Raw genomic sequence first — 144,179 nt, forward strand, 5'->3', positions numbered from 1 at the left:
CATTGATGCAGTAATTGATGCAAAAGGAGCTCCGACCAAGTATTGAGTGCATTCACTGAACATACATTTCAGTAGGCCAACATTTTGGATTTTAAAATCATTTTTCAAGCTGGTGTTATAAAGTATTCTAATTTACTGAGATAATGACTTTTGGGTTTTCATTGGCTGTAAGCCATAATCATAAACATTAACAGAAAATAAACACATGAAATAGATCACTCTGTGTGTAATGACTCTATATAATATAGGAGTTTCACTTTTTGTACTGAAGAACTGAAATAAATGAACTTTTTGATGATATTCTAATTTTGTGAGAAGCTCCTGTATATGCATTCATGGATCTTTGCAGCCATTATTGCCATCTATACCATCCTTTCTGTTTAGTTTTATTTTTTTGTCTGCTTGGGTCTCTTATTCCTTTTTTTAATGGTTCTTCAATAAACCTTTCTAATATTTTATATGTATTCCCTATCTGGCATTTTTTATTTCCGTCATTTTCTATTTGCGTTAATATCTTAGGACAGGATATTTTGCTGCTTTTTCGCTCTGTAGGTTTAGCAGTTTTTAATAGTAAACTTTGCAAACAGTGAAATAAATGATCTATGGTGAAAAAAACACGTGAGGTGCAAAATATGTCCAATATTTCCCATAATATGACGCAGCGCATCATTAGGGTATGTTCACCATTGAGCACGAAGATTCTATCACAAAATTCCATTATGACATCACTGGTGATTCTTGGCCATTGTGACATCACAGCTCAGTCACTACTTCTAGAATGTACACTGGGTCACCGGCGCCATTTTTGGTTCTATAGTGACTGAGAGCATTTGCAATTTTTCACTATGGCTGAATTACTTTTGGAAAATCATCAGGTACAAGCACTGTGGGAGATTGTTATCAATAATCGCCCGGACATTTTGCTTCTACCACCCGATGGCGTCCTCAGCTTCACTCACCAGCTGGTGCTGGAGCTAGTAAGGGATTGCCTGAGGAAACACCGACAACGTCGTCTAACGTCAGAGTATCTGACGGATTTATGTCACAACATCAGGACATTACTTCTCCAGGTAAATGGCGGACGCTCCGCACAAAACTTCTCCATAATCACAGAGAATAATGGTGGGAGAGAAGCTTCTTCTTTCCTCCAATATAAAACACGACGAGTCCCCAGATATGGAGTCGTTGTATCTGCAGAGAGGAGCAGATGTCACAGACAATGGCCGCCCCCATTATGTCCCTTCTCATAATCTCAGGATTTTATTTTTTCTTCTTTACAGGCTGAAATAAAATATCAAAATGGAGATTTGGCTTTTCTTAAAGAACTGGCAGAAGAAGTCCTGTGTGTAATAGAATGTCCGACCCGCCCATTGGATCAACCGGTAAGGACCCATCCAGGGTCATGCATAGAAATCATGGGCCCCATAGCAGAAGTCGACAAAATTGCCCTCTAAACACAGTATGATACCCCGGGGATTTCTAAGATACCAACATCCAGACGCATAGTTTGATGACCCTACATTACCCCCATTCCACAAAGTATAATACCCCACAGTGACCCCAGCACAGTATAATGGCCCTTACTCCTCTCCACACAGTATAATGGCCCCTGCAGAACCCTAATACACAGTATGATAGCCCCAACATAACCCTCCATATTGTATAATGGCCTCATCATAGACCTCTAAATAGTATAATGGCCAACGTATCGCCCCGTAAACTCTTTTAGGGCCCCGAAACAGGGCCCCCACTGTCAATTGACAGCTCCCACTTCCATCATTGCTTTCAACTGTATCCGAATCCAGGATGCGTAGTCTGCCACATTTACTGGTACGCCACTGGACTGCTACGCCACTGCACCTTCATCCTCTCTATCTTCTACAGATCACCAGTTACATATGGCAAGATCTGGTGTTACATTTTACAGGACTCCCTGTCAGTCCCTGGGCTTTGCTACCCAATCTAAGAGCATTAGTATGTATTGGGGCAGAGACCCTGATTCCAGCGATGTATCACTTACTTTATTGGGTGCAAAAATTGTGAGTCTTCTATGCTGCAGATCTAGCCGTGCTCTGAATGCTGATCTTTGCATAACACCGCACACACCACTGATTGGCAGCTTTCTGTGTATACTGTGTATAGACAGAAAGCTGCAAATCATTGATGGGGGCAGGGTTACAGAGAACAATGGGACTACATGACACAATATAGCTAGTCCTTTTGTGACATTCTTCTGCTGATAAAACACTGATTTTATTGAAATACCAGCACATGGCATATTAAGTAACGTAGCTGGAATCAGGGTCTCTACTCCTACAACATGCTGCTCTTACATTACATAGAAAAACCTGCTGACAGATTTCTTGCCTGTGTGATCTTTTGTATTATCCAGCACTTTACAATAATACCGGTGTATAGAGGATCTCCCTTATATTACATCCATGAGGAACGTCCGACTTGTATCGTCCCCTACATCGCATCAGTGTAAATCGGCTGGGACATAATATAGGAGAAGATTTTACAGTCTGAGCTGTTTTCCTGCAGCTTCTATATCTTAATATAATTTCTTATTCTTTTTTAGGACGTGATCAGATCATTGATCCCGGCAGGAGAGCCGCGTATGAGCGACTATGAGACATCTATACTGATCGGCAGTGGGGCTTTTGGGTGAGATTTCTGTTCCCATAATCCCCATTTCTCAGGGTTCCCTATGACAATGCTGCTGCCTCTGTGCTCTGCCATTCAGTGTTATCATAGGGAAACGATCAGAGTCCACATCACTGTCCACATCTCAATGTCACTATTCAGCTCAGTTATACACAGCTGAGCGACCAGATCTGTAACAAATCAGTCTGTAAGGAAAGGGATGATATAATACATTACACCCACCGGTCTTAGACCTCATCTGCTCTAATGCTGCCACCTCCACCTCAGCTTCCCCGTCCTCTGCACCGATCTTCTGAGTTTTTTGGGTCCCATTATGAAGCTTAGAATAGTGATTGGCTGCACACGGTCACGTGAGGGGTGACACGATACTGACGCCAATGACATCTGCACCCCCACACTCCACCATGACCATGTGAGTCCGATCACTGGCCTCAGCAGCAGAAGGGAGGACAACCAAAGACTGGCACAGAGGACGGAGGACTTGACTCCTTCACTCCCATTTATTCTGCCTTAGGGTGTGGAGAACATAATAAGCATCTTCTTCCAGCAAATAGAGAACTTTCAATTTACACCAATTTACAGTATATTTGGACTGAATCGTATCTACTGGTCGGTTATAGTGAATCTGCCCAAGATGAGTTTCGGTAGATTCTCTCATCTATAATGTGACCTGGGTGAGGGTCCGGCAGACGTGGCATTGTGCAGACCCCCATAGGTGATCTATGTAGTGTTATTTCATGGATTTCTAGTGATGGCCGGACTGCTGGTATCAAACATTACTACAAAAGATCATATAATGACTTGTATATACAGACTGTTAATAAGGGTTCATTATAAACCATGGATTCTCCTTCTCTCCAGGTCCGTCCACTTAGTGCGCCATAAAGAATCTCAACAGATCTTCGCTATGAAGAAAATGGCCAAGAGGAACCTGGATACTCCACAGAAAGTGGAATGGGCCTATCTGGAGAGGGACATCTTAGCAATCGCAGATTGTCCCTTTGTGGTCTCCATGCTCTGCTCCTTCCCCACTAAATCTCACCTGTGTATGGTCATGGAGTATGTAGGAGGTAGGACACGTACATTGAATTATATTCAGCCCAGTCTGCTGACATCTTATCACCTCTCATATCATTAAGACTTGTCCTCGTGGACGGTTACATCCCCACACAGCATTTACTCACTTCTCATCATACATCGTGGTGATCTGCTGTAGAAACCCCTCACCGGTCATATTTCCTTTCTTCTATAGGTGGAGACTGTGGGACCCTTCTAAGCACCAGAGGTCCTTTATCTGTCCCGTTGGCCCGCTTGTACTTTGCAGAAGCGGTCCTAGGTGTGGAATACCTGCATAGTTACGGTGTGGTGCACAGAGACCTGAAGCCGGATAAGTAAGTGAATACCTGTAGTGTAGTAAAGAGGGAGAGTTATCATTTATTATCTCACAGTCTGTGAGACTAAACCCATCTTCTCTTTCACAGCCTCCTGATAACGTCTTCCGGACACATAAAAATCACCGATTTCGGGCTGTCAAAATTTGGTCTAATGATATCAAACACCAACATCTACAAGGAATCAGCAGAGGACATCAGCAGAGAGTTCCAGGACCGTGAGGTTGGCGTTACTTACAAGAACTCAGCTAGTTCTTTATAAATCTCATCACAGTACTGTCTCTTCTCTACGTTCTTCATTTCTAGAGAACTTTTCCATTGATGCTATCTTCTTTCTTTGTGTTTTCATGGAGAGAACTTGTAATAACTACAGTATAGTTTCATCAATCTGATCTTTTTTTCCGTTGGTTTCCAGGTCTGTGGCACCCTATATTACACAGCCCCCGAGGTCATCCTGAAACAAGGCTATGGAAGACCTGTTGACTGGTGGGCAATGGGGATCATCCTTCATGAATTTCTTCTGGGATGTGTACCATTTGATGAAGATTCCCTGAATAAGCTATATAAAAATGTTCTTCTTGGTAAGTAGAATAATGTAATAATTTTTGACTGGTTATATTGGTTTAGTTATTTCTTTTGCTTTATATTGCAGTTCATTAAAGAGGTTTTATTTTCTATAATTTTCCATACAACAGGAGACATAGTTTGGGATTGTGACGGCGCTCCTCCCCTGGATGCTCAGAACATCATCACTGAGCTGCTCAGAACAAATCCTGAGCATAGACTTGGGACAGGTAACAGAAATAATAGAGTTAATATTTAGTTGTTACACCAAGGACATATCGCTCATGTCTATGAGGATCAGCTCTTCTCTATCTGCTCTTCCAATTCTTGATCTCCGCACTAAGACTTTCAGTCATTTTCCTTCATGTCGGCTCAGTTATATCATTAGGTCAGATTATGATATACTGCTCAGATATGGAGCAGTGGCTGACAATATCGGCATCACTTTTGTTTTTCATTTTCCAGGAGGAGCATTTCAGATCAAGGATCATCCATTCCTTAATGACATAGACTTTGACAACCTCCTAAGTCAGAAGCCGGAGTATGTCCCTCAGCTTTTATCAGACATGGACACCAGCTGCTTCATCAGTAAGTAGAATGAGACGTCATATAGACTACGTGTCTGATTGTCTCCTATTCCCTAATATGTGACCATTGGTTCCCTTCAATATTAGTGATAAATGGAGACTGTGTTATACTGACAACCTCTAATAACACTTCATTACTTATGTCTTGTAGATAACTCTGATATAAACAACCAGCTGGTCTCACAGGATGAGGAGGACACTAGTGTGGAAAATGAGAGTCTTGACTTTCTAAATTTTATGTCATCTTCTGAAAGGCATGCTAAAGTAAGTGTGGGATCAATAAATCCAAGTTAGGTAAAAAAATATTTGAGTAAAAACAATATTTCATATCTTATTGTTGTCCTCATTTAGCTCTCTACCACCGATATTGGGATGAAGAATGATGAGGATCCCAAGTCCCCTCCAGAGTGTACCTCAACATCCAACACTGACATCTCAGAAATGTGAGTAGATTATGGGGTCATTACTGGGAGCTCCAGGCTGATATATGTGCACAACACCAAATATAGGACATAAATACCGTAATATCACATGCAGCATCCACCACCCCATTGTTAGCATCATTGAGCTTTTGGCTGTAGAAGCCACTGGTGATAACAGCCCATGATTGCGGCCAGTCAAGCATTTTTAGTGCTGTCTCCCACACTGTAGGAGAGATGTAGTATTACATGCCAGACATTCTTGGTAGTTGTTTAACGCTCTGCTTTATAAAACGTAGTTTACTTGTGATTTACACATTTTTCTTCTTCCAAACAGGCAGAAAGAATCTGTTTCTGTATATGATAGAGGCGATGATATTACCATCTTGCCATCCTCGTCCTCACTATCAGGTATGTCCATGTTTGCAGCACCAACAATGTGAATGTTGACTTCAAGATTCAAATATTTCCACATGGTTTTTCTGCGATTGTTCTCCTATGGTATCTATATTTCATGGATCCCAATTGTGTTGACCATGGGCCCATACTGAATCCCTATTTCTCTAATTTGTACAGGACTTTTTATGTTTTCCTTGAATGACTTTGTAGCATCCAGGAACCTAGAGATAAATAGCGACTGTGTTATACTGACAACCTCTAACAATACTTCCTTACCTATGTCTTGTAGATCACTCTGATAAGAGCAACCATCTGGTCACAGAGGATGAGGAGGGCAAAAGTAAGAATGAGGAGAATATTTTTTTCCTAAAAATAACATCTTCTGAAAGTCTTTCTAAAGTAAGTATGTGATCAGTAAATCCAAAATATATAAAAAAAAACCTCTAAAATAAAGGACCTCTAAGAGTAAAAAAAAATATTTAATATCTTTTTGTTATCCACATTTAGCACTCTACCACCACTAACGGGACGAAGAACGATGAGGATCCCAAGTCCCCTCCAGAGAGTAACGGGACGATGAACGATGAGGATCCCAAATCCCCTCCAGAGTGTACCCCAACATCCAACACCGACAGCTCAGAAATGTGAGTAGATTATGGGGTCATTACTGGGAGCTCCGGGCAGATATATGTGCACAACACCAAATATAGGACAGAAATACCATAATCTCACATGCAGCATCCACAGCCCCATGGTTAGCGGTCATTGTGCTTTTGCCCTTACAAAGTGCTTGTGATAACAGCCCATCATTATTGTAGCCGGTCATGCATTTTTCGTGCTGCCCCCCACACTGTAGGAGAGATGTAGTATTACATGTCAGACATTCTTGGTAGCTGTTTTCCTCTCTGCTCTATAAAAGTTAGTTTTGAGCATTAGACCTTCCCCACTATGACAGTCATATGTCCTACTAGGCCTTATAGTCGGTGTTCTTATAGTGAGACAACCCCTTATACTGGGTTTACCTGTGATTTACGTGCTTTTCTTCTTCCAAACAGGCAGAAAGAATCTGTCCCCGAACCTGATAGAGACAACGTTACTACCATCTTGCCATCCTCGTCCACACTGTCAGGTATGTCCATGTCTGCAGCACCAACAATGGGAATGTTGACTTCAAGGCTCAAATATTTCCAGATGGTTTTTATAGAATACTATAGGTTTCCTATGTCATCCATGTTATGACAAAGCAGATCCTATAAGGACAAATCGTTACTGACTTTTTTTTATTTTCTGATCAGAATTTCCAGCTCAGGAAGAAAGAAAATCTGCAACAAATCTGAGTAATGATACAGAAAAACCAGAAAAGGGGAAAAAGAGACGAGGTAAGTGTGAGAATCAGCTCCATGTTATGTGATGTCTGTGAGAATCATTCGTGGGGAGCAGATGTCATCTGTCAGTGATGGGATTGTCACATGTATGATGGCTGACAATGACCCCTGACCTCTATGTGATAATATTCCTCTGCCATCTGGCCCCAGTGACCGCACAGTAGTATCATGTCATATGGAGTCCCATCACTTACATTATATTTACTTCTCTTCTCATAGGTTCCATCTTCCGCCGGACATTAGCATCCTGCCGGCGCGGATTATCCAGGGCTGCTCGCATATTTGCTTGCTGTTACTGTTGCCCTAGAACCATCTAAAGGACAGGAAACCTAAGCATCCAGCGCCCTGAAGACCAGCAGATCCACCATCAGCGCTGGAGTTGTATAGAAGGACCTTCACCAGCTACCTGTGACCACTGACTCTCATCCTTCTATCCTAATTTTCTTCTTTTATTCTTTATTTATGCCAGAAATTATAATTTAACATCTTTGACATTGCAAACCATCATTTACAGCAATGAAATAAAACATCATATTAAATGACTTCTGGATATGGCACGGACCCTCATTTATTAGCACATAACCCAAACTACATAGCCCAATAATATAAAATATACAACACGGTATTTTTTTGAGCACCTGAATGAGCTCTCCCACTAAATACAGAAAACCTATAAAGACAGATACAGGATCACTAGCCAAGGGGACTGGAAAGATTTTCTTTATTACACAAATATCAAAATCAAATTTAAAAGATTGTCAGACATAAACATACATACAATAACCATACATGAAGCCTCCAAATGTAGAGCTAAAATGGTGCACTCAAAATGTATCCCAATATGAAGGTGAGAATCTAATCTAATAGGTAATTCATATCACATCAATATGATGGTTATATATATATAGTGGAATAATAATCCTACATATAAACTATCAACCTCTTGATAATTATCAAATCTTATATAGACGAGTATCAATCAATAGAAGAATGTGTGCTGCATATTCCAGGGAAGTGATAAAAACATGTATAATGCAGCAAAGTGTGCACAGGAGATATAGTAACAAGTGTTGAGCGAATGTGCTTGCCACTACTCGGTATTCGCCCGAGTATCACTTTACACGGTGAGCACCGAGCATTTCTGGGATTACTCGGCGGGAACTCGGGTCTCCACCCAGCACTTTTGGCGGACTTTAGAGACCCAATCACGCTGAAGGGATTGTCTGCCAGGCAATGAAGCGCCGCAGCCATCTTTGTTATGGTCGTGCAGTGATTAGCTGGCCACACAGCATCATCAGGGGTTATAAAAGACCGGATGCCGTCTTGCTCAGCGCATTCAGCTCCGGATTGAGAGAGTGTAGGGAGAGCGGCTGCCTTGATAGGGTCAGAATTGGGGATTTCTTAGTGAGTGTGGGGTCTACCATCCTAACTAATCACATCCAGGTAAACCAACAGTCCTTCTAAGAATTGATTCCGGAGAATATAGGTTCCAGTGTTAGGCAGGCAGGGTAGTGTACGTCGCTGTACACGCATCAGTGCCAGGCCTGCAGGCACTTTATGTGTGTATATAGAGCATTGCATATATCAAGAGGGTCCATTCCCTTCCTGTGTTCTGGTTCTGCTACTGCTACCTGTGGGATATCTTAGCCGTATATAGCTAGCCCCAGGTGTAATTAGAATACAGGCCACACATTTTTTGGTGTGGCATCTCCGTTCCGGCTCATATCTGTGCGTGCTCGAAGTTTGGCCAGTTTAAGGCTGTTATCTTTTTTTGGGAGGCCTGTCACTTTTGGTTAAATACAGCAGTATTTAGCCAAAAAAAAAACAGGCCTCACATTTATTGTAGTGGTATCTCTGTGTCAGCTCATATATTTGCGTGCTCAATAATTTGCCAGTGTAGGGCGCTTTTCTTTATTTTTCCTGGGTTAAGCTGTACTTATATACAGCACTAGTTAGGCCAAAAAAAAAACAGGGCATACATTTGTCGTAGTAGTATCTCCTTGGCAGCTCATATCTGTGTGTGCTCAAAGTTTTGCCAGTCTATCTCTGACACGCCTCATACATCCGTGTGCCAAAAATTGAGGCATTTTAGACCTAAATTCCCTTTTTTGGCAGTCTGTCACTCTCGTTATATCTAGCAGTCTTTTAAATCCACCAAAAAACAAAGAAACATATTTGACAGTGTGGTATATCTGTGACACGCCTCATACGTCCGTGTGATAAAAATTTGTGGAATTTTGGCCGGTGCTCCAGTGATTTCCTGTCTGGTACTCAACTTATATACAGCACTATGTTGCATTATTTTGAAAAACAGGCCACATTTTACAGTGGGGTCTATCTCTGACATGCCTCAAACATCCGTGAGCCAAAAATTGAGGCATTTTAGGCCTAAATTCCCTTTTTTGGCCAGTCTGTCACTCTCGTTATATACATGCAGTGCCTGGGCTGACAAACATTTCCCCATGGGGGCTACAGTTTTTAAAAATATACTATGGGCATCATAGACACCATTGCCAAAAATTGGACTGCCTGTAGCAGCACAGAAGACGTTAACCCTGGTGATTTAGTGGCAGAGAATGAGGAGACATAATGATAAATCATACTGAAATCAAACAAATAAAAAATGTGAATCCACCTATGAAAGAAAAAACAAAAGGGAGGGGCGAACACAGGTTCATAGATATGAAGCCAGAATGTGCCCAATGAGATATGTTTGTCCCTAGCAACAGCTCAGAGACAGGGATATAAATTAAAATATAATATAATAGTATTTCAATATTTTTATATTGTAGAGATATACACTAGGTCCTTAGAGGATGGTCCAGACATAGTAAAACTGGAAAATATAAGAATAAGTGGGAAGAATAAACGTACATCTCATTTTTATGACAGTCCCCACTGGGGGAGTAACATTTGTTTTGGTTTCAAATTAGTAACGGGCATCATACAAACACCCTTCCTCAAAAATTGAGTGACTTTTGCATCACGGAATACGTTCACCCGGGTGTTCTACTGGTTGTGAATGATGAGAATGAGGATAAGGAGGAGGATAACACCAAGGAGACCAAATCATGAAGCGGATGTGTGGTTGTGAAGAGGTGCATGAGAATACACCTCCACAAAAAAGACAATGTATTTGAGGTTATGTTTCGCTGTTTTCATTCGGTGGTGTACAGAAGTCTTTCCCAATCCAGGCCTTGCTCATTTTTATAAAAGTCAGCCTGTCAGCATAGTCAGTTGACAGGCGGATGGGCTTATCTGTTATAATTCCACCAGCGGCACTAAAAACCCCTCTGACAGAACGCTAGCAGCAGGGCAGGCCAGGACCTCTAAGGCGTAAAGAGCCTGTTCATGCCACATGTTCAGCTTGGATACCCAATAATTAAAAGGCACAGAGGAACCTCGGAGGATGTTTATACAATCTGCAAGGTCCTCCCTCAGCATCTTCCCAAACATTGCACTTCTTGTGCCAGCACCCCTTGCCTCTGTGCCGGCACGATGGGAGGGTCTGAGAAAAGTGGCCCAGAACTTTGCCATTGTTCCCCTGCCTGAGCTTAATAGTACTTCTGTCTCTGTCGCTTGGACTCCTTGGTTGTACAACAAACTCTGACGTCTGCTGCCAGCGTTCTCACATGAGAATATTTTCAGTAATTCTGCTACAAGGGCCCTCTGGTACAGCAACATTTTTGTACACTTCTCTGCCTCTGGAAGAAGAGATTGAAAGTTCTCCTTGTAGCGTGGATCTAGTAGTGTCACCAACCAGTAATGAGTGTCACCGAAAATGTTTATAATGCGAGGGTCAAGGGAAACGCAGTGCAACATAAAGTCAGCCCAATGAGTCCCAGACTCTTAACAGGCAACACTTCCGTGTCCTCGCCCCAACAGGATGACTGATCATGCTGTCCTCCTCCTCCTTGTCCTCAGGCCTACAACACTTACAACGAACCTCAGTAAGATCAGAGTACAAACATTGCTGTAAATACCTTCTTGTAAATACACCACTGTAGTTTTAAGATCCCCCCACCTAATTTTAGATTGTAATTTGTCACGAGCAGGATTGTTTTGTTTGGGTTGAATTATTATCATCGTTGTTGCTTACTGTAGCTTGTAAGCTGTCATAAGCAGGGTAGTTTTATTTGGGTTTAATTATTTGATTATTGTTAGCCTTGTTATTTAGGACTGTTGTGTTTGAAACTGTTAAGCTGTAAGTATGTTTTCGCTCTATAATAACTTTCAAGATTCAAATTAGAACACAGAAAAGCAGGATGGAGACATTAGTCATGTTGTCTTTGAAGCTCACCATCTTGGTGGATTTCTCAAAGTTTTGGAGGATGGCACACATGTCAGACATCCATGTCCACACCTCATATGTTATGTGTGAAGACAGAATAGAATACCGACAACCTTGTTGATGCTGGTAGATTAGTCACGAACTGCCCTTTTCTGCTCAGAAATCCTTTCCTACATCTGCAGTGTTGAGTTCCAAGACCTGGGGTCATCACACACCAGTCAGTGAGCCAGAAGTAGCAAGTGCTGCTGAAATCACGGCAATGGCGGATGAAGCTGTAGCTGACTTTCTAAAATGGGTATTTAGAGCGTTGTATTTTTACCAGCAGATCTGCCAGCTCCATGTCGCTTTTCAAAAAACATTGACCAATTTGGTTAAGTGCATGAACCAGGCATGGCAAGTGTGTGAGCTCGCCTCGCCAAAGACCAGCCACCAGGTTCCACCCATTGTCACACACAAACATGCCTGACTGTGGGTTCACCAGTCTCATCCACAAATATGCCTGCTGTTTCATAGGTGTCCACAACTTTACAGCATTGTGGTGTTTTCCACAGAAGCATATTAGCTTCAGCACAGCCTGTTCCCACTTTGATTAGGCAGTGCTGCAGTGTTCCAGCATGAGATTGATGTGCTACCTTTTTGAGCTGGAGGCTGAAGAGGAGACGAAGGGGGGCAGTGCACTATGCACCTAATGCGCCAACACTGTGTCAAAATGCAGCAGACAGACCCATTGACCTAGTGGCATGGGGCCAGCTTAAGATAAATCGGGCAAGACATCAAAGATTTTTGGCGTGGACAAGCAGCGCATCGGACGCTGAGTAGCGTGCTCCGTCCTTACAGCAGTGGATGTTATGATTGGGTCATCGAGGAGGAAAACAAGACCAAGGTAAGCCACAGAAAACCAGAGAGGTTGGTAACTAAGTGGATTGCAGACCCCTGATCCTATCCACACAACTAACAGTAGCCGTGGAGCGTACCTACGATGATTCTAGATGCCTTGACACAGCCGGAGGACTAAATAAGCCTAAAGCAAGAAAAAGGGAAATTTAAACTGCCCCAGAGCAGACCCCAAAGGAATAGACAGCCCCCAAACATATATTGCCGGTGAGACAAGATGAAAACACAAACACAGGTAGGAAAATAGGCTGCGCAAACGATGAGGCCCACACTAACTAGAAAGGACAGGAAAGGAAAGATGCTGTCTGCAATCATGCCAAAAAACCCTGCAAAAATGTCCAACACATCTGATAGCAAAAAAACCCTGAAGTCACTAGACTTCACCCACTATATCAGCACTCTGGCATATTCTGAAAACAGAGCAAAAGAGGCCAATCTAATAAGGGCCAAAAAGCAACCTGGCACAAACAGTAACATAAGAATGGAAATTCAGCACAGCCCCAGCAGGGCCTGGCTGAGCACACAAAACTGAATAGACAAAACCAAATCAAATGTGAACAATAGCAAAGAATACTTAGCTTGAGAATGCAGGGACTGAACTGGAAAGTAAGACCTCAGGAGGCAGGTAAAATCACCAGCATGGATAGAGGGAGTCGGCTGTCTTAAATCCAGTCAGAGACTCCAAATGTCCAATCGTCGTCCTCATTATCAGGTGGCTGGTCTCTGTTAATTAGATCAGCTTCATTACCTCCTGCAACCACCAGAGGTAGCCCGGAAAGAGAACTCACGACTCCTCTGTCAATACAATCAGCTCCACCACCCTCACCAGCAACCAGAGGTAGACCAGAAAGTGAATTCACAACAGTACCCCCCTTTGAGGAGGGGTCACCAAACCCTCATCCACGCCACCAGGCCGATCAGGATGGGCACAGTAAAAAGCACAAACCAATCTATCGGCATGAATGTCAGAAGCAGAGACACAAGAATTATCCTCCTGGCCATATCCCCTCCATTTGACCAAGTACTGGAGTCTCCGTCTAGCCAAACAAGAATCCAATATTTTCTCTACCTCATATTCCACATTGCCTTTAACCAATATAGGGTCAGAAGGCGCCGCCATGGGAACTACTGGCTCAACAAACCTCTTCAACAGAGATTTATGAAACACGTTATGGATAGTGTTGAGCATTCCGATACCACAAATATCGGGTATCGGCCGATATTTGCGGTATCGGAATTCCGATACTGAGTTCCCAAACTTTTTGCATATTGAATACCGGAATCGGAAGTTCCCATAATGCTATGAGCCAGTTTGATTTGATTCAGCCAATGAGGAATCCTCAGAAGTGTGGGCACATCCTGTTAGGCATGTAGGCATGTTAACTAATGTCATGGCTGTGATTGGCTGCTGAAATGATGTCATGATGCACTATAAAAGCCGCCGCCGCCATTTAGGGTTCACTCTGCTGTGAATTCAGTTAGGGACAGGCTGCTGTTCAAGACTCTGAGGGACAGTTAGAAATAGCGATTTGCTAAATAATTTTGTGCTTTACCCAGGCTACATTATCAATCACTGTAGCTTTCTTTTGCCTTGCAGCGCTGTTCACAGCTGTCTGCAAGGTCTGTGTGAGTGCAGCTCATGCTGTAGTGTGTCCTGCAGCCATCTCTGGTTGTAGGCCGCTCATGGTTTGTCACTGCCTCATACATATTTTTGTTTTATTGCTGCTCATTTTTCATTAATTCTCCTATTAGTGTGCATCCATCCGTATCCATATACATTGGTTGCAAACACTTTAGGAGTAGACAGCGGAGCCTTTCTGCAGCCTTTCAGTGCTAGTGCCCAGTTCTCTGCACTGTTCACGGCTGTCTGTGAGGTCTCTGTGTGTGAGTGCAGCTCACGTTGTAGTGTGTTCTGCAGCCACCTCTGGTTGTAGTCCGCTCAGCGTGCGTCACTGCCTCATACATAATCCTTTTTTTGTTTTATTGCAGCTAATTTTTCCTGATTTTTTTCTCCTATTAGTGTGCTTCCATTCATATCCATCTACATTGGTTGGTTGCAAACACTATATAGGAGTAGATAGAGGAGCCTTTTTGCTGGCTTGTGCCCTGCAGCCGCAGCCAGATTAGTATTAGCCTATTTTTTGGAGCCTGATCTATTGCATTGTAGGTTACCTTCCTACATTGTAATAGCTCCAAAAAGTTTGTGATACTATCGCTTTCACATCTTTGGTCACATCCTTTTTGTTTTTTTGAAAAAAAAACACGTAAATAAAGTTCACCAAACACTCCACTTTACAGTTGTGTAGACCACATTAGCTCATATTAAAGTGTAGTCCACACACTTTATAAAATTAGTGTTTATTATACCTGTTAGCAGCTGTTCAGGAATAAGCACACTAAGCCCCCCCTTTGTACTTTTCTGCCTATCTTTATCAGTCTACCAAGATGAAGAAGGCAGGGAATAAGGCACGTGGTCGTGGGCGTGGGCGTGGAGTTTCAGCAGGGAGAGGACATGGGGATTCTGTGCCTGCTGCGGGCACCAGTGACTCAGCATCCCCCAGTTTTACCTGGCAACAGTCCTTTATGCGCAGCTTTGTAGGACCTCGCCGTACCCCACTGCTGCGGGACGAACAAATTGAAGCCATTGTCGGATGGATGGCAGCTAACGCATCGACTTCAATGACTTCCACATCCTCTCAGGGCCAGAGCACTGAAGAGCAACTGGGTTGCCATCCCAGGGCTGTGGGGTACTCGGTACCGGGCCAGTGTCAGCGGGATGTGTCACAGCAGTGGTGACCCAGTCCGTGGCCCTGGGCACCCATGTAACAGGGGAGATTGAATGGTGGAATGTAGTTAGATGAATAGTTCATGACGCCACCTGTGGTGCTCGGCAAGGGAGGTGTTGAGCCGACGCTGCATGCAGATCCGCTGGGACTGATGGTATGGTGCAGTAAAGATGTAAAAGCTCCCCACAGGTGAAGCTGTAGTCCCAGGGCAGTGTAGATGTGGTTGGCATGGGGATGTAGCGGTGCCGGAAAGGTAGGAAGCAGACAAGACACAGAGGGGTGCAATTTCTGTACTTTTACTTGATAACTGCAGTCCAGGGTCCTGATTACAGATGGTAACGGAGCAGGCTAGCCTGGAAGCAATTCAGGGATTCTCTCTCAGCAGGAGGGCTGTGCAGTCTCCTTTCCTAGCGCTTACTTAAGGGATCTCCAGTACTGAGTTACACTGAAGTTCCTCCTGTCAGATGTTCTCAAGAACCTTACTTGCCCGGCAGACAGCTGTAGCCTATCTCGGGAACTCCTTTCTCCTGTGTCCCGGCTCGCTATCCAAGCTGATGTTGTGCCCTCAAGTCTTAGATGGGAATAGGGCATTTACAGCCTCCTACTCCTCTGGTGTCTGTTGCTGGACGGTTAGTATCCATACAACCGTGGAGACCAGGCTCCAGTTCATGCGCTCTCACTCGAGATGAGCTCTTCCTCTCAGCTCTATCTCAGTGCTCCTTCCACACTTCTGCACACTTCTCCCTCCGCAGACTAACTGACTCCTTCTTCCTCTTGGCCCTCAGAGAGCACTCCTCCCCTTAATTCTGGTTCAGAGTCCACCCTGCTGGCCTGGAGTTGAACCGTGTTGCATGCATAGATTGACTGTGAGAGAGACCCGTCATTGCCTCCAAGCCTGGCATTACCCTCCCCTGGAGGAAGGCAAAGCCAGTGTGGTGGCCATACTCCTGGGGGCGCCACATTCCCCCCTAGTGAACAAAATATGAAAACATACAAACAGTTAAACAATAATAATTGCACAAGATTTAAAAAATGAAAAAGTTACAAAAACCAAGTGCTTCAAAAATGGTCCTATGATGATAAGTTCAAGCATCAATGTCCATGGTCCATTCCTGGCAAATGGTGAATTATATACAAGTAAAGTTTTTGACCACACAAGTCCTGTGGTACAATGTCCATAAAACAGAACGGGAAAATTTTTAAAGGAAAGTCTTACAGGTTACCTGTAGGCACAAAAAACTTGAGAATAGTTACATATATACATACAATTTCAACATTTACATTCACTTTGCTATATACGATATCTGATGGGTGGTATACCTTGTGTGGTGTGGGTAGACCTGCGTAACTCTGTTGAGGGTAAACTGGGTAAACTAGGTAGTATTCTCCTATGGACTCTTAGACTCACCACGGGCATAACAGGTTCACCACTGGCAGGGCGAGGGTTCTCTGGCTCCACTGCTGGTGTGGCATCTGCTGCCTTATTTTCCTGATCCTCAGGGTTTTCTGGAGTTACGTCTCCTGTACTGCCAATTGAGGAAATGTCAACACTGGCACCACTATAGCATCGTTTACTTTAGTCCAATTCGCAGGGAATTCTCCAAGTATTGTGCTGACCTTCTCTTCTCCCTCTATGGGTTGGATGTTATCTGGTTCTTCCACTCTTTCCCTTAACAAGTCAGGACACAGCTACAGATGATCTCTTGATATTGCTGCTGAGGTTTCTCCTCCATCTTTGTTAATAAGGCATACCTTGGTATTATCAAAGTTTGAGGGCAGAATGGTATAAGGTTCAGCTTCTCATTGATCATCCAGCTTATGCAGTCTTCTTTTTCTCTTGAGAACTTGCTCTCCCGGTGACAAGGGAACTGCAGGTGCATTCTGATTGTAAAACTTCTCCTGCTTTTGTCTTGCCTGGGCCAAACTCTTTTCCAAACATTCTTGTACTCTTCTGTACTACTGTTGTCTTTCTGTATCCCATTCAGCATCTGGGGATGGCACCTCAGGCGTAAGGACTCCCATGTCCAAATCTATAGGCAATTTGCCAGGTCTCGCTCTCATCAGGTATGCTGGGGTACAGTTGGTGGAGTTCACTGGAATATGATTGTAAAGATCTACCAGATCTGGCAACTTCTCTGGCCACAGATTTCTCTCCTCCAAGGGCAAAGTCTTCAGGAGGTCAATCACTACCTGGTTCATGTTCTCGCACATGCCATTGGTCTGTGGGTGGTACGGAGTTGTCCGGATCTTCTTACAACCATACAGGTTACAGAATTCTTGGAACACTTCTGCCTCGAAAGCTGGACCTTGATTTGTAAGCACTCTTTCAGGATACCCATGTGGTCTACAGAAGTGCTGTTGGAATGCTCTGGCTGCTGTCCTGGCCATTGATCTTTGACAGGCACAACTACCAGGAATCTTGAGTAGTGGTCCACAATGGTAAGAGCATAGATGTAGCCAGACTGGCTTGGAACCAGCTTCACATGGTCCAGGGCCACCAACTCAAGGGGCTGTTTGGTGATGATTGGCTGTAGAGGAGCTCTCTGGCTGTTTCGATCCTTTCTGCGCAGGTTGCAATGTCCACACTCCCGGCACCACCTCTTAATGACTTTCCTCATACCAGCCCAATAGAACCTCTCCCGGAGCAATGCTTCCAACTTCTTCCTTCCGAAGTGTCCAGCTCCGTTGTGGTATGCTTCCAGGACCATTGATGCCTCTCTCTTTGGGACTATCACCTGCCAGACCAGCTCATGAGTGCAGGCATTGATACTCCTCCGACACAGCTTTCCTTCATAGATAAACAGCCGGCCTCTCTCCTTCCACAACTGCTGGGTTTCTTCAGGGGCATCCGACTCTGGGCGTGAGTCAGCTTGTGCCAGCAGCTCTTTCACCAGGTGGACTGCAGGGTCACTATCTTGCATTTCTGCCCAGTCATGATGGGGCAATGGATTCAGGGTGACCTCCTTCAAGCCAGACCGTCTGTTTCTTACTCCTTGAGTACGTTGAGCCGCAATTGGCCGGTGGAAGGGAGGTAGCTCTATTTCTTCTAGAGCCTCAGGGTCTTCTCCTGCATCTGGCAGATTAGGAATCCTGGACAGCGCATCAGCGTTGGCATTCTTGTGCCCTGCCCGGTACTTGATGGTAAACTCATAGTTAGATAGCCGAGCCATCCATCGCTGTTCCAGTGCATCTAGTTTTGCAGTGTCCAAGTGTGTCAACTGGTTGTTGTCCGTGAAGATGGTAAACTTGGCGGAGGCTAGGTAATGTTTGAACCTTTCGGTGACAGCCCAGACTATGGCAAGGAACTCCAGCTTGAAATAATAATCTTAATAATAATCTTTATTTTTATATAGCGCTAACATATTCCGCAGCGCTTTACAGTTTGCACACATTTTCATCACTGTCCCCGATGGGGCTCACAATCTAAATTCCCTATCAGTATGTCTTTAGAATGTGGGAGGAAACCGGAGTGCCCGGAGGAAACCCATGCAAACACGGGGAGAACATACAAACTCCTTGCAGATGTTGTCCTTGGTGGGAAGAACTGAACTGTAGCTGTCAGGGTTCCTCTCGGTGGGACGCAGCTTCTTGCTGGCGCAGGAGATCACTCTTTCTTTTCCGTTCTGTACCTGCGACAGTACTGCTCCTACTCCCACATTGCTGGCATCAATGTACAGCACACAGGGTTTGTCATAATCTGGGTAGGCCAGAACTTCGTCACCTGTGAGAGGCATCTTCAATCTGGTGAAGTACCTCTCCAACTCCTCCGACCTTTCAAAGGTGGAATTCTTCTGTTTGGTTTTCTTGAACTGCCCCACCAGGAGATTTTGCATAGGGGTGGCTATTTCAGTAAAGCCTTTGATGAATCTTCGGTAGTAACCTACCAGTCCAAGGAATTGGCGTACTTCATGGAGGCTGCTGGGCTTTGGCCAGTCCCGGATGACTGTGACCTTGTCAGGATCTGGTGCCACACCTTCTGCACTGACCACATGACCGAGGTACTGTACCTTGGGCTTCAGGAGGTGGCATTTGGAAGGCTTCACCTTCCAAATGGACTCCAGTCACAGAACATCTTTCTTGCCAGTAGAGAAACAGAAATCGTTGAGGAGCAGAATGAGAGAGCTCCTGAAAGGTCACGTTTCCATCAGATCCGCAATGAGAGTTTTGGGCCTCATGATGACTTGTATCCCCTGTGTTCTTTGGGCATAGTTTCACTCGAGCCCTGCAGAGAGAGGTCCTGTCAGCCTGGGATCGACGACAGTCTACCCTTGACAGAAGAATATCCTTATCCCCGGCAGAAAGGAGGTCACTACTTTGGTGGATTCAGCCAGGAAACCTAAAAGTGGGCATTCATTGGATTGCCTCTTCATGGGTGGTAATTACCACGAACTCCAGCAAGTAGCGATGCGGAGCGCACCTGGTAGGAAGTATTCTCCAGGTAGAATGGCCATCGGACATGCGTTCCAGGTCTTCCAACTACAGAGAACTCTACGCTGTGTCGGAAGCCCTAAGATTTAATCGAGCACTGTTAAGGGGCCGGCACGTCAAGATTCTGTCGGACAATGTGACGGCGGTGTCCTTCCTGTGTCTCCAAGGGGGTCCCAGACATTGAATGCTCCAGGATCTGGCAAAAGAGATTTTTTTCATGGGCATAGAAGACAGTCCGACAGCAGTTCATCTCGAAGGGTCTCAAAATGTTGTGGCGGACTACCTGAGCAGACGAAAGGTTTGGCAACGAAATGGGAGCTAAATGAGGTGTTCCAGTACTTCTGTCATCTCTGGGGAAGGCTTCAGAGAGATCTGTTCGTGACCAGGAAAAATGCAAAGACAGACGGATTATACTCGCTGAACTCATCATACAATCCAGAAGCCGTCGGCTCATTAAGTCAGAGATGGAGACGGTACCTGTCCTACGCTTTCCCCCCCATAGCACTCATTCCAGCCATCCTCAAGAAGATACAGGAGGATCAGGCGAAGATACTTCTGATCACTACGTACTGGCCAAAAAGAAGTTGGTTTTTGCTGCTGCTAACCATGGCATTAGAAGACTTGGTTCTGCTTCCATGGAGTAAAGACCTCATCCATCCGAGCCCAGTCTTCCATCAGGATCCGGAAAGGCTTCATTTTTCAGCTTGGATCCTGAGCAGGACATCCTGAGAGCTTGGAGGCTGTCAGACCAGGTTATAACCACAATCCAGGCCAGTAGGAAGCCAGTTACTTCTGCAATATATTAGAAGATCTGGAAGAAGATCTGTTTTTAGAGTGGCAGTTCTGACTTTATTGCGGGAAGCCCGATATCCCAAGCGTCTTAGACTTCCTTCAGGCTGGTTTTAATAAGGGGCTTAGACCCAGTACCTTAAAAGTCGAGATAGCGATGTTAGGCCAGGGTCAGACTTGCGAGAAACTCGCACGAGTCTCGCATCTCAATACCCGGCACTGCTACCGGCACGTGGGACCAGAGTGCTCAGTTGCATGGAAATACATGCAGCTGAGCGCTCCGGTCCCGAGTACTGGTGGCAGTGCCGGATATTGAGATGTGAGACTCATGCAAGTTTCTCACAAGTCTGACCCCGACCTTAAGCACTTTCTTTGCCTACTCTCTGGCCACTCACCCATGGGTAATAAGGTTTGTCAGGGCAATCCAGTGTCTGTGCCCCACAATCAGGTGGTCAGTTCCCTCCTGGGATCTTGATTTGGTCCTTAGGTCCCCATGTTGAAAGCCTTATGTCCCTGGGGAAAAGATGTCCATTTCACAGCATACCGTAAAAACAGCATTTTTGGTAGCTGGTACTACAGGAAAACATGTAGGGGAGATTCAGGCCTTGTCCATTCCGGGACCCATATCTTCAGATTTGGGATGACCGTATAATCCTAAAATTAGAACGCCTTTTGTACCAACCAAGAAATTCTTCTACCCTCATTCTGCGAAAACCCCTCAAATGAGAAGGAGCGGGCCCTTCACAAGTTATATGTCAAACAGGTTGTCATCGATTATTATTATTTTTTTATTATTATTATTTATTTATATAGCACCATTGATTCCATAGTGCTGTACATGAGAAGGGGTTACATACAAATTAGAGATATCACTTACAGTAAACAAACTAACAATGACAGACTGATACAGAGGACCCTGCCCTTTCGGGCTTACATGCTACAGGATGGTGGAGAAGGAGACAGTAGGTTGGTGGGTTGCAGCAGTTTCGGTGTTGGTTGAGGTGAGATCACTGGTAGTGGTGAGAGAGAAGGAGGTAGCGGGGTCATTGCAGGCTGTAGGCTTTCTTGAAGAGGTGGGTTTTCAGGTTCCGTCTGAAGGATCCAAATGTGGTTGATAGTCGGACTTGTTGGGGCAAAGAATTCCAGAGAATAGGGGCTATTCGGGAGAAGTCTTGGAGGCGGTTGGGTGAGGAGCGAATAACTGTGGAGGAGAGAAGGAGGTCTTGGGAGGACTGGAGATTACATGAGGGAAGGTATTGGGAGATTAGTTCAGAGACATATGGGGGAGACAGGTTATAGATGGCCTTGTAGGTCAGTATTAGTAATTTGAACTGGATACGCTGAGGGAATGGGAGCCAGTGAAGAGATTTGCAGAGGGGAGAAGCGGAGGAGTAGTGAGGAGAGAGATGAATTAGTCGGGCGGCAGAGTTAAGGATAGACTGGAGAGGTGCGAGGGTGTTAGCAGGGAGACCACAGAAAAGGATGTTGCAGTAGTCGAGGAGGGAGATGATGAGGGCATGCACAAGCATTTTAGGAGACTGAGGGTTGAGGAAAGGACGGATTCTGGAAATATTTTTGAGCTGGAGGCGACAGGAGGTAGAAAGAGCTTGGATGTGCGGTTTGAAGGACAGGGCAGAGTCAAAGGTTACTCCGAGGCAGCGGACTTCTGGTATTGGGGAAAGTGTGATGTCATTAATTTTTATAGCTAGGTCAGGTAAGGAAGATCTGAGAGATGGAGGAAAGATGATGAGTTCAGATTTGTCCACATTGAGCTTGAGGAAGCGAGAGGAGAAGAAGGAGGATATGGCTGATAGACACTCTGGGATTCTGGACAGCAGAGAGGTGACGTCTGGGCCAGAGAGGTAAATCTGGGTGTCATCAGCATAAAGATGGTAGTGGAATCTGTGGGACTTTATGAGTTGCCCCAGACCAAGTGTATAGACTGAGAAGAGTAGGGGTCCTAAAACAGAGCCTTGGGGGACTCCAACAGAGAGAGGATGGGATGAGGAGGTGGTGTGGGAGTGGGAGACGCTGAATGTGCGATTGGAAAGGTATGAGGAGATCCAGGATAGGGAAAGGCCTTTGATGCCAAAGGAGGAGAGGATCTGTATTAGGAGGCAGTGGTCAACTGTGTCAAATGCAGAGGACAGGTCTAGAAGCAGGAGTATAGAGTATTGTCCATTTGATTTGGCTGTAAGTAGGTCGTTAGTAATTTTGGTCAGGGCTGTCTCAGTGCAGTGATGGGGCGGAAACCAGATTGTAGATTGTCAAAGAGCAAGTTAGATGATAGGTGGGAGGAAAGTTCAGCATGGACGTGCTGCTCCAGGAATTTGGAAGCGAATGGGAGCAACGATATTGGGCGATAGCTGGACATAGCGGTTGGGTATAGGGTTGGCTTTTTAACCCCTTTCTGCCATAAGACGTACTATCCCATCCATGTGCCCTGTGACTTTATTCCCAGGGACGGGATAGTACGTCTAGCGCGATCAGCAGCGCCCACGTGGTGAGCGCCGCTGATCGCGGCCGGGTGTCAGCTGATTATCACAGCTGACACCCGGCACAATGTGTCAGGGGCAGCCACGGACCGCCCCCAACACGTTAACCCCTTGTACACCGCGATCAAACACGATCGCGGTGTACCGGGGGTTAAAGGGAAGCATCGGCAGGGAGGGGGCTCCCTCCGTGCTTCCCTGAGCCCCCCACGGCAGCACAATGTGCAGCGCTGCTGCGGGGGGCTCTTTCCCTACAGGTCCCCGGATCCAAGATGGCGACGGGGACCTTCGGGGGCCTGTAGGGAGCTGACTTCCTCACTGCCTGCAAAGCGCAGGCATGAGGAAGTCTGCAGCAGTGCCTGTGACAGATCGCTGATCTGTCACAGTGATCTGTGATGTGACAGATCAGCGATCTGTCACACGACAGTGATGTCCCACCTGGGACAATGTAATAAAGTTAAAAAAAAAGTGTAAAAATAATTTTAAAAAAATCGCTAAATAAATTAGTAAAAAAAAATATTCCCCAATAAATTCATTTTTTGAAAATAAAAAAAAAAACAATAAAAGTATACATATTTGGTATCGCCGCGTCCGTAACGACCCGCCCTATAAAACTGTCCCATTATTTAACCCCTTTAGTGAACCCCTTAAAAAAAAAAAAAAAAAAATAATGATTTATTATCATACCGCCAAACAAAAAGTGCAATAACGCACGATCAAAATGATGCATATAAATATCCATGGTACCGCTGAAAACGTTATCTTGTCCCACAAAAAACGAGCCACCATACAGCATCATTAGCGAAAAAATAAAAAAGTTATAGCTCGCAGAATAAAGCGATGCAAAAATAATTATTTTTTATATAAAATTGTTTTCATTGCATAAAACCGCCAAAACATGAAAAAAGACCTAAATGAGGTATCGCTGTAATCGTACTGTCCCGAAGAATAAAACTGCTTTATCAATTTTACCGCACGCGGAACGGTGTAAACGCACCCCCCCAAAAGAAATTCATGAAACGCTGGTTTTTGTTCATTCTGCGTCCCAAAAATCGGAATAAAAAGCGATCAAAAAATGTCACATTCCCGAAAATGGTACCAATAAAAACGTCAACTCGTCCCGCAAAGAATATGACCTCACATGACTCGGTGGGTCAAAATACGGAAAAATTATAGCTCTCAATATATGGTGATGCAAAAACTATTTTTACAATAAAAAGCGTCTTTTAGCGTGTGACAGCTGCCAAACATAAAAACCACCATAAATAGTAAATCAAACCCCCCGTTATCACCCCCTTAGTAAGGGAAAAATAATAAAATAAAAAAAATGTATTTATTTCCATTTTCCCATTAGGGTTAGGGTTAGTGCTAGGGTTAGGGTTAGGGCTAGGGTTAGGGCTAGGGTTAGGGCTAGGGTTAGGGCTAGGGCTGAGATTAGGGTTAGGGGTGTGTTGGTGTTAGGGTTGGAGTTATAATTGGGGGGTTTCCACTGTTTGGGCACATCAGGGGCTCTCAAAATGCAACATGGCGTCTGATCTCAATTCCTGCCAATTCTGCGTTGAAAAAGTCAAATAGTGCTCCTACCCTTCCAAGCTCTGCCATGCACCCAAACAGTGTTTTACCCCCACATAGAGGGTATCAGCATACTCAGGACAAATTGCAAAACAACTTTTGGGGTCCAATTTCTCCTGTTACCCTTAGGAAAATAAAAAATTGGGGGCAAAAATATCATTTTTGCGGAAAAAAATGATTTTTTTATTTTCACGACCAGGCGTTATAAACTTCTGTGAAGCACTTGGGGGTTCAAAGTGCTCACCACAAATCTAGATAAGTTCCGTGGGGGGTCTAGTTTCCAAAATGGGGTCACTTGTGGGGAGTTTCAATAGTTTAGGTACATCAGGGGCTCTCAAAACGCGACATGGCATCCGATCTGAATTCCAGCCAATTTTGCATTGAAAAAGTCAAATGGCGCTCCTTCCATTCTGAGGTCTGCCATGCGCCGAAACAGTGGTTCCCCTCCACATATCAGGTATCAGCGTACTCGGGACAAAGTTCACAATAGCTTTTGCAGCCCAATTTCTCCTGTTACCCTTGGTAAAATAAAAAAAATTGAACCTGAAGTATTTTTTCTGTGAAAAAAAGTTAAATGTTCATTTTTTTTTAAATATTCAAAAAATTCCTGTGACGCACCTAAAGGGTTAATAAACTTCTTGAATGTGGTTTTGAGCACCTTTAGGGGTGCAGTTTTTAGAATGGTGTCACTTTTGGGTATTTTCTATCCTATAGACCCCTCAAAGTGGCTTCAAATGTGATGTGGTCCTAAAAATAAAATGGCGTTGTAAAAATGAGAAATCGCTGGTCAACTTTTAACCCTTATAACTTCTTAACAAAAAAAAATTTTGGTTCCAAAATTGTGCTGATGTAAAGTAAACATATGGGAAATGTTACTTATCAAGTTTTTTTGTGTGCCGTATCTCTGTCATTTAAGGGCATAAAAATTCAAAGTTGGAAAATTGCAAAATTTTCAAAATGTTCGCCAAATTTCCGTTTTTCTCACAAATAAACACAAGTTATTTGAATGAAATTTTACCACTAACATGAAGTACAATATGTCACGAGAAAACAATGTCAGAATCACCGGGATCCATGGAAGCGTTCCAGAGTTATGACCTCATAAAGGTACAGTGGTCAGAATTGTAAAAATTGGCCCGGTCATGAACGTGCAAACCACCCTTGGGGGTGAAGGGGTTAAACAAACTGCACAGTCTCTCTTTAAATTCACTCAGGGTATGTAACTCACCCGAGTACTGCGGTAGCCAGTCCGCTCCCGGTGTGTAGGGCATTGACAGCGGCATTATGGGGACCGCTGCGGCAGGCGCTCCTCCTTGCGGTGCTGCGGGGTTGGCAACGGCGTCCACCGCTGCATTGCCATCTGGTGCGGACATTCTCTTCCCCCCCTAGTTAACATTAGCCAGGGCCGAGGGTTGTGTGAGCTCACCGGCGGCCACTTCGCAGGCCCGACGCTCCGGGCTGTAGGCCTCAGCTCCCACTCTTCTTGCACCCTGTCCTCTCTTCCCGCGCGGCACTTCACTTCTTTGCACTCTGTGGCAGGCTACGCCCACGAAGGCCTGCTCCTTTTTCTTCCCGCGCGCACCAAGCAGCGCGGCAATGGCGGCAATTGGCGCCAATTTCACACACAGGCTTTTTCTATGGCACACAGGACCCGGGGGGTACCGGGCTCCGTAATCCTGTTCATGAAGCCAAAATGGGTCGCCCTCCCAGGGCTGTGGTGTACTCGGTACCGGGCTGGTGTCAGCGGGATGAGTCACATCAGCGGTGACCCGGTCCGTGGCCCTGGGCTCCCATGTAACAGGGGAGATTGAATGGTGGAATGTAGTTAGATGAATAGTTCGTGACGCCACCTGTGGTACTCGGCAAGGGAGGTGTTGAGCTGACGCTGCATGCAGATCCGCTGGGACTGATGGTATGGTGCAGCAAAGATGTAAAAGCTCCTCACAGGTGAAGCTGTAGTCCCAGGGCAGTGTAGATGTGGTTGGCACGGGGATGTAGCGGTGCCCGAAAGGTAGGAAGCAGACAAGACACAGCGGGGTGCATTTTCTGTACCTTTACTTGATAACTGCAGTCCAGGGTCCTGATTACAGATGGTAACGGAGCAGGCTAGCCTGGAAGCAACTCAAGGATTCTCTTTCAGCAGGAGGGCTGTGCAGTCTCCTTTCCTAGCGCTTACTTAAGGGATCTCCAGTACTGAGTTACACTGAAGTTCCTCCTGTCAGATGTTCTCAAGAACCTTACTTGCATGGCAGACAGCTGTAGCCTATCTCGGGGACTCCTTTCTCCTGAGTCCCGGCTCACTATCCAAGCTGCTGTTGTGCCCTCAAGTCTTAGATGGGTATAGGGCATTTACAGCCTCCTACTCCTCTGGTGTCTGTTACAGGACTGTTAGTATCCATACAACCGTGGAGACCAGGCTCCAGTTCATGCGCTCACTCGAGATGAGCTCTTCCTCTCAGCTCTATCTCAGCGCTCCTTCCACACGTCTGCACACTTCACCCTCCACAGACTAACTGACTCCTCCTTCCTCTTGGCCCTCAGAGAGCACTCCTCCCCTTAATTCCGGTTCAGAGTCCCCCCTGCTGGCCTAGAGTGGAAATGTGTTGCATGCATAGATTGCCGTCATTGCCTCCAAGCCTGGCATTACCCTCCCCTGGAAGAAGGCAAAGCCAGTGTGGCGGCCATACTCCTGAGGGTGCCACACAACCATCTGTCTCTTCACCACCTGCCAAATTGCCCAGGCAGTCAGAGAGCCCTGGACAGGAGCCATCTCATTCTCTACTTCTGTTCTCTGAATCTGTTGGCTTGGAAAGAGGGGGTAGAAATACAGCACAAAAGTGGATTAAATACCCACAAATTCTCACGATACAAAGTAGCAAATCAGCAATAGAGAAATAACATAAAACATAACTTTTAATAATAGATGTAAAAGCTACCAAAGATAGTAGTGCAAGTAAATCACTAAATCAAATGCCACAAATCATAATGGAGGTAACTGTATAAGTCTCTGTAACAGATTACTACCAATATATACATGTGGCTATTCCAAGTCCAAAATTTTGAGAGATTGGACCAAAAAGGTACTTGCACTAAACCAGTGCAAAAAAGTCCAAGTAAAAAATGAACAGTTTCCTTATCAGAGGAACTAAAGAGACCTCTACCCTGTAAAGGTTATCAAGGAATATGCCTATTCATGTATATAACAAAGACATCATAATAATAAGGCCATCAACATAATGTGAAAAGGAAAGATCTCACCACATGAAGATGGAGGATGTCCAGGATCAGATGTCCCATCAGAGTCATATCAGGTCAGGAAGAAAAGGGGGTTCACCCTATACAAGCCCTGTTTGAGCTACAAATACTGACACCCATGACTCCCGCCCTAACAAGGGCAGTCCACATCTAATCCCTATAAACCATAGCCCTACAAAGTCCCTGTGCATCCCGACGCGTTTCATCACTTAATGACTCTTCAGGGGACCTATTAGCACAAATTGGGCATCATCACAGAGTATACAGGCTGCCTCCTAAGATGACAATGGAGTGAGGCAGACTGATGAGGAGGGCACTTAAATGAACTGCCAATCAAATAGAACACATCCACCTGAGATGACTTGGAACGCACGCCGTCCACCATTACCCCTTGTGGGACGCAGGCACATGATGAGTGTGTTAATAAGAAACGCCCATCTCCTATACCAAGCAATAGTGTGTAAACGCCGGCGTATCCCGCGGCAAAGGCCGCCCTATTTCCGGTTGCGTCATACTGCCCAAAAGCAAAATGGCCGCCGCACTTCCGGTCATGCGCACTCATCGGTGCCAGCAAGAAAAATGGCCGCCACACTTCCGGTCATGCGCACTCATGTTTAAGCAGTGCCAGCAGGGCGGAAGTAAATCATGCGACAAAGGTCGCAATACTGCTAGAAGGCAATATCGTCATACGCGCTTTAATCAGTCCGTGAGCCGATATTAAACAAGCGGATAGACAGATCATGCATCTCTAAAAGGCCTCAACCACCAAAATGATTGCGAAAAATAGTACCCAACAACCTAAAACATGGGATGGATATTGTCCCAATCAGAAGGCCTCAAGAGAGCATTGCCAGAATCAAAATAAATAAAAAGGTGGAAAATAACAAAAATTCAAACTCAGAATATAAAGGTAGCAAACACATATATAAAAAAGGGGGTATTTTACAGTATATACAAAGGAAATAATAAACAGCACACATATCAAACCCTAGATATAGCAGCCAAAATTGAGTTGGTCATTAAGCCCTCTTGGGGTCATGGTGTTCAAACAAAAGATCCACTTAGTCTCTTTTTGTAGAATGATGCGATCCCAATTACCACCCCTTGGTGGTTTTTTTACCCTTTCAATCCCCAGAAATTGGATGGAATTAACATTCCCTCCTTGACACTGATTAATGTGGCGTGAAATAGGGGTATCTCTCTTATGGATAATGTCTCCAATATGTTCCCCAATCCTACGTTTGAATTCCCTAATGGTTTTACCCACATATTCTTTGCCACATGTACATGAGGCCTTATAAATGACTCCCTTGCTGCTACAGTTAATAAATTCCCTAATTTGATATGCCTGTCCAGTAACATTACTGACAAAGCCAGCACCAGGGGAAATGTGGGAACAAGCAATGCAGTGGCCACATCTAAAGCAACCATTCACATTGGTGGGCAACCAAGTTGTACGGGAAGGTCTGGTGAAATGACTGTTGACCAGCCGATCTTTCAATGAACGGCCTTTCTTGTACGTTATTAGAGGTCGTATCGAAAGTTCTCCTCCAACATCCTTATCCATTAATAACACAGGCCAATGTTTGGCCAGGATAGCACGTACATCACTTGCTCCATTATCAAAAGTGGTAATCAACCTCATTTCACCTTTATTTTCAACTCTGGGTCTGGGTTTAAGGAGTTCCATTCTGTTTTTACCCTTAGCATGTTTGTAGGCACGTTTCAAAACATCAAGAGGATAACCCCTATCCAAAAATCTGTCTCTGAGTTCTCTCGCCTGTCTCTCAAAAGATTCATCTGTAGAGCAATTTCTACGTATCCTGAGGTATTGACCCTTGGGTACTCCACGTTTAAGATGTATAGGGTGACTGCTGTCCCACCTCAACAAAGAGTTAGTAGCCGTGGGTTTCCTGTAAGTGCAGGTGGTAATAGTGCCATCATTTTTCCTCTCAATCAATATATCAAGAAAGGACAACGAAAACGGGTCAATCACAGAAGTAAAAAATAGACCACACTCATTGTGATTCAGTGTATCTACAAATACAGAAAAACTATCCTTAGAACCCTTCCACAAAATCAGGATGTCATCAATATATCGAACCCACAGCTCGATTCGTCCCATGACATCCAAGCCACTCCTGAAGACCTGGGTCTCCTCCCACCAGCCCAGGAACAAATTTGCATATGCCGGGGCACATGGACTCCCCATAGCGGTGCCCCTGAGCTGGTGGTAGATCTTATGATCAAACAAGAAGAAATTCTTAGTGAGACAGAAACGAAGTAGTTTGATGACAAACTCGCTGTGGGCACGGTATTGACATCCTCTGGTGTTCAGGAAATATAACACAGCTTCAAGCCCCTTATCGTGCGGTATGGAAGTGTAAAGCGCCTCCACATCAATACTACCCAGATTAACCTCAGGATCAACACATAATCCCTCTATTCTCCGAAGAAGATCAGGGGTATCCTGCACGAAGGATCGTAAAGAGGCGACGAAGGGTTTCAGGACACGATCTAAATAAATGCCAATGTTGTGGCTAATACTGCCCATTCCTGACACAATAGGTCTCCCCTTTAAAGGGGAAAGACCCTTGTGTAATTTCGGTAGGCAGTAAAAGGTAGCAACTATTGAATCTTTAGGCATTAAAAAATCAAATTCAGATTTGTCAATAACTCTCATGGATAGACCTTCATCCAAGATGCTTTTAAGTTCAAACAAATAATCAGAGGTAGGGTTATGATCTAAAATCTCATAGCTCACTCTGTCCTCAAGGAGGGTCTCACACATTTTGGAATATTGTGTAGAGTCAAGGATGACCACATTGCCACCCTTATCTGAGGGTTTAATGACAATGCGGTCATCCTGCTCAAGCTTATTGATAACTGCCATTTCTGTTTTCGTACAATTATACCTGGAAAAGATCTTCTTTCCTTGTAAGGATTTCAAATCTTCTGTAACCAAGTTTTCAAAAATATCTATAGCAGACACATCTCCAATGGGAGGGGGCATTTTGGTGCTCCTGTTTTTTAAATCAGTAAAGGGACCCCTTCCAAGATCGTTGGGGTTCACTACACCAATACTAGATAACAGGCGTACGTCTGGCAACAAATCAACAGGAATCCCCATATCTATACAGGTACGGTTATCCTGTTGAAGAAAAAACTTTCTCCAACGTACCTTACGTAAAAACAAATTAAGATCTTTTATAGACCGAAACAGATCAAAGTCTGTACTGGGGACAAATGTAAGACCCTTTTGCAAGACCTGTAGTTCTTCACGGTTGAGCACCCTGGAGGACAGATTAATTACTTGTATACCGTTAGCGACCGATGAGGATGCTGAATTAGGGACACGACTGATAGGTAAAGTAATATTAGAATAGTTATCCTCAGGAATGATTCTTATTTCCGTACCGGATGTTGACGGTTCCTTAGAGGATAACTCTGATCTAAAAAATGCGATCCCGCAGTAGTGTCGGATCTATCCAGGGGACCACGATGACCACGGCCTCTAACTCTACCTCTATTCCTCCCCCTATTGCTTCTACCCCTTCCCTCAGTATCAGAGAAGTCAGTATCCGTAGAAGACAAATCAGTTTCAAGATCAATATTGTTAATACGATTACTAATAACTAGAGTTGAGCGACTTTTGGTTTTTTAGGGTCGCGTTTCGTTTCGTGAAACCCGACTTTTCCAAAAGTCGGGTCGAGCAAGATCGTCCGATTATAGGGAAAAGTCGGGGTCGTCCCGAAACACGAAACCCAATGTAAGTCAATGGGGAATAAAAGTCGGCAGTGAGAGGAGGACAGGAAACACACCTACAGTGCCCATTTGAATGCCAAAAGCATCAATTCTTCTTTCTTAAGCTTGTCAACCTTAATTAACTTCATAATACAAGTTACGCACTGAAAAATGGGGGTTATTTGGCTACAAACTGGGGGGGGGGAGGGCTGGCTCCAGGTTTTCATGTGCCCTGGGCGAAAGACCGCCTCTTTAACACATACCACAACTCATCATGCTCCGATACGGCAGAGAAATAGCGGTATAGTACAATGAAAAATACCTCACTTTTTACATCTCATGACGAGGCCCATCTATTTCTCCATACAGAATCATTGGTCCCATATAATGTTTGAAACAGTATATGATGAGCTCCACATAATGCTACAGTATATGTTGGTCCCCATGGATGAAGCTCCACTGTCTTATGGGCCCAAATAATGCTCCAAACATAATGGGCCCCATTTCTAATGCTCTAGTGTATAATGGGCCCTGTAAATGCTGCTCCAGTGTCTGATGTCCACCTTTGGAATGTTCCAGTGTATGGTGGGCCCCATCTATCATTCTCCAGAGTATAGTGCTCCCCAAAAATTGCTGTCCCAACATTGAAAACAATCAAATAAGTCTCCTCGCTAGGGAATCCCTGTACTTGTCTGGACAGGTGCTGTAGCTTGCTTAACAGCTCGCCAGCCGTTCTCACGCCCAGTATGGATTACACGTGATTGCACAAAGGTGAGAAAGGGTACCGTATCCCCAGATAACATGTATGGATAGCGTACACATTCAAAATATATGTCTCAGGAGGCAGGCTCAGACGGTGTTAGGCCCAGTATGGATTGCACGTGATTGCACAAAGGTTAGAAAGGGTACCGTATCCCCGGATAACATGTATGGATAGCGTACACATTCAAAATATATGTCTATACAGCATGAGGCAGGCTCAGATGGTGTTAGGCCCAGTATGGATTGCACGTGATTGCACAAAGGTTAGAAAGGGTACCGTATCCCTGGATAACATGTATGGATAGCGTACACATTCAAAATATATGTCTATACAGCATGAGGCAGGCTCAGACGGTGTTAGGCCCAGTATGGATTGCACGTGATTGCACAAAGGTTAGAAAGGGTACCGTATCCCTGGATAACATGTATGGATAGCGTACACATTCAAAATATATGTCTCAGGAGGCAGGCTCAGACGGTGTCAGGCACAGTATGGATTTGACGGCCCAGATTACACAGCGGAGGAGCAGGGAGAGGTAAAGATTGCAAATGCTGGGGCACTCGCACGGTGTCATGCGGTAGGTGGTGACCCTGGCCATGGGGGGGGAGGCAGCACAGTTAGGGAGTTTTAGAAAGTGGCATATGTTGATGTTGGACATTCAGCTGATGCAAAAGGCGAAATAGGTGAAGTACCAGGAAGAGGTGGACCAAAGCAAGCCATTTTTCTGTCACCCTATGTGTCATCAGGGGAAGGTGGGACAAAATCCTTGGAAACCCATGCGTGGTTCATTTTAATGAAGGTTAGATCATCCACATTTTGGGTTGACAGACGGGTCCTTTTTTCTGTCAGGATTGATCCAGCTGCACTGAAGACTCTTTCCGATAGCACACTTGCAGCTGGGCAAGCGAGCTCCTGTAAGGCATATTGTGCCAATTCAGGCCAGGTGTCCAGTTTAGCGGCCCAATAGTCAAAGGGGAATGACCTGTGTGGGAGAACATCGATATGGGAGGAAAAGTAGTTTGTTACTATAGTTGACAACTGCTGTCTCCTGTCACTTTCCATCGATGCAGTATTACCAGTTGTGTGAGCGGTATTTGAAAAATCAGTCCACAACATTGTCATGAAACCCCTGTCTCCAACGCCACTTCTGCTGTGTGCACCACGAACACCTCTGCCAAGCTGCCCCCGGCCCGTACGGCTCGTGTGAGAACCATCACCGCTGCTGTGTGCTGGGAATGCCTCAAGCAACCGATTTACCAGAGTTGCTTGTTTATTAGCCAATATTAGGTCAAGGTTCTCCTGTGGCATGATGTTTTGTAATTTGCCTTTATAGCGTGGATCCAGGATGCTGGCCAACCAGTAGTCGTCATCGTTCATCATTTTGGCAATGCGGGGGTCCCTTTTTAGGATCTGCAAGGCATAATCTGACATGTGGGCCAATGTTCCCGGTGTCAATGATGCACTGCGAGTGCTGGGTGGAGGAGCACTTTCTGGCAAATCCACATCCCTCCAGTCACGCACAAACCCTGTACCAGACCTTGCCACGCCAACATTTTCACTTGCCCCACGAGATGCATCCTCCTCCCCTAAGTAATCATCCCCATCATCCTCCTCCTCCTCCTCTTCTTCCTCCACCTCGTCCAGGAGAGGTCCCTGAGCAGACAATGGCTGAATGTCATCAAGGATTCCCTCCTCCTCTTCCTCCTCATCAACATTGGCTGCAGACTCCTGCTCCTTAAGGTGCGTCAAAGTTTGCATGAGCAGACGCATAAGTGGGATGCTCATGCTTAGCATGGCGTTGTCTGCGCTTACCAGCCGTGTGCATTCCTCAAAACACTGAAGGACTTTACAAAGGTCTTTCAGCTTCGACCACTGCACACCTGTCAACTCCATGTCTGCTCTCAAAGTGCCTGGCTGTGTATCCTCCCACAAATGCATTATGGCCTGCCTCTGCTCGCACAGCCGCTCCACCATGTGCAGGGTGGAGTTCCACCTTGTTGCAATGTCGATAATGAGGCGGTGGTTGGGAAGGTGGAGCAATCGCTGCAGCTTCTGCATACGAACGGAGTGTACAGGCGACCGGCGGATGTGCGCGCACAGTCTTCGCACCTTCTGGAGCAGGGCTGTTAACTCTGGATAATTTTTGAGGAAGCACTGCACCACCAGGTTCAAGGTGTGAGCCAAGCAAGGTATGTGGCTGAGTTTTGAAAGGGCTATGGCTGCCACAAAATTACGGCCGTTATCACTAACTACCTTGCCTGCCTCAAGATGTACACTGCCCAGCCATGACTCAGTTTGTCGCTTCAAGTACTCGGCCAGCACCTCGGCGGTGTGTCTGTCGCCCAAACACATCATCTGCAACACAGCCTGCTGACGCTTTCCACTAGCTGCTCAATAGGGGGACACATCGTGTGCAACAGTGGCAGCTGCAGATGGAGTGCTCGTACGACTGCGCTCTGTGGACGAGCTTTCGCTTCTGGAGGAGGTGGAGGAGGAGGAGGGTCGAACGCCTACAGCCAACTGTTTCCTATACCGTGGGCTAGGCAGCACTGTCCCACCACCGCTGTCCCCTGTGGACCCTGCATCCACCACATTAACCCAGTGCGCAGTGATGGACACGTAACGGCCCTGGCCATGCCGACTGGACCATGCATCAGTTGTGAGGTGCACCTTTCCGCTCACTGACTGCTTGAGTGCATGGACAATGCGGTCTTTCACATGATGGTGGAGGGCTGGGATGGCTTTGCGAGAGAAGAAGTGGCGACTGGGTAGGTCATAGCGTGGTACTGCATAGGCCATGAGTTCGCGCAAAGCTGTGCTTTCCACCAACCGAAAGGGCATCATCTCAAACGAGATTAGTTTGGCAATGTGGGCGTTCAAACCCAGTGTACGCGGATGAGAGACTGAGTACTTTCTTGACCTACTCATAGTGTCTGGGAGGGTGAGCTGGACTTGAGAGCTGCATATGGTGGAAGTAGCGGTGGACAGGGCGGACTGAGAGAGGGTTGATGATGGTGATGGAGTTGGTGTTCTTTCTGATGGCCTAGAATCAGTCTTTCGTTGATATAACAGTGGGATTCCCTGACTGCTGTGGCCTTGCAACGACACCTCAACATTTGCTGCTGTGCTAACCGGTGGGCTTACAGTGGGGGAAACAATGTAGCGTTGCTGACTACCTTCGTTGTGATCAGTTGCACATGTGGCACTTGAGGTTTGGTGTTGTGTCCACGCTTGCAAGTGCATGCTGGTTAAATGTCTAAGCATGCAACTGGTATTCAAATTTTTCAGATTTTTCCGTCGGCTAAAGGTCTTTGCGCACTTCTTACAGATAACCTTGGCCTGATCATGAGGATTTTGTTCAAAAAAGTGCCACACTGCACTCTTCCTACTTTGGCAGACATTTTGCGGCCTAGCACGCTGTGATCTTTTGACCCTCTGGACAAGCTGTCCAGCAACTCTTTTGATGTTTGGAACCTGTCTTTGGAGTGCTCCGGGCCTGCCAGATAACAGCTGTTGCGATGTCGATGTCTGCTGTGGATGCTCCTCATCTGAGCTATTGGAAGCAGCACCCTCTTCCCCCAATGGATGCCAATCTGGGTCAACAACTGGGTCATCCATCACCTCCTCTTCTATGTCATGTGCACCTTCCTCTGTGTCACCGTGTATGGTGGTATAGTGTGCGGGAAGGGGCACCTGAGTCTCATCAGGGTCAGAATCTGGCTCTGTACACTGTGAGGACAATGTAGTGCTCTGAGTGAATGTACCAGCAGAATCATCCATCAGCGGCTGTGCATCAGTGCACTCCATGTCAGATTCATCTTGGCCTGGGTAATTCACCATTTCACTTGATAATCCAGGCATGGTATGTGAAAACAGCTCCATGGAGTAATCAGTAGTATGGCCTGCGTCATCCTTCAATCTTGGTTGGGGTGAAGGACACAAGGAAAGGTGTGGTTCATGAACATGAGCCTCCAATGACGACTCAGTGCTTTTACTTTTTACAATTGAAGAAGAGGAGGCGATAGAGCTGGAGGCTGAGTCAGCAATGTAAGACAAAACTTTTTCCTGATGCTCTGGCTTTAAAAGCGGTTTGCCAACTCCTAGAAAACTAAGCGTTCGAGGCCTTATGTAGCCAGACGATGACGCAGGCTCAACACCTCCTGCATTCGGTCCTATTTTGCTCTTGCCACTACCATCAGATCCACCACCAACACCATCATTACCAGCTGCCAACCCCCGCCCAATTCCACGGCCTCTTCCACCAGCCTTCCTCATTTTTGGTAGAAATGTAGACAAAATCCAACAAACTATATAGTATGTAAAACAAGGTGTCTATATGACAGGGGAGATTTTGAATTTCTGCACACACTTTTGGACACTGGACACTTTTGGATTGTGTGAGGCCCACTGATATCTGAGCGCTATGTGACAGGCTCGATGGCACAGCTGTGACCTAAGTGACTAGAGAATAAGTGAGATTTTGAATCTCTGCACACACTTTTGGACACTGGACACTTTTGGATTGTGTGAGGCCCACTGATATCTGAGCGCTATGTGACAGGCTCGATGGCACAGCTGTGACCTAAGTGACTAGAGAATAAGTGAGATTTTGAATCTCTGCACACACTTTTGGACACTGGACACTTTTGGATTGTGTGAGGCCCACTGATATCTGAGCGCTATGTGACAGGCTCGATGGCACAGCTGTGACCTAAGTGATTAGAGAATAAGTGAGATTTTGAATCTCTGCACACACTTTTGGACACTGGACACTTTTGGATTGTGTGAGGCCCAATGAATATCTGAGCGCTATGTGACAAGCTCGATGGCACAGCTGTGACCTAAGTGACTAGAGGATAAGTGAGAGTTTGAATCTCTGCACACACTTTTGGACACTGGACACTTTTGGATTGTGTGAGGCCCAATGAATATTTGAGCGCTATGTGACAAGCTCGATGGCACAGCTGTGACCTAAGTGACTAGAGGATAAGTGAGAGTTTGAATCTCTGCACACACTTTTGGACACTGGACACTTTTGGATTGTGTGAGGCCCAATGAATATCTGAGCGCTATGTGACAAGCTCGATGGCACAGCTGTGACCTAAGTGACTAGAGAATAAGTGAGATTTTGAATCTCTGCACACACTTTTGGACACTGGACACTTTTGGATTGTGTGAGGCCCAATGAATATCTGAGCGCTATGTGACAAGCTCGATGGCACAGCTGTGACCTAAGTGACTAGAGAATAAGTGAGATTTTGAATCTCTGCACACACTTTTGGACACTGGACACTTTTGGATTGTGTGAGGCCCACTGATATCTGAGCGCTATGTGACAGGCTCGATGGCACAGCTGTGACCTAAGTGACTAGAGGATAAGTGAGAGTTTGAATCTCTGCACACACTTTTGGACACTGGACACTTTTGGATTGTGTGAGGCCCAATGAATATTTGAGCGCTATGTGACAAGCTCGATGGCACAGCTGTGACCTAAGTGACTAGAGGATAAGTGAGAGTTTGAATCTCTGCACACACTTTTGGACACTGGACACTTTTGGATTGTGTGAGGCCCAATGAATATCTGAGCGCTATGTGACAAGCTCGATGGCACAGCTGTGACCTAAGTGACTAGAGAATAAGTGAGATTTTGAATCTCTGCACACACTTTTGGACACTGGACACTTTTGGATTGTGTGAGGCCCAATGAATATCTGAGCGCTATGTGACAAGCTCGATGGCACAGCTGTGACCTAAGTGACTAGAGAATAAGTGAGATTTTGAATCTCTGCACACACTTTTGGACACTGGACACTTTTGGATTGTGTGAGGCCCACTGATATCTGAGCGCTATGTGACAGGCTCGATGGCACAGCTGTGACCTAAGTGACTAGAGAATAAGTGAGATTTTGAATCTCTGCACACACTTTTGGACACTGGACACTTTTGGATTGTGTGAGGCCCAATGAATATCTGAGCGCTATGTGACAAGCTCGATGGCACAGCTGTGACCAAAGTGACTAGAGGATAAGTGAGAGTTTGAATCTCTGCACACACTTTTGGACACTGGACACTTTTGGATTGTGTGAGGCCCAATGAATATCTGAGCGCTATGTGACAAGCTCGATGGCACAGCTGTGACCTAAGTGACTAGAGGATAAGTGAGAGTTTGAATCTCTGCACACACTTTTGGACACTGGACACTTTTGGATTGTGTGAGGCCCAATGAATATCTGAGCGCTATGTGACAAGCTCGATGGCACAGCTGTGACCTAAGTGACTAGAGAATAAGTGAGATTTTGAATCTCTGCACACACTTTTGGACACTGGACACTTTTGGATTGTGTGAGGCCCAATGAATATCTGAGCGCTATGTGACAAGCTCGATGGCACAGCTGTGACCAAAGTGACTAGAGGATAAGTGAGAGTTTGAATCTCTGCACACACTTTTGGACACTGGACACTTTTGGATTGTGTGAGGCCCAATGAATATCTGAGCGCTATGTGACAAGCTCGATGGCACAGCTGTGACCTAAGTGACTAGAGGATAAGTGAGAGTTTGAATCTCTGCACACACTTTTGGACACTGGACACTTTTGGATTGTGTGAGGCCCAATGAATATCTGAGCGCTATGTGACAAGCTCGATGGCACAGCTGTGACCTAAGTGACTAGAGGATAAGTGAGAGTTTGAATCTCTGCACACACTTTTGGACACTGGACACTTTTGGATTGTGTGAGGCCCAATGAATATCTGAGCGCTATGTGACAAGCTCGATGGCACAGCTGTGACCTAAGTGACTAGAGAATAAGTGAGATTTTGAATCTCTGCACACACTTTTGGACACTGGACACTTTTGGATTGTGTGAGGCCCAATGAATATCTGAGCGCTATGTGACAAGCTCGATGGCACAGCTGTGACCTAAGTGACTAGAGAATAAGTGAGATTTTGAATCTCTGCACACACTTTTGGACACTGGACACTTTTGGATTGTGTGAGGCCCACTGATATCTGAGCGCTATGTGACAGGCTCGATGGCACTGCTGTGACAAAAGTGACTAGAGGATAAGGGAGATTTTGAATATCTGCACACACTTTTGGACACTGGACACTTTTGGATTGTGTGAGGCCCACTGATATCTGAGCGCTATGTGACAGGCTCGATGGCACTGCTGTGACAAAAGTGACTAGAGGATAAGGGAGATTTTGAATATCTGCACGCACTTTTGGACACTGGACACTTTTGGATTGTATGAGGCCCACTGATATCTGAGCGCTATGTGACAGGCTCGATGGCACTGCTGTGACAAAAGTGACTAGAGGATAAGGGAGATTTTGAATATCTGCACACACTTTTGGACACTGGACACTTTTGGATTGTGTGAGGCCCACTGATATCTGAGCGCTATGTGACAGGCTCGATGGCACTGCTGTGACAAAAGTGACTAGAGGATAAGGGAGATTTTGAATATCTGCACACACTTTTGGACACTGGACACTTTTGGATTGTGTGAGGCCCACTGATATCTGAGCGCTATGTGACAGGCTCGATGGCACTGCTGTGACAAAAGTGACTAGAGGATAAGGGAGATTTTGAATTTCTGCACACACTTGTGGACAGTGGACACTTTTGGATTGTGTGAGGCCCACTGATATCTGAGCGCTATGTGACAGGCTCGATGGCACAGCTGTGACAAAAGTGACTAGAGGATAAGGGAGATTTTGAATCTCTGCACACACTTTTGGACACTGGACACTTTTGGATTGTGTGAGGCCCAATGAATATCTGAGCGCTATGTGACAGGCTCGATGGCACAGCTGTGACAAAAGTGACTAGAGGATAAGGGAGATTCGATTGCTTTTAAAAAAGCAGTTTGCGGAGCAGTGGGTAAACAGCAATGCAGGAATGTCAGGAAGCCTTAGAAGGCAGCCCAACAACCAACACCACTGATACACCACTATATAGCCTCCCCTTGCACTGCACACACAGTGACTGGTGTGTTGTGCAGGCCAAATTGCTAGCAGCAGAAGCAGTTTTTTTTTCTTCTCAGCAGGACAAAAAAAAAAATTGGGATTGCTTTTAAAAAAGCAGTTTGCGGAGCAGTGGGTAAACAGCAATGCCAGCCTGTCAGGAAACCTTAAAAGGCAGCCCAACAACCAACACCACTGATACACCACTATATAGCCTCCCCTTGCACTGCACACACAGTGACTGGTGTGTTGTGCAGGCCAAATCGCTAGCAGCAGAAGCAGTTTTTTTGTCTTCTTCCCTGCCTAGCGCTCTCCCTACAGAATCAGCAGCAACCTCTCCCTATACTAAGATCGGCAGAAGTAAGATGGCGGTCGGTGTGCACGCCCTTTTATACCCCCTGTGACGCCCACCAAAGCAAGCCAATCACTTGCATGCCCTTCTGAAAGATGGTGGTGACCCGTGCCTATGTCATCACGTTACCCACAGTGTCCGTGGATCCTGATTGGCTGAAAAAGAGCGCAAAACAAACTTTTGAAACGCGACTTTGGCGCGTAAGTCGCCGACCTCGTGGCCGACCTCATCCTAGGGTCGGGTTTCGTTTCATGAAACCCGACTTTGCCAAAAGTCGGCGACTTTTGAATTTTTTCGACCCGTTTCGCTCAACTCTAGTCTTTAGTGCCGCAGGTGGTGTACTAACAGACCGTCGCACGCGACTATCCTCCGATAACATTGACCGGCTTACTTTTCTGAAAATGAACAAGGCCTGGATCTCGCCGGAATTTGCCAGTCCTCTTCCAGAATAAATAATTGGTTGGCAACAGTATCCAGGTCTGCTGTTGTGTTCATGTTTCTGCCACCTGAACTGTAATCCCTGGGCTCCAACACCACCAGTTGCTGCTCAGAAGTGCCGTCTGCACAGAGAAAAACACACGCTCCAGTGTTAGTGGGGTTCAGTAACGCCAGCTGCTCCCCTGCTGTGTGTCCGGCAATGTCTCCTGCTCCCTCCACATTCACACTACATCAGATTTTACACTTGCTCCAAGTAGGCCTCAGCCTACTCCATGATTGATCCTGGGCTCCAACACCGCCAGTTGCCAGTATTTTTGTTTTTTACATATCATGAAATCTAAATTCTGATGGAGCTTTTTAAGGACGTCAAAAACAACAAATTTTTCAAGTGGAACCGCTTCAGGAAAAACTCCTTTTTTGGGGAGGTTTTTATTATCCAGTATAGTGTGTGTATATATATATATATTATAATATGAAATGTTTTTTTTCAGCTGTTTTACTTGATGTGTAAAATTCGGAGTGGATTCCAGAAGATATTCGCCTCAGAGAGGTGACATGTAGCCGAAGAGGAAGAAAATGCTCAAAAACAAGATTTGAACAGCAGGGTGGCTTAACATTGATGGGTAAGCTCTGACCCAGTACAGTGATGGAGAGCGGTCTGCTTTTATTGTTTTTTATTCTTCACATATGAGAAAGGAAACAGACGTGAGACTGAGACCTCAGAACAGTTTGTAGATCTTCTTAGAGCCTTGCAGTATGATGTACCGCCACAAGGTGGCACCCATGAGCTGTGATAGGTTTCTGCTGCCTGTGGCTGACGTCAATGCAGGGAGGCCGGGCGTCGTGGCTCCGTGTGATGACGTCATCATCCTGGGTCTCTGTGCACATGTGCGGGGCACCAGCTGAGCCTCAGTGACAGCTACTGCCACTCCAGAGTGGAGATCATGCTGCAGCCCCTCAAAGCGGCGCTCCACAGCAGTGTGCACAAAAGCTGCTGCAGAGCGTTCTCCGTGTCTGCACGTTCCTACAACTCTGGGCGCAAGGTAAAACCCCGCTATAACGCGAGCCGCCCTCATCTCGCCCCTTGCTATCGGTTCCTTTAACCTGTTCACGTCTGCACACATCTGTGTCATGCCCTGGCTGTATCTGTGCTGTTCCCCTGTGCAGTATACGGTGGAGGATGGCGCTGCGGCTGGCGTATTAGGGCGCTCCGACTGCCGGCAGCTTTTTTTTTTTGCCCTCTTGATCTGACTGATCAAACTCAACCGTGGGTCTGTTATAAAAACACGAAAAACCTCTCGGCTGCCCCCCGACCATAGGTAATAATGGCAACAGAATTTATTTCCCATGGCTCATAAATGGCTGAGAATTGGATCCAATACACTGGTTACATTTTTGGCTCCCCGGATTTGCTGCTAGCGCCATGTTCTGAAGCCGTGTGCATGACCCACCGCACCTTCCACCATTTGTTACCTCTGTGATATAGATGTTTCCTTTCCCTCCCAGAAGCCGTGGTGGTGGGGGAGCATGAAGAAGCCTCGGAGTGGTATGGGGGCCATTATGGCGCCATATTACACATCGCGGAGCCGTACTGCAGCCTCAGCTATTTCCATCTTTCTGCTTTAGGGCCTTGTTCTCGGTGTATATGATAAGAATAAGGAGGATGAAAGTCTCCCCCTGAGCCGGGCCGCAGACAGGTTCGACAATGCTGTTTCAGGAAAACTGCGACTTCAGCTGACAAGGTAGAAATCCAATGTTATCCGTGTATAACGCAGACTGTTCCCACCCCATCGCCCCCATAGTAATCCATGGTCTTCCTTTACAGGTCCGGGCCTGCACTGAAGAAGGGGAAGACGCGAGTGTTTTATGGTTTGCATGAGGCACGTTCTCATTATTACTATGTGATGTGTAATTATCTGGTAATATAGCGGGAAAGATGAATGAGTATTATGAGGGTCCCGCTGTTTTGTGTATAAAGCCTTTATGCAGCCCTATGTGTCGCCATGGCTACACCCTGTCCTATAGTTGTGTATTACCCCTGTCCATCTGCTGCCATTTTTTGTATATAGGTCAGGGGAAGGATGGGGTGTAGACAGCACTTATATGTGGGTTTACATTCTGCCGTATCATTACTATGTCAGGGTTGAGCAGGGTGGATTTGATTTAAATCTAACTGATTTAAATCACGATTTAAATCACTAGTCAGTAAGGCTTGATTTAAATCAGTGATTTAAATCAAAGTTTCTACCTAAACTAGTTCTTGCTACTTTAACATGCAAGTAGATGAAGATTTTTAGAATCACTTTTTATATTACTTTTTTCTCCCCAGTTTAATGGGTTAATCATTCATATTTGGACACCACTGTTCTGTTGTACTTAGGAAGGAGAAAAATAATCCTGACCTTAATAACAATTTAAATAGATTTATTCAACTGAAACAATAACAACATTACAGCATAAGTTATTTGCTTACACAAACATCCATGTTTGTTAACTAATTTGGCTAAACAAAATATATATATATTTTAAGAAACTTAGACTGTCAGCCCAGCTGACACATGAAAAACTTAAATACTACTGTCCCTGCTGTCCTCTGTAGCTCACTTGTCGTCATCTTCATCATCATCTTCTTCTTTGTTCCTATTCATAATCTGGAAAAGAAAAACAAGCTTTCCTGCTTTATTGGGTCCCAACTGATTTCTCAATTTAGAATGAATGAGTCCAAAGGAAGAGAATATTCTTTCAACGCCTGCAGAAGAAGCTACTGCTGTTAAAAGTGAAATCATTACTTGAACAGTCTCTAAATCCAAGCGCTTAAGTGACTTCCACCAGTTTACTGGTGTGACCTTCCTTAAAATATCTTCAGCAAACATATATTTCTTGAATGGTTCCCCCTTAGCTTTGAAGTTTATTATAGTTGGCATTAAAGATGGATGATTGCTGGATACCCATGTCATAGCTAACTCCTCTTCCTCAGCACTTAGGTTTTGACCCTGATATTGGATATTGACAATATTTGCCAAAAAATGAGCTGGAGTCAGTGCTTGTCCCATTCGTTTGTTTACTGCTTGTAATTTAATTCTGTCCATGTGTAGTTCTGTTTTTAAGTGTTCACTCAGTTCCTTCCAAATTTCAACAGCATCCGCAATAAAACAGCTATTTTTCTGTATTTTGTTTAAAGCTTGAGAGATGGGTTTCAGGAAGCTCAGCATATGTTCAACATTTCTCTTAAGCCCAATGTTGAGGATTTTGGCCGTGACAGTGCCATCTATTTTATCTCGATTTTCTTCACAAAGTGTCATCAGAATAGGCCAGTTTTTGATATACTGCTCAAAACAGTCCACCACAGAGTTCCATCTAACATCTTGTGGGAGCGTTAGCTTGGTTCCACCCATCCTTTTCAGAGCTGCTGCAGCAAAATGATTATTACGGAAGTATTTAGCAATTTCAACAACATTAGCCTTTATTTCTGGAACACTTAAGTCTTTGGCTAAGAGGTGCAGCAAATGAGCACTGCAACCATATGTTATTAGCAGCTTTGTATTCCCTCCCTGCTCTTCTAAATCTCTTCTCATCTTGGATACGTTTGCAGCATTGTCAGTGACCAAACTGCGTACTAGACATTTGAATTTTTGTTCACATGTCGTTATAGCTTTTACTGCCACTTCGTGTAAGTATTCTGCTGTGTGTGCATTTCCTGACTTATCAGTTGTTTGTGCAAGGAAGACTTTACCTTCTTCTGTTGTTATACAAGCACATACAATAGGATCATTGTGGACATTACTCCACCCATCAATACTTAGGTTAACAATTTTACCCTCCAGAGCTGTTGCACATTGCTCCATTTCTCTGTCATGCACTTGATCCAGCAGTTTCCCTGCAACATCAGCTCTGCTGGGTGGACTGTATCCTGGTCTCAGTGACTGAACCATATTAATGAAATGTGGGTTCTCAGTCAGACGGAAAGAAGAGTTCGTTGCATAAATAAACTGGGCAATTTTTTCATCAATCAACTCTTTTTCTAATCTGCTAGTTCTTATCACAAACCTATCTATGGTGGTTCCAGGAGGTAAAGGTTTTGTCTTCCTTTTGGGTGATGGTGATATGTGGCTGTGGGTGTCTGATGATGCTGCTGCTAATGAAGCACTATCCTGGATGGATAACTCTGAAACTGTAGAACAGGATGATGGTGATCTTGGAGGTGGATAGTTTCCAGAATCCATGAATTCCCCTAAACAAAAAAAGTCAATGCTGTTATTTTATTGTTTATACAATTTCTGCTTATTGTACACAACACATCACTGCCCCTGCCCCAAAAGGAATATTTGTTTTTCTTCATAACTGTACCAAATGACAGTAACATGCAGTAATAATAAGAAATATAATTTTTCTCACACATGACAGTTCAGTCTTTAGAAATAGGATTCAATAAAAATGTTTACCAACCTGAAGATCCTGTCTGTTCAGAAGTGTTTCTTTGGTCATCTTCATCACCGCACTTCTCATGATGTTGCCTCATTCGCGCCACCAGGCCTTGCATCTCTTTGTTGCATCGTTTGCATTTTGCACGCATGCCTGCCTTACCGATTAAAATATTCCCAAACTGGGTCTCTTTTACGGCCTGCTGCCATTATAAGGAAAGAATGTAATAAACCTCAGATTGTACACACAAACAGTGGCTATGCTGCAGTATTGTGCTCAAAGTTTCACTTTCATTTTCTTGTCTGCTTGCCCTTCCTCCTCCTCACACTTAGATTCACATTCTTCTTGTGTTGTGCAGATCTATTCCACTCCAAACAATCAGAAACATATTGTCTAACTTCTTGGACTTGGCACTGAAGGGGTTGATTCTGTATTCATAGGTTTGTAGAACAATAGGATTAAGGTCTTTTTCTCAACTCTGTTCATGTTGTAACATTTTTGCCGTGAAGAAGAGGCTGGGACCTCTGCGGAGTCAAATTCAGTTTTGAGAACTGCGTAAGTAAAGCGAGCGTCTGTGATAATATAGGAGAGAAACTGCCCACTAATCCTACAGAAACCTCTGGAAGAGCATGGCATTGTGAATGTTACACATATACAGCCTTTATTCTACTGAGTTAAACAATTCAGCTTTATCTCATGATGGAAGAACCTTTGGATGGTAAAATATTTTCCTCAAAAAGCAGTTTATTGAAAAAAATCCGATTTAAATAAAAAAAAAATCCGATTTTTTTTTTTATTTTTTTTTTAAAAAAACATTGATTTTTATCCACCCTGGGGTTGAGTAACTTATCCCAAGCGGTGACATGAGACTGGCTGAGTAGGGCCGAACCAATAGACTAAAACTAATTCTGTTCAGTGTTAATATATTTTTGTTAATTTTATCATTTAATATTGAGCAGAATTAAGTATGTCTGGCTGTTACTGCTATTACATGTTAGGATTGGGATTACTGTAAGGTTTACGCTTATCAGTAACCACTAATCAAAACCATATACATCACTGTTTTCTATTATCATACATATCCGATTCAGCTTTTGTGCCATGATCAATAGCAACCCCCCGACGCTCAGTATGATGTGCCCCTCGCCACCATGCCCAACGCTCAGTATGATGTGCCCCTCGCCACCATGCCCAACGCTCAGTATGATGTGCCCCTCGCCACCATGCCCAACGCTCAGTATGATGTGCCCATCGCCACCATGCCCAACGCTCAGTATGATGTGCCCCTCGCCACCATGCCCAACGCTCAGTATGATGTGCCCCTCGCCACCATGCCCAACACTCAGTATGATGTGCCCCTCGCCACCATGCCCAACGCTCAGTATGATGTGCCCCTCGCCACCATGCCCAACGCTCAGTATGATGTGCCCCTCGCCACCATGCCCAACGCTCAGTATGATGTGCCCCTCGCCACCATGCCCGACGCTCAGTATGATGTGCCCCTCGCCACCATGCCCGACGCTCAGTATGATGTGCCCCTCGCCACCATGCCCGACGCTCAGTATGATGTGCCCCTCACCAACACGCTCAGTATGATGTGCCCCTCACCAACACGCTCAGTATGATGTGCCCCTCACCAACACGCTCAGTATGATGTGCCCCTCACCAACACGCTCAGTATGATGTGCCCCTCGCCACCATGCCCAACACGCTCAGTATGATGTGCCCCTCGCCACCATGCCCCTCTCCAACACGCACAGTATGATGTGCCCCTCACAGCTCTCCCCGACGCAGAGCATATGGGACCCCACAGCCCTTCCCCCCACAAGCAGTTTGATGGCCTCACACAGCATGATGGAGCCCTCCCTCCCACAGCATGGGGGATCCCACAAACCTTTTCAACACACAGCGAGAGGGACCCTAAAGCACTGTCCTCCAAACACCGTGTGATGGCTTCCTCATAGTACAGCATGATGGATCCCCCAACCCTCCCCCACACAAAGTATGATGCCTCCCAGACTTCCCTCACTCACAAGTGAATGACTACTCGCCTCGCCTTGTTTCTCCGATGTGCTTTGCTGTAAGTACTGAGGCTCAGTAACAGACATCTAGTAATGTCATCTTGCCCGCTGCGCTGTCTCATTCTGACTGGTGGAGGAGGGTGCTGACTCTTGCCTGTTCGACCGTTGTGTTCAGCAGTATCTACACTCTGGGGATGCAGATAGTGTTATACTGTACTTGTGATGCTATGCCATACCAGGCCCCTCACCCTGCCACCCCCAACTCCTGGGCGGTACTCCGCTGATTCCATGCCTTTGGCTATTCCAGTCCACACGAAACCGCCAAAGGGCTGCATGTGACCCACAGGCCGGCCACAGTTTGTCCTAAGTGAACACTATGGCGGTGTCCTGACCACATTTTATCTCGGCATTTGATGGGTCTGACCTATTTCTACGTACAATTGTACCCATGAGCTGTGAACAGAATTTCACCCCGTCATTAACAGGTCTCTTTCAATGGCAGGATTTCCACAATGTGGTGACGGTGGGGTTGGGGAAGCAGTCGCCAGGTGTCCACCAGCAGGAGCTCTGGAATGAAAGCAAGGAGAACATTAGGGCTGCGGTATCAGGTAACTTAGTGTGACCGGTCGTGGCTGTGGTTACCGCTGACCTTTGTATTTTTGGCAGTGATTCTCTTAATACTTCAGTAGTGAACTAAAAGGAAAATGTACATCAGCTTATTAGTTAAAGGGAATGGCTAGACTTAGTCTTGTCACATTCTTGACACGTTTTTTTTTTTTTGGAAGTGCATTGAGCAGCAAGGTGGTGTGCTGGTAAAAGGGGGGGGGGGAAATCTTTTAAATCTTCTGCCTGAGCGAGTGTGAACGAGCAGAGTGTGACCTGAGCGTATGTGCGAACTGTGGTAAGTGTGTGACTTGAGATTCAGTGAAGAGGTGTTTGGAGAACCTATAACAAATACCTGTGTGAGTTGCTGAATTGTAGGTTGCTGAGTGCTTTCTACCTGTCCCAATTTTTGGGGGGCTTGGGGGCTTGTTTAACCTATTTTTTTTTTTCTCTCTCTAATCTTTAATCTCTTATTTTACTATCTGTGTTTTTAAGGGTTAACTATATTGAATTTAAATCTTGAGGTGTAACTATATTCACAAGGGGTTAATTAAGAGTGGGAGTTCATACAGTAATTAAGGGTTTATAAGGGGCAGCTGGTTGGGGCTTAACTCCTTTTGGAAGTGCATTGAGCAGCAAGGTGGTGTGCTGGTAAAAGGGGGGAAAAAAAAAAATTCTTTTAAATCTTCTGCCTGAGCGAGTGTGAACGAGCTGAGTGTGACATGAGCGTAAGTGCGAACTGTGGTAAGTGTGTGACTTGAGATTCAGTGACTTTGGATTCAGGGAGTTTCCAAGGGAGGTATTACTGAATTGCTGTTATATTTTATTAATACTTTTTATTTATTTTTGCTTATCGTATTGTCTTTTGCAATCCCCATTAGGATGTGCTCCACTATTGCCAATGCCATCCAGTGCACGTCTTGCCGCATGTATGAAATCCTTGAACAGCCGGTCGAGGGTGCATACTGCTGTGCGAGATGTGAGCACGTTGTGCATTTGGAAGCCCAGATTCTGGATCTAAATGTGCAGCTGGCAACACTGAGATCCATAGACAATATGGAAAGGAGTCTTCTGCTCACTGAGCAGACGCTCAATGGGATAGATGAGGGGGGATGCTAGGTTGGAGCTGCAGGACAATGAAGCAGCTAGCTGGGTGACAGTTAGAAGGCGGGGTAGAGGGAAGAGCACCAGGGAGGCTAGTCCTGATCTGGCACACCCCAATAAGTTTGCTAAGTTGGCAGATGAGGGGAGTGTTAGTGCAGGAGTAGCACTGCTGCAGCAAGGCATGTCCTCTGAAAGCCGGAGGAGTGTCTGCTCCAGTAAGGGGGGAAATAGGAGAGCAGGGCAGGCCAGACAGGTTCTGGTAGTGGGAGACTCAATTATTAGGGGAACAGATAGGGCAATCTGTCACAAAGACAGGGATCGTCGAACGGTGTGCTGCCTACCTGGCGCTCGAGTCCGACACATCGCTGATCGGGTTGACAGATTACTGGGAGGGGCTGGTGAGGATCCAGCGGTCATGGTGCACATTGGCACAAATGACAAAGTTAGAGGTAGGTGGAAGGTCCTTAAAGATGATTTCAGGGAATTAGGCTGTAAGCTTAAAGCAAGGACCTCCAAGGTGGTATTTTCGGAAATACTTCCTGTACCACGTGCCACACCAGAGAGGCAACGGGAGATTAGGGAGGTTAATAAGTGGCTCAGGAATTGGTGTAGGAAGGAGGGGTTTGGGTTCCTGCAGAACTGGGCCGACTTCTCCGTTGGCTACAGGTTCTATGCTAGGGACGGGCTGCACCTCAATGGGGAGGGTGCAGCTGTGCTGGGGGAGAAAATGGCTAGAAGGTTGGAGGAGTGTTTAAACTAGGGACGGGGGGGAGGGTATTCCTTTTATAGGAGGGGAAGACAGTGCAGATAGAGACCTGGGCACAAATAATGAAATTGGGGGTGGGGGTGGCATGGGGGGTGGGGTTAGAACAGTTAATAATTTAAGAGAGAATAGAGGTACATAGAGATACATAAAGTGCATGTATACTAATGCCAGAAGCCTCGCCAACAAGATGGAGGAATTGGAGTTAATGTTGTTGGAGCATAATTATGACATGGTGGGGATATCTGAGACATGGCTGGATGAGAGCCATGACTGGGCGGTTAATGTACAGGGCTATAGTCTGTTCAGAAATGACCGTACTAATAAACGAGGGGGAGGCGTGTGTTTATATGTAAAATCATCCTTAAAACCCATCCTGCGTGATAATATATATGAATCTAATGAAAATGTAGAGTCCCTGTGGGTAGAGATAAGGGGAGGGGGGAAAAATAATAAATTACTGATAGGGGTTTGTTATAAGTCTCCAAAAATAATGGAAGCAACAGAGAATATCCTCATAAAGCAAATAGATGAAGCTGCGACTCAAGGAGAAGTCATTATTATGGGGGACTTCAACTACCCTGAAATACATTGGGGAACCGAAACCTGCAGTTCCAGCAAAGGGAATAGGTGTCTGATAACTATGAGAGACAATTACCTTTCACAACTGGTTCAGGACCCAACAAGAGGGGGGGCACTGCTAGACCTAATATTAACCAACAGGCCAGACCGCATATCAAATGTAAGGGTTGGGGGTCACTTGGGTAATAGTGATCACAAATTAATAAGTTTTCATGTATCCTTTAATAAGATGTGTAGTAGAGGGGTTACAAGGACACTAAACTTCAGGAAGGCAAATTTCCAACGGATGAGAGATGATCTTGATGCAATTAACTGGGACGATATCCTGAGACATAAAAATACACCAAGAAAATGGGAGACGTTTATTAGCATCCTGAATAGGACCTGTGCACAATATATACCGTATGGGAATAAATATGCGAGAAATAGGAGGAAACCGCTATGGCTAAATAGAGCTGTAAGGGGCGCAATAAGAGATAAAAATAAAGCATTTAAAGAATTAAAGCAAATAGGTAGTGATAAGGCATTAAATAAATACAGAAGATTAAAAAAATTCTGTAAAAAGCAAATCAAAACAGCAAAGATTGAGACAGAGAGACTCATTGCCAGAGAAAGTATAAATAATCCCAAAATATTCTTTAACTACATAAATAGTAAGAAGCTAAAAAATGATAGTGTTGGTCCCCTTAAAAATAGTCTGGGTGAAATGGTGGATGAGGATGAGGAAAAAGCCAATATGCTAAATAACTTTTTTTCGACAGTGTTTACACAAGAAAATCCCATGACGGATAACATGATCAGGGATAAAAATTCTCCATTAAATGTCACCTGCTTAACCCAGCAGGAAGTACGGCGGCGTCTAAAAATCACTAAAATTGACAAATCCCCGGGCCCGGATGGGATACACCCCCGAGTACTGCAGGAATTAAGCACAGTCATAGACAGACCATTATTTTTAATCTTTAAAGATTCCATAATAACAGGGTCTGTACCACAGGACTGGCGTATAGCAAATGTGGTGCCAATATTCAAAAAGGGGACAAAAACTGAACTTGGAAATTATAGGCCAGTAAGTTTAACCTCAACTGTGGGTAAAATCCTGGAGGGTTTTCTAAGAGATACTATACTGGAGTATCTGGAGAAGAATAAACTTATGACCCAATATCAACATGGGTTTACAAGGGACCGTTCCTGTCAGACTAATCTAATAAGCTTTTATGAAGAGGTAAGTTCCGGACTGGACCAAGGGAATGCAGTGGACGTGGTGTACATGGACTTTTCAAAAGCTTTTGATACGGTGCCACACAAAAGGTTGATACATAAAATGAGAACAATGGGGATAGGGGAAAATATGTGTAGGTGGGTTAAGAGCTGGCTCAGGGATAGGAAACAAAGGGTGGTTATTAATGGAGCACACTCGGACTGGGTCACGGTTAGCAGTGGGGTACCACAGGGGTCAGTTTTGGGCCCGCTTCTTTTTAACATATTTATTAATGACCTTGTAAGGGGCATATAGAGTAGAATTTCAATATTTGCAGATGACACTAAACTCTGCAGGGTAATCAATACAGAGGAGGACAATTTTATATTACAGGAGGATTTATGTAAACTAGAAGCTTGGGCTGATAAATGGCAAATGAGCTTTAATGGGGATAAATGTAAGGTCATGCACTTGGGTAGAACGAACAAGATGTATAATTATGTGCTTAATTGTAAAACACTGGGTAAAACAGTCACTGAAAAAGACCTGGGTGTATGGGTGGACGACAAACTCACATTTAGTGGCCAGTGTCAGGCAGCTGCTGCAAAGGCAAATAAAATAATGGGATGCATTAAAAGAGGCATAGATGCTCATGAGGAGAACATAATTGTACCTCTATATAAGTCACTAGTGCGACCACACTTAGAATACTGTGTACAATTCTGGTCTCCGGTGTATAAGAAAGACATAGCTGAACTGGAGCGGGTGCAGAGAAGAGCGACCAAGGTTATTAGGGAACTGGGGGGTCTGCAATACCAAGACAGGTTATTACACTTGGGGTTATTTAGTTTGGAGAATCGAAGGCTTAGGGGTGATCTTATTACAATGTATAAATATATGCGGGGACAATACTAAGACCTTTCTAATGATCTTTTTACTCTTAGACCTGTGACGGGGACAAGGGGGCATCCTCTACGTCTGGAGGAAAGAAGGTTTAAGCATACTCACAGACGCGGATTCTTTACTGTACGAGCAGTGAGACTGTGGAACTCTCTGCCATATGATGTTGTAATGAGTGATTCCCTACTAAAATTTAAGAGGGGACTGGATGCCTTTCTTGAAAAGTATAATATTACAGGGTATATACACTAGTTTCCTTAGTGTTGCGTTGATCCAGGGAGCTAGTCTGATTGCCGTATGTGGAGTCGGGAAGGAATTTTTTTCCCCAATATGAAGCTCACTGTTTGCCACATGGGGTTTTTTTGCCTTCCTCTGGATCAACATGTTAGGGCAAGTTAGGATAGGATATGGGTTGAACTAGATGGACTTAAAGTCTCCCTTCAACCTTAATTACTATGTTACATCTGACACCCAGCAAATATTCTGCTTGGTCCTCCTTTTCTAATTAAGGGCTATTCACCTTTTGGGAACTTTTTTTTCCCCTCTCACGTGAAAATATCTGGGGCTAAAAAATCATTTTGAAATAGGTTTCATTAAAAGTTTTTCACCCTTTGACTTCTGAAGCCTCGGAGTTGCACGGCCTATTGCTTGCAGCCGGATGAGTTAACTGAGAATCTATCAGTGAGCTTGGTCTGAATGAATTCTTTGAAAATTCTTGGAGAACAGGAGAAGTCCCAGAAGACTGGAGAAGAGCAAATGTTGTTCCTATCTTCAAAAAGGGGAAGAAGGTGGACCCAGGCAACTATAGGCCGGTGAGTCTGACTTCTATACCAGGAAAGATCTTTGAACAAATTATTAAACAACATGTATGTCAGTACCTGGAAAAGAATGAAGTGATTAAACAGAGTCAGCATGGGTTTGTAACTAATAAGTCATGTCAGACTAACTTAATTTCCTTCTATGATGGAATCACTGATTGGGTGGATCAAGGAAATGCTGTAGATATAGTATATCTTGACTTCAGGAAAGCATTTGACAAAGTATCTCATACAATCCTTATTGAAAAAATGACTAAGTATGGAATGGACAAGGCAACTGTTAGGTGGATTCATAACTGGCTTAGTGATCGGACCCAAAGAGTGGTCGTAAATGGCTGCACATCCAGTTGGAAGAATGTCTCAAGTGGGGTACCACAGGGCTCTGTCCTGGGTCCTGTATTGTTCAACATCTTTATCAACGATTTAGATGAAGGAATTGAGGGTAAACTGATTAAATTTGCTGATGACACAAAGCTAGGAGGGATAGGTAATACTAGAGAAGAGAGAGAGGATTCAAAAAGATATAAATAAACTGGAGCAGTGGGCAGCAACTAACAGAATGGTTTTTAACAGGGAAAAATGCAAAGTACTACATCTGGGCAATAAAAATGAAAAAAGCATATACAGAATGGGAGGAATAGGGCTAAGCAACAGCACATGTGAAAAAGACTTGGGTATACTAATGATCACAGACTGAATATGAGTCAACAGTGTGATGCAGCAGCAAAAAAGGCAAATGCAATTCTAGGATGTATTAACAGAAGCATACAGTCTAGATCACGTGAAGTCATTATTGCCCTCTACTCCTCTTTGGTCAGACCTCATCTGGAATATTGTGTCCAGTTTTGGGCACCACATTTTAAAAAAGACATCAACAAACTGGAGCAAGTTCAGAAAAGAGCAACCAGAATGGTGACCGGTCTGCAAACCCTGTCTTATGAGGAAAGGTTGCAGGATTTGGGAATGTTTAGTTTGCAAAAGAGAAGACGGAGAGGAGACTTAATAGCTGTCTACAAATATCTCAAGGGCTGTCACATTGTAGAAGGATCAACTTTATCCTCATTTGCACAAGGAAAGACTAGAAGCAATGGGATGAAACTGAATGGGAGGAGACACAGATTAGATATTAGAAAAAACTTTTTGACAGAGTGATCAATGAGTGGAACAGGCTGCCACGAGAAGTGCTGAGTTCTCCTACAATGGAAGTCTTCAAACAGAGGCTGGACAGACATCTGACTGGGATGATTTAGCGAATCCTGCTTTGAGCAGGGGGTTGGACCAGATGGCCCAGGAGGTCCCTTCCAACGCTACGAATCTATGATTCTATGAATTCGTAACTTTTCTGAGTTTCACTCATCTGATCTATAACCACAGACCACATCGAAATGTGAGAAAACCTAAGAGCCTGGAAAAGCTAAACTGTGCACAATGTTTAATTAAAAAAACGCAATGTAAAAAATTATATTTTCTGCTCCAAATACATGTTTCTAAGCAAAAAAAAAAAAATCCTATATCTGTTGCCGGTGTATGCAGCCAGAATTGACTATTGTTGATGCTGTAAATGGACCCATTTCTCATCCTGCTGCTTTATTTTTCTGTGTTATTGTGATTAATTATGGCAAATAACTACAAATGTGAATAAAACCCCATTACACATTACTCTAAGGCTAATTTCACATTAGGCTACTTTCACACATCAGGTTTTCGGCGTCAGGCGCGATCCGGCGTTGTGCCGGAGCGCCGGATCCGGCAAATATTTCATAAAACCGGATGTGACGGATCCGTTTTTCTGCCGGATCCGTCTTGTTCTTGACAGACAAAACCGGATCCGTCTCATCCGGTTCATCCGTTTTTCGACGGATTACGCCGGATCCGGTTTTTAAAAACACCCCTTGTGGCCTTCCGAACGGGATTGGCTACTGGAAAACTATATATAGCGTGTTCCTACAGCCCTTCTTTGACAGGTTGTAGAGGAGAAAGTGCAGGTTGGAGAGAAAAGCAAGTTACTGGCGAAGATGGATGTTGTCATTGGAAATATTTTGAAGAATTTGGCGGATTTTATAGCGGAGGCGAATCGTTTGAGGGTGATTGTTCTGGAGAAGGAGAGAGCGAGACAGCAGCGCATCAGGCATCGTAGACGACGTTTGTGGATCCACCCCATCACAGCCAAGAGAATGACGCGTGGGGTCTATTCTACACTATGCATGGACCTTCGACGAAACCCGGATAAATTTTTTGGATATGTTCGGATGAAAATGGAGAATTTTGATTACTTGGTGGAGCGCATTGCACACCTCATAAGAAAAGCAGACACCTATTGCCGCTTCTCTGTTTCACCCGCAGAGCGTCTGATGGTGACTTTAAGGTAAGCCACATTTATTGGATGTGATCGCATCAGAGCACACTTTCACTGCAAACTTGTTGGTGGTAGTTTGTATCTCCAAGTGTTATAGCTGAGTTTTGGTATGTAATGCTGTGATTTAAAACTAATTGATTGTTTTTTAATTCTCCACAGATTTCTTGCAACTGGAGAATCCCTTTCGTCACTGCATTTCCAGTACAGACTCGGGATTTCCACCATATCTGGAATAGTGAAGTACACATGCCGTGCACTCTGGGACTCCTTAGCTGAAGAGTTTTTACCAGAGCCAACAACAGAGAGGTGGATTGAAATTTCAGAAAAGTTTCAACAGATATGTCAGTTTCCCAACTGCTTGGGCGCTGTGGACGGGAAACATATCCGCATTGTAAAGCCAGCCGGATCGGGATCGGAATATTTCAATTACAAGAAATATTTTTCAATTGTCCTCATGGCCATCGCTGACGCGGAATACAAATTTATTGCTGTTGATATTGGGGCCTATGGCCGCTCCAATGACTCTCAAGTTTTCAAACTGTCTGCCATGGGGCGTAAACTGTATGGAAACACCTTCCAGTTCCCACCCCCTAGACCGCTGCCGCAAACATCTGGTCCACCTATGCCATTTGTCTGTGTAAGGGATGAAGCCTTCCAGCTGTAAGAACACCTTTTGAAACCGTACGGTAGCAGAGGATTGTCAAGAACAAAACGCATTTTTAATTACCGCCTCACAAGAGCAAGAAGAATGGTTGAATGTACCTTTGGTATTCTGACAGCCAAATGGCGGGTCCTATTGACTGCGATCAACCTCAAGACAGAAACTGTGGACGAGGTGATCAAAGCGTGCGTGGTACTCCACAATTTTGTTATCTGCAAGGAACCCATTTCCATTGAGGACACCTCTGAAGAAACCACCTTGCAAGATTACCATGACATTACCACTAGAAGTTCTGTGACGGTTTCAGTAATGAGGGACAATTTTGCACTATACTTTATGTCCCCTCAAGGCAGAGTACACTGGCAGGATGACAGAGTGTGAAAGATTTGTGCCCTTAACCAAAATTGTGTACCTTCTGTACCAACAGTATATACCTTTGCCAACCAAAGTTGGCTATCTTGTCATGGTCTTACTATTTTTAGCTTTAGGCCACAGGTGTGTACCTGGTTGTGTTTTATGCAAAGTATTTCACCTTTTAACAAAAGTTGTGTACATTGTTAGGAAATCACCAACAATAAACACAACTTTTCATAGAATCATAGAATCATAGAATCGTAGAGTTGGAAGGGACCTCCTGGGCCATCTGGTCCAACCCCCTGCTCAAAGCAGGATTCGCTAAATCATCCCAGTCAGATGTCTGTCCAGCCTCTGTTTGAAGACTTCCATTGAAGGAGAACTCACAACTTCTCGTGGCAGCCTGTTCCACTCATTGATCACTCTAACTGTCAAAAAGTTTTTTCTAATATCTAATCTGTGTCTCCTCCCATTCAGTTTCATCCCATTGCTTCTAGTCTTTCCTTGTGCAAATGAGAATAAAGTTGATCCTTCTACAATGTGACAGCCCTTTAGATATTTGTAGACAGCTATTAAGTCTCCTCTCAGGCTTCTCTTTTGCAAACTAAACATTCCCAAATCCTGAAACCTTTCCTCATAACACAGGGTTTGCAGACCGGTCACCATTCTGGTCGCTCTTTTCTGAACTTGCTCCAGTTTGTTGATGTCTTTTTTAAAATGTGGTGCCCAAAACTGGACACAATATTCCAGATGAGGTCTGACCAAAGAGGAGTAGAGGGAAATAATGACTTCACGTGATCTAGACTGTATGCTTCTGTTAATACATCCTAGAATTGCATTTGCCTTTTTTGCTGCTGCATCACACTGTTGACTCATATTCAGTCTGTGATCTATTAGTATACCCAAGTCTTTTTCACATGTGCTGTCACTTAGCCCTATTCCTCCCATTCTATATATGCTTTTTTCATTTTTATTGCCCAGATGTAGTACTTTGCATTTCTCCCTGTTAAAAACCATTCTGTTAGTTGCTGCCCACTTCTCCAGTTTATTTAAATCTTTTTGAATCCTCTCTCTCTCTTCTCTAGTATTAGCTATCCCTCCTAGCTTTGTGTCATCAGCAAATTTAATCAGTTTACCCTCAATTCCTTCATCTAAATCGTTGATAAAGATGTTGAACAATACAGGACCCAGGACAGAGCCCTGTGGTACCCCACTTGAGACATTCTTCCAACTGGATGTGCAGCCATTTACGACCACTCTTTGGGTCCGATCACTAAGCCAGTTATGAATCCACCTAACAGTTGCCTTGTCCATTCCATACTTAGTCATTTTTTCAATAAGGATTGTATGAGAGACTTTGTCAAATGCTTTGCTGAAGTCAAGATATACTATATCTACAGCATTTCCTTGATCCACCCAATCAGTGATACCATCATAGAAGGAAATTAAGTTAGTCTGACATGACTTATTAGTTACAAACCCATGCTGACTCTGTTTAATCACTTCATTCTTATCCAGGTATTGACATACATGTTGTTTAATAATTTGTTCAAAGATCTTTCCTGGTATAGAAGTCAGACTCACCGGCCTATAGTTGCCTGGGTTCACCTTCTTCCCCTTTTTGAAGATAGGAACAACATTTGCTCTTCTCCAGTCTTCTGGCACTTCTCCTGTTCTCCAAGAATTTTCAAAGATTATGGAGAGGAGTTCAAAAATTTCTTCTGCTATCTCCTTCAGTACTCTGGGGTGTAATTCATCTGGACCTGGAGACTTGAATTCATTTAGGTTAGCTAAGTGTTTCCTCACTATCATTCTGTTTATAGATATCCTGGATTCTTCTATTCCCTTAATAGGACAGTGAATAACAGTTGGTGTTACATTTCCTTTCTGAGAGAAAACAGATGCAAAATAGGAATTTAAAAGTTCAGCCTTCTCAACATCCTGTCTTACCATTTCATCATTTTCATCCTGTAAAAATCCTATAGCATCTTTGACTTTTCTTTTACTTTTGACATATCCCCAAAATCCTTTATTATTGCTTTTGACATCTCTTGCAAGCCTCAATTCATTGTCAGCTTTAAATAATCTGATTTGTGCCCTGCAGGTTCTGCAGACAGCATTATATTCTTCTTTAGATATGCCTCCCTCTTTCCATTTTATAAACATTTTTTTCTTCCTTTTTAGCATGTGCTCAAGTTCTGTGTTCATCCATCCTGGTTTCCTTAAATGCTTCCTATTTTTCCCTCTTTTCGGAATTGTTAACAACTGTGCTTTGAGAATTTCATTTTTCAAGATTTCCCATCCTTCCTGGACATTTTTGTCTTTAAGGATATCCAGCCATTGGATCCCTCCAATTATCTTTCTGAATCCCTTAAAATCTGCCTTTCTGAAATCTAACCTTGACGTCTGAGTCTTCACAGGTCTTCCTCCTCTAGTTATCCAAAATTCTAAAATAGCATGGTCGCTACCTCCTAGGGTTCCAGCCACTTTTACCTCCTCAACCATTTCCTCCCTGTTTATAAGGATTAGATCCAAGGTAGCAGTTCCCCTTGTTTTCTCCCCTACCTTTTGGAAGATAAAGTTGTCAGCAAGAGAGGATAAGAATTTCCTTGACCTGTTAGTTTTGCCTGAGAGAGATTCCCAACAAATGTCTGGATAGTTGAAATCTCCCATGACAACTATGTCATATTTTTTGGAGAACTTGGCCATTTGATGCATAAAGAGTTCATCCATATCTTCAGCTTGCACAGGCGGCCTGTAGTAAATGCCTACAATGGTGTCCTTTCCATTGTTCTGTCCTTGTATTCTTACCCAAACAGTTTCCACAGAACTCCCAGTCTCTGAAGCTTCAATCTCTGTGCAGATATACGCGTTTCTAACATACAATGCAACACCCCCTCCTCGTTTATCAAGTCTGTTTCTTGCAAATAAGTTGTATCCTTCTAGTCTTGTATTCCAATCATGTGTATTGTCCCACCAAGTTTCAGTGATTCCAATGACATCATATTTCTTTTCCTGTGTTAGTAGTTCCAATTCTCCTTGTTTGTTGCCCATGCTTTGTGCATTAGTATAGAAACATTTTAGTTTGTGATTGGTTTCTCTTTCTCCAATATTTTTATTAATTATATTCTTTCGTCTTTGTTCTTCCTTTCCACTTCTAATAGCAGAGTTCTCAATAGCATTTGTCAGGTGTATGGCTTTTTCTGGTCTTTTGCTTCCCTTCCCATGTTGTTCTAGTTTAAAGCTCTCCTTACAAGTGTAGCAAGGCGACTTCCAAATACATGCTTTCCAGTCTTCGTAAGGTGCACCCCATCTCTAGCAAGTAGTCCATCGTATAAGTAGTTCACTCCGTGATCCAGAAATCCAAATCGTTGCTGACGGCACCATCGACGTAGCCAGTTGTTCACCTCCAGAATCTTATTCCACCTCCTTGTTCCATGGCCATCCACTGGGAGGATGGAAGAGAAGACCACCTGCGCTCCCAGTTCTTTCACTTTCTTGCCTAAGTCTTCAAAGTCTCTGCAGATGGTTTCCAGGTCGTTTCTTGCGGTGTCATTTGTCCCCACATGTAGTAGCAGGAATGGGAAGTCATCTGTAGGTCTGAAGATTCCTGATATCCTGTCAGACACATCTTTAATTTTTTTAAAGATTTTTAGGTGAAATACTTTGCTTCAAACACAACCAGGAACACAATTGTGGCAAAAAGCTAAAATTTACCCACAGTTATATACCTAGTTTTGAATACCTTTTTACCTTTTAAATACCCTGTATTTAACCTTTTTGGCCGCAGAAAGAAATGACAGACAACCAGTGTAAAATAATTTAACTTTTATTGAAAAATGTTTTTTTTAGTAAACTGTTTTTAAATTTTAATAAACTTTTTTAATAAAGCTTTGAAACCATAAAACTGGTCATTTTTATTAAAATACACATATTATAAATCTGTGTAGTGTGGGGTGGAAATACTGCTGGAGGGGCTGCGGGACACTTCGACACTGGGAGTGTGGAGAGAGGACTGGGATCGTGGTGGGGAAGGAACAGTTAGAGGTGAAGGTGTGGAAAAAGCTACAGAATGGGTGGACATGTGGGAGGCAGAAGAGGTGGTGGGCGGTGGAGTGGAGGATTGGGCAGGGACTGTAGGAGCAGATGATGTTGATGGCAAGTTGTATGGGGAAGGAGTTTGGTATGGGGCAGGTTGCTGGAAGTGGGGAGGTTGCTGGTACTGGGGAGGTTGCTGGTACTGGGGAGCTGGATGGTATGTAATAGGAGGGGGAGGATGGAAAGTGGCTGGAGGGGGTGCAGGTGGAGGAACTACTGGGGTGGGAGGAGGAGGTTGGGAGGTAACGTGCTGGAGAGCACCGTGGCATGAATGCATTACATGCATCTGCTGGGTAGGAGATAGCGTTTCCATGCGCTCCACAACAGACCTGAAAAAGGTGTGGTTTGGCGAAGATCTTGCTTCTGAATGCATGGTTTGCAGAAGTGTCTTCACCTCCAGAATGCTGGAGTTGATCTGCTGAAAGCCTGAGGAGATTTGCTCTGACAAGACTTTTAGACAGTTCTGGAAAGATTCATTCAGATGCAAGAACTCTGGCGCATAAGTCTTTTCCTGACCCCTCTGCCGCTGCCGCCCAGTACCCGCAGGTGTACTAGAGGTGGCAGGGGCAGAAGGGTGGGGTAAAGGGAAAGCGATCTCCTCACCAGCAGCTTCATGTAATGTAGGCGGCCACGATGCTCCTGTGCTGGTGGATGGGACAGAGGGGTCGAATGTGTTGGAAGGCTGTGAAGGTGCAGATGTACCGGGGCGGTCGAAGTGTCCCTCGGTGCCGGTCTCCTCAGGGATCTCCTCAGTAGGGTCCAACCGTGCAGGCTCCCGAGTGCTGCTCACCGTGCTGTGGAATAAAGAGAAAAAAAAACAATTAAAATAGTGACATGGTATGGCCCTGGCTGAAAAAAAATTGTTACATCTAAACATTTTTTTTTCACATGTGGTGTGTAATATTTACCTTCTGGTGACCATTGTATCCTGGAGGAACGACAGGGCTTGTGCGTACTTGTACTTGCTCCTGCGTCCTCCAGATCCACTCGGGGCCCGCATCTCTTTATTGAACTCCTTCTTGAAACGATCCCTCACAGACCGCCACCGCTTCACAATTCTGTCCCCTGAAACGAGAAAGGACAAAGTGGTTAGTATACAACATCAGTGTTTCCCAAACTCCAGTCCTCATGGTCCCCAGGGGTCATGTTTTCAGGATTTCCATAGTAAATAGAAATCCTGAACACATGATCCGTGGGGACCACGAGGACTGTTGTTCGGGAAACACTGGTTTACATCAAGCAACCGGTACTGTATATACTTACGCTCTTTAATCTGGGCCCGAGCATCGAGGTCCTCCCAGCGGTCCACAAGGAGCGAACAGATTTCCTCCCAGAGTCGTCGGGTAACGATCAGGTCAGCGTGGCGTCGGTCAGCCATATTCCAGAGCGGCTCCCTTTCTCTGACGAGATCGATGAGGTGGTCCACATCGAGTCCTCCATCCTCACCGTCAGAGTCGGGACCACTCTGTGAAGGCTGTTAAAGAAAAAGACAAAAATAACATAATTGGCCTCCACAAAAGAAATGAAATAAAAAGTGCAAAAAAAAAAAAGCAAAAATATTTATACTTACACGCTGGTGACCGCCGCGTTGCTGTCGCCGACGACCCTGGGAGGCACTGCGAGGACCTCTTGACCGAGCACCAGATTGGGAAGACTAGAGAAGAAAACAAAAAATGTTATTTCTTAGGATGTAGGCATTTGTTTGCTGTGTGTGGTCTGCAGAACATTGTTTTCTATGTGTTGTGTGTAGTGTGATGTTGTGTTTCTGCGTTTGATGCCAAAAACTTACCAATTGTGAGCCCACTCCAGGTGTCTGTCCACCCCTTCCTTCTTTTTCTGGGAGCTCCTCTTCAGCTTGTGATTCCTGTTTTGAAATAAAAGGCAATGAATACACATATATTCCAGAGATGATGGATTTTGGAAATAAAAACTTACCGTCAAACGCTGACGATGAGAGGGAGGGCTCCCAGAAGAAGATGTGCTGTCTTCCTGCTGGCCAGACTCCATGGCTGTGGGTGGTGTTGCTGCTGCCAGTGCTGCTGCTGCAACTCTTGGGCGGCTGTTGAATAAAGAGAAACAAAGGGCCAATGAATATCTTGATATTCCATGGCCCTAGTTTGGAGGAATGGGGGATTTGATAATTACCGTCTCTCATCTGCTGCTGGACTCCCCTCCTCAGCATGTTCCATTTGCTGCTCCATTTGGCGTGGTGGTGGTGCTGATGGTGCTGCTGCAGTGGTCTCCTGCCTTCTCCTGCGCCTGGTTGCTGTCTTGGGTGGCATGTTGGGTGTGGCTGAGGGTCCCACTGTCTTGCTTTTATATATGTGTCTTGTGGGCAGAGCTACTGAGCATGCTCAGACCAAAAAAAACGGATCCGGCCACCGGATCCGGCTGTCGCCGAATCCGGCGCATTGCGGCGCTCATAGGCTTTCATTGTGTGAAAAAGCCGGATGCGCCGGATCCGGCGTGTCCGGCTTTTTCGCCGGAGACAAAAAACGTTACAGTAGCCGTTTTTCCAGACGCCGGATTGAGACACATTGCCAAATCCGGCGAAAACCGGATGAAACGCATGGCCATCCGGCGCGATCCGGCGCAAATGCAAGTCAATGGGGGGAAACCGGATCCGGCATTGCATTTCGCCGAATCCGGTTTTTGTCAAAAGCGCCGGATCGCGCCTGACAGCGAAAACCTGATGTGTGAAAGAGGCCTTAGTGTTTTTTTGTGCAGCGCATCGTGCCCAATACAAACGCATACAAAAAACGCATGATGTGTTTTTGCATGCGTTTGCGTTTTTTTTGCGCATTCGTTCTCTAGGGGTTAAAACCAGTTTCTACACATATTTACCCCAAAAACGCATGCGCACGAAAACACAGACGAACGCATGTCCATGCACACACCTGCATTCCCATAGACTGTAATGCGTTATTTTGTCACATTCTGTGCGCATGCGTGTTTTTACGCCTTTCAGCAGACCAAAAAATGCAACAGGTTGCGTCGGGCGCGCCTAGGCGCACACGGCGAAAAAACACGTGTGCACGAAAATGCGTATGAACGCGTGCAAACGCAAGACCATGCGCGCGCCATGTTAAACATAGGTAGGCATGCCCATGGACACGCACGTTGTGCTGCGCAAAAAATGCTAATGTAAAACCAGCCTAAAGTGGACTGACCCTGCCAATGTGTGAGAGGTCAGCAGTGAGTCCATGTACGGGGGTCTATGACAGGTCAGACACCTGTTTAAAAGCATCAACCCTTTTGTTCTCCATGGAGATGAGCTGACGCTGGAGGAGTCCGACAGCGGCCCCCCCATAGAGAACACAGGAACACTCGGCCATGTAGTGAGGGGTCTGGTGCCTTAGCAGTCAGCCGGACATCTATTGCGTGTGGGGGCTTTACCTGCCCTGACTTCTGACTGTTTGTTGCTTTCCCACCCAGCGGGCTGTAGGCACATGCAGGATTTGGAGATTGCACATGTTGACGTTGACCCCTGCAGAGACGCTCAGGCCGCGGCAGAAGGGGCCGTTCTGGGGTTATATGAATATGATGAGCTTAAGGCCAAAAAGAAGAAAAAAGTCTCAACAATGCCGTATGGAAGGTAGAGTTTATTTTATTCCACTATATAGCGCCATTAATTCCGCAGCACTTTACAGACATCATCCCTGTCCCCAATGGGGATCACAATCTAGATTCCATATCAGTCTGTCTTTGGAGTGTGGGAGGAAACCCACAAAAACACTGGGAGAACATGCAAGCTCCTTACAGATGTTATTGGCGGGATTCAACCCAGGACCCCAGTGCTGCAAAGCAAGTGTTACACACTGAGCCACAGAAACCTTTCCTGCAAAGGCTCAGTAAGCTCTTCACATCTACAGTGCCTTGCAAAAGTATTCGGCCCCCTGGAACTTTTCAACCTTTTCCCACATATCATGCTTCAAACATAAAGTTATCAAATGTAAATTTTTGATGAAGAATCAACAACAAGTGGAACACAATTGTGAAGTTGAATGAAATTTATTGGTTATTTTGAATTTGTGGAAATTCAAAAACTGAAAAGTGGGGCGTGCAATATTATTCAGCCCCTTTACTTTCAGTGCAGCAAACTAACTCCAGAAGTTCATTGTGGATCTCTGAGTGATCCAATGTTGTCCTAAATGACTAATGATGATAAATATAATCCACCTGTGTGTAATCAAGTCTCCGTATAAATGCACCTGCTCTGTGATAGTCTCAGGGTTCTGTTTGAAGCACAGAGAGCATCATGAAGACCAAGGAACACAACAGGCAGGTCCGTGATACTGTTGTGGAGAAGTTTAAAGCCGGATTTGGATACAAAATGATTTTAAAAACTTTAAACATCCCAAGGAGCCCTGTGCAAGCGATCATATTGAAATGGAAGGAGTATCATACCACTGCAAATCTACCAAGACCCGACTGTCTCTCTAGACTTTCATCTCATACAAGGAGAAGACGGATCAGAGATGCAGCCAAGAGGCCCATGATCACTCTGGATGAACTGCAGAGATCTACAGCTGAGGTAGGACAGTCTGTCCATAGGACAACAGTCATACACTGCATAAATCTGGCCTTTATGGAAGAGTAGCAAGAAAGCCATTTATCAAAGATATCCATAAAGAGTGTCATTTAAAGTTTGCAACAAGCCACCTGGGAGACACACCAAACATGTGGAAGAAGGTGCTCTGGTCAGATGAAACCAAAATCGAACTTTTTTGCAACAATGGCAAACGATATGTTTGGCGTAAAGGCAACACAGCTCATCACCCTGAACACACCATCCCCACTGCCAAACATAGTGGTGGCAGCATCATGGTTTGGGCCTGCTTTTCTTCAGCAGGGACAGGGAGGAAGGTTAAAATTGATGGGAAGATGGATGGAGCCAAACATAGGACCATTCTTGAAGAAAACCTGTTTGAGTCTGCAAAAGACCTTAGACTGGGATGGGAGATTTGTCTTCCAACAAGACAATGATCCCAAACATAAAGCAAAATCTACAATGGAATGGTTCACAAATAATCGTATCCAGGTGTTAGAATGGCCAAGTCACAGTCCAGACCTGAATCCAATCGAGAATCTGTGGAAAGAGCTGAAAACTGCTGTTCACAAACGATCTCCATCAAACCTCACTGAGCTCGAGCTGTTTGCCAAGGAAGAATGGGCAAGAATTTCAGTCTTTCGATGTACAAAACTGATAGAGACATACCCCAAGCGAGTTGCAGCTGTAATCGCAGCAAAAGGTGGCGCAACAAAGTGTTACATTAAAGGGGCCGAATAATATTGCACGCCCCACTTTTCAGTTTTTGAATTTCCACAAAAATTTAAAATAACCAATACATTTCATTCAACTTCACAATTGTGTCCCACTTGTTGTTGTTTCTTCACCAAAAATTTACATTTGGTATCTTTATGTTTGAAGTATGATATGTGGGAAAAGGCTGAAAAGTTCCAGGGGGCCGAATACTTTCGCAAGGCACTGTATGTTCTCTGGGCGCTCAACACTGCGAGTCAAGTGCAGGAACATCATAATTGTGCTGCAACGTCTGTGCCGCTATAGGAAAAGCACCGGATTAACTGTACCCCACATGGAATGACACTTTTATAGCATTTTGCATAATGTTTCCCAAGACGTTTGCAGTAAACGTGTTCCAGAATTAGCTGCATTGTCGAAAATCTATATATATTTATCACAGTATTAAAAGGGAATCCATCAGCAGGTTTTGGTATGTAATCTGAGAGCAGCATACTATAGGGACTGATTCCGGCGATGTGTCACTTGATCAGCTGCTTGCTGTAGTTTCAATACAATCATTGTTTTATCAGCAAAGAGATGATCATTGGAGGACTGGATGTAGCGTGCCAGGCAGTCCAGCTAATCTATGTAACCTCCACCACTGATTGGCAGCTTTTTGCCTATACACAGTAAGTTGCCAGTCAGGGATGTGGGTGGGATTATACACAGCTCAGGGTTCACAGCGCTATTACATCTGCAGCAGAGACCAGGGATTTTATGAGGTAGTATGCTTATCATATCTTATAAATAAGATATCTAGTACTTCACACGCCTCCTGAGGAAGTACTGGATGAAACGTACGTTGGGGCGGTGGGAACGCTTTAACAAGTAGGACCTTTTATGTAAGTAATGCTTCCATGCTGTAAGCTATTTGGCTTGAACTGTTGGATGTTTTGCCCCTTGTACCGTTGTCTATGCTGCTTTATAAGATACAGTTAGGTCCATATATATTTGGACAGAGACAATATTTTTCTAATTTTGGTTCTAGACATTACCACAATGAATTTCAAACAAAACAATTCAGATGCAGTTGAAGTTCAGACTTTCAGCTTTCATTTGAGGGTATCCACATTAAAATTGGATGAAGGGTTTAGGAGTTTCAGCTCCTTAACATGTGCCACCCTGTTTTTAAAGGGACCAAAAGTAATTGGACAGAATAAATAATTGTAAATAAAATGTTCATTTCTAGTACTTGGTTGAAAACCCTTTGATGGCAATGACTGCCTGAAGTCTTGAACTCATGGACATCACCAGACGCTGTGTTTCCTCCTCTTTGATGCTCTGCCAGGCCTTCACTGCGGTGGTTTTCAGTTGCTGTTTGTTTGTGGGCCTTTCTGTCTGAAGTTTAGTCTTTAACAAGTGAAATGCATGCGAAATTGGGTTGAGATCAGGTGACTGACTTGGCCATTCAAGAATATTTCACTTCTTTGCTTTAATAAACTCCTGGGTTGCTTTGGCTTTATGTTTTGGGTCATTGTCCATCTGTAGTATGAAACGACGACCAATCAGTTTGGCTGCATTTGGCTGGATCTGAGCACACAGTATGGCTCTGAATACCTCAGAATTAATTCGGCTGCTTCTGTCCTGTGTCACATCATCAATAAACACTAGTGACCCAGTGCCACTGGCAGCCATGCATGCCCAAGCCATCACACTGCCTCCGCCGTGTTTTACAGATGATGTGGCATGCTTTGGATCATGAGCTGTACCACGCCTTCGCCATACTTTTCTCTTTCCATCATTCTGGTAGAGGTTGATCTTGTTTTCATCTGTCCAAAGAATGTTCTTCCAGAACTGTGCTGGCTTTTTTAGATGTTTTTTTAGCAAAGTCCAGTCTAGCCTTTTTATTCTTGATGCTTATGAGTGGCTTGCACCATGCAGTGAACCCTCTGTATTTACTTTCATGCAGTCTTCTCTTTATGGTAGATTTGGATATTGATACGCCTACCTCCTGGAGAGTGTTGGTCACTTGGTTGGCTGTTGTGAAGGGGTTTCTCTTCACCATGGAGATTATTCTGTGATCATCCACCACTGTTGTCTTCCATGGCGCCCAGGTCTTTTTGCATTGATGAGTTCACCAGTGCTTTCTTTCTTTCTCAGGATGTACCAAACTGTAGATTTTGCCACTCCTAATGTTGTAGCAATTTCTCGGATGGGTTTTTTCTGTTTTTGCAGCTTAAGGATGGCTTGTTTCACCTGCATGGAGAGCTCCTTTGACCGCTGTTTCCTTCACAGCAAAACCTTCCAAATGCAAGCACCACACCTCAAATCAACTCCAGGCCTTTTATCTGCTTAATTGAGAATGACATAATGAAGGGATTACCCACACCTGTCCAAGAAATAGCCTTGGAGTCAATTGTCCAATTTCTTTTGGTCCCTTTGAAAACAGGGTGGCACATGTTAAGGAGCTGAAACTCCTAAACCCTTCATCCAATTTTAATGTGGATACCCCTCAAATGAAAGCTGAAAGTCTGAACTTCAACTGCATCTGAATTGTTTTGTTTAAAATTCATTGTGGTAATGTCTAGAACCAAAACTAGAAAAATGTTGTTTCTGTCCAAATATATATGGACCTAACTGTATGATAAGCGTACTACCTCATGTCACCGGTACTTTATAGCGTCCCCACTATTGACTGTCCAGTAGTTCCTTTGTTCTTCTTTTGTTGTGTCAATTTTAACATGTATAATAATAATAATAATAATAATAATAATAATAATAATAATAATAATAATAAATAATAAACATTTTAAGGTTTAAGGCTGGGTGCCTACGTTGCATTTTTGTATGCGTTTCCGCAGCGTTTGTGCCGGCTCAGACGCTGCAGAAATGCTTACAAGATGCTTCTAATTCATTTGCATGCATTTTTGGCTTTTTGTGCCAATGCATGCGTTTTTAACCGCTCAGGAATCGCTTAGCAGCTAAAAACGCAGCATGCTCATTAATTCCCGCATTGCTCAGCGTTTTTAGCCATCCCCAATGATCCCAGAAATCGCGTGTCAAAAAAACACGTCAAAAACGCGTCAAATCGCGGAAAAAGACGCGCGTTTTCTGGGAAAGGGGATCCTTTTCCTGAGCGTTTAAAAACGCTAGCGTGGGCACATAGCCTAAAAGTATATACTCCTTGGTTATTTTCCCGTATTTTTGTTTTTTGTTTTTTGTGTGTGCGCAAATGTGATAACATTCAGCAAAATTGTCACATTATTGTACATATGGCACAAATATTGGGATAACAATATAATAAGTATACATTGGAAATCGTCCTAATGTAAAAATAAGGAAATATTGGTGGCAGATTAGTACTTCAGTTGTATAGTATTAGTGGTGATGTGGAGAATGCGGTTGCAATCTTACTCTTACACAGGTACATCTTTTGTTATTGTATCTTTTTTTTTTTCTTCCCTTTTTTTGCGTATTTGCTGCATATTAGAAAATCTGTGGACGGCTTCCATAAAGTTGGAAAAAAAATCATCTTTGTATCTAGCCTGCAGTGTGTTTACCCAGAATGATTTGTTCTATTTAGTGAAGAACTAGATGCCTGGCAAAAAGGAGTTTCCTACGCGAAGGGGCAGAACTTGGCTCGTTACTTGATGGAATCTCCAGCGAATTATGTGACTCCGTCAAAGTTTGCTGAGATAATTCAACAAAAGACTGGAGCATTGGGGGACGGGGTTAAGGTGCTCACTAGGTAAGACTGCGGACATATCTGCTGTAAATATTGCAGAAAGAATGAGATGTGAGATAAAGTGTTTCGCAAGAAATGCTTCTTCCAGGGGATATTCTAAATGTATTAATACAACCACCCCATCATTCTCTGCAGTATACCTTTCTTGTATGTATTTCATGTTTTGAGTTTTTTCTTTTTTGGGCTTTTTTTGTGCAATTTAGAACTCTTGTAACTAGGACTGAATTTTGGTTATTTGAATACATACAATGTTGCATTTTTTTTAACCAGTAGACTATAGTTACAGCGACTGTATGCCATGCAGTGATATGCTTCCACTTTGGTTTCCTAGATCAAAGTCCTGGATAGAAGAGCAACAAATGGGAGCGTTTTTAAGTGTGGCCAAAGGATCTGATGAGCCGCCGGTGTTCCTGGAAATCCATTATACTGGCAGCCGTGATCCTAACGAGCCTCCTCTTGTGTTTGTGGGGAAAGGAGTTACTTTTGACAGGTCAGAGACACATCACGTACGGTATGACATTGGGTTGCACAACCTTTGAAAACACTTGCTGACTACTATTGGACAGTATGGAGGTTTTTTTACTTGTGTGTACCTAGATGATGGAAGCAATGTATTACTACTAGCACAGTCCCTGCCCCGGGCAGCAACTATCAGCTGGGCGCACATCCTCCTGATGAATATGTGCAGACTAAAACTACAGAGCATTTTGTGCCTTGTTGAAAGTACCACTGACCCCAAAATGTCTCTTTTTCTAAGTGGTGGGATTTCCTTGAAGCCATCATCTGGAATGGATGCAATGAGAGCGGATATGGGTGGTGCAGCGACGGTCTGTTCTGCCATCTTGACTGCTGCGACTCTCAAATTACCCATTAACCTCATTGGTAAGTAAGTGTGGTTATCCCCAAAAATTATCAGATGCACTTTTTAGTAAGAAAAACTTACTACTAAAAAGTGTGTGTCTTAAATTCCGGAGGAAGCTTCCTGTGATGGAGGAGAACGCAAACTCTAGTGGTTCACGAGCGACCCCGTACAAAGAACTGGCTCTGTGAACGAAGAGAGCCAGCATCCCAGTGAGGGCCACCTGAAGTCTCTGAATGGCTCTCACTGGGGGTAAAATTACAGTGTTTGGTGGCTGAAACCCTGCCAGCAGTTGTATTGGTTGGCTACACGTTTGCGGGGTTTCGGCAGTATAAAGTCCATTTTAAATGTGTGCATGTGTCCTCTAGGGTGATCTCACATTTAATTGGGATCCAAAGGAGCCCTGCTCTCTTTGAGCGAAGCCAAATTATCCAGGTCACCCGAAATAGTCAGACTGCCCATTACTAGACACCGCATCCTTTCCAATCACTGTGTGTCTATAAATGTGCAAATGTAGCGAGCAGTGTGCATCTATAAATGTGCAAATGTAGCAGAGCTGTGTGCATCTATAAATGTGCAAATGTAGCGAGCAGTGTGCATCTATAAATGTGCAAATGTAGCAGAGCTGTGTGCATCTATAAATGTGGAAATGTAGCAGAGCTGTGTGCATCTATAAATGTGCAAATGTAGCGAGCAGTGTGCATCTATAAATGTGCAAATGTAGCAGAGCTGTGTGCATCTATAAATGTGGAAATGTAGCAGAGCTGTGTGCATGTATAAATGTGGAAATGTAGCAGAGCTGTGTGCATCTATAAATGTGCAAATGTAGCAGAGCTGTGTGCATCTATAAATGTGGAAATGTAGCAGAGCTGTGTGCATCTATAAATGTGGAAATGTAGCAGAGCTGTGTGCATCTATAAATGTGCAAATGTAGCAGAGCTGTGTGCATCTATAAATGTGCCCATGTAGCAGAGCTGTGTGCAACTATAAATGTGGAAATGTAGCAGAGCTGTGTGCAACTATAAATGTGCAAATGTAGTGAGCTGTGTGCATCTATAAATGTGCAAATGTAGCAGAGCTGTGTGCAACTATAAATGTGCAAATGTAGCAGAGCTGTGTGCAACTATAAATGTGCAAATGTAGCAGAGCTGTGTGCAACTATAAATGTGGAAATGTAGCAGAACTGTGTGCAACTATAAATGTGCAAATGTAGTGAGCTGTGTGCATCAATAAATGAGCAAATGTAGCAGAGCTGTGTGCAACTATAAATGTGGAAATGTAGCAGAGCTGTGTGCAACTATAAATGTGCAAATGTAGCGAGCTGTGTGCATCTATAAATGTGATACGGCACAGACTTGAAAATCCACCAATAATAGAAAACAGCAAAAGAGCAAAAAGGTTTATCCGTCCAGGCATCCAGACAAATGCAGTCAGGATGCAGTGGACCCATATAATTAAGATGGCCAAAATATCAGCTTAGGATTTAGTGTTGGGTACCCGTAAACGTGGAGATTTTTGACGCAGGTTACGGGCTCGCGTATTTTGGCCAAAATGTCAGCCAATGCTCCACATTTTTTAATGTGTTTTTTGCACTTTTTATTCAGGGTGCACTTGGGCCCATTTGGTCTTGTAAACTGCGGTGTCTGTTCACATGGCATGCATTTTGATAGCGCTGGGCCAGCCCGCCTGAGCTCATAGAAGGGTGTCTCTACTAGGCTGGCCTGGATGCTGTGCATGGCCATAGTGTGAACAGCGCCGCATACAAGTGTTTTGTTGTGCATTAACATACCAGGCAACCGCCCCCTCCATGTATTGGTAGGCTGCGAGCGGTTGTTTCATCGGTATTCTTGCACCTGTGTTGCCATCTTAACCCGTTCACGACCCATGACGCCTACGTAGGCGTCATGAAAAGTCGTGCCCAAACGACCTATGACGCCTACGTATGCGTCATGCTATAAATAGCCTCCCTGCGGGTCGGGTGACCGGGGTCACTGAAAGGTCACCCGACCCGCACACAGAGGACACTCTACGGTTAATCCCAGGGGGCGTGGCTTAACCCCCACGTGCCTACGATCGCTCTGATTGGCTGTTAAAAGTGAAACAGCCAATCAGCGATTTGTAATATTTCACCAATGAAATTTGGTGAAATATTACAATCCAGCCATGGCCGATGCTGCAATAGCATCGGACATGGCTAGACACCGACACCCGACCCCCCCCCCCACACCGACTGACCCCGGTCACCCGACCCGCAGGGGGGCTATTTATAGCATGACGCCTACGTAGGCATCATAGGTCGTTTGGGCACGACTTTTCATGACGCCTACGTAGGCGTCATGGGTCGTGAAGGGGTTAAGATGGCAACACAGGTGCAAGAATACCGATGAAACAACCGGTTGCCGCCGCCGTCATCATCTGCTCCCCCTCCCCTTCCTATCGCTCCCTCCCACCTTCCGATCCCCCCTGGGACCTCCGATGGTGCTCCCGGTGTCCCGCCGTGGCTCCCAGCGGCCCGCCATCTTGGAAAATGGCGGGCGCATGCGCAGTGCGCCTGCCATTGTCCAAGATGGCGGCGCCCATGAATTTGCCGGCTGCCCGTTCATTTTTCATTTTGATCACTGTGATACACTCTCACAGTGATCAAAATGAAAAAAAAGTAAATACACCCCCCTTTTATCACCCCCATAGCCAGGCGCAAATAATAAAATAAAAAAAATATTTTTTTTTTCCATTTAGGGTTCGAACTAGGGTTAGGGTTGTAATTAGGGTTATAGTTAGGGCTAGAATTAGGGTTAGGGCTAGAATTAGGGTTAGGGTTGGAATTAGGGTTATGGTTAGGACTAGGGTTAGGGTTGGAATTAGGGTTAAAATTAGGGTTAGGGTTGGAATTAGGGTTAGGGCTGGGATTAGGATTAGGCTTGTAGTTAGGGTTAGAGTTGGGATTAGGGTTAGGGGTGTGTTGGCGTTAGGGTTGTGGTTAGGGTTATGGTTGGGATTAGGGTTAGGAGTGTGTTGGGGTTAGAGTTGGAGTTAGAATTGAGGGGTTTCCACTGTTTAGGCACATCACGGGGTCTCTGAACGCGACATGGCGCCACGATTTATTCCAGCCAATTTTGCGTTCAAAATGTCAAACAGCGCTCTCTCCATTCCGAGCCCCGACGTGTGCCCAAACAGTTGTTTACCCCCCACATATGGGTATCAGCGTACTCAGGAAAAATTGCACAACAACTTTGGGGGTCTAATTTCTCCTGTTACCCTTGGGAAAATAAGAAATTGGGGGCTAAAAAAATGATTTTTTATTTTCACGGCTCTGAGTTATAAACTTCGGTGAAGCATTTGGGGGTTCAAAGTGCTCACCACACATCTAGATAAGTTCCTTGGGTGGTCTAGTTTCCAAAATGGGGTCACTTGTGGGGGGTTTCCACTGTTTAGGCACATCAGAGGCTCTGCAAACGTAACATGATGCCCGCAGACTATTCCATCAAGTCAGTATTTCAAAACGTCACTACTTCCCTTCCAAGCCCCGACATGTGCCCAAACAGTGGTCCCTCCCCACATATTGGGTACCAGCGTACTCAGGACAAACCGGACAACAACTTTTGGTGTCCAATTTCTCCTGTTACTATTGTGAAAATAAAAAATAGCGGGCTAAAAAATCAAATCAAAAAATCAAAAAATTTTTGAGAAAAAAAAATATTTTTATTTACACAGCTCTGCGTTATACACTTCTGTAAAGCACCTGGGGGGTTCAAAGTGCTCACTATGCATCTAGATAACTTCCTTAGGGGGTCTAGTTTCCAAAATGGGGTGATTTGTGGGGAAGCTCCAAAGTGTAGGCAGACAGGGCCTCTCCAAACACGACATGGTGTCCGCTAACGATTGGAGCTAATTTTCCACTCAAAAAGTCAAATGGCGCTCCTTCCCTTCTGAGCCCTGCCGTGCGCCCAAACAGTGGTTCCCCCCCCCACATATGGGGTGCCAGCGTACTCAGGACAAACTGAACAGCAACTTTAGGGGTCCAATTTATCCTGTTACCCTTGTGAAAATAAAAAATATCGGGCTAAAAAAATCATTTTGAGGAAAAAAAAATGATTTTTTATTTTCATGGCTCTGCGTTTATAAACTTCTGTGAAGCACTTGGGGGTTCAAAGTGCTCACTACACATCTAGATAAGCTCCTTGGGGGTCTAGTTTCCAAAAGGGGGCATAATAGATGGCCATCTTGACTGGGGGCATAATAGATGGCAAACAGAAAAATATGATATCTAACATAGTATTTGACCAAAAAAGAGCGCCAAATGTTTTACCAGTATCTAGTGCATCACATAGCGACTATATTAGGCACCATGGATAAGTATCCAATAGCATAGGTGGATAAGGTAACCGCACATGCGCAAATGACCATAAAAAATTTATATACGGCCATCAAAGATGGAAACACACCTAATAGTAAGCGTAAAAAATACCAATGTATTTATATGAAAATTTATAGATTGTTACAAAGCATAAAAAATGATTAAACACAAGGGTTATAAGGATATAGGGTAACCCAACGTATTCCAGTCCTATACAGGTTTATGACAACAATATATATACCCCATGCATTAGTTTAGTCAAAAATTATAGCCATAAAAATGTACATAGTCCTATTATAATCTAAATGGAATAAGTTAGCCCAAAAATAATGCTATTACAATGAAATATAAAGAATAATCTCTATCAACCGCATTATTATGCATTGCCCCCATATATATAACTACATATGCTTGTAAATAGAGGTGTATACAGCCATATATCAATGATCACCACATAGAAGTCCACCCATAAAAAATGGAAAAAAAATGGGCAACAAAGAGAACACATCTTCATCTTCTTGTATAGGAGAATGTTGATATATTCATAGAAGAGACGATCATATTTATCCAAAGCCTCCAGAAGATATTTCGGACCCAGACAACCCAACCAAAAAGATGCCAAATCTAAAAGACTAAAATAAAACAAAGTTAAAAAAGTTAAAAAAGACACAACAAATGTCACTCCAGAAGTGTAACAGTACCACAACGGGGGAATAGGTGGAGGAGAAGAGGGAAAGATAAAAGGAAAACTCACAAAAATGGAACGAATGAAAGACATTCGTTAAGGCCATATGGATGGACTGTTTTCAATTTCCAAATCCATTTAGCTTCTAATTGACTCAATCTTTTAGAGAGACCCCCACCTCAAATATCAATTTTCAGGGCCTCAATGCCCCATACCATAAGTGAGGTGGAATCACAGCCATGGTGCTCCTTGAAATGTCTAGGTATAGTCCTCAGGGTGGAAGCATCCGTGTGGCCACGAGCCGCCTGAATCCCCAACACGTGCTCCCTGACTCGGACCTTGAATTGTCGCGTAGTAAGGCCTACATAAATAAGGCCACAGGGACACGTAGCATAGTATACGACATACCTAGTCGTACAGGTAATGCGTTGTCTAATACTGAAGACCTGATCTCCACTCGAATTGTTAAATTCAGTACACCGCATAATGTTGGGGCAGGCGACACAGTGGCCACACGGATAACAACCAACCCCGGGAATGTGACCATCCAGAAAGGTAGTTTTAGAGCCCACAGCGTAGTGGCTCATAACCAGATGATCCCTTAAGTTTCTAGACCGTCGGAACGCCATGGCTGGTCTCTCTGTTGTGATCCTGTTAATGACCGGGTCAATGCGGAGGATAGGCCATGCTTTATCAAGGGCAGAACGAACAGCCTCTGATCTAGAGCTAAAAGTAGTAATAAACCTAACAGTTTGGTTACCCCTAGATGTATTGGACATCCCTGATCTATATAATAAATCCTGCCTAGTAGCATGCTTAGCTCGATTGAAAGCAATTTTGATGGATCTCCGGCTATATCCATGTTCTAGAAATCGTTGACGAAGCTCATCCGCCCGATGAAAGAATGTCTCATCTGTAGAACAGATACGGCGCAGTCGTAAAAATTGACCGATGGGTACCGCCTTAATGACATGTCTTGGATGTGCGGATGAGGCGTGCAGCAAGGAATTTGTCGCGGTAATCTTTCTAAATATGTCTGTTTGCACCATCCCATAGGGGTCCCTCCTTACGGTAACGTCCAAAAAGTCCAATTCATTAGCATCAGATGTGAACGTAAGTATAATATTACGGTCATTGCTGTTCAATTTTGAGATAAGCTGCGCAAGGTCGACGGAGCTGCCTTGCCAGATGAAGAATATATCATCAATGTACCGCGTCCAAAGGGGGACACGGCACATTGACGCATCCTCATCTGACAAAAAGAGGTCCCTCTCCCACAGCCCCAGGAATAGGCCAGCATAGGTGGGCGCAAAGGCCGCACCCATGGCGGTCCCCTGGAGCTGGAGGTAGAAGGACCCCTTGAACACAAAAAAATTGTGCGTGAGGGTGAACTCTAATAGTTCCAGCAGAAGGTCCCTAAGCCTGGGAGCCAAAGGAGAAGTCTCCAAAAAGAATTTCACGGCTCTCAGGCCATCCGAATGTCTGATGTTAGTATATAGGGACTCCACATCTGCTGAAACTAGAAGAGTGTCACCCTCAAGGCAGAGTCTGTTGACCCTGCGCAGCAGATCCCCAGTGTCACGGAGGAAGGAAGGGAGGCTCATAACAAGAGGTTGCAGGTGGTAATCTATCCATTTGTTTATATTTTCCAGAAAGTTGCCACGTCCCGACACTATAGGTCGTCCGGGTGGCACCGAGGAGCTCTTATGTATCTTAGGGAGCAGATACAGAGTTGGGATCTTGGGTTCAGGAACCATTAATGCTGAAAATAATGGTTTGGTGATAACGCCATCCCGTAGAGATCTTTTCAGAATTGTTTCCAGCTGAGATAAGTATGAGAGGGGGTTATAGGTCAATTTTCTATAACAGGTCTACCTCCAGCTCCAGGGGACCGCCATGGGTGCGGCCTTTGCGCCCACCTATGCTGGCCTATTCCTGGGGCTGTGGGAGAGGGACCTCTTTTTGTCAGATGAGGATGTGTCAATGTGCCGTGTCCCCCTTTGGACGCGGTACATTGATGATATATTCTTCATCTGGCAAGGCAGCTCCGTCGACCTTGCGCAGCTTATCTCAAAATTGAACAACAATGACCGTAATATTATACTTACGTTCACATCTGATGCTAATGAATTGGACTTTTTGGACGTTACCGTAAGGAGGGACCCCTATGTGATGGTGCAAACAGACATATTTAGAAAGATTACCGCGACAAATTCCTTGCTGCACGCCTCATCCGCACATCCGAGACATGTCATTAAGGTGGTACCCATCGGTCAATTTTTACGACTGCGCCGTATCTGTTCTACAGATGAGACATTCTTTCATCGGGCGGATGAGCTTCGTCAACGATTTCTAGAACGTGGATATAGCCGGAGATCCATCAAAATTGCTTTCAATCGAGCTAAGCATGCTACTAGGCAGGATTTATTATATAGATCAGGGATGTCCAATACATCTAGGGGTAACCAAACTGTTAGGTTTATTACTACTTTTAGCTCTAGATCAGAGGCTGTTCGTTCTGCCCTTGATAAAGCATGGCCTATCCTCCGCATTGACCCGGTCATTAACAGGATCACAACAGAGAGACCAGCCATGGCGTTCCGACGGTCTAGAAACTTAAGGGATCATCTGGTTATGAGCCACTACGCTGTGGGCTCTAAAACTACCTTTCTGGATGGTCACATTCCCGGGGTTGGTTGTTATCCGTGTGGCCACTGTGTCGCCTGCCCCAACATTATGCGGTGTACTGAATTTAACAATTCGAGTGGAGATCAGGTCTTCAGTATTAGACAACGCATTACCTGTACGACTAGGTATGTCATATACTATGCTACGTGTCCCTGTGGCCTTATTTATGTAGGCCTTACTACGCGACAATTCAAGGTCCAAGTCAGGGAGCACGTGTTGGGGATTCAGGCGGCTCGTGGCCACACGGATGCTTCCACCCTGAGGACTATACCTAGACATTTCAAGGAGCACCATGGCTGTGATTCCACCTCACTTATGGTATGGGGCATTGAGGCCCTGAAAATTGATATTCGAGGTGGGGGTCTCTCTAAAAGATTGAGTCAATTAGAAGCTAAATGGATTTGGAAATTGAAAACAGTCCATCCATATGGCCTTAACGAATGTCTTTCATTCGTTCCATTTTTGTGAGTTTTCCTTTTATCTTTCCCTCTTCTCCTCCACCTATTCCCCCGTTGTGGTACTGTTACACTTCTGGAGTGACATTTGTTGTGTCTTTTTTAACTTTTTTAACTTTGTTTTATTTTAGTCTTTTAGATTTGGCATCTTTTTGGTTGGGTTGTCTGGGTCCGAAATATCTTCTGGAGGCTTTGGATAAATATGATCGTCTCTTCTATGAATATATCAACATTCTCCTATACAAGAAGATGAAGATGTGTTCTCTTTGTTGCCCATTTTTTTTCCATTTTTTATGGGTGGACTTCTATGTGGTGATCATTGATATATGGCTGTATACACCTCTATTTACAAGCATATGTAGTTATATATATGGGGGCAATGCATAATAATGCGGCTGATAGAGATTATTCTTTATATTTCATTGTAATGGCATTATTTTTGGGCTAACTTATTCCATTTAGATTATAATAGGACTATGTACATTTTTATGGCTATAATTTTTGACTAAACTAATGCATGGGGTATATATATTGTTGTCATAAACCTGTATAGGACTGGAATACGTTGGGTTACCCTATATCCTTATAACCCTCGTGTTTAATCATTTTTGATGCTTTGTAACAATCTATAAATTTTCATATAAATACATTGGTATTTTTTACGCTTACTATTAGGTGTGTTTCCATCTTTGATGGCCGTATATAAATTTTTTATGGTCATTTGCGCATGTGCGGTTACCTTATCCACCTATGCTATTGGATACTTATCCATGGTGCCTAATATAGTCGCTATGTGATGCACTAGATACTGGTAAAACATTTGGAGCTCTTTTTTGGTCAAATACTATGTTAGATATCATATTTTTCTGTTTGCCATCTATTATGCCCCCAGTCAAGATGGCCGCGACCATTTTGTGGCCGTCTGCGCATGCGCGGGTGACGCGCGCCTAACTCCACCCCCATCCGCCCGTGGTCTGGCGTCTGACGTCACGGGGCCCCGTGTATTGTCAGCGCCAGCCCGGACGTGTTGGTGGGTAGGTGGTTGGTCGCTCCCCTGATTGGCGCTCAGGTTTATTTGGACCCCTATTTATAGTACACCCGGTGGCCTTTTATGACACACCCCCTGAGGAAGGAAGCGGTGTAGCTTCCGAAACATACGTTGTGCTGTCTTCCTTGCGCCGGTGGTCCAGTGCCCCCTTAGGTATGAGTATTATGTTTGTATTTTGATCTCTCATAACCCCCTTCTTTGGGGTTGCCTGACGGTCTGGGGATTTTACCCTTTATTTCACTATGACTAGTCGGCTTGTATATACCACTAATGGAGATACATTATACCATATTGATATACCTTAGGGAATCTCTGTACCTCTGTGCGTTCTGCTTGTGTCACTTCTGTCATGCCAATTTTTATCTGTGTCCTTAATAAAGATTCATGTTATTTCTGCCTATTTTGGATGTTTATGCACTGTTTTTTCAGTTGCTTCTTTATAAGAGGTACAGGGAGTGGACTGCTGAGGACTGGGGTAAAGTCATTTTCTCTGATGAATCCCCTTTTCGATTGTTTGGGACATCTGGAAAACGGCTTATTCGGAGAAGACCAGGTGAGCGCTACCACCAGTCTTGTCTCATGCCAACTGTCAAGCATCCTGAAACCATTCATGTGTGGGGTTGCTTCTCAGCCAAGGGAATGGGCTCTCTCTCAGTCTTGCCTAAAAACACAGCCATGAATAAAGAATGGTACCAGAATGTCCTCCAAGAGCAACTTCTCCCAACCGTCCAAGAGCAGTTTGGCGATCAACAATGCCTTTTTCAACATGATGGAGTACCTTGCCATAAAGCAAAGGTGATAACTAAATGACTCAGAGAACAAAACATAGAGATTTTGGGACCATGGCCTGGAAACTCCCCAGATCTTAATCCCATTGAGAACTTGTGGTCAATCAACAAGAGACGGGTGGACAAACAAAAACCTTCAAATTCAGACAAAATAAAAGCATTGATTTTGCAAGAATGGACTGCTCAGTCAGGATTTGATCCAGAAGTTGATTGAGAGCATGCCAGGGAGAATTGCTGAGGTCCTGAAGAAGGGTCAACACTGCAAATATTGACTTGCTGCATTAACTCATTCTAACTGTCAATATAACCTTTTGCTACTCATAATATGACTGCAATTATATTTCTGTATGTGATAAAAACATCTGACAAACACACATAAAAACCAGAGGGCAGCAGATAATGTGAAAATATAATATTTGTGTCATTCTCAAAACTTTTGGCCATGACTGTAGATAAGTTCCTTGGGTGGTCTAGTTTCCAAAATGGGGTCACTTGTGGGGGAGCTCCAATGTTTAGGTACACAGGGGTTCTCCAAACACGACATGGTGTCCACTAACGATTGGAGCTAATTTTCCATTCAAAAAGTCAAATGGCGCTCCTTCCCTTCCGGACCCTGCCGTGCACCGAAACAGTGGTTTATGACCACATGTGAGGTATCCTTGTACTCAGGAGAAATTGCACAACAAATTTTAGGATCCAGTTTATCCCATTGCCCATGTGAAAATGAAAAAACTGAGGCTAAAATAAAATTTTTGTGAAAAGAAAAGTCTTTTTTTTTTTTTTTTTTTTTTTACGGATCAATTTGTGAAGCACCTGGCGGTTCAAAGTGCTCACTATGCATCTAGATAAGTTCCTTGGAGGGTCTAGTTTCCAAAATGGGGTCACTTGTGGGGGAGCTCCAGTGTTTAGGCACACAGGGACACGCCAAACGCGACATGGCAACCGCTAAATATTACAGTATATTTTCCATTCAAAAAGTCAAATGGCGCTCCTTCCTTTCTGAGCCCTGCCATGCGCCCAAACAGTGGTTTATGACCACATATGAGGTATCGGTGTACTCAGGAGAAATTGCCCAACAAATTTTAGGATCCATTTTATCCTGTTGCCCTTGTGAAAATGAAAAAATTGATGCTAAAAGAAAATTTTTGTTGGAAAAATTAAAATGTTCATTTTTTCCTTCCACATTGCTTTAGTTGCTGTGAAGCACCTGAAGGGTTAATAATCTTCTTGAATGTAGTTTTGAGTAGCTTGAGGGGTGCAGTTTTTAGAATGGTGTCACTTTTGGGTATTTTCTGCCATATAAACCCCTCAAAGTGACTTCAAATGTGAGGTGGTCCCTAAAAAAAATGATTTTGTTGTAAAAATGAGAAATCGCTGGTCAACTTTTAACCCTTATAACTTCCCAACAAAAAAAAAAATTGGTTTCCGAAATTGTGCTGATGTAAAGTAGACATGTGGGAAATGTTATTTATTAACTATTTTGTGTCACATAACTCTCTGGTTTAACAGAATAAAAATTCAAAATGTGAAAATTGCAAAATTTTCAAAGTTTTCGCCAAATTTCCGTTTTTTTCACAAATAAATGCAAACATTATCGACCTAAGTTTACCACTAACATGAAGCCCAATATGTCACGAAAAAACATTCTCAGAATCGCTAGGATCCGTTGAAGCGTTCCTGAGTTATTACCTCATAAAGGGACACTGGTCAATATTGTCAAAAATGGCCAGGTCGCTAAGGTCAAAATAGGCTGGGTCATGAAGGGGTTAATTGTATGGGTCCACTGCATCCTGATGGTGCATTTGTCTGGAGGCCTGTACGGGTAAACCTTTTTGCTCTTTTGCTGTTTTCCATCTATAAATGTGGAAATGTAGCAGAGCTGTGTGCATCTATAAATGTGCAAATGTAGCAGAGCTGTGTCTATACGTAGCAGATCTGTGTGTGTATAATACACATTAACAATTGATCTATTACATTCCTATTCTACCCTAGTGCATTAAAATTAGTGATCATGACCTCTCCATTTTACCCGGGAAGTTTTAGTTAGTAGGAAAAATGTTTTTCCTATTTTGTGCTCTCTAAACCTAGAGTGTAGTGCAAAATAATACAGTATTTATCTTTCAATTTTAGTTATATAAAGGCTATATGAAAATGACAGTTTTATTCACTTTTACTTTTATGCCACCAATTGAACCACATACCGTGGTATGAGCTGTGTACACAAATTTGTGGAATATTTGAAAATTAATTTTGTTTTAAATGCAGTGGAACAATTTTTAAAAATCTGGCTGTAAATGTTTTCCCCTCCCAATTTAAGTACGGTAACTTCCGACATATCAACTGTTTTGATTAATGGTGTCGGAGTGCTGAAACCTTCGCAGACCACTTATATACTTTTGTGAGCATATACAATGCTAACCCTGCCCCTCCAAAAATGAGCTAAAAGGGCACAATTCTGATTATAGTGCCCCTGACCTTTTTGTTTTATGGATCAGTGGGGGGGTGCTAAACTCGCATACCCTCACTGATCAAAACTTAAAGCGTTTAAGTGTGACATATAAAAAGTTCTCTAAAATTGCTTTTTGTCTTCCATGGAGGGGGGGAGAATTGCCCAGAATTGTGGCACTTTTTTTTGTGAAGTTTCTCTAAAAGAAAAAAAAAACTGAAGAGGGAGATTGGAGTAGATAGCTGACCTGCATTTTTTTCTTTTTAAATCCATTGATGAATCGGACAAAAACTCCACGAAACCACCCAAACTCTGGCAACAATGGCGGGGACAGCAAAAACAGAAAAATAGACACGTAAACACACAAAAATAAACTTTAAAACAGGCAAAATGCGATAATGGATTACTTTCTTGTCCCATCCCATGGACCACTTTTTAGGACATTTTTTATATATTTGATTATTCTGCAGTAAATTAATTAAAAAAATCAATTTGGTACAAAGTAAAACACCCGTCACGCAGCGGCTTATCAGAACAGTAGGAAGTCGGCCAAGTCTTTGATCCTGTTGCCAAGAGGCTCCCAAACAGCGGCCATTGTAGTTACTCAGCATTGGTCCTAGGTTTTCTATGGCATCTCTACTCCTGTCTGATACTTTTTATCTTGTATGTAATATGTTTCTGTAAAACTAATGATGGTGTTAATCTCGTCCTGTAAGGTTTGGCTCCACTGTGTGAAAATATGCCCAGCGGCAGAGCTAATAAGCCTGGGGATGTGGTGAAGGCCAAGAACGGGGAAGACCATCCAGGTAATCTTCACCCATTGCCGGCTGTGGTGACGGCCATTATCCTGACTAGTAGGAGTTTAGTAGGGTGACGAATACAAATATCAGCTTTGCCCTAGGTTTCCTCAGCTTTTGGCTCCCTAGTAAACATGATATAAATGGAGATCTGGCCCCTGGGTTTATGCTCTTATCTCATTGTAACCCAAGGCAATGTGTAGCGGGGCCTGTGATGGGTTGGACCATTAGATGTACATGGTCAGTGTGAAGCTGGAAAGTGTTCTGTACCAACACCACCAAACAATGGAGAACCAGCTCAAAACTCGCCACCCTGAGCCATTGTTAGTAGTGCTATCCAGTTCAAAGTGGCACTGAGGAGTGGCCATACATTTGTCATGTATAGTCAATGGCGTAGCGTGTGTTGGGGGCCCCGGTAAGGCAAGTGTTTTCATTGTGCTGTGTAGTATTAGTATAGAGTCCCTTACACTAATCCAGTACTGAACCCCCAAACATATTATTGTTTTTGTTTTTTAACCCCTTACTGATATCTGTCGGCACCCTGTCTTTGATGCGAGCTCAGGAACTGAGATTGCATCTTTCCCAGCAGATGATGGCTGTGTTATTCAGCCATCATCTGCCTCTAACATCCTTGTGTAGAGCGGAGCTCTGTCCACAGGTGTTAACCTGTTAAACTTAGCTGCCAGTCTTTTGACAGCGGCATTCACAGCTCACGTCCTGAGGAGCGCGCTGTTCTAATTGGCTGTTGGCTCCAATGCGAGGTGCTCGCGGTCTCACAATGGGTTGCCATGACAGCTGGGGGTCTGCTGAAGACTCCTTATGGCTGTCATGGTGGTGCTCCAATGAGAGCGGGATTTTTTCCTATATAAAGCAACACTGGTATTGCTGAATCCTATATATCCAAGGAGGATAATGGTAGACACTTCACTATTCAATACACCACCTATATCTGTTCCTGCAATAGTCAGTAGCTGTCAGATAGGAAGAGATTCCAGCTTCATAATTAAAATATTGACTTTTTCGATGGATATATAAAAACAAATTACAATTGAAAAGACAAGGCAAGAAGCCTCCACAGAAGGGGGACACGAGCAAAATATAAACCCATCCCACAATAGTGGATAAATTGCTGTATTCAGTCCTTCAGGGTTTAGATTTATTACAGTGCAGGATCTTTCTAGAATAGACCACGATAGAGCCGGATTGTTCTCTAATGCCACCAGTTTTGTGACTATTATAGATAAAGTGCGAGTCCTATATTTCAATAGAATACAGATATCTAACCGCAAGATGAAGGGTTCTCCTCTAATAAGTATTGATCCCTTGCCCTGTACTGATCAGATCTGAACAGCAATTTAGTTTGTTTTATTTTATAGATGGCAAAGTAGTAAATCCATGACTGCTGCTGTTTCCTCACAGGTAGATAACACTGACGCGGAGGGACGGCTGCTGTTGGCGGACGCTCTGTGTTACGCACACAACTTTAATGCAAGAGCGATCGTAAATGCAGCGACATTAACAGGTATGGGAGCTGCGTACACATGATGGAAGGGGCTGGAAGAATGTACACATGGGCTCCGATTCATTAAGTGTGGGGTCTCAACGTGAGAGGCGCGCGCCACTTAGGATGCCCCAAACTCGTTATCACTGCTGTGCGGATCCATGCACCTCGCAAGAAACAGGACTGGAGTAACACTTGTAGAGTAAGAATCACCCCCCACTTTTGATGAATTTAATGGGCGGGTGTAGCCAGGCCCCATCCCCCTTCACCAGCTCAGAATAGATGATCCGTTACTGATCGGTGAGGGTCTGACCAGGGAATAACTGTCCCTGATTGAGCTTTTTTTTTTAATTCAAGTTACAAAATTGAGTGGCAGATTGGATACTTGATTACTGCTCCATACCTCCTCTTACAGGGCTGCCAGAAAAAGCCGAGTGCAGCACTGGGCAGCCCCCCATAGGATGAGCAGAGCAGCGGTCAGGTATCTGCATTGCCGCTCTATTTAACCAGAGATAAAAGTTCCAATTTTGCCGATCAATACGGTTACCGATCAGTAAGATTTCACCAGTAGACTTGGGCGACTTTGCAGAGGGAACCCGGGTTCCTGGATCACGCCTGCCCATCAGCTGATCGCCGCCGCAGCTGCATATGTCACATGCTGTGACTGACACAGGCGCGACACATGCAGCTGCAGAGCCGTTCAGCCGGTGTGATCCAGGAAGCCGGGTTCCCTCTGCAGCTTATTTGGTAAGCGCTTATAGCTTGCCGAATAAGAGGGAACCCGAACAAATTTGCTCAACTCTAATCACCAGTCCTATGGATGGGTAATAACTGGAGAACCCTTTTAATTTGGATTTCAAAAAAATATAATGTATGTCGTAGAGAAATAATGTTTGTTTTTTCTTTAGCTGTATATTTTATTAGTTTTGCATTGTCTGTCTGGTGGTCTGTGCTTTATGGCGGCTGCAATTGGGTGGAATATGAATGGTGGAAGAAGTGTCAGTAGACACAACCAGCTACCAGGATGTGATTGGTGCAGATGGAGCCCGGCTTTATCCGTTTCACTTTGTGGGATTGTACTGCAGCTGTATGCAGTTATTGTATGTAGATGTCTGCCTGTGTCTTCTCACGAGGAGCACGGCTCACCGGGAATTGTTGTGTAGGTGCAATGGACGTAGCCCTGGGATCTGCAGCCACTGGAGTCTTCACCAATTCTTCTTGGCTTTGGAATCACCTTCAAGAGGTCGGAAACATTTTACTTTCTATCTTCTTGTCATAACATGCTCTTCTGTCTGAATCATTGTTCATTTCACTTTATTCCCCCCCCTTCCTTATTCCAGTAGCTCTTTATTTGTCCACTAACATAACTGTACGAGAGATTTTTTTTTTTTTTTTTTTTGGGTTGGGAGGAGGGTGTGTTCTAGTTTTGAAAGACACCATTCACTTTTTGTACTATATTTGTCTTTTTTTTTTAATTTTTTTTTTTATAGCGCTCATTGTGCAGTAAATGACCTGGAACACAATTATTCAGGTCAGTGCAATTACAACAGTGCCAAAGCTGCATAGGTTTGGGCTCCCCCCTTTGTTTGGTCTTAAAGAAAACATTTGGAACTTTTGTAATAAATAAAAAGAATAAAAAAAATTTCTTCCATTCATATAGCTGTGCAAGAGCTTGTTTTTCACATGGCGAGATTTTTTTTTCTCTCTTTTCCTTGACCCAATTATGGGGTCCATGCAACGTTTTGATTTTTCACTGCATTTTTTGGAGGTTATGTTGACCAAAAAAATGTTCAGTTTGGCTTTATTTTTTGTCTTTTCCAGTATTGTAATTCTTAACATTTTTCATTGTTTTTCCTTCATTTTGCAGCAATGCCAAATAGATTCAGATCAGGAAAAGGAATTCAATTCATACTGTCAGGGTGTGTTTTTCTTTACTTGAACTTGTTCTGTATACTGCAGCAATATATAGTAAAAATTACCAGTCGCCTATTAAGATAGGGCAAGGCTGCGTAGGAGCACAAAGATGGAGGCAATGAGGGCTTCAGAAGGTGTCTGGCTGCCAACGAAACCATCAGCACCTTCCCATTCAGCACTATTTCAGCTGTCATACAGCGATCTGAGCTAGCTCCAGTTGTTGCTACTAGAGGCAGTTGCCAGCTGTGTAACACTGCCAGCATCTGTTCTGTATGGGGGCGGCTCAGCTCCTGAGAGAACTCCGTACACCTGCACCTTTTGTGGGAAGGCACCAAGTATGTATTCTAGACCTGTGGGATGTCCTCCACATTGCTGAATTTACTGCTGATGTTTCATGTTCCTTCCAGGCCAGCGTCGTGACTGGGGATCGTGTATGGAGAATGCCTCTCTTTGATCATTACACTAAACAAGTGACTGAGTCGGCCCTCGCAGACCTTAATAATGTCGGGAAGTACAGCAGGTAATGGATGTAAATATGGTGGTTGTAGTAGGTTTCTAAAGTATCTCATAGAGCGACCCCCGCCTCTGAGACCTCCATCCATCACCAAAACGGAGATCCAGATTTGCTCATCTGTTGGAATTCCTATAGAAATGATTGGTGAGATCCTAACCACATGGGTGCACCCCTACAGGGTATGTCATCAATTTCTATCATGGGAATATTATTATTATTATTGGGGTTTTTTTTTTCCTTTTTATGTGGATTTTATTAAAAAATAAACCTACAATTTCCACATCAGTAGTATACATGAGGTAATGTATCTTGCTCCACAGAAACTAATGAAAGGTTTTCTTCTCGCAGATCTGGGGGTGCGTGTACGGCCGCGGCTTTCTTGAAGGAGTTTGTCACGTCCCCGCACTGGGCTCACCTGGATATAGCCAGAGTCATGTCCAACAAGGATGAGGTCCCTTATCTGCGCAAGGGCATGTCCGGCCGCCCCACAAGGACTCTGGTAGAATTCGCCGATCGGCTGAGTAAGGACAAGAAGCCCAAATAATCCGGACATCAGTTACCGGATCTGCTTCGTCCTATGTGGACGTAATGAACTAAAGCGCAATGACCTTGCTATGCACTTATTTTTTTACTAACACGACCAAAGCAAATCTAGAATCTGCGCCTCCATCTTCAGATGATTCTGCAATTTTAATACATCTACGTGCTGAGTGGAGAAATGTCTGAAAATAAAGAAAAAATCAAAAATTGTATCTGCCAGTCATATCTCACACATTTGTTTTATAGGTGTTGAACGCTTTAGGCACGATTCATCATTGCATTTTGGACGTGACAAATTAATCAAACTATTTGTACTTTTTTTTTTTCCTCCAAGCGGTTTCTGATTTTTATGTCAGTGTGACTTTCCAGATGAATTAAACAGATTCATTAAATGCGACTATTTAAAAAAAAAAAGTTGCAAAATTTGGCACAATTCTACTCTTCTAGTCCTCCCTGGAGTGAATATATCAGTTATTTGGCTGCAACTTTTCCCATTTAAGCACTCGCAGAACCAGTTAGGAAAAAGACAGCTTGAGGTTATGCTCAAAACTCGAGTCTCATGTGCCATTTTGATGAATCTAGTGCAACAAAGTCAGCAAAAACCACAAGTTGAAAGACTTAAAGGGTTCAATTCATCATAAGCTGGGTATATTTTACTATCTGCCGTACATGTACTGTGCAAGTCATATGTGTATGGAGCTGGGCCGCAAAGTGTAAATGATTAAGTCACGGGTTTCCCTGAATCTTCTATATATCAATCTGCTCAGCTCCTGGTCACGCTGCAAAGCAGTAGTGGAGTTTCTCACTCAGGATGCTGTTTTCTCCTGATGTAGATTTACTGAATAGATTAGTGGAAGGGATCTTCCTGGCATTTGTTCTCAGTAGATTCCTTTTGTATAGTTAATGGGGACCTGTCTCCTTGGAAAACGCCACCTTCAAGTCCACACTCACTGCAGCAAAACAAATCTGCTTCTCATATCTTATATCCTCCCTGTCTCGCAACCCTAATCAGCTATTCAGTAGTTTCAGTTGTCTCTTCCATCCCCCAGCACCCCCTCTCTCTCCTCTCATATCAGCTGCAGACTTTGCTTAATTCTTCAAGCAGAAAATTAACATCTGAGAAAGCTCAGGCCTACAGCCCTTCCTCATAACTCAGCCCTCCTCCTCCAAAACCAGTGTCTCTGCCATTATAGAAGACCAACTTTCCTCTCTACTCTCCAGATCACATCTCGCCACCTGTGCACTTGACTGATCCTGTCCCACCTCATACTAAACCTCACCAGTCTTCATCCCACCTCTTCAACCTCTCACTAACAACTGGGGTCTTCCCCCTTATGCTTTATATGTACCTTGATCACGCCCACCCTTGACCCATCCTCTGTATCTAGCTATCGACTCGTATCACTTCTCCCCTATGCCTCAAAACTACTGGAACAACACGTCCATCTTGAACTGTCCTCCCACCTCTCTTCCTGCTCCCTCTTTGACCACTTATAATCTGGCTTCCAGCTGCATCACTCCACTGAAACTGCCCTGACTAAGGTCACCAATGACCTACTAACTGCCTAAGCCAAGGGACACGACTGTCCTCCTCCTAGACCTGTCCTCTGCCTTCGACACAGTGGACCACTCCCCCTTACTACAGATTCGCTCATCTCTTGGCATCACAGACTTGGCCCTATCTTGGATCTTGTCATACCTAACAGACCGGACATTGTCTCCCTCTTGCACACCACCTCATCACCCCCTATCTATAGATGTCCCCAAAGGTTCAGTTCTAGGACCCCTGCTCTTCTCAATCTACACCTTTGGTTTTCAGTATCACCTCTATGCCGATGACACACAGATCTACCTCTTTGGACCTGATGTCACCTTCTTGCTTACCAGAATCCCAACATCTGTCTATTTCATCTTTCTTCTTAGCTAAATTTCTAAAACTTAACATGAACAAAATAGAATTTGTCACCTTTCCCCCATCTCTCTCAACCCGCCTCCCAACCGACCTGGCCATCAAAGTCAACGCCTGTTCACTCTCCCTAATCTCACTTGCTCGCTGCCTTGGGGTTATCCTTGACTCTCATCTCTCTTTCAAACAACATATCCAAGCCCTTTCCACTTCTTGCCAATTCCAACTCAAAAATATTTCCTGGATTCATGCATTCTTGGTTCAGGAATCTGCAAAAACAATAGTGCATGCCCCCATCATCTCCCATCTCAAAGACTACAATCTCCTGCTCTGTGACCTCCCTTCTAACACACTTTCATCCCTCAATACTATCCTAAACTCTGCTGCCCGACTAATACACCTATTCCCCCACCTCTTCTCCCTGTCAATCCCTTCACTGGCTCCTCATTGATTGACCAGAGACTCCAGTTCAAAACCACAATCATGGCATACAAAGCCATCCACAACCTGTCTCCTCCATACAGCTGTGAGTTAGTCTACCAACATCTATTCTCACCCACCATGGGAACCTTCATAAGAAACCTAAAGACTCACCTCTTCAGACAACCTGCAGTAACCCTTGTTCCATCATACTGCTGCACAAACAGCTCTACCCTCCCTATTGTAGCCTCACACATCCCTTGTAAACAGTGATCCCTCACGGGCAGGGTCCTATCTCTCCTCCTGTACCAGTCGATGACTTGTATTCATGATTATTGTACTTTTTTTTTTTTTTTACACTCTTTTAACATGTAAGGTGTCATGGACGTAATGGTGCTAGAAGAATAATCTGCCCGTTAATAGCAATATAATGTTCCCTGTCCGCCTTATTGAACATTCAGATATAGGGAGAAAATTAACCTCCTGAGAGCTGCTGGATCATTTACCCCTTCATGACCTTTGACGTACATTTACGTCAAAGTTTGTGCCTGCCTTTGATGCGGGCTTGCACACCGACCCACAACTTTTCCCCGCACATGATGGCAGATTTAATCAGTCACCATGTGCCTTTAACAGCCTTGAGTGTAGTGGTGCTCTGCCCGTGGCTGTTATCCGGTTACATCTCGCTGTCCATTACTAACGGTGGGATTTAACACGTGCCGGCCAGAAGTGCGTCATTGCATCTTGACCATCAATGCACCCGACACGTGATCGTGGGGCGCAATTGGATTGTCGTGACACCCGGGGGTCGGCAGAAGACCTCTGCACCTGCCATTACGATCCTACTGTGAGCACCGGCTTATGGCTGGCTTTCATAGAAGACTGTGATCTCTGCTACACACAGCAATGCTGATGCACAGGGGTGGATTAAGGGTAGCCAGGGCCCCGGGCTGTTCAGACTCCATAGGCCCTCCGGTCATGTGACGGGGTCGGGAAGTCACTAGTTTTCATGACGCATACGTGGCGGGAAGGGGATAAATACTGAGGTAAAAAAACTCTGCAAATACGCAACGTGTGCACGAGGCCTCACAAATACTGAGGTAAAAAACCCCAAATGCTCAGTGTGTCCATGAGGCCTTACAAATACTGAGTGAAAAACTCACCAAATACTCAGCGTGTGCACGAGGCCTTATAAATACTGAGGTAAAAACTCATCAAATACTCAGCGTGTGTACGAGGTCTTACAAATAGTGGAAGGCTTCCACCCAACATCTAGTCCTGACTCACCTGTACCTAACATCGAAACCAGCTAATAGCCTGCAATCACCTGCTGACCTGGACCCATGACCTGTCAGACAAGTTACTTCACATGAGTCACACAGAGGCTTCTGCTTCATGAACTTCCCCAGATAGAAGAAGCAGCCTCCGATGTGCAGCCTGTGGCCGGATACACAGGAAGAGACGCTCCTCGTCACAGGCTGTGTCCAGCATGGCAGCAGAGGGGTTAACGCCACAGACAAGTCGCCGTCTCCTCACACACTGAACACGACGCTGCATCTGGCGACGAACAAGCGCACATTGCGCAATGTTAGTCATGTCCCAGATGTTCAGCATGTGGAGGACCAAGGGGGACCAAAAAAGACCCCAGGATTGGAACAGGAGCATGGGAAAGTGGACGGCGGTTGGAGGGGCAGGGTTTATATAGGGGTCGGAGTAAATATATATATATATATATATATATACACACAGACACATATTACTACATGCGGGCAGTGCACACATGCACAATCCTCAGGTTGTACAACTTCCAACTGGTCAAAACATTTCAGTATGCCAAGAAATATAGCAGGAATAAAATACATCTCATAGTAACTTGTGTGAGGCACAGGTGACAAGAGCCCGCCATCTCGTGCCCACCTTACTAGAGGTGCCCACATATAACAAAGTTGATGGAAACAGATGCCTTCCACTATGATGATTGGCTACCGGCCGCCCGACCACACCCATTTCACAACTAGTCACACCCATGTCCACGCCCCAACCACACCCATTTAGCACTGCTGATCACACTGACTGGTACTGAGGGCACAGTGGCTGGTACTGTGGGCACATTGACTGGTACTGAGGAAAAGAGAGAAAGAAAGAACAGAGAAACAAAAAAAGAACAGAGAGAAAGGAAAAAAGAACAGAGAAAGAAAGAGGGGATAGAAAAAAAGAACAGAGAGAAAAAAAGAAAGAGAAAGAGGGGAAAGAAAGAACAGCGAGGGAGAGAGAAAGAAAGGGGAAAGAAGGAACAAAGAGAAAGGTGAAAGAAAGAATAACGAGAGAAAAAAAGAAAGAAAGGGGAAAGAAAGAACAGAGAGGGAGAAAGAGAGGGGAAAGAAAGAACAGAAAGTGAAAGAAAGAACAGAGAAAGAAAGAAAGAAAAAGACAAGGAAACTATAAAGATACTATACCAGCTCACATTGTAGTGCCCACCTGAGCCTCCTGGTGCAGGACATATCATGATCCACTCACATGGCCGACATCCCCGAGTCCAAGGCGATCCCGCTGTCCGCGCTCTCAAAGGAGGACATGGTGATGATCTGAAGCATTCCCTGAAGAGCCTCCATGGTTCCGTCACAATCTCCTCTGGTCATTTACATCTCATAGTAACTTGTGTGAGGCACAGGTGACAAGAACCCGCCATCTTGTGCCCACCTTACTAGAGGTGCCCACTGCCCACATATAACAAAGTTGATGGAAACAGATGCCTTCCACTATGATGATTGGCTACCGGCCGCCCGACCACACCCATTTCACAACTAGTCACACCCATGTCCACGCCCCAACCACACCCATTTAGCACTGCTGATCACACTGGTACTGAGGGCACAGTGGCTGGTACTGTGGGCACATTGACTGGTACTGAGGAAAAGAGAGAAAGAAAGAACAGAGAGAAACAAAAAAAGAACAGAGAGAAAGGAAAAAAGAACAGAGAAAGAAAGGGGATAGAAAAAAAGAACAGAGAGAAAAAAAGAAAGAGAAAGAAAGAGGGGAAAGAAAGAACAGCGAGGGAGAGAGAAAGAAAGAGGGGAAAGAAGGAACAAAGAGAGAAAGAAAGAAAAAGGTGAAAGAAAGAATAACGAGAGAAAAAAAGAAAGAAAGAACAGAGAGGGAGAAAGAGAGGGGAAAGAAAGAACAGAAAGTGAAAGAAAGAAAGAACAGAGAAAGAAAGAAAGAAAAAGACAAGGAAAGAGGGGAAAGAAAGATTCTATAAAGATACTATACCAGCTCTCATTGTAGTGCCCACCTGAGCCTCCTGGTGCAGGACATATCATCATCCACTCACATGGCCGACATCCCCGAGTCCAAGGCGATCCCGCTGTCCGCGCTCTCAAAGGAGGACATGGTGATGATCTGAAGCATTCCCTGAAGAGCCTCCATGGTTCCGTCACAATCTCCTCTGGTCATTTTCCATCACGTCACTTCCGATAGAATGTCATGTGCGAGTTTTCAAGTGCTCCTTGGGGCTCCGCCATATACTCCTGTGTCCACGGGAAAAGTAAGCTCCAGGTCGGGGCAGTGGGGCAGACTCTCAAAATCTGGTACGGTTGGGAGGTATGAATGCTCCCCATCATACACCTTGTACACACATGGCTCCGCACACCTCATTCACACACTGTTCCGCTTTGTATGCCTCGTACACACGGCTTCGCTCCGTACACCTCGCACACACAGCTCCATTCAGTACACACATCGTAAACCTCGTGCACATGCGGCTCTGCTCCGTACACCTTATACACACACGGCCACACTCTGTACACCTTGTACACACATGGCTCTGCTCTGTAAACCTTGTACACATGCGGCTTTGCTCCATACACCTCATACACACATGGCTCCGCTCCGTAAACACATGGCTCAGGTCTGTACACTTTGTACACACAGGGATCCGTTCCGTACACCTCGTACACACGCGGCTCATCTCCGTACACCTGGTACACATGCGGCTTCGCTCCGTACACCTCGTACACACACACGGCTCCGCTCCGTACACGCGTGGCTCCGCTCCGTACACCTCGCACACGTGCAGCCCCGCTCCGTACACCTCGCACACGTGCAGCTCAGCTCTGTACACACAGGGCTCCGTTCCGTACACCTCGTACACACATGCGGCTCCGCTCCGTACACCTCGTACACACACGCGGCTCCGCTCCGTACACCTTGCACACGTGCAGCTCAGCTCTGTAAACACAGGGCTCAGCTCTGTACGCCTCGTACACGCGCGGCTCCCCTCCGTACACCTCTCGTGTGCGCAGCTCTGCTCCATACATCGCGCGCGGCTCCGCTCCGCACACCTCGTACACACACGGCTCCGCTCCGTACACTTCGTACACACACGGCTCCGCTCCGTACACTTCGTACACACACGGCTCCGCTCCGTACACTTCGTACACACACGGCTCCGCTCTGTACACCTCGTACACACGGCTCCGCTCCATACACCTCGTACACACACGGCTCCGCTCCGTACACTTCGTACACACACGGCTCCGCTCCGTACACTTCGTACACACACGGCTCCGCTCCATACACCTCGTACACACACGGCTCCGCTCCATACACCTCGTACACACACGGCTCTGCTCCGTACACCTCGCACATTCGCGGGTCTGCTCCGTACACCTCGCACACACACGCAGCTACATCCATCCTGTAAACCCCTCCTGACCCCACACATACTTTCCTCATCCAGCATCATGACAACCAGCACAGCAGAGTCCCGCATACAATACAATGATGGCTGTGTGCACAGGACCTGTGATGAAGTCACAGGAGGGGAGGAGTCAGGGGTCACATGATCAGGGGCCTCTACTGAAACCCCTGACTCCTCCCCTCCTGTGACCTCATCACAGGTCGTGTGCGCACAGAGCAGGGATTTATCAGTGAGGGGCTGGCGCTGCGGTGGCCGGTGGGTCTAGGAGGGGGAGGAAAGGGTTGATACATGGGGGCGTGGTGCTATGGTGGCGGATTATAATGGGGCAATTTTCCCTGGGCTGGTGGGCCCCCCCACACCACTGGTCACAGACCGCTCCCGGCACTTTATCCCCCGGAATACTGTGATCGAATGCGATCACAGCATCCTGGGAGCAAGCAGAGGGCTGACAGCCCCTCTGCCTTTGGATCGGAGACCCCCGCGGCGTGACGATCGCTGCTATGGCAATCCGACAACACCTGGGTACCAGAGCTGAGAAACTTCCTGTCATGCGCAGTGCATGATCAGGAAGTCTCTCAGGTCAGTGTGCAGAAAGTGCAGCGCTGACAGCTTCTATAGCATGCAGATCTTCATCTGCATGCTATAGTCTAAGCGATCAGCCTGCAAAAAATGATTGTCCCATGGTGGGACAACATGTAAGAGATAGAATGAAGTAAAAAAAAAGTTTAAATAACTGTAAAAATATTTTTTAAAAATCTATATTCTATAATTGTAAAAATATTTAAAAAATAAAAAAAATCAATATTCTATCACTAAATAAATATTTGAATTAAAAAAATCTAAACAATAAAAGTACACATATTTGGTATCGCTGTGTCTGTAATGACCTCTCCTATAAAACTGTCTCACTAGTTAACCCCTCTAGTGAACCCAGTAAAAAAATAAGCAAAAAACAATGCTTTATCATCATACTGCCAAACAAAGTGTAATAACACGCGATCAAAAAGACGGATATAAACATGGTACCGCTGAAAACGTCATCTTGTCCCACAAAAAAAAAATAAGCCGCCATATAGCTCCATCACCTGAAAAATAAAAGTGATAGCTCTCAGAATAAAGCAATGCAAAAATAATAATTTTTTTATATAAAAGTTTTTATTGTATAAAAGCACCAAAACACAAAAAATGATATAAATGAGGTATTGCTGTAATCGCACTGACCCAAAGAATAAAACTGCTTTATCAATTTTACCACACGTGGAACGGTGTAAACGCCCCCCCCCAAAAAAAAAGAAATTCATGAATTGCTGGCTTTTGCTCATTCTGTCTCTCAAAAAACGTCATGTGCCAAAAAATGGTCCCGCAAAAAACAAGACCCCACATGACTCTGTGGGCCAAAATATTGAACAATCATAGCTCTCGAAATGTGATGATGCAAAAATTATTTTTTTGCAATAAAAAGCGTCTTTTAGTGTGTGACAGCTGCCAAACATAAAAACCCGCTATAACGCCTCTTTCACACTTCCTGATATTTCCGGTAGCGGAGATGTCAGTGTCCATGTGTGTAATACTTACGGCACACGTGTGGCATGCGTGTGCAGCATCAGTACCACATGGACGGGCACCAGGGAAGAAGCGTTACAGTAAGCACTGTTCCCCGGCGCCGGATGCTGATCTTGTCATTCTCCCCTGCTCTGCGGGCGATCAGCACAAGAAGGGGAGACTGATGAGAGCTATAATCAGCACCCGGCGCCGGGGAACAGCACTTGCTGTAATGCTTCTTCCCCGGCGCCGATGCGTGTCGCATGGATGACATCCATGTGTGTTATGCGTATGCACGTGTGATGGATGTTTTGTGGCCAGCGACGACATTGAAAAACGGACATGTCAGCATGTTTTGCCCATGGACACATGGTCTGTGGAACACACTGACATGTGCACAGAGCCATTCACTTGAATAGGCAAATAGCGCTCCGTTCCTCCTGAGTCTCTTCGCATGGCTGCCCAAATGGTATAAAATTCTGTGACATACCCATGGTGTCAATATGATCACTGCACCCCTAGATGAATTCACTGAGAGGTGTAAGTCATAAAATGGGGTCACTTATGGGGGGTTCTGCTGTTTTGGCACCTCATGGGCTCTCCCAGTGAGTCATGGCACCTGCAAACCATAACAGTAAAATCTGGCGCTGCTTCCCTTCTTAGCTCTGCCATGCGCCCAAACAGTGGTTTACCCCCACATATGGGGTATCAGCGTACTCAGGACACATTGCACAATAATTCTTGTGGTCCAAATTCTTCTGTTACCCTTGGGAAAATAAAAAATTGGGGTCGAAAAGATCATTTTTGTGGAAAAAATGATTTTTACATTTTTATGGCTCTACGTTATAAATGTGTGTGAAGCACTTGGGGGTTCAGAGTGCTCACCCCACATCTAGATAAGTTCCGTAAGGGGTCTAGTTTCCAAAATGCGGTCACTTGTGGGGGTTTCCACTGTTTAGGCACATTAGGGGCTCTCCAAACGTGACATGGCGTCCGATCTCTATTCCAGCCAACTTTGCATTGAAAAGTAAGACTATGTGCACACGGAGTTTTTTGCCTCTGTGGATTTTGTAGTGAAAACTGCAGATAAATCTGCAGGATTAAAGTCCTGTGGTTTATCTGCGGTTTTACACCTCATAATGGATGAAAAGAATTGACATGCTGCGGATTGTAAACTGCAGCAAAACCGCGCGGAAAAATCCGCAGCATGTGCACAGCGGTTTCCAGTTTACCATTGAAAGCAATGGTACTGTACAACGCAGCTAAATCTGCTGCGGACCAACAGGACCAGAAACGCTGCGGATCCGCAGCAGAATCCGCACCGTGTGCACATGGCCTAAAATGGCGCTCCTTCCCTTCCGAGCTCTGCCATGCGCCAAAACAGTGGTTCCCCCCCACATATGAGGTATCACCGTACTCAGGACAAATTGCACAACACATTTTGGGGTCCAGTTTCTCGTCTTACCGTTGGTAAAAAAAAAAAAATTGGATTTGAAGTAATTTTTTTGTGAAAAAATGTAAATGTTCATTTTTTTGAACATTCCAAAACTTCCTGTGAAGCACCTGAAGGGTTAATAAACTTCTTGAATGTGGTTTTGAGCACCGTGAGGGGTGCAGTTTTTAGAATGGTGTCACTTTTGGGTATTTTCTATCATATAGACCCCTCAAAGTGGCTTCATATGTGATGTGGTCCGTAAAAATAAAATGGTGTTGTAAAAAGGAGAAATCGCTGGTCAACTTTTAACCCTTATAACTTCCTAACAAAAAAAATTTGCTGCTCCCAAATTGTGCTGATGTAAAGTAAACACGTGGGAAATGTTACTTAGTAAGTTTTTTGTGTGCTGTGTCTCTGTGATTTAAGGGCATAAAAATTCAAAGTTGGAAAATTGTGAAATTTTCAAAATTTTTGCCAAATTTCCGTTTTTTTCACAAATAAATACAAGTTATATGAATGAAATTTTACCACTGACATGAAGTACAATATGTCACGAGAAAACAATGTCAGAATCACCGGGATCCATGGAAGCGTTCCAGAGTTATGGCCTCATAAAGGGACAGTGGTCAGAATTGTAAATATTGGCCGGTCATGAACGAGCAAACCACCCTTGGGGGTAAAAATATGGGGGAACCACAGAAGTTCGGATCTCCCCACTTCTCCCTATTGCTGCATTCCCTCTGGATCAGTCCGTCATTGTTACTGTCAGTGACATCTGTGATCTGTATGTCAGCCCTTCTCATGCACAGCACCATGGAACCAATGGTGCTATATAAATAATAATAATTCGTAAAAATACGATGTATGAAAATAGAAACTAATCCGCTCAGAAAGCAGCGGAACGAGATAAGAACCAAACCGCCAGGATTATGGGGTTTTTTGGTCGCTGCAACATCGGAAAGTGGCATCAATAAAAACCCCTGGGGGCAAAGAATAACCCTCAGCCCCCGAAAAATGAGAACTCTACAGGAAAATGGCGACGTGATATGTATCTTATCACAACTGTAGAATATAGACTCCAGTCTGGTTCTTTGACCCCTAAAAAAAAGGAAAGGAAAAAAAGTTCTGGCTGTTACATCTATGACTGTAGAGCAGTGACTGTCATCTTCTGCTCATGCGCACAAGTGCAGGCCGGGACGGTCCAGCCCTGTATCCATGACTCCCCACCAGTCTGAGCCGCTCGGGCCCTGCTCTCGTTTCCCTGTGCTATGGCGCCATCTGGTGGCTAGAAAAAAAACACGGCTGTAGCTGTTATTCCACGCTTTGCCGCTGTGTGGCGATTCCCAGCTCCGGACATACTTTGTTGTTGGGAAGCACATTCTCTTCCGAAAATAAAGCATTAAAAAAAATCAGTTACCAAATCAATGATGGCGGCGTAGGGCGCATGCCAGTAGTGGTTGTGCAGGAAGACGTCCGGTGACGTCAGTAGCCCTGTTCTGTTCTTCTGTCTCATGGCGTCTTCTCTCAGCGGGATGTTCTCCGGGCAGCCTCCCGGGCCCCGCCGCCCATGCAGCCTGGAGCAGGGCCTGGCCTGATGTCCACTCCTCCCGGGGCGAAGAACACCAACAGCACCCTGGTGGACGAGCTGGAGTCCTCGTTCGAGGTAGGAACGTGCAGACTGGAAACTGGGGCCGTCCGACTACAACTCCCAGCATTCCCTGATGACGTCAACATGCTGGGAGTTGTAGTTCCACAGCAGCTGCACAGTCTGCACTGCAGATGATGGAGGAGGGACAGGTGTATATTAGTAGTCTGCAGCCTCACTACAAGTCCCAGCATGCACACAGGACACTGGTGCTTCTCTCCCCCAGCTCTGGAGCACTGCAGCCCCCCCCCCCCAGCAGCTCTGGAGCACTGCAGCCCCCCCACAGCAGCTCTGGAGCACTGCAGCCCCCCCCCACCCCCAGCAGCTCTGGAGCACTGCAGCCCCCCCCCCCCCCCAGCAGCTCTGGAGCACTGCAGCCCCCCCCCCCCCCCCCCAGCAGCTCTGGAGCACTGCAGCCCCCCCCCCCCCCCCCCAGCAGCTCTGGAGCACTGCAGCGCGCCCCCCCCAGCTCTGGAGCACTGCAGCCGCCCCCCCCCCAAGCTCTGGAGCACTGCAGCCCCCCCCCAGCAGCTCTGGAGCACTGCAGCCCGCCCCCCCCCCCCAGCAGCTCTGGAGCACTGCAGCCCGCCCCCCCCCCCCCCCCAGCAGCTCTGGAGCACTGCAGACCCCCCCCCCCCCAGCAGCTCTGGAGCACTGCAGCCCCCCCCCCCCAGCAGCTCTGGAGCACTGCAGCCCCCCCCTGGCTCTGGAGCTGTATACCTAACATCTTGGTCTGAGGGAAGAGATGATTTGTATTTTGCCTCCTCTATGGCAGACCCCGCTGACTTCTGTAACGGCGGCTCCGGTGTATTACCGGGGAGTTAGATGGAGGGGTCTGCATGCCGCCATGTCGGGAACACCGGGGTCTATGCACCACAATAACCAGCATTCCCTCTGTTCTAAGGGTGTGCTCACATTTCGCTCTGTCACCGTTCCTTGTCCCTGTTGGGGCTTATGTCCGAACCTCCCCGAAAAACGGGTTTCGGACGCATGAGCTGACGGGGCCATAGACTATAATGGTGGTGACAGGGCGAGCGTGGGCTCTGACGTGCGTCATTTTCAGGTGTATGTGACTACTGGAGGCGGACGCTCGGACAGAGGAGACTGTGTCTAGTAGGTGTACACGCCCGAAAATGATGGACGTTCGAGCCCATGCTCGCTCTGTCAGCACCATTGTAGTCTATGGCCCTGTTGGCGAATATGTCCGAATCCTGTTTTGTGGGGGACGGTGAAGTAACCATCGACAGCGCCGCTGACCGGGGGGATAGACGCAATGTGAAGGCACCCTAAGGTATGTTCACACTGAGTGAAAAACAATAGGAAAACTTCCTATTCATTTCTATGGGAAATCCTCTGTGCTGTTCATATGATGAGGGTTTTCCTTTTACAGTAGCTGCTGTTTTCATTTCTATGTCATGAATTGATAGGACACATGAAGATTAGACACGTTGTAATACATCAGAGAAATCTGCTTCTTTCTTATTCTCAAAATCCCATTACTGAGACAGGAGAAGACAGTTCACTGTAGAGAGGAGGGGGGAGGAGCTCTGCCTTTAGCTCCTCCTCCCTCATCTACATAGAATCTTATCGGCACCAACTGTCTTCCGTCTCATTAATGTAACAATGAATTCCGATTTTAACCAAGAATTGATTATTTTTAAAGTGATCAGTCCAGGAGGAGAAGAAATCAGATTTCTCTGAAAACATAGTTGTTGGACTTGTTTCCACTCAAGAAAGTATTGTGTGAACGTGTCCTAATGGTTTCCAGTGGTTTGTTAGGGTGATGCTGGGTGCGGCCACACAGAGACTTTTTCCATCACACAAGTTGGCGCAGTCTGAGATCGGTTACTGACTTAGGATAAAAGCCAAACCAGAATCTGTTTGCTGACACATGTTTGGAAGGTGTAACTCCTCCTCAGTGCAAAGCATGAGATCTGATTTGGTGTATGAGAGGCATCTGACTTGGGTCTACGGGGTAACAATCTCCATGTTTAGAGTGACATGTCTAGAATGCCAGTGTAAGGAGACTTAAAGGCCATACAATGCTCCTGGGAGGTATGTCACTCTCCACAAAGAGAGATGCCACCCTTTAGACCTCAGTCAGAGGCCTCTCCATACAGCAAAATTAGATCTCATGCTTTGCACTGAGGAGGGGTAATATCTCAAAACACGTCTGCAAGTTGAGATTTTGGTTTGACTTTTATCCAAAGTCATATGGCAAGGCTCGTTAAAGGGTCGATAATTAATTTTAGGATCGCTACTTCCAGTAGATGGCGCTAGAGTTCAAGTCCTCTTACTCTCTGAAGAGACAATTTGCATATTTAATTTCCCAGAGGAGCATTGTATGGCCTATAAGCCTCCTTACCCTGGCATGTCGCTCTCCAGGAGGAGAAACAGGGCACTTACATGTAAGTGCAGCCAATTTACATCTATGGTGTCTAACCTGTTAGGAAATCACAACTCTCTGCATGTGAAGATCAGCTCTCCACCCTCCTGTCAAAATCATGGGCGGACATACCGCCGGTTCAACCTGTGCAACTGCACAGGGGCCCAGAGCCTCCAGGGGGCCCTGCCAGGCAGCTAATGAGGAGGGCAATTTGGCCGGTTTCTCCGGGCCCGAGGGGCAATGATATGATGGGGTGATGGGGAGAAGGCCGTGATGGGGAGAGGGCAATTATGGGATGGTGGGGAAAAATGAAATGATGATGGGGTGGTGGGGGAGAATGCAATGATGGTGGTGGAAAGGGCAATGAATGGGGGAGGTGGAGGTGGTGGAATGGGCAATGATGGGAGTGGTGGGGGAGAAAGCCAAAATAGTGGTGGGGGAAAAGAAAATGATGGAGGTGGTGAAGAGGGCAATGATGGCTTGGGGGAGAGGACAATAATGAGATGTGAGGGGAGGAGAACAATGAGGCGTGTGGGGGATTGGGATGGGAGGAAGGGGGACTTATAATTGCCTTAGGAACAGGGGGAGGTGGAGGAAGACATTATTATTATTACTTACTATGTCTAACACAGTCCCTAATTATATAGTGTACTCACTAATTCTGTATAACATCATCCTTAGTTACATAGTTTCCTCTTTTATTATGTATAACACCGTCCCTTATTACGTACCATCCTCTCTAGTTATATATGGTGCCGTCCCTTATTATATACCTTCCTCTGCTGTCTGCTGTTATGTACAGTGCTGTCTCTTACATAGTGTATTCTTGCCCTCTTTTATTACATAGTCCCCTCTCTTTTTAGATATAAAATGACTGCTGATCGAGGAGCCGGTGACCAGGCTACCAGTCCATCAGCAAATCCATTAGAAAAGAAGCTTTCCCATGCTCCATCAGCCATCATTGCATTATACAGCTAACAAGACAGGACGGTAAGTAATAAAAAACAGGGCTCTATATAATTCAAAATGCAAGGGACCGTACTGTACATAAACGAGAGGGCACACTGTAAGGGACAGCAATATACATAATAAAGGAGATTATGTAATATATATACATGTATGTGTGTGTGTGGCTATATACACACGTAGCTTTGACGCCATAAAAGGAGGGGGGCCCAGACACATTTCTTGCACAGGGGCCCCAAGCTGTCAGTGTCCGCCCCTGGTCAAGATCACACCTCACCACTTGTACGCTTGACCCACTCCCGTCCCACCTCATCCCTAACCTTGCCACAGTCTTCATCCCAACTCTAACACACCTCTTCAACCTTTCACTTACAAATGGTGTCTTTCCCTCTTAATGTGTACAAACTGTAAAGCGCTGCGTAATATGTTAGCGCTATATAAAAATAAAGATTATTATCCTTTAAACATGCCTCAATCACACCCATCCTCAAAAAGCCCTCCCTCGACCCATCCTCTGTGTCTAACTATCGCCCGATATCTCTTCTCCCTTATGCCTCAAAACTACTGGAACAGCATGTATATCTTGAACTGTCCTCCCACCTCTCCTCCTGTTCCCTATGTGATCGGTTACAATCTGGCTTCCGACCACATCACTCAACTGAAACTGCCCTAACTAAAGTCACCAAGGACCTACTAACCGCCAAGAGCAAGCGACACTACTCTGTCCTCCTTCTCCCGGACCTGTCTTTCTCCTTTGACACCGTGGACCACTCTCTCCTGCTACAAATTCTCTCATCTCTTGGCATCACAGGCTTGGCCCTATCCTCGATCTCATCATACCTAACAGACCGAACATTTAGTGTCTCCCTCTCACACACCACCTCCTCACCGCGCCTCCTGTCTGTTGGTGTTCAAGGCTCAGTTCTAGGACCCCTACTCTTCTCCATCTACACCTTCAGCCTGGGACAGCTCATAGAATCCCACGGTTTGCAGTATCACCTGTACGCCAATGACACGCAGATCTACCTATCTGGACCTGACCTGACCTCACCTCCTTACTGACCAAAATCCCACAATGTCTGTCTGCTGTTTCAGCCTTCTTTTCTGCTCGCTTTCTCAAAGTGAACATGGACAAAACAGAATTCATCATCTTTCCCCCATCTCACTCTACTCCTACACCAGACCTATCCATCATTGTCAATGGCTGCTCGCTTTCCCCAGTCCCGCATGCTCTGTGCCTTGGGGTCTTCCTCAACTCTGCCCTCTCTTTCAAACCACATATCTAAGCCCTTACCTCCTCATGCCGCCTCAAACTCAATTATTTCCCGGATCCGCGCATTCCTCAACCATGAAACCACAAAAACACTAGTGCATGCCCTTATCTCCTGCCTCGACTACTGCAACCCCCTACTCTCTGGCCTCCCCTCCAGCACTCTGGCACCACTCCAATCCATCCTGCACTCTGCTGCCCGACTAATCCACCTGTCTCCCCGTTATTCCCCAGCCTCCCCCCTATGCCAGGCCCTTCAATAGCTTCCTATTGCCCAGAGGCTCCAGTTCAAAACCCTAACCATAACATACAAAGCCACCCACAACCTGTCTCCCCCATACATCTGTCACATGGTCTCCCGGTACCTAATCGCACGCAACCTTCGATCATCTCAAGATCTCCTCCTCTACTCCCCCCGTATCTTTTTCCCACCACAACCACATACAAGACTTCTCCTGTGCTTCCCCCATACTCTGTAACGCTCTGCCGCAACACATCAGACTCTCACCAACAACGGAAACCTTCAAGAAGAACCTGAAGAACCACCTGTTCCGACACACAACCAGCACGACCTGCTCTACCCTCTCCTACTGTATCCTCACCCATCCCTGTAGACTGTGAGCCATCGCGGGCAGGGTCCCCTCTCCTTATGTACTTGTGTGTCCCTTGTCTTACAAATGTTTATTATACTTGTCTATATTTCTCATTTCACATGTAAAGTGCCTTGGAATAAATGGTGCTATATAAATGTATATTAATAATGTGTTAGGGCGTGCTGGGAGTTGTAGTTTTGTAACAGCTGGAAATCACTGAAATACGGAAGAAATTGTTAGTGTTTCCAGTACTCGGCGCATTGGGACAACGTCTGGTCTGTGCGCCCTGAGCTATACACAGCATCCCTTACTACAATGTTTCTACTTTAGGGGTGTTTCACCCCAATCCTTCCCTGACTGCCCGGCCGTGCATGGAGATCAGACATGTCCCGTCCTCTTCTGGGTGCTTGCAGGGCAGCCATGTTCCTGCCCACTGTCAGTTTCATGGTTTTCCGCAGCTTGTTGGAGATGGCAGCTGTCACTCAAACTTGCTCCACAGAGAAGGACTTCTAGTCGGGGCAACGCTGTAACATGGCCGCCTCAGAAATGGTATAATCCATTGTAGATGTAATTCGTTTTCCTCTCTATTACAGGCTTGCTTTGCTTCTCTCGTGAGCCAGGACTATGTGAACGGCACAGACCAGGAGGAGATCGGCACAGGTAACATACGCCGAGATGCTGAGTCTCTGTCGTTTATAGGGATTTTACTTCTTTTACCAAATTTATCCAAATAGCTCTCCATACAAACCAGGTGATGGCACCATGGCTCAGAGGTCGTTATTACTCATTATTACCTTTTTTGATGCTGCTTTGGCTTTTGTTGTCTAAATTACATAGTGGGGAAAAAAGTATTTAGTCAGCCACCAATTGTTCAAGTTCTCCCACTTAAAATGATGAGAGGCCTGTAATTGACATAATAGGTAGACCACAACTATGAGAGTCAAAATGAGAAAACAAATCCAGAAAATCACTTTGTCTGATTTGGCAAGAATTATTTTTCAAATTAAGGAGGAAAATAAGTATTTGGTCATCTAAAAACATGCAAGATTTCTGGCTCTCATAGACCTGTAACTTCTTCTTTAAGAGGCTCCTCTGTCCTCAACTCATTACCTGTAGTAATGGCACCTGTTTGAACTTATCAGTATAAAAGTCACCTGTCCACAACCTCAAACAGTCACACTCCAAACTCCACTATGGTGAAGACCAAAGAGCTGTCGAAGGACACCAGAAACACAATTGTAGCCCTGCACCAGGCTGGGAAGACTGAATCTGCAATAGGCAAGCAGCTTGGTGTGATGAAATTAACTGTGGGAGCAATAATAAGAAAATGGAAGTCATAAAAGACCACTGATGATCTCCCTCGATCTGGGGCTCCACGCAAGATGTCACACCATGGGGTCAAAATGATCACAAGAACGGTGAGCAAAAACCCAGAACCACAAGGGGGGACCTAGTGAATGACCTGCATAGAAATGGGACTGCCGTAACAAAGGCTACTTTCAGTAACGCACTATACCGCCAGGGACTGAGATCCTCCAGTGCCAGACGTGTCCCCCTGCTTAAGCCAGTACATGTCCGGGGCCGTCTGAAGTTTGTTAAAGAGCATTTGGTTTATCCAGAAGAGTATTGGGAGAATGTCATATGGTCTGATGAAACCAAAGTAGAACTGTTTGGTAGAAACAAAACTCGTCGTGTTTGGAGGAGACAGAATGCGGAGTTGCATACAAAGAACACCATACCTACTGTGAAGCATGGGGATGGCAACATCATGCTTTGGGGCTGTTTCTCTGCCAAGGGACCAGGACGACTGATCCGTGTACACGAAAGAATGAATGGGGCCCATGTATCGTGAGACTTTGAGTGCAAATCTCCTACCATCAGCAAGGGCATTGCAGATGAAACGTGGATGGGTCTTTCAGCATAATGATCCCAACACACACCACCAGGGCAACGAAGGTGTGGCTTCGTAAGAAGCACATGAAGGTCCTGGAGTGACCTAGTCAGTATCCAGGTCTCAACCTCATAGAAAACTTTTGGAGGGATTTGAAAGTCTGTGTTGCCAAGCAACAGGCCCAAAACATCACTGCTCTAGAGGAGATCTGCATGGAGGAATGGGCCAACATACCACCAACAGTGTCGCCAACCTTGTGAAGACTTACTGAAATCGTAATTGGATTTGTTTTCTCATTTTGACTCTCATAGTTGTGGTCTACCTATGATGTCAATTACAGGCCTCTCTCATCTTTTTAAGTGGGAGAACTTGCACAATTGGTGGCTGACTAAATACTTTTTTTCCCTCACTGTATGTGAAGAACTACAGATCCAATGATTCCTCTTCCACCACACAGACATTTATTATAGTTAAAAAGTAATTACTCACATAACACAGCTCCGGTACTGAAACTGTTCAGTCTGCTGCCCAGCTTGAGAAACACAATCCATTAAGAGACATGGAGGCTGAGGAGAGATGTGGGATCAGTGGAAATGAGAGGTTTATGATGTGTGACGGCCTGTACTCGATGGTGGGGAGATTACAGCGTACTGGACGTAATACAAGGAGGGAATAAATGCCAGGAGCGTGGAAATGTGACTGCATTTGTGAGAGAATTTAGATAAATCACCATAAACTCATGTGAGCTCCATTTATACTTTTTTTTTTTTTCTGAAAGTGTCCGTTATTCCAGATAGGCACAGAGACGTAGCAGACGGTCCCCTTACTGCTGAAATGTTTTGAAAGCGCTTTACTGCAAATGTCTGTCTACAGCCCCAGCCCAGGGGTCCATGCTGCGTCTGTTATGTGGTAGCACCAGTCTGAAACGTTCCCGGTCTTCTTCTCTCCTCCTCAGGTGTTGAACAGTGTATTCAGAAGTTCCTGGATGTGGCCAGACAAACAGAATGTTTCTTCCTACAGAAGAGATTACAGCTGTCTGTCCAGAAGCCGGAGCAGGTTATTAAGGAGGTGAATATCCTACTGTGAGGACCATGTCATCTCCTCACTACTCCTAAGGATGATGTCTCCATAGCAAACTGGCTTATCTCAAAGAGGTCTCCAGGACTTAAACCCCATACACATTTGATTAATGTCAGCTGAGCCCACTGATATCTCCAGGATTGTCCCACAGTCTGTGTCTGGAATTCCTCTGACAGTTTGTTGGGGGGGCATAATGAAATGGAAGGTCTGATTTTTGGCCTGCCGATCGCATTGTCTCCCTGAGATAATCTGCAGCCAGACGTGCCAGGCGATGGCTCCCTCATAGAAAACGCGGGACGCGCGCCTCTTGTGTATGAGAGAGGCGGCTGGAATGTCTGCCATCTGAATGATTGCTCAAAAAGAGACTGTTGGCGCTGAAGACTGTTCCAACCATGAACAGGCGCTTGGTGCACCATTGGTGTGGCCAAACAGTTCAGTGCACCTTTTCACATACTTGTTTTCACTTTTATCAGCGCCCTTTTACTGACTTTATAAAGCCAGAGCTGTCAATCAAAATAGAGGGGGTGAAGATGGGGGGAAAACAAGCAGGTGGGAAACTGCACGGGACTGTTTGCCACATCAGAATAGTCATTCTCTGCTGACAGATTCCCTTTAAACATTCATGACCTGTCCTTAGGGCCCGTACTGATTAGTGCTATGAAAGGGCCAAAGCTGCAGCCCCATTCACCGCCACACTTGTATGTACAGGGCTGCAATAAGGGAGTTGTGCCACTAAGTCTGAGTTCACACGTGGCGTTTTTTTCGCGTTTCCGCGGCGGTTTTAACCGCTCGATTTTGCCGCGAAAACGCGAAAAATAAGCATCCCATGCATTCCTATGGGATTCCGCAATGCTGTACTAATGCTGCGGTTTTTACCGCGGCGGAATCGCTTCGTGGTAAAAACCGCAGCATGCTCATTAATTTGCGGAATCGCGGCGATCCCGCACCCATAGGAATGCATTGTTCCGTTTACTTTCCGCATGTGGCTGTGCACACCATGCGGAAAGTAAGCAGAGCATTTGCGGATGGTACCCACGGTCCAGAGGAGAGGAGACTGTCCTGTAAAAAATAGAATTTAAAAATAAAAAATATTGTTATTCTTACCTTCCGGCGTCCCGCGCAGTCTTCCCGCTTCTCTTCACGCTCTCGTTCCCAGTAATCCTTTGCGAAAATGCCCACGATGGCGTCCGCTCTCGCGGGATCGCGAAGTCTCGCGGTCATTCGCGCGACGTCATCGCGAATTACCGCGAGACGTCACGATCCCGCGAGAACTGACGTCATCGTGGGCATTTTCGCAAAGGATTACTGGGAACGGATGCGCGGGACGTCGGAGGGTAAGAATAACACCATTTTTTATTTTTTTTTTTACATTTTATCTTTTACTACTGATGCTGCATAGGCGGCCTCAGTAGTAAAAAGTTGGTCACACTTGTCAAACACTGTTTGATGAGTGTGCCCAACCTGTCAATCAGTTCTCCAAGCGATGCTACAGATCGCTTGGAGAACGCTAGCACTTTGCAAGCTAATTACGCTTGCAAAATGCTAGTTTTTCCGCGGGAAAATCGCGGGAATTTAAAATGCGATTTTCCCGTGGACTGGAATTCCGGAATTCTCGCGGTAATTTCCACAAGAGTTCCGGTACGTGTGCACTTAGCCTTACAGGCATAACACGCTATATAAGACATGTGCGGCCCCATCCAGCCCTGCCCAAGAAATAAAACCGTATATCACTTTACCTGGAGGGTTATCTATCTACCTGTGTACCCTAACAGACCTTACTGTAAGACAACATGGTCGCTCAGGTGGCAATAGTATCCATTGTAAGGCTGATGGAGCGCTGTGGGGGAACTAAAGGTTATGTCCACACTTTGCATGTTTGTGGCTGATGTCCCGTGTGGATTTGCATGTGGAAATCCAGAACGTAATACAGTACCAGCTAACTGACATGATAAATCTCATTTATACAGTTAGGTCCATATATATTTGGACAGAGACAACATTTTTCTAATTTTGGTTCTAGACATTACCACAATGAATTTTAAACAAAACAATTCAGATGCAGTTGAAGTTCAGACTTTCAGCTTTCATTTGAGGGTATCCACATTAAAATTGGATGAAGGGTTTAGGAGTTTCAGCTCCTTAACATGTGCCACCCTGTTTTTAAAGGGACCAAAAGTAATTGGACAGATTAAATAATTGTAAATAAAATGTTCATTTCTAGTACTTGGTTGAAAACGCTTTGTTGGCAATGACTGCCTGAAGTCTTGAACTCATGGACATCACCAGACGCTGTGTTTCCTCCTCTTTGATGCTCTGCCAGGCCTTCACTGCGGTGGTTTTCAGTTGCTGTTTGTTTGTGGGCCTTTCTGTCTGAAGTTTAGTCTTTAATAAGTGAAATGCATGCTCAATTGGGTTGAGATCAGGTGACTGACTTGGACATTCAAGAATATTCCACTTCTTTGCTTTAATAAACTCCTGGGTTGCTTTGGCTTTATGTTTTGGGTCATTGTCCATCTGTAGTATGAAACGACGACCAATCAGTTTGGCTGCATTTGGCTGGATCTGAGCACACAGTATGGCTCTGAATACCTCAGAATTCATTCGGCTGCTTCTGTCCTGTGTCACATCATCAATAAACACTAGTGACCCAGTGCCACTGGCAGCCATGCATGCCCAAGCCATCACACTGCCTCCGCCGTGTTTTACAGATGATGTGGTATGCTTTGGATCATGAGCTGTACCACGCCTTCGCCATACTTTTCTCTTTCCATCATTCTGGTAGAGGTTGATCTTGGTTTCATCTATCCAAAGAATGTTCTTCCAGAACTGTGCTGGCTTTTTTAGATGTTTTTTAGCAAAGTCCAGTCTAGCCTTTTTATCCTTGATGCTTATGAGTGGCTTGCACCGTGCAGTGAACCCTCTGTATTTACTTTCATGCAGTCTTCTCTTTATGGTAGATTTGGATATTGATACGCCTACCTCCTGGAGAGTGTTGGTCACTTGGTTGGCCGTTGTGAAGGGGTTTCTCTTCACTATAGAGACTATTCTGCGATCATCCACCACTGTTGTCTTCCGTGGGCACCCAGGTCTTTTTGCTTTGATGAGTTCACCAGTGCTTTCTTTCTTTCTCAGGATGTACCAAACTGTAGATTTTGCCACTCCTAATGTTGTAGCAATTTCTCGGATGGGTTTTTTCTGTTTTTGCAGCTTAAGGATGGCTTGTTTCACCTGCATGGAGAGCTCCTTTGACGCATGTTTCCTTCACAGCAAAACATCCTAAATGCAAGCACCACACCTCAAATCAACTCCAGGCCTTTTATCTGCTTAATTGAGAATGACATAATGAAGGGATTGCCCACAAATGTCCATGAAATAGCCTTGGAGTCAATTGTCCAATTACTTTTGGTCCCTTTAAAAACAGGGTGGCACATGTTAAGGAGCTGAAACTCCTAAACCCTTCATCCAATTTTAATGTGGATACCCTCAAATGAAAGCTGAAAGTCTGAACTTCAACTGCAACTGAATTGTTTTGTTTAAAATTCATTGTGGTAATGTCTAGAACCAAAATTGGAAAAATGTTGTCTCTGTCCAAATATATATGGACCAAACTGTACGTTGCTGATCATTTTTGTGCAGAAATTGACGCGTTAATCCGTGTTGTGGAATTGTAGATTTCACTTTCTGCAACGCATAGTCTGAAATCTTTTTCAATTTCTCAGCAAAACAGCTCATGTTACATACTGATAAGATGCAGAAGAATCAAATGCAAATCTGCTATTCATGGAGATATCCTACAGGGATTGTCCAGAAGGATTAGAAAACCATGGCTGCTTTATTCCAGAAACAGCTGTCCACGTTAATTTCCACGAAGCTGAGCTGCAGTACCAGACATTCCTGGCTGACAGATATGACACTTTCTAGAAGAAAGTAGTCATGTATTTTAGATCCTAGAAAACCCCTTTAAATATAACCATAGTAGACATCAGGGCTATGGAGTTGGTAAGCCAAACCTGCGACTCTGACTCCTCAATTTCCCTTACACCGACTCCGACTCCTCAATTTCCCTTACACCGACTCCACGACTCCGACTCCCACATATATTGCTTATATTTAAGTGAAAAATTTATTGTAGTACAATGTGAACATCAGACATTTAATCATTTCTATGATCCAATAATCAAGATATTTAGAACATAATATTTATTGGAATACAACTTTAGAACACAAAAAACTGTAATAAATTGTAAATATGTAATACACTGTATACATGTACATGTATACGGTACAGACCAACGTTTGGACACACCACCTCATTCAGAGTTTTCTTTTCATGACTATGAAAATTGTAGATTCATTCTGAAGGCATCAAAACAATGAATTAACACATGTGGAATTATATAAAGTGTGAAAGAACTGAAAATATGTCTTATATTCTAGATTCTTCAAAGTAGCCACCTTTTGCTTTGATTACTGCTTTGCACACTCTTGGCATTCTCTTGATGAGCTTCAAGTGGTAGTCACCAGAAATGGTCTTCCAACAGTCTTGAAGGAGTTCCCAGAGATGCTTAGCACTTGTAGGCCCGTTTTCCTTCACTCACCCCAAACCATCTCGATTGGGTTCAGGTCTGGTGACTGTGGAGGCCAGGTCATCTGGCGTAGCACCCCATCACTCTCCTTCTTGGTCAAATAGCCCTTACACAGCCTGGAGGTGTGTTTGAGGCCGTTGTCCTGTTGAAAAATAAATGATGGTCCAACTAAACACAAACTGGATGGAATAGCATGCCGCTGCAAGATGCTGTGGTAGCCATGCTGGTTCAGTATGCCTTCAATTTTGAATAAATCCCCAAGAGTGTCACCAGCAAAGCACCATCACACCTCCTCCTCCATGCTTCACGGTGGGAACCAGGCATGTAGAGTCCATCCGTTCACCTTTTCTGCGTCGCACAAAGACACGGTGGTTGGAACCAAAGATCTCAAATTTGGACTCATCAGACCAAAGCACAGATTTCCACTGGTCTAATGTCCATTCCTTGTGTTCTCTAGCCCAAACAAGTCTCTTCTGCTTGTTGCCTGTCCTTAGCAGTGGTTTCCTAGCAGCTATTTTACCATGAAGGCCTGCTGCACAAAGTCTCCTCTTAACAATTGTTGTAGAGATGTGTCTGCTGCTAGAACTCTGTGTGGCATTGACCTGGTCTCTAATCTGAGCTGCTGTTAACCTGCGATTTCTGAGGCTGGTGACTCGGATGAACTTATCCTCCGCAGCAGGGGTGACTCTTGGTCTTCCTTTCCTCATGTGAGCCAATTTCTTTGTAGCGCTTAATGGTTTTTGCCAATGCACTTGGGGACACTTTCAAAGTTTTCCCAATTTTTCGGACTGGCTAACCTTCATTTCTTAAAGTAATGATGGCCACTCCTTTTTCTTTACTTAGCTGCTTTTTTCTTGCCATAATACAAATTCTAGCAGTCTATTCAGTAGGACTATCAGCTGTGTATCCACCAGACTTCTGCACAACACAACTGATGGTCCCAACCTCATTTATAAGGCAAGAAATCCAACTTCTTAAACCTGACAGGGCACACCTGGGAAGTGAAAACCTTTTCCAGTAACTACCTCTTGTAGCTCATCAAGAGAATGCCAAGAGTGTGCAAAGCAGAAATCAAAGCAAAAGGTGGCTACTTTGAAGAACCTAGAAAATAAGACATACAGTATTTTCAGTAGTTTCACACTCTTTTGTTAATTATATAATTCCACATGTGTTAATTCATAGTTTTGATGCCTTCAGAGTGAATCTACAATTTTCATAGTCATGAAAATAAAGAAAACGCTTTGATTGAGAAGGTGTGTCCAAACTTTTGGCCTGTACTGTGTGTGTGTGTGTGTATATAATATAAACACACACACTATGACTTATCTCGGCTAAGAGAAACCCTAGACCCTCAGGCTTCATTCACACTATGGGCGTAGCCAGAATCAAACCTAGGGGGGGAGGCAGAATCTCATACTGTTCCGCAGAATTTCATACTGCACACCTCAGCTGCTGCAGAACCTCATACTTCACACCCCTACACTTGAAAATAAAGCCTGCATCTTAAGAAGATGTGGTGATGAATGCAGTCTATTTATTCCAACTATCAGTTGATGTTACTGAAGACGAGCAATGCCTGTCCTGGGCGTCCTTTTGGGCAGCTATGAGATGTACCTGACTGGTGCTAAAAAAAGGAGTGTTAGTCTGTGTGCTATCCAGCGTTCATTCTTTTTGGTACAGATGTGATATGGATAAATGGATATATAGAGCAGATTTCTAATCTACTTTTGCTATTGAAAACATTATCTATGAGCTCGTGATGCGGTTTTTTTAAAAAGCTGATCTGCTTTTGCAACTGAAAAACGTATCCTCAAAAAACGCTGGAAAAACGCTGTGTGTGAATGTAGCCTTAGATCAGGAATAGAACAGCCATTTATAGGACATTTCATAACTTTCCCAAATTCCTATGAAAAAATATTCTGCATTGAACTACTGTACCCAATTTATTATATATTGTCGGAGTCGGTCCATTTTATACCGACTCCAACAAAATGAGCACCGACCACGACTCCGACTCCACAGCCCTGGCAGACATAACAGCAAACCTCCTCCTGCCAGGAAGCATTGTTTGCTGTTTGCCATCATCAAACCCTTGCTACAATATAAATTGCCTTTTTTTTTTTCTACATTTGCTCCTGATAGGATGTGACAGAACTGAGGAGCGAGCTGCAGAGGAAGGAAGCGCTCATTCAGAAGCACCTGGCTAAGCTACGGAGCTGGCAGCAAGGCCTAGAGGAGATTAATGGTCCGCCTAAGAAGCCAAGCGAAATGCCACAAGGGCCTCTGGCATTCCTGGAGCAAGCCTCTGCCAATATCCCTGCGCCAATGAAGCGGACGTGACCTGAAGGACAAATTGTAAAGAATATTTTTGTTTGTTTTTTTTTATACTATATTTTGGAAAGGGGAGTCAATTAAAAAATGCTTCTATAAACTGGTGTATTTCAGTGTTTCTTAATGTTTCCAAGTGTCAGATTCAAAAAAGCTAAAATACTCTGTCCTGCGCAGTAAGTGTCACATGTATGACGGGCAGAGAACTGAGGTGGTGCAAAAATAATAGAAGTGTCCATCTGAGTACATGATAGAGAAAGGAAAGCGTACCTTGCGCAGATCGTAGTAAGAAAAAACAGAGTTTGGGTTGTTTTTTACCTGAGCCTGTTGTGTCAGAGCAGGCACAGCGCTGAGGAATAATGAGGCGATTCTGATTTTCTGTTGCTCCACCTGCTGGACTCTGACATCCAGGCAGAAATCCAAGGAAGGGAGAAAAATCGGGGTTTGGTTCAGTGCTGCCATGGATGATGAGGTGATGTACCACTGGGGTCATTGTATAAAAGCTTTCATCGTTGCTTCGTGTTTCGGAGACGGTCTAGCCCCTTCATCAGGCTGGACTATATACACGATGAATACCCATGATTTTATACGCTCCTATAGAACATATATCAAATGAATCCAACTTGTGATCTGTTGGCAAATTAGCTGACACCCAGACCAGAGGGTGCTACCGTTGAAATAGAAAGAACGGTCTTAGTTGCAACAGATCCTTATAATTGTCCATCTGGAAATGAGAGAACACAATTTCTGCATTAGAATCCAGGCTTGTGCTCACAGGCTCTGAGTTGTGCAAAGCTGCCGCACATCTGCCTGGTCCTTAACCCCTTTCCGACATTGGGCATAATAATACGCCAATGTCAGACAACCTCCTTTTGATGTGAGCCCACTTCTTTTCCAGCACATCAGCTGTTTTGAACAGCTGACATGTGCCCAGAACAGCCGTGGTTGGAATCGCGATCCACCCTCGGCTATTAACCCGTTAAATGCCACTGTCAAACTCTTGACAGCGGCATTTAACACGCACTTTCGGCAAGCGAGCCGGAAATCCGCCTATCGGTGACCCCCGTCACGTGATTGCGGGTCACCGATGGGTTGGCATAACTACCATAGGTCTCCGGTAGATATCTATGATTGTCACTGCCGTATTGCTATGAGCGCTGCCCTTAGAGAAAGCTGGCCACCCCGGCGAAATGCACGTCAGTGACTTCATCCCAAGTAGAATATTATCTCAGACTAATGAAGGCACTATTCGTATATCCACCGCCACGCTACTCCCCGTCAGATCTCTGATTGAGACACGGGTAATGAGATTTAGGGACTGGCGGGCTGATATCAATCCTCACATGGTCTCCTGACACGAGACATGAAGAAGAGCGATCTTAATTGCAGCGCAGACGATCCCCGTAGTTAACACCGACAGGTGGATCGGGGATCACCGGCATTCATACTTACTACACTATTGGCAGACGGCGGCACAATTGCCTATCTTCTTTAGTTTGCAGTTGTGCAACTAGCAGAGTGGTTTGAGTTGCAGTGCCGATGATACCCCCAGCCGACACCGATGTACTTCTCTGCCCACAGCTTTACAGTGCCACAATTATGTATCTGCAGGTAATACATAATAATAATTATCCAAGTGCTGCATAATACAAGCCTCTGAATTTAATACAATAACGGGAACGTTTAGGGTGTGACATCAATGATGGCAATCCAACATCAAGCCATTGGATCTTCTTAATGCCCATATTAAATTGAAACCCAGCCTATTATTATAGGATCAGTGGCTGGGATATCATATCATAATTCTGAGACAGTCACTTGGGAACTAGTGATCATAGTGGTGCTTATAAAATAAATACTATGATCCAATGTACATCTTATGATGTATGATAATTTCATTTAAATTTAATTTTAATTTATGATTTATAATAAAGGACAATTTTATTAAAAACTCCCCTTCCCCTATTTCCCCCTTTTCTTCCTTATTTAAGGGTCAAGCCAGGACATGTTGTACAGTGCTGTGAAAATTAATTGGGACAAAGCATTTTTTTAAGTAAAATCGTAAGTTGGTTACCAGTCAGTGATTCAAACCAGTTTTAACTGCTTTGAGCAGGTGTGAGTGCCAGTTCAAAGCAGTTAAAACTGGTTTGAATCACTGACTGGTAGCCAACTTACGATTTTACTTTAAAAAAATGCTTTGTCCCAATTAATTTGCACAGCACTGTACATGTATTTCTGTCTGAAAGCCAAAGAAATATGGGACTGCTCAGAAGAACAGCATACTTTGATTAAAAAGTTGATTGCAGAGGGTTAAATTTATGAAAAAGTGCAATAATAGGCCATTCAGCTAAAATGATCTCCAGTGCTTTAAAATGGAAAGCCAAACCAGAGAGACGTGAAAGGAAATGGAAGAAAAGCCAGGAGGCAAAGACTCAGCCAATGATCAACTCCCAGATGATCACAGACAGTCTCATGTTACCTGTGAGCACTGTGACAGAAGACGCCTGAGTGAAGCTAATATCTTAGCAAGAAGTTTCTGCAAAGTCCCACTGTTAAAAAAGACATGTACTGAAGCGGATACAGTTTGCCAAAGAACACATCAATTGGCCTAAAGAGAAATGGAGAAACATTTTATGGACTGATGAAAGTAAAATTGTTCTTTTCCAGGACGTTCCTCCTGACAGCACCATGGAGGTTTTCCTCCTCCTGACAGGGACAGGAAAGCACACAAGAGGATAAAAGGCCCCTCTTCACCCCAATTCCCTCAGTGTTTTTCCTGTCTCTGCATGGAGGAATGCACAAGGGGAAGTTTGCTTACCGGATGGGCCCAGGGGGATCATGCAGCTTGTCCAATCCTTCCCCCTGTCAAGGAATCCGGGACTGACACTTCCCTGGGTGGGAGTCCCTCAGCCTCGGAGATCAGTGAGCGGACGAGGCTCCTCAGAAGAGCCGCTTCCTCCCACAGGGAGGCTCTCGGCTCCGATACCGGTCGGCAAGTCATCGCTACTACCGGAAGTTGCGCGGTGGAGAAGGCCGTCGCAATTCCAGTGACGTCAGAGCAAGACGTCGGGGCAAAAGGTCGGTGTGCGTTCCAAAAAGGAACACGGAATTCGGCAAGACAGGTGGTGCCTTCCCTGAATCTCGCAGGGGACAAAATAACAGCAGTGCAATGGAGAATCCGGGCAGGACTGAGCAGGAAGGGGTAAGGGCGCTGTGCGCAATCCGCTGCCTCTGATCACAGCCCCTGACTGGTTCCCTCTTTTGCGCAGAAAAAGACAGAAATCAGATTTCGCACCAGAGAGAAGGAAGATTTTCTAAGGGGTGTTGCTGGACTCCAGTCACAGAACATCTTTCTTGCCAGTAGAGAAACAGAAATCGGTGAGGAGCAGAATGAGAGAGCTCCTGAAAGGTCACGTTTCCATCATATCCACAATGAGAGTTTTGGGCCTCATGATGGCTTGTATCCCCTGTGTTCATTGGGCACAGTTTCACTCGTGCCCTGCAGAGAGAGGTCTTGTCAGCCTGGGATCGACGACAGTCTACCCTTGACAGAAAAACATCCTTATCCCCGGCAGAAAGGAGGTCACTACTTTGGTGGATTCAGCCAGGAAACGTAAAAGTGGGAATTCATTGGATTGCCTCTTCATGGGTGGTAATTACCATGGACTCCAGCAAGTAGCGATGCGGAGAGCACCTGGTAGGAAGTATTCTCCAGGTAGAATGGCCATCGGACATGCGTTCCAGGTCTTCCAACTACAGAGAACTCTACGCTGTGTCGGAATCCCTAAGATTTTATCGAGCACTGTTAAGGGGCCAGCACGTCAAGATTCTGTCAGACAATGTGACGGCGGTGTCCTTCCTGTGTCTCCAGGGGGTCCCAGACATTGAATGCTCCAGGATATGGCAAAAGAGATTTTTTTCATGGGCATAGAAGACAGTCCGACAGCAGTTCATCTCGAGGGGGTCTCAAAATGTTGTGGTGGACTACCTGAGCAGATGAAAGGTCTGGCAACGAAATGGGAGCTAAACGAGGTGTTCCTGTACTTCTGTCATCTCTGGGGAAGGCTTCAGATAGATCTGTTCGTGACCAGGAAAAATGCAAAGACAGACGGATTATACTCGCTGAACTCATCTTACCATCCAGAAGCCGTCGACGCATTAAGTCAGATATGGAGACGGTCCCTGTCCTACGCTTTCCCCCCCCATAGCACTCATTCCTGCCATCCTCCGGAAGATACAGGAGGATCAGGCGAAGGTACTTCTGATCACCACGTACTGGCCAAAAAGAAGTTGGTTTTTGCTGCTGCTAACTATGGCATTAGAAGACTTGGTTCTGCTTCCATGGAGTAAAGACCTCATCTATCAGAGCCCAGTCTTCCATGAGGATCCGGAAAGGCTTCATTTTTCAGCTTGGACCCTGAGCAGGACATCCTGAGAGCTTGGAGGCTGTCAGACCAGGTTATAACCACAATCCAGGCCAGTAGAAAGCCAGTTACTTCTGCAATATATTATAAGATCTGGAAGATCTGTTTTTAGAGTGCCAGTTCTGACTTTATTGCGGGGAAGCCCGATATCCCAAGCGTTTTAGACTTCCTTCAGGCTCGTTTTAATAAGGGGCTTAGACCCAGTACTTTAAAAGTCCAGATAGCGATGTTAGGCCGGGGTCAGACTTGCGAGAAACTCGCACGAGTCTCGCATCTCAATACCCGACACTGCTACCGGCACGTGGGACCAGAGTGCTCAGCTACATGGAAATACATGCAGCTGTGTGCTCCGGTCCCGAGTACTGGTGGCAGTGCCGGATATTGAGATGTCAGACTCATGCAAGTTTCTCGCAAGTCTGACCCCGACCTTAAGCACTTTCTTTGCCTACTCTCTGGCCACTCACCCATGGGTAATAAGGTTTGTCAGGGCAATCCAGCGTCTGTGCCCCACAATCAGGTGGTCAGTTCCCTCCTGGGATCTTAATTTGGTCCTTATGTCCCCATGTTCGAATCCTTATGTCCCTGGGGAAAAGATGTCCATTTCACAGCATACTATAAAAACAGCATTTTTGGTAGCTGGTACTACAGGAAAACATGTAGGGGAGATTCAGGCCTTGTCCAATCGGGACCCATATCTTCAGATTTGGGATGACCGTATAATCCTAAAATTAGAGCGCCTTTTGTATTTACCAAGAAATTGTTCTACCCTCGTTCTGCGAAAACCCCTCAAATGAGAAGGAGCGGCCCTTCACAAGTTATATGTCAAACAGGTTGTCATTGATTATTATTTTTTTTTCATTATTATTTATTTATTTAGCACCATTGATTCCATGGTGCTGTACATGAGAAGGGGTTACATACAAATTACAGATATCACTTACAGTAAACAAACTAACAATCATAGACTGATACAGAGGACCCTGCCTTTTCGGGCTTACATGCTACAGGATGGTGGGGAAGGAGACAGTAGGTTGGTGGATTGCAGCAGTTTCGGTGTTGGTTGAGGTGAGATCACCGGTAGTGGTGAGAGAGAAGGAGGTGCGGGGTCAATGCAGGCTGTAGGCTTTCTTGAAAAGGTGGGTTTTCAGGTTCCATCTGAAGGATCCAAATATGGTTGATAGTCGGATTTGTTGGGGCAAAGAATTCCAGAAAATAGGGGCTATTCGGGAGAAGTCTTGGAGGCAGTTGGGTGAGGAGCGAATAACTGTGGAGGAGAGAAGGAGGTCTTTGGAGGACCGGAGATTACATGAGGGAAGGTATTGGGAGATTAGTTCAGAGACATATGGGGGAGACAGGTTATAGATGGCCTTGTAGGTCAGTATACGTAATTTGAACTGGATACGCTGAGGGAATGGGAGCCAGTGAAGAGATTTGCAGAGGGGAGAAGTGGAGGAGTAGCGAGGAGAGAGTTGAATTAGTCGGGCGGCAGAGGTAAGGATGGACTGGAGAGGTGCGAGGGTGTTAGCAGGGAGACCACAGAAAAGGATGTTGCAGTAGTCGAGGAGGGAGATGATGAGGGCATGCACAAGCATTTTAGTAGACTGAGGGTTGAGGAAAGGACAGATTCTGGAAATATTTTTGAGCTGGAGGCGACAGGAGGTAGAAAGAGCTTGAATGTGTGGTTTGAAGGACAGGGCAGAGTCAAAGGTTACTCCGAGGCAGCGGACTTCCGGTACTGGGGAAAGTGTGGTGTCATTAATTTTTATTGCTAGGTCGGGTAAGGAAGATCTGAGAGATGGAGGAAAGATGATGAGTTCAGATTTAGGGAAAGGCCTTTGATGCCAAAGGAGGAGAGGATCTGTAGTAGGAGGCAGTGGTCAACTGTGTCGAATGCAGAGGACAGGTCTAGAAGCAGGAGTATAGAGTATTGTCCATTTGATTTGGCTGTAAGTAGTTCGTTAGTAATTTTGGTCAGGGCTGTCTCAGTGAAGTGATGGGGGCGGAAACCAGATTGTAGATTGTCAAAGAGCAAGTTAGATGATAGGTAGGAGGAAAGTTCAGCATGGACGTGCTGTTCCAGGAGTTTGGAAGCGAATGGGAGCAACGATATTGGGCGATAGCTGGACATAGCGGTTGGGTCGAGGGTTGGCTTTTTAAGGATATGCGTGATTGTGGCATGTTTGAAAGCAGAAGGGAAGGTACCGGACGTTAGTGATAGGTTGAAGAGGTGGGTTAGGGATGGGATAAGTGTGGTGGTGAGGTTGGAGAGGAGGTGGGATGGGATGGGGTCGAGTGCACAGGTTGTGAGGTGCGATTTGGAGAAGAGACGACTAAGCTCCCGTTCAGTGATGTTGGAGAGTGAGGTTATGGGGTTTGGGCATTGGTCTGGTATACAAAGGGGTTGTGGTGGTTGAGTGATGAAGACTTGCCTTGTTTGGTCAATCTTGTTTTTGAAGTGTGTGGCAAAGTCCTCGGCAGAGATGAGGGAGGTTGGAGGAGGTAGTGGTGGGCGGAGGAGGGAGTTAAAAGTTTTGAATAGCTGTTTGCAGTTGTAAGATAGGGAAGATACGAGGGTTGTGAAGTAGGCCTGTTTAGCAGAGGTGAGGGCAAATTTGAAATCGAGTGTTGCCTGTTTGAATGTGGTGAAGTCATCTTGCGAATTTGTTTTCTTCCGGCGCCGCTCTGCAATCCTGGACACTTGCCGGAGCTTTTTAGTGGTGTTGTTATGCCATGGTTGTCTGTTGATACGTCGCATTCTGCCATGAACGAGAGGGGCAACCGCGTCAATAGCTGATGCGAGAGTGGCATTGTAGAAAGCAGTGGCACTGTGTGTCATGGAGTGAGGATATAGATGCCAGTGGTAGAATAGAGTCAGCACGTGGGTATCTAGGTGCGCAAGGTTTCAGCGGGGGTGCGCATGTTGCTGGACCTAGGTGCCTGGTGAGGAGGACAGGGATGAGAAAGTGAGTAGATGGTGGTCAGATAGAGGGAGAGGGGAGGTGGTGAAGTTAGAAAGAGAGCAGAGATGGGTGAAGACCAGGTCTAATGTGTGTCCGTCTGTGTGGGTGGCTGAGAAGGACCACTTAGTAAGTCCAAAGGATGAAGTAAGGGACAGGAGTTTGGAGGCTGCTGACTGAAGGGTATCAGTGGGGATGTTGAAGTCACCCATGATGATAGTGTGGGTGTCAGTTGAAAGAAAATGAAGAAGCCAGGTAGAGAATTGGTCAATGAAGGCAGTGGTCGGGCCTGGAGGTCGGTATATGACAGTCACTTGGAGGTTGGAGGGAGAGTAGATGCGGACAGAGTGGACTTCAAAAGAGGGGAGGATTAGGGAGGGAAGAGGTGGGATTGGGTTGAAGGTGCAGTTGGAAGAAAGGAGAAGACCCACTCCTCCATCGTGTCTGTTGGCAGGGCGAGGAGTGTGGGTGAAGTGGAGGCCGCCGTAACACAGCGCAGCAGCGGAGGCGGTGTCAGAGGATGTCAGCCATGTTTCTGTGAGGCCGAGGAAGGCAAGATTGCAAGAGAGAAAGAAGTCATGAATCACATGGAGCTTATTGCAGATGGAGCGGGCATTCCAAAGTGCTCCCGAGAGAGGGAGCAGGGGGTTGAGTGTCAATGGCACAGGTTTTAAGTTGGAAAGATTGCGTTAGTTCTTATTAGATAGGGAGTGATAGGAAGGGGTAGTAATGGGGGGTATGAGCTGTGGGGGTCCAGGATTGGGAGATATGTCACCAGCAGTGAGGAGAGGCAGAGAAAGGGAGAGCAGATGGGAGAAGGAGAGTGGGCAGCTTGTTTTATGTTTCATTCAGACAGATTTGAGATTGAGTAGCAGTTCAGCAGAGGAGGTCAGGTGGGGAGGGAAGAGGGAAGGGGAGATGATTATTTGGTTAGAGGGTGCTGGGGTTTGGGGATAGTGAAGGAGAGTGAGGATTAAAGGAGCAAACAATGTGAGGGCATATGTAAACATGGTGATGAAATAAGATAGGTTAAGAAAAGCTAAGTCCAAGTAATAAGAAGGGCTTACTCAGCAGACATACCCAAAAGGGACAGGTAGTGTGGGGTCCTGACTCCTGCCGAGAATAGCTGCCGTAGTAATAACTGCATGTTCAGATACTTATGCTCCAGGGAGACACACATGCCTGACCCGCACACATGCCCCCCTAGGCGGCATCTGAATATATAGGACTGAGTAGAGGATCAGGTGGGAGAGTGAGAATCAAAGGCACAGGGCCTGGCTACATCCATATGCTAGTAACACCTTACACTTGATAACATCTCTACTGGCCCCAACATGGCTGGACAGCAGTCAGTATTGAGTTCAATGCAACAAATGAATTTAGCAAACATTCAGTAGGCACTGTTAGATACCATTAAATGAAAGGTTGCACTAGATGACAGCAAACAGGGAATGTAGCAGGAGCAGAGATTGTACCATTAAATGAAAGGATTACATAGAAGCTACTTGTAGTTGGAGGCAGGACTATAACTTGTTCCTCTTGTTTGGGGGAAAGAATAGAGAGAAGAAAAACTGGGCATGTGCAGTAGTTCTCTGCGGCTCCCATGCCCAAGATACTCAGCCCCGCAGTGTGAATAAATCATAAGCGACTGTGGGGCGGGATCTCTGGCAGCACGTCCACCTCAGGTGCGATAGCCAGGCCATGAAGTGATGTGAGAGAACAGGCAGCGCTAACTGCGCATGGCCAAGAAAATATATTACAGCGCAGGCGCCAGCATTTGAATTTAACACAGAGGAGGCGGAGCAAAGACATAAGGAGGAAATGAATGATGGATGCGAGGCATCGGTGTCAGAGGGGGAAAGACCTGCCCCCTGGTCAAAATTCTGGTATGTCTGACTAATTTTAAAAACTCTTATTTTGGCGGTGGAAGGGACGCTAAATAAAAGAGCCACCTTGACATAATGCAGCATTAGTGCTGCACAAGGTGGCTCTTTTACTTAAAAACGCCTGGGGGGGTGACAGGTTCCCTTTAAGAGCCCACTCGGCTAGAGTGGTATCAACCTCCTGGGCCAAGAGGGTTGGGGGCATCAGTAGACCAAATTTTTAAGGCTTCAACCTGGGCTAGGCTTAATACATTTTGCAGTCATTACAAATTAGACATGTTATCTAGCTAACAGACTGCTTTTGGGAGAAAAGTTCTCCAGGCAGTAATCCCACCCTGAGGAGGTACTTTGGTATTCTCCATGGTGCTGTCAGGAGGGACGTCCTGGAAAATAGGTATTAGACCTACCGGCAATTATGTTTCCAGGACAACGACGGTAAACACACCAGTAAACAAGCAAAATCTTGGTTCCAGTCCAACAAAATTGAGGTTTTGGAGCGGCCAGCCCAATTCCCAGACCTTAATCTGATAGAACATTTGTGGGGCGACATCAAAAATGCCGTTTCTGAGGCAAAGCCAACAAATACCAAAAAATTGTGGGACGTAGTCCAAGCATCCTGGGCTGGAATAACAGCTGTCAGGGGCCAGAAGTTGGTTGACTCTATGCAACATAGATGTGAAGCAGGTGTATAAAAGTGTGAGTATACAACTAAATATTAGGTTACTGATTCACAGGAATCCTAAATCCACAAAAACAATACATATTGTGACTTTGTAAAGACAATTGCAGACGCTGCTATTTTTTAGAACAGCACAATGTTCATTTTTTTGCTATTTTCAGTAAAGTTGTTAAAATTATCTACATTTCTCTTCATGTTTTAAATTCGAAAACAGTGTGCAATATTCCCAATGCTGGAAATAAAAACTAGTATGAAGATTTTGTGCATAACTCATGTTTTTGAACACACTGCTATTATTTTGAACACTACTGTATTGGGGTCGCTGACTTGGTGCAAATCTGCCCCTCTGGGAACGTTTTATACACATATTTTTTATATGGTCGAGATTGTAAGATTCATTTAAGAAATTATTAGTTTTAATACAAATTAATTTTAACTACAATTTACATAAACATATAGTTATCAGAAAGTTTTTTTTAGATATACTGTCACTATTCAAATGGAAAAAATACTATTGATAAAATCTTACCATAAGACCTACAGACCCATCCTTATGAATGCCTGTCACCTGCCCGTTTGGTAGAATATCCCATGGGATCAATTTATGCTATTAAATCCATTACACTAAAGGGAATCCTACCTGATAGACCCCTTTTGACTTCTAGAAGGGGAAGAAATTTAAAAGACCATCTCGTGAGAAGTCACTATGTGGCTAAATCCACTAACCCTTTTTGTGCCAGGCCCCAGAGGTGGGGATGTTATCCATGTGGCTCATGTCTGGCCTGCCAAAATATTGTTAGGGCAACCACCTTTAAGGCGGCCGATGGTGGTATGGAATACCATATCACAAATTATATCTCTTGCAGTACCACACATGTGGTATATTATGCCACATGTGCATGTGACTTGATCTATGTGGGACTCACCTCTAGGGAGCTTCGCATGAGGGTTAGGGAGCATGTAAGGGACATAAGGGTGGCAAAGGAGATCTCAGATATTGCAATATTGAAGACTATCCCTCAGCACTTTAAGCAAGTCCATAATTGCGATCCACGGACATTTAAAGTGAAAGGGATTGACAAAGTACATCTTGGGACTAGGGGTGGAGATTATAAGAAGATCTTAGCCCAGCTGGAGTGTCGGTGGATAGTCACTTTAGGGTCCATGACACCTCATGGACTCAATGAGAAATTATCCTTTGCCCCCTTTTTGTAGTGTTAATATGTCTTTCTGGCTTTTTATATATGTATATATAAGGTGTTTTTCGTTCTTGTTTTTAATTGCTGTTTTTATTTTAATTTTTTTAGTGTACAATTAATATGAATCCTTGTATGTATTGCGGGGTTTATCCTGGGTGCACGAATCGGAATCGTGGAGTGGAGGGTGGAGAAACTCTTATGTGGAACCCTTTTGTATGCTGGATATGGAGTTTAAGAAGAGGGAAGAAAGTTCTCTCAGGTTTTATACTGACCTTTTTCCATGCAGACCTTGCAGAGCCATTTGTGTGTTCTTTATTATTTTTTGTGTTTTAATTTAATGTTTGGATATATAGCATATTAAATGGTATCTTGATTAGATGAGATGACATGTTGCACTCTTTTGATATAAAGATCAGTAATGAAATTGATTATGGGCTATGCCCTAATTGATGTTATACTATTTATGAGTAAATATGTGCTTTGGTCACATTTGGATATCAATGTATGGTGCTTTTTATATTAATAGTTATAATTGCATATATCTAGACTTTTCTGTCATATGTTTAATATTGTTTTGTTGTTTTTTTCTTTCGTAAATCACAATGGCTGTTAAACATATTTTACGTGGGTTTGGTGAATCACGTTAATTTTGTTTGTGGAAGATTGTGGTTTTGTATGGCCATTGGTATCAGTGTTGAACTCTCCTCCTTTTTTCCTTCCTTCCCTCTCTCCTGTTTCCCTTCCTTTTCCCTTTTGTGCCTCCTTGTAGGCCGTGTTATTCTATTCTGCCCTTCCCTCTGCCAATATCAGAGATGGCCGCCGCGGGGTTGCGCATGCGCGGCTTGTCCTGTCTTGAGCGGGCGTCCCGGAAGGCGTCAGTATATCTGGGCTGGGACAATGACGTCAGGAGAGTGGCACCTCTCCTTGTCCCTCCCACAGATTATGACGGCCGGAAGTGACGTTCCGCGATTGGGGCCGGCCTCTCATGCGCTCACATCCTCCCGCGGCGATGCTAATTCCGGACACCTGTGCCATACATATTTTATCCCCCGCACACGCAACAGCACCACATATGCCCCCCGATGAAGCCCAGTGCGAAACGTGCGTAGGGGCTCTGGGGACTGGACACCCCGCACACATACCTCCCTTATGGGTAAGTTTGGTGACTAACTTTTTCTCTGTCCATTTTCCTTGCACACAGCATGTTGATGGAAGCCTCTGTATGAATTCCCTATGCCTTTTGGTAGTAACTTTGCTTTAATAGATGGCCATATGTGAGACTTTGCGGCATGGGCATGGGTCTTTAGGCAGTTTTTGGACAATTCTTTGTACCATTGTACTCACCATATATGTTCGGCGATTCCATTCCTCCGTGTCATTCACTTTCCCTGATCATTTTTGATTGTACTTTTTAATGTACTTGTTTTGCTATTGTACTAATAAAGAGTTAATATTTTTGATACTATAATATAACTGCCTTGTTGAATTTTTTGGCGTTACACTCCATTTCTATATAGGTTCATATACTTCCATGGGAGTTGCCTCCTTATTTAGCCATTCTTGAACGTTCTTTTTTCTAGATAGAAAAAGTATTATGTTCATTGATATGTTGGATTGTGTCAAATTTAAATCCATAGACAGCCTCTTCTGACCTTAGCACTCCGGTATCTCTAGTATTAGATCAGATAGACATGGTGGACAGCAGTGTGAGCAGTCTCCTCTTTCTGAATGAACCCTGGTATCTCCAGTGTAAGATCACATAGATAGGACACACACAAGTTTTAGTGGCCTTTTCTTACCGCAGCACCTCTGGGATCTCCAGTAGTATTAGTGGAGCACATCTTCCTATACATGAAGGAGGGCGCAGCGTCCTGCTGCACATGCTCGCAGGTACCTGTCCTCACATTCTAGGACAGGTTTCTGTCAGTTTAAGAGGATGGCAGCCATTTTAATTTTGTAGTGATTACCTCCTTAGACAAAATTATTATGATTTGATAATTAAAGGGAACCTGTCACCTCTTTTTGCCTCTATAAAAATGTGGCCACCGCCATTCAGGGCTTAGGCTGGGTTCACATTGCGTTAGGGTCAATCCGCTAGCGCTTTCCTTTAGCGTCGCAAACACTATCTAGCGCATCCGTTAGCACAGCCATTGACCGCAATGTTAATAACGCATACTAACGCATGCCGAAATCGGCATGCATTAGCAAGTATGCGTTATTTCCTAACGCACCCTCGAACGCTGCTTGCAGCGTTTTTGGGTGCGTTGGCATTAACACACAGCGAATGGACCCTTTCACTGTGCATAGGAATGTATGGGCTAACGCATGGTAGCGCTAGGTACCGGAGCGTTACCATGCGTTAATGCATACAGATAGCGCTATGGCGCTAAAGATTCCAAAAATGACATAAGCGTTAGCGCATCCGTTTAACGGATTTGTTAAACGGATGCCCTAACGCAATGTGAACCTAGCCTTATCTACAGTATTCTATAATGCTGTAGATAAGCTCCCGGTCCGACCTGAAAGATAAGAAAAATAAGTTTTACTATACTCATCCGGGGAGGCGGTCCGTTGCAGGCCGGTCTAATGGGTGTCGCAGGTCTAGGTCCGGCACCTCCCATCTTCATGCGATGTCGTCCTCCTGCTTGCTTTGTGTCGCACTCCTGCGCAGGTGTAACTCTCTGCCCTGTTGAGGGCAGAGCAAAGTACTGCAGTGCGCAGGCGTAGGGCCTCTCTGACCTTTCCCGGTGCCTGTGCACTGCAGTACTTTGCTCTGCCCTTAGCAGGGCAGAGAAGTACGCCTGTGCTGGAGCTCAATGCCGGGGAGCTAAGAATCAAGCAGGAGGGCGGCGTCACAAGAAGATGGGAGGCGCCGGACCCGGACTGCGACACCCATAAGACCAGACCGCATCGGACCGCCCCCCCCCCTCGGTGAGTATAATAAAACTTTTTTTTCTTATCTTGCAGGTCAGAGCGGGGCTTATCTACAGCATTATAGAATGCAATTTTCAAACTTTGAATTTTCATGCCCTTAGATCACAGAGATATATCACACAAAATAGTTAACGGATAACATTTCCCACATGTCTACTTTACATCAGCACAATCTTGGAGCCAAAAATTTTTTATCTTAGGAAGTTATAAGGGTTAAAAGTTGACCAGCGATTTCTCATTTTTACAACAAAATTTGCAAAACCATTTTTTTAGGGACCACATCACATTTGGAGTCCCTTTAGGGGTCTATACGTTAGAAAATGCCCAAAAGTGACATCATTCTAAAAGCTGTATACCTCAATGTGCTTAAAGCCACATTCGAGAAGTTTGTTAACCCTTCAGATGCTTCACAGGAATTTTTGGAATGTGGAAAAAAATGAACATTTAACTTTTTCCACAAAAAAATTGCTTGAAACTTTTTTATTTTTACAAGGGTAGCAGAAAAAACTGGACCCCAACATTTGTTGTGTAATTCCTCTTGAACATGGTGATACCCCATATGGGGGAGAAAACTACTCTTTGCGTGCACGGCAGAGATCGGAAGGGAAGGAGCGTCATTTGACTTTTTGAAAGTAAAAATTCTTGGAATCCTTAACAGACGTCATGTTTCATTTAGAAAGCCCCTGATGAGCCTAAACAGTGGAAACCCCCCACAATTGACCACATTTTGGAAAGTAGACCCCTCAGGGAATGTATTTAGCTGTGTGGTGAGCATATTGAAGACCAGGTACTTCACAGAAGCTTATAACCTTGAGCCATGAAAATAAAAAAAAAAATCACATTTTCCCCACAAAATGTTATTTTGGCCACAAATTTAGCATTTTCATAAGGGTAACAGGAGAGATTGCACCATACAATTTGTTGTGTAATTGCTCCTGAGTACGCCCATACCCCAAATGTGGGGGAATACTATGTTTGAGGCACAGTGCAAAGCTCAGAAGGGAAGAAGCGCCATATTGGAGTTCAGATTTTGCTGGAATGGTTTGAGGGTGCCATGTCACATTGGCAGAGCGTAAGTACTGTGAAGGATAAATTTCAGCTCACCTTTAGTAAGTTCATGAGAACTGATTGAAAGCTCCGAGCACGGACACGTCTCTGCCAAGACGTATATGGAAGTCCAGAAAAGATAAGAAAGGTCCAGCTCCAGGAGATAAAATCCAGAAATTTTGATTGAATCATGAATAAAAACAGATTCATGGCTGCTGTGATCAAATATCGGCAAACAAATTGAGTTACCGCGTGGGGATATTTCCAAAGATCTCTGTACGTGTATTGTAACTATACAATAGGTGGTTACTGTCCTCCCAGCAGGCTGCTTAACACCACTATTCATTTGAGTATTGGCGCCAGTGGACTCCTTTTCTTTCTGATATCTTATTCCATTTGCCTATATATTTCTCACATCTTTCAGCTAACTTGGCTTTTACCAACTATGTACAAGTTACTTGCTCCTGCCCATAGAGCTTCATGTATAATGATCTTTGTGATACACTTTATTCAAAATCAATTTGGCGATGTCCCTTGATCTATTACTTTACAGGTGCATCTCACAAAATTAGAATATCATCAAAAAGTTAATTTATTTCAGTTCTTCAATACAAAAAGTGAAACTCATATATTATATAGAGTCATTACACGCAGAGTGATCTATTTCACGTGTTTATTTCTGTTAATGTTGATGATGATGGCTTACGGCCAATGAAAACCCAAAAGTCATTATCTCAGGAAATTAGAATACTTTATAACACCAGCTTCAAAAAATTATTTTAAAATCAAAAATGTTGGCCTACTGAAGTGTACTGTATGTATACTACATGCACTGAATACTTGGTCGGGGCTCCTGTGGCATCAATTACTGCATCAATAACAATAATAATCTTTATTTATATAGCGCCAACATTTTCCCCAGCGCTTTGCAGTTTAACAGTTTCAAAACACAAGTCATAAGTAATGTGGCGTGGTATGGATGTGATCAGCCTGTGGCACTGCTGAGGTGTTATGGAAGCCCAGGTTGCTTTGATAGCAGCCTTCAGCTCATCTGCATTGTTGGGTCTGGTGTCTCTCATCTTCCTCTTGATAACACCCCATAGATTCTCTATGGGGTTAAGGTCAGGTGAGTTTGCTGGCCAACCAAGGACAGTGATACTGTTGTTTATAAACCAGGTATTGGTACTGCTATCAAAGCAACCTGGGCTTCCATAACACCTCAGCAGTGCCACAGGCTGATCGCCTCCATGCCACGCCACATTGATGCAGTAATTGATGCAAATGGAGCCCCGACCAAATATTGAGTGCATTTACTGAACATACATTTCAGTAGGCAAACATTTTGGATTTTAAAATAATTTTTCAAGCTGGTGTTATAAAGTATTCTAATTTACTGAGATAATGACTTTTGGGTTTTCATTGGCTGTAAGCCATAATCATCAACACTAACAGAAATAAACACATGAAATAGATCACTCTGTGTGTAATGACTCTATATAATATAGGAGTTTCACTTTTTGTATTGAAGAACTGAAATAAATGAACTTTTTGATGATATTTTAAATTTGTGAGAAGCAGCTCATTCATGGATCACTGCAGCCATTATTGCCATCTATACCATCCTTTCTGTTTAGTTTTATTTTTTTGTCTGCTTGGGTCTCTTATTTCTTTTTTTAATGGTTTTTCAATAACGCTTTCTAATATTTTATATGTATTCTCTATCTGGCATTTTTTATTTCCGTCATTTTCTATTTGCGTTAATATCTTAGGACAGGATATTTTGCTGCTTCTTCGCTCTGTAGGTTTAGCAGTTTTTAATAGTAAACTTTGCAAACAGTGAAATAAATGATCTATGGTGAAAAAAACACGTGAGGTGCAAAATATGTCCAATATTTCCCATAATATGACGTAGCGCATCATTAGGGTATGTTCACCATTGGCGTTAGTTCAGCACTAAGATTCTATCACAAGATTCCATTATGACATCACTGGTGATTCTTGGCCATTGTGACATCACAGCTCAGTCACTACTTCTAGAATGTACACTGGGTCACCGGCGCCATTTTTGGTTCTATAGTGACTGAGAGCATTTGCAATTTTTCACTATGGCTGAATTACTTTTGGAAAATCATCAGGTACAAGCACTGTGGGAGATTGTTATCAATAATCGCCCGGACATTTTGCTTCTACCACCCGATGGCGTCCTCAGCTTCACTCACCAGCTGGTGCTGGAGCTAGTAAGGGATTGCCTGAGGAAACACCGACAACGTCGTCTAACGTCAGAGTATCTGACGGATTTATGTCACAACATCAGGACATTACTTCTCCAGGTAAATGGCGGACGCTCTGCACAAAACTTCTCCATAATCACAGAGAATAATGGTGGGAGAGAAGCTTCTTCTTTCCTCCAATATAAAACACGACGAGTCCCCAGATATGGAGTCGTTGTATCTGCAGAGAGGAGCAGATGTCACATACAATGGCCGCCCCCATTATGTCCCTTCTCATAATCTCAGGATTTTATTTTTTCTTCTTTATAGGCTGAAATAAAATATCAAAATGGAGATTTGGCTTTTCTTAAAGAACTGGCCGAAGAAGTCCTGTGTATAATAGAATGTCCGACCCGCCCATTGGATCAACCGGTAAGGACCCATCCAGGGTCATGCATAGAAATCATGGGCCCCATAGCAGAAGTCGACAAAATTGCCCTCTAAACACAGTATGATACCCCGGGGATTTCTAAGATACCAACATCCAGACGCATAGTTTGATGACCCTACATTACCCCCCATTCCACAAAGTATAATACCCCACAGTGACCCCAGCACAGTATAATGGCCCTTACTCCTCTCCACACAGTATAATGGCCCCTGCAGAACCCTAATACACAGTATGATAGCCCCAACATAACCCTCCATATTGTATAATGGCCTCATCATAGACCTCTAAATAGTATAATGGCCAACGTATCGCCCCGTAAACTCTTTTAGGGCCCCGAAACAGGGCCCCCACTGTCAATTGCCAGCTCCCTCTTCCATCATTGCTTTCAACTGTATCTGAATCCAGGATGCGTAGTCTGCCACATTTACTGGTACGCCACTGGACTGGTACGCCACTGCACCTTCATCCTCTCTATCTTCTACAGATCACCAGTTACATATGGCAAGATCTGGTGTTACATTTTACAGGACTCCCTGTCAGTCCCTGGGTTTTGCTACCCAATCTAAGAGCATTATTATGTTTTGGGCAGAGACCCTGAATCCAGCGATGTATCACTTACTTTATTGGGTACAAAAATTGTGATAAAATCACTGTCTTCTATGCTGCAGATCTAGCAGTGCTCTGAATGCTGATCTCTGCATAACACCGCACACACCATTGATTGGCAGCTTTCTGTGTACACTGTGTATAGACAGAAAGCTGCAAATCATTGATGGGGGCAGGGTTACAGAGAGCAATGGGACTACATGACACAATATAGCTAGTCCTTTTGTGACATTCTTCTGCTGATAAAACACTGATTTTATTGAAATACCAGCACATGGCATATTAAGTAACATAGCTGGAATCAGGGTCTCTACTCCTACAACATGCTGCTCTTACATTACATAGAAAAACCTGCTCACAGATTTCTATTAAGTTCTTGCCTGTGTGATCTTTCGTATTATCCAGCACTTTACAATAATACCGGTGTATAGAGGATCTCCCTTATATTACATCCATGAGGAACGTCCGGCTTGTATCGTCCCCTACATCGCATCAGTGTAAATCAGCTGGGACATAATATAGGAGAAGATTTTACATCCTGAGATGTTTTCCTGCAGCTTCTATATCTTAATATAATTTCTTATTCTTTTTTAGGACGTGATCAGATCATTGATCCCGGCACGAGAGCCGCGTATGAGCGACTATGAGACATCTACACTGATCGGCAGTGGAGCTTTTGGGTGAGATTTCTGTTCCCATAATCCCCATTTCTCAGGGTTCCCTATGACAATGCTTCTGCCTCTATGCTCTGCCATTCAGTGTTATCATAGGGAAACGATCAGAGTCCACATCACTGTCCACATCTCAATGTCACTATTCAGCTCAGTTATATACAGCTGAGTGACCAGATCTGTAACAAATCAGCCTGTAAGGAAAGGGATGATATAATACATTACACCCACCGGTCCTAGACCTCATCTGCTCTAATGCTGTCACCTCCACCTCAGCTTCCCCGTCCTCCGCACCGATCTTCTGAGTTTTTTGGGTCCCATTATGAATCTTAGAATAATGATTGGCTGCACACGGTCACGTGAGGGGTGACACGATACTGACGCCAATGACATCTGCACCCCCACCCTCCACCATGACCATGTGAGTCCGATCACTGGCCTCAGCAGCAGAAGGGAGGACAACCAAAGACGGGCGCAGAGGATGGAGGACTTGACTCCTTCACTCCCATTTATTCTGCCTTAGGGTGTGGAGAACATAATAAGCGTCTTCTTCCAGCAAATAGAGAACTTTCAATTTACACCAATTTACAGTATATTTGGACTGAATCGTATCTACTGGTCGGTTATAGTGAATCTGCCCAAGATGAGTTTCGGTAGATTCTCTCATCTATAATGTGACCTGGGTGAGGGTCCGGCAGACGTGGCATTGTGCAGACCCCCATAGGTGATCTATGTAGTGTTATGTCATGGATTTCTAGTGATGGCCGGACTGCTGGTATTAAACATTAGTGCAAAAGATCATATAATGACTTGTATATACAGACTGTTAATAAGGGTTCATTATAAACCATGGATTCTCCTTCTCTCCAGGTCCGTCTACTTAGTGCGCCATAAAGAATCACAACAGATCTTCGCTATGAAGAAAATGGCCAAGCGGAACCTGGATACTCCACAGAAAGTGGAATGGGCCTATCTGGAGAGGGACATCTTAGCAATCGCAGATTGTCCCTTTGTGGTCTCCATGCTCTGCTCCTTCCCCACTAAATCTCACCTGTGTATGGTCATGGAGTATGTAGGAGGTAGGACACGTACATTGTATTATATTCAGCCCAGTCTGCTGACATCTTATCACCTCTCATATCAATAAGACTTGTCCTCGTGGACGGTTACATCCCCACACAGCATTTACTCACTTCTCATCATACATCGTGGTGATCTGCTGTAGAAACCCCTCACCGGTCATATTTCCTTTCTTCTATAGGTGGAGACTGTGGGACCCTTCTAAGCACCAGAGGTCCTTTATCTGTCCCGTTGGCCCGCTTGTACTTTGCAGAAGCGGTCCTTGGTGTGGAATACCTGCATAGTTACGGTGTGGTGCACAGAGACCTGAAGCCGGATAAGTAAGTGAATACCTGTAGTGTAGTAAAGAGGGAGAGTTATCATTTATTATCTCACAGTCTGTGAGACTAAACCCATCTTCTCTTTCACAGCCTCCTGATAACGTCTTCTGGACACATAAAAATCACCGATTTCGGGCTGTCAAAATTTGGTCTAATGATATCAAACACCAACATCTACAAGGAATCAGCAGAGGACATCAGCAGAGAGTTCCAGGACCGTGAGGTTGGCGTTACTTACAAGAACTCAGCTAGTTCTTTATAAAACTCATCACAGTACTGTCTCTTCTCTACGTTCTTCATTTCTAGAGAACTTTTCCATTGATGCTATCTTCTTTCTTTGTGTTTTCATGGAGAGAACTTGTAATAACTACAGTATAGTTTCATCAATCTGATCTTTTTTTCCGTTGGTTTCCAGGTCTGTGGCACCCTATATTACACAGCCCCCGAGGTCATCCTGAAACAAGGCTATGGAAGACCTGTTGACTGGTGGGCAATGGGGATCATCCTTCATGAATTTCTTCTGGGATGTGTACCATTTGATGAAGATTCCCTGAATAAGCTATATAAAAATGTTCTTCTTGGTAAGTAGAATAATGTAATAATTTTTGACTGGTTATATTGGTTTAGTTATTTCTTTTGCTTTATATTGCAGTTCATTAAAGAGGTTTTATTTTCTATAATTTTCCATACAACAGGAGACATAGTTTGGGATTGTGACGGCGCTCCTCCCCTGGATGCTCAGAACATCATCACTGAGCTGCTCAGAACAAATCCTGAGCATAGACTTGGGACAGGTAACAGAAATAATAGAGTTAATATTTAGTTGTTACACCAAGGACATATCGCTCATGTCTATGAGGATCAGCTCTTCTCTATCTGCTCTTCCAATTCTTGATCTCCGCACTAAGACTTTCAGCCATTTTCCTTCATGTCGGCTCAGTTATATCATTAGGTCAGATTATGATATACTGCTCAGATATGGAGCAGTGGCTGACAATATCGGCATCACTTTTGTTTTTTATTTTCCAGGAGGAGCATTTCAGATCAAGGATCATCCATTCCTTAATGACTTAGACTTTGACAACCTCCTAAGTCAGAAGCCGGAGTATGTCCCTCAGCTTTTATCAGGCATGGACACCAGCTGCTTCATCAGTAAGTAGAATGAGACGTCATATAGACTACGTGTCTGATTGTCTCCTATTCCCTAATATGTGACCATTGGTTCCCTTCAATATTAGTGATAAATGGAGACTGTGTTATACTGACAACCTCTAATAACACTTCATTACTTATGTCTTGTAGATAACTCTGATATAAACAACCAGCTGGTCTCACAGGATGAGGAGGACACTAGTGTGGACAATGAGAGTCTTGACTTTCTAAATTTTATGTCATCTTCTGAAAGGCATGCTAAAGTAAGTGTGTGATCAATAAATCCAAGTTAGGTAAAAAAATATTTAAGAGTGAAAACAATATTTCATATCTTATTGTTGTCCTCATTTAGCTCTCTACCACCGATATCGGGATGAAGAATGATGAGGAACCCAAGTCCCCTCCAGAGTGTACCTCAACATCCAACACTGACATCTCAGAAATGTGAGTAGATTATGGGGTCATTACTGGGAGCTCCAGGCTGATATATGTGCACAACACCAAATATAGGACATAAATACCGTAATATCACATGCAGCATCCACCACCCCATTGTTAGCATCATTGAGCTTTTGGCTTTAGAAGCCACTGGTGATAACAGCCCATGATTGTGGCCAGTCAAGCATTTTTAGTGCTGTCCCCCACACTGTAGGAGAGATGTAGTATTACATGCCAGACATTCTTGGTAGTTGTTTAACGCTCTGCTTTTTAAAACGTAGTTTACTTGTGATTTACACATTTTTCTTCTTCCAAACAGGCAGAAAGAATCTGTTTCTGCATATGATAGAGGCGATGATATTACCATCTTGACATCCTCGTCCTCACTATCAGGTATGTCCATGTCTGCAGCACCAACAATGTGAATGTTGACTTCAAGATTCAAATATTTCCACATGGTTTTTCTGCGATTGTTCTCCTATGGTATCTATATTTCATGGATCCCAATTGTGTTGACCATGGGCCCATACTGAATCCCTATTTCTCTAATTTGTACAGGACTTTTTATGTTTTCCTTGAATGACTTTGTAGCATCCAGGAAACTAGAGATAAATAGCGACTGTGTTATACTGACAACCTCTAACAATACTTCCTTACCTATGTCTTGTAGATCACTCTGATAAGAGCAACCATCTGGTCACAGAGGATGAGGAGGGCAAAAGTAAGAATGAGGAGAATGTTTTCTTCCTAAAAATAACATCTTCTGAAAGTCTTTCTAAAGTAAGTATGTGATCAGTAAATCCAAAATATATAAAAAAAACCTCTAAAATAAAGGACCTCTAAGAGTGAAAAAAAATATTTAATATCTTTTTGTTATCCACATTTAGCACTCTACCACCACTAACGGGACGAAGAATGATGAGGATCCCAAGTCCCCTCCTGAGAGTAACGGGACGATGAGCGATGAGGATCCCAAGTCCCCTCCAGAGAGTAACGGGACGATGAACGATGAGGATCCCAAGTCCCCTCCAGAGATTAATGGGACGATGAACGATGAGGATCCCAAATCCCCTCCAGAGTGTACCCAAACATCCAACACCGACAGCTCAGAAATGTGAGTAGATTATGGGGTCATTACTGGGAGCTCCGGGCAGATATATGTGCACAACACCAAATATAGGACAGAAATACCATAATCTCACATGCAGCATCCACAGCCCCATGGTTAGCGGTCATTGTGCTTTTGCCCTTACAAAGTGCTTGTGATAACAGCCCATCATTATTGTAGCCGGTCATGCATTTTTCATGCTGCCCCCCACACTGTAGGAGAGATGTAGTATTACATGTCAGACATTCTTGGTAGCTGTTTTCCTCTCTGCTCTATAAAAGTTAGTTTTGAGCATTAGACCTTCCCCACTATGACAGTCACATGTCCTATTAGGCCTTATAGTCGGTGTTCTTATAGTGAGACAACCCCTTATACTGGGTTTACCTGTGATTTACGTGCTTTTCTTTTTCCAAACAGGCAGAAAGAATCTGTCCCCGAACCTGATAGAGACAACGTTACTACCATCTTGCCATCCTCGTCCACACTGTCAGGTATGTCCATGTCTGCAGCACCAACAATGGGAATGTTGACTTCAAGGCTCAAATATTTCCAGATGGTTTTTATAGAATACTATAGGTTTCCTATGTCATCCATGTTATGACAAAGCAGATCCTATAAGGACAAATCGTTACTGACTTTTTTTATTTTCTGATCAGAATTTCCAGCTCAGGAAGAAAGAAAATCTGCAACAAATCTGAGTAATGATACAGAAAAACCAGAAAAGGGGAAAAAGAGACGAGGTAAGTGTGAGAATCAGCTCCATGTTATGTGATGTCAGTGAGAATCATTCGTGTGGAGCAGATGTCATCTGTCAGTGATGGGATTGTCACATGTATGATGGCTGACAATAACCCCGGACCTCTGTGTGATAATATTCCTCTGCCGTCCGGCTACAGCGACTGCACAGTAGTATCATGTCATATGGAGTCCCATCACTTACATTATATTTACTTCTCTTCTCATAGGTTCCATCTTCCGCCGGACATTAGCATCCTGCCGGCGCGGATTATCCAGGGCTGCTCGCATATTTGCTTGTTGTTACTGTTGCCCTAGAACCATCTAAAGGACAGGAAACCTAAGCATCCAGCGCCCTGAAGACCAGCAGATCCACCATCAGCGCTGGACTTGTATAGAAGGACCTTCACCAGCTACCTGTGACCACTGACTCTTATCCTTCTATCCTAATTTTCTTCTTTTATTCTTTATTTATGCCAGAAATTATAATTTAACATCTTTGACATTGCAAACCATCATTTACAGCAATGAAATAAAACATCATATTAAATGACTTCTGGATATGGCACAGACCCTCATTTATTGCACATAACCCAAACTACATAGCCCCATAATATAAAACAATGTAGGATAGATCTTCAGCTCACCTGGTTCAGCCTGCCCAGTCCTCCTTTCCATAATCTCGGTGCACGGAGTGGATCCATCCCCATCTGGGAGAAATGCTCAATGAAAAAAAGTTTTTTATAGTTCCAGCACACGATGTGAAAAAATTAAGAAAAGCCTTTATTTAATCCATAATTAAAAAATGCAATTCCAGTGATGATAAAAGCATGTGTAGGCTTACGCGTTTCGGATCATATTTGACCCTTAATCATAGCATAAAATACTGAATAAATGTTGCACTTATCAAGGAAAAGCAACCAGAGAAGGCTGCCTTGGGTAACACCCACCAAAATCAGCTGTGAAACTGACATCACTAATTCAAAGTTAACAATAGTACCTCACTGGTTTAACCCTATGATGCATTCATCTTATGCAAACATATTACAATGTGAATTCTCACTTAATAATAATCTGATGATTAAACCAAAAACAAACAAACTTCAGCCTCCATAGGAGCTGGGATTAAAGGCACATACCACCGCACCCGGCAAAAGAAAAAAAAAACAAAAACATATTAATATAGATACATCAATTCATGCTTCAAATTTAATCCTGCTGGATATCTAGTATTAAGTTTTAGTATCCATCGAGCTTCAATCATCTGGAGTAATTTAATTCTATTGCCACCACGCCGAGGAGCAGGAACAAATTCCAAAGCACTTACTCGCAGGCTATTCAATTCTCCCTTATGTTCATGCAAAAAATGTTTAGAAGCCCCCGAAAGACTACGGGTAGTAATATTATTGATGTCATAAATGTGTTCTGACAATCTTTTTCTTATGCTACGACTTGTGGATCCTACATACTGTTTTCTGCATGTCGTGCAAAAGATGATATAAACACAGTAATCAGTGGCACAATTCATAAAAGTTTTGAGCTTAAATACTTGACCCTCATTACTTATAACAGACTTATTATTATTTATCATGAATTTACATAAACCACATAACTTCTGCCCGCATCTAAATGAACCTTTAGTAGATAACCATGTACAACCTATTTTATCTGTGTTCTCACTGAGTTCACTAGGAGAGATTATATTTCCTATCGTCAAAGATTTTTTGGGGACAAATTTGCAACCATTTTTCAAAATTTCCCTAAGGCCGGAGTCACACTGGCGAGGAATACGGGAGAGTGAGAGGCGCAAAAAGCACGCATTAGACACGGACAAATGATTTTCTATGGGGTCACTCGCACCAGGCGTATATTTCTCCTCAGTATCCTACGCTCCGTGCCACTCGCAGCATGCTGCGATTGTCAGCGTACTACGCCCGTAGTACGCCAATGCAAGTCTACGGGTGCGCAAAAAATACGGATTACACACGGACCACACATGTGACTTGCGAGAAATACGCACCAGGTGTCTTTTAGAAACCCTGTCATAGGGCTCCATTATATGTCCATTTTGCAATGTCCATTCCCTACCAAGTTTGGTCGGCATGTAACTGATTTTTTTTTACTTTACACATTCTAACCTGTACTATTTCTGTTGTTCGACAGCTTCCTGTCCACTGGCCTGTCTTATGCCGCCCTCCACCATGAGTTTCTCATTGGAAAGTCAACCATTTCAGGCATAGTGAGGTCTACATGTGCAGAAATCTGGACAAAACTCCATCAGGTGGTCCTACCCGAGCCCAGGATGGAAGACTGGTTAAGGATTTCAAGGGACTTTGAGGAGGACTGCCAGTTTCCAAATTGTATTGGGGCCCTGGATGGCAAACATATCAGGGTGCGTAAGCCGCCGAACTCAGGCTCCCAATTCTTCAATTATAAGCAATACTTTTCTGTTGTATTGTTGGCTCTGGTAGACCCTCAATACAAGTTTATAATTGTTGACATTGGGGCCTATGGAAGGACGGGAGACTCTAGAGTCTTCAATACTTCCATAATGGGTCGGCGGCTACGCACCAACCAGTTGGATCTCCCACCACCACGCCAGCTACCAGGCTCCCCCGAACAATCAGTCCCTTATGTCCTTGTGGCAGATGAGGCCTTTCAGTTATCACGTAATGTCATGAGGCCATATCCCCGGCGCAACCTTGACCACAGGCACAGAATTTTTAACTTGCGCCTATCACGTGCTAGGCGACTGGTGGAGTGTTCCTTTGGGATTCTTTGTGCCAAATGGCGGGTACTCCAGTCTGCCATTCAGTTGAGTGAGCAAAATGTGAATGAAGTTGTCAAAGCCTGTGTTGTTCTGCATAACTTCACCAGGATACATGATTGTTCCTCCTCTGATGGTGTTGTGCGTAGGCCGGACAATGTGCGCAGGGTGAGACCACCTATCATCCCTCAACATAGACCGCTCTCTGGCCTCAAAGTGCGTGATATATTCACGAATTACATTATCTCACCTGAGGGGGCAACTTCTTGGCAAGAGAATGCTGTGTCTATGTTATAATTTTTTTGTTTCAAAGTGGGTCTAAATATATATTACTCAAGCCCTTATGATTCTATGACTGTTTCATTGCATTGGTTGGTGTCTGTTAGTATGTTGTGAGGGATAGTGAGAAATCACACAGAGACGTTAACTAGAGTAGACAAATTTTTAGTTTTGCCTTTTTTTTTTTTGGGGTTTTGTTTAAAGGCAAACATAATTTTGCCATAACACAAATTTGGCAATGGCCAAAATGCCCCTTTGGGCCTTCTTTAACTTGGTGTAACATTAACATTACAGAAAAAAACTGCAACAACCATTATGCAATAACAACATTGCTGCATGCCTACATTAACCTTGATTAGGCAACAAAGGGTGAGCTCCATCACCAAAATAAAGTCAATAAGATAACACTCACATTTCCTCATAATGTTTTCCAATCATAGAAAGCTTCCACCATGACAGGCAAGGCTACCTCACATCTTTCACACAGATATTACCTGTCTGTAGAACAGACAATATTTAAGCATGCTATACTGGAAAGGATGAAAATACAAAACTCACTTGTTAAGACATAGAGAGAGCGTGATATTGTGAATGCTGGTCGCCTCAAATTGGTTTACTAGAGAATGCTAATAACAAAGTTGACTACTTAACTAAAGGCAAGCACGCCTTTCCTATGCAATAGCAAGTGATTAGTGTATTTTCATCCTTTCAGGTAACAGTATAGCGCATTTAAATCTTCTCTTTTATACACACACATGTAATATCTGTGTGAAAGGCGTGAGGTAGCGTTGCCTGTCATGATGGATTGTTTCATATGTTTGGAAAACATTGTTTAAAAATGTGAGTGTTAAATTATGTTCCAAATGTTGGTGAAGGAGAACACCTGTTTTTTTGTCTAGATTAGAAGCACCAGTTACCTGTTACTGGACATCTCCAAAATTTTGAATCATAAATCCTCATATGTAGGGGAAGGGGAACGGGGAGGAACAGCCTGTGGGTGCTGCTGGACATTGTGGGCAACATCGCCCTGTGTGGGGCCATACTGTTGCCCATGATGCTGTTGTTGTCCAGCCTCCTGGGCCTGTTGGTGATACTGGCCAGAGTAATAATGATGATGGTGAGGGGCTTCTTGTTGGCTCTGGTAGGCCCGTGGCTCATACCCACCAAGATAGCCAGATCGTCCCCAACCAGGTTGGGACCAGCCTCCAACACTGGGTGGGTACAAGTGGCCATATTGGTGGGGTTGGCTTGATGAAGACATTTGGGGCTGCGGAATAGAAGGATGGGTAGGGGGAGGAAGGGGTTGAGGTGTTGGCCCACGTATTAGGGGCTGCTCAGACCCTGCTTGAGCAAGCATCTGTGTGGATGGTCTCATGCGCATTAAATTTCTTGGTGAGAGCTGCCACCTCTCCAGAAATTCAAACACCTCATATGGGGTATTGGGGGGGTGCTTGCATCAAGCAGGATCTGAATACACCCCCTAATACGGAGCCTGACCTCACGGGTAACGGCACGGAGATAAAGGGTGAGGCTACGTGCATAGGCCTCCTCACCATCATCTGTAGTGACTCTGGACAAGTAATTCAGCACCCCAGTGTCCACATTGGTCCTGCTCTCTTGAATGGTGACCTGGCGCCTTCTTCTTATTCGCCTTGATGCTAGAGCAGCCTGTGGGGAGGGCCTGATCTGGGCAGTTGGGCTGCTGCTCAAGTTGCCCATCTCTTCCAGGATGGGTGAGGTTGCAGCTGCAGACCGTCCTTGTGGTGTGTTGTGTAGGGAAGCCATTGTGTGTTCTGGTGAAGCCTCCTCTTCAGCCATCCTTCTTGTAGGGGGAGAAGATGGGCC

The 144,179-nt window shown here is 44.6% G+C and overlaps 2 pseudogenes; both read left to right on the forward strand.

Moving 5' to 3' along the window:
• Nucleotides 1–42,013: 42,013 nt before the first annotated feature.
• Nucleotides 42,014–88,859, forward strand: LOC141088505 (cytosol aminopeptidase-like; annotated as a pseudogene).
• Nucleotides 88,860–99,787: 10,928 nt separating this feature from the next.
• On the forward strand, nucleotides 99,788–115,497 carry LOC141088506 (mediator of RNA polymerase II transcription subunit 28-like; annotated as a pseudogene).
• The last annotated feature ends 28,682 nt before the right edge of the window (nucleotides 115,498–144,179 follow it).

This window comes from Dendrobates tinctorius, unplaced genomic scaffold (genome assembly GCF_039654945.1).
Source record: "Dendrobates tinctorius isolate UK_male_01 unplaced genomic scaffold, ASM3965494v1 ptg000039l, whole genome shotgun sequence".
NCBI classification, from domain to species: Eukaryota; Metazoa; Chordata; class Amphibia; order Anura; family Dendrobatidae; genus Dendrobates; species Dendrobates tinctorius.